General features: G+C 37.8%; 1 pseudogene; it reads right to left on the bottom strand.

Moving 5' to 3' along the window:
- Positions 1–110,358: 110,358 nt before the first annotated feature.
- On the bottom strand, positions 110,359–110,967 carry LOC109251998 (T-complex protein 1 subunit gamma-like; annotated as a pseudogene).
- Positions 110,968–144,179: the final 33,212 nt, after the last annotated feature.

Genomic DNA, 144,179 nt, shown 5'->3' with positions numbered 1-144,179 from the left:
TGTAATGATTCTTATTTGACAGCAAGCCATCAGACGCCCACTGGTCATTTTAAAAGCAAAGTTATTTTTCGTTTGTGTAGCTGCCCGGGCGGGGGGGGGGAGGGCGGGGGGGGTGGGGGGTGTGGTGGGGGGGGAGGGCGGGGGGGTGGGGGGTGTGGTGGGGGGGGAGGGCGGGGGGGTGGGGGGTGTGGTGGGGGGGGAGGGCGGGGGGGTGGGGGGGTGTGGTGGGGGGGGAGGGCGGGGGGGGTGGGGGGGTGTGGTGGGTGGGTGCTGCTCCAGTGACACACAGCCTGACTGATTGCATTTGCAAATGTGTTAGCGTATTGAGGTAACATATGCTATCCTAAGCACGGGTGAGAGCAAAAGCCCAGGCTGGTTTTGAACTAGTAGACTTCGGGAACCTGGAATGTAATTTGAAGCTCAGACTCCCAGGGATGGGGGTTCTGCTGTGGCCATCTGCAAAAGATTTCCTACCGCAGAAATCTTTCACAAGAGAGCTGCAGCCCACGTGCTGGCCTGTCGGAAAGGCCAAGGCAGTGTCAAGAAGGGCTTCAAGGCAGCAGAGTATAAGGGTTCAGTGTGAGGGTTGGGATTGGGACAGAGTTGATTTTCTTTTTTTTTTTTTTTTTTTTTAATTTTTTTTTTTTAACGTTTATTTATTTTTGAGACAGAGAGAGACACAGCATGAACGGGGGAGGGGCAGAGAGAGAGGGAGACACAGAATCGAAGCAGGCTCCAAGCTCTGAGCCATCAGCCCAGAGCCCGACTCGGGGCTCGAACTCGCGGACTGCGAGATCGTGACCTGAGCTGAAGTCGGACGCTTAACCTAAGACTGAGCCACCCAGGCACCCCCAGAGTTGATTTTCAATCTGGGATCTGTCACGTATCAGCGGGGCACATTTTTTAACCTTACTGAGTCTCAGTGTTTTTATACGTAAAATGGGAATGATAGTGCCAAACTCCTATAATGTTGTCTGCAAGATTAAAGAAGATAATACAAGCACAGCACAGCACAGGGTGTTGTTCTCATTAAATGTTTCTGCAGCGGGGCGCCTGGGTGGCTCAGTCGGTTAAGCGGCTGACTTCGGCTCAGGTCATGATCTCGCGGTCCATGAGTTCGAGCCCCGCGTCGGGCTCTGTGCTGACAGCTCAGAGCCTGTAGCCTGTTTCGGATTCTGTGTCTCCCTCTCTCTCTGACCCTCCCCCGTTCATGCTCTGTCTCTCTCTGTCTCCAAAATAAATAAACGTTAAAAAAAAAATTAAAAAAAAAAATAAATGTTTCTGCAGCAATTATTGCTGTGGTTGAAGTTACCTGGGTACTCTTGAAAGTTACACATCAACAATCTCCAGAGGTCTCAGAGGGGAATTTTCCTCCATGTTGAAAATGTGTTGTCTGTGATTATGATTCTATCTGCCTGGCAGAGTTTTACCTACCAGCAGGAAGCATTGTCCCTAGGGTTAAGGTCATACTCAAAGCCATAGACTAGGAACTGAGCTGCAGTCTTTCCCCTTCACGAGGACTAGTGCACATTCTGGTCCTGACACAGGAGCTCTTGGAGAGAGCACAGTCGGTTCCTCAGCAGAAAAATTCTATGCCACAATGGCTGTGTCTCTGGAGTTAAAGCTAAAGACACTTACACAGCTACTTCCTCAAAGGGTGAGTCTGTCCCAGGAAACCTAGATTGGGTGGTGTTCCCTTTTCTCTCTCTCCAATACCCCTCACCCCTCAGATTTAGTGCCAGAGTGAGTCTGCAGCTGTTCTCTCTTCATGCCAATGTCATTTCAGTTCAGGGCCTCTGTTACCCTTACGTGCCATGGAGTATCGGTCAGCATCCTCCCGGCCTATGCTGACACACTTTCCTAACTCTGAATCATAGTATCTTAGCGTCTTCCCTTCCAGGAGGCCCCTGGGCTCTAAAGGCAAATTAGCACACCGCCTGCTGAGAGCCCTGCATATCAGGAGGTGATGGGAGAGCTGTTTTACTAAGCACAGAAAATTGGCTCCAAGTTGACATTCTGACTCGACCTCTGTGCACATAAACTTACAGCATCCTTTTCATGCTCCAATTCATCAATCACCTTTTACATTATTTCACCTAATTTCCAAATAAACATTATGTGAGGGAAATACTATTATCTCTACTTTATAGTTGAGGGAGTTGAAGCACAGTTCAGTCACATGCCCAAGGTCATCCAACTAATAACCAAGAGAGTTGGGACTGAACTCAGTTGTAATAAATCCAGCAATTACGCTTCAGATATACGGAAGCCCGTTTTCTTTCAGTCATACTTAAAGTAATATTTTATGTATAAGAAATACAGTTGCCTGCTTTTCTATTTTTATTACATCATTTGAAGATCATATATAATTTTTTTAAAAAAGCAGACTCCCTGGCTGAAACAATTAAGCATCAACATTAATTGAGTATAAAATGTAGTGATTTGTATTAACGGACAGAAGTTAAAGAAATAATAGCAGAACACTCTGGTCAAGCACCATTTAATGTAAGCCTAGTATTCTTTCCTCTGCTGGGTTAAGAATTACTTGTTCTAAGTCCCCTCCTGGAGCTCCTTACTCCAAAGTGTAAGACTTCCTTTACTTAGATGTCAGATAGTCTTCTAAATGCTTGCTCTGTCTGGCCTCAGACTCCTCCATCTCAGTTATAAACTTGTAAAAGGCAGATTTATAGCTTTAGAGCTAATAAGAAAATGTCATTTTTAGCTTTCCTATTTTTCTGGTTTGTATAACGTATGGGAAAGGACATGGATTTGAAGTCTGTCAGATATGGATTCATTAATTTACTCTTTGTAAACATTGGCAAGATTACTTAAATTCTGAGTCTATTATAAAAAAAATGATTCAGATGAGTCACTCAGCTCATATGTTACTCTTCTAGAAACGGAATCCTTGTCTATTGGACACCTCAGCCAGTGCTTGGTTCACGAGACCATGCTGCCTCTTGGGATCTCTCTCAGGCCCATGTGAGCAAATTGTCACACATCAAGTTAGAAGGTGGCAACTCCAAGTCTGCCACAGTGTTGTCCTTGGAATCATGCCCCTCTTAATATCTTTGAGGAGGAATTCTTTTACTTGGCATATAGAATAAAATGTTGAATATTATACTTTCTTTATTAAAAGAGTCATAAATATCCTCAGATTTTCAAAGGAGTCCTTGTCTCAAAATGTTAAAAACGAATTTCTTATAATCTAAAATACTTCCTACCTCAACTGGTGAATGACTAATGGCGGAGCAAGACAAACAGATCGCATAATTTTTTGAAGTACCTGGTTCTGGTTCTAGTACCTGAGGGATTCTGATATTCTGAGAACCTGCCTTAAATCAACACATATACACAGGAGTCTGGAGGCTGTCCCCAGTTACTCAGCCCAACACTCCTGGCCAGATCTGTGTCATTCTAGTGACATCCTTTTTCAAAGGCACACCTATATGAATGCACTATTAAGGATTTACAAAGAATGGAGAGGAAAGATGTCTGTCATAAAGGGAAAGCCCTACAGAGGTTAGGAATATAGTAAAGGCATTGATAGAGTAGGACAGATCCTCTCCTGTTTCATTTTTCTGATGTAGAGTGATTGCCTTCGGAAGAGCAAGGTGGATGTGGGGGAGGGGTAGAAGTGGTGATCATTCCTATTGCCCAAGGAAGGTAAACCTCTGGCAGGCCCCTTGCCCTGCCCAGGGCTGGGATATTTGTATCTACCTCAAGGTCAGGAGATGTCTACCCAACAGTGTATTATCTTTGGACCTAACAATAATCTCATAACTGCAAATTATTTGTGTTTGTGGAAATTTGCCTTTTTTTCTTGGGCAAAGGGAGGAGTTTATTGCTCTTACAGGGTGAAGGGACATCTTTGTTGGTGCTGGTAACATCACAGAATTTCTGGAACAAGTAAGAGTATAGTCTATATTAGAGAAGACTGTGAAGCAGACTGAAGTATCATAAAGATATTTTGTAAATGGAGTAGGTACATTTTTGACGCTTAAAGGACTGAATAATACATGTTTTTCTATAATAATTTACTTTTATAGAGTTTTAATTTCTACATAGCCTAACATACATTCATTTTTTCAAGACACATTAAGAAAAATAAAGTCTAAAAAAATTCCTGGCGTGTCTGGGTGGCTCAGTTGGTTAAGCTTCGACTCTTGATTTTTGGCTCAGGTCCTGATCTCACAGTTCATGAGATTGAGCCCATGTCAGGCTCTGCACTGACAGTGCGGAGACTGCTTGGGATTCTCTCTCTCCCTGTCTCTTTGCCCCTGCCCCTCCCCTACTTGTGCATGCACACAGGTGTGCTCTCTCTCTTTCTCTCTCTCTCTCAGAATAAATAAACTTAAAAAAATTCCTTTACTTGCACCAAGAAAGGGAACTGATGTCTTATGAGTGCCTATGATATGATATACTCTAGGAGAAAACTCAGTCTCACCCCAGTGAATTCTCACAATAATCATGTTGTTTTATAGTGCCCAGAGTAGAAATGACAAAGCAGGCTTAAAGAAGTAAGTCAAGTTCTCCTATGACACACAGCCTGTTGGAGACAGAGCTGAGAATCAAACCCAGTTTCCTAACCTCTGTCCAGTGAACCATCCATTGCTTTCTGTTTGATTAAGAAAAATTCCAAGTGAGAGGGAAATGTTCCCTGTGGAATTGAATATAGGCTTTGGCGCTATATGAAGAAATGATCAGCATTTTAACATGGAGCAAAATTTCACATAAAGCAACTATTCAGTGTATCAGATTGAGTTTTGACTGCATTCCTATTTTGATACTGTACCCAACTGGAAAGCTGTGAAAGTAACACCACAGTTTAGTGAGATTAGCTATCATTATAAAAACTAACTAATGAGTACTTTGGGGGCAGAGTAATTTAACATACTGTAGGTTATGGCACTTAATTATTATTATTCATTTATTCCTCAATACCTGTTTGTTGATAGACTGTATCAGCTCTATAGTAGGTGCTGGGTAGACCACAGTGAAAAATAGATTTAGTCCAATGTGTGTTATTTAATGGAAAAGCACATATTCATTTGAATATTTCTGGTTTCTGGTAATGTAAATCGTTACTGATGATTTCAGGACTTTGAAGGTGTGGGATTCACTGCAAGTAGGCACCAAAAATAACAGTGTGTTGCTATCAGTCCCTCCCAATTTAAGCTCAAAGCCTGGAGTAAATGTTAAGATAAGAATATCATTATCCATTCACTATTTTGGCCTTATTTCCCGCATTGCCAACCAAAGCTATAGGGATGTGAATGTAGCAGATTTCAAATCAGCAATTCAAACCAACAGAATGAATTCTGAACTCAGTACCCTTTTGAAAAAGTAGTACCCTATATAAAAAGATGACAGGTTAATATTTAATGAAATGAACCAATGTTACTAAAAAAACTTTAACGGGGAAGGGATTATGACTTCTCTTTCCATTAATCATACACTACCACTGAGAATAATTACCAAAGTTGGATAGAATATTTTATAATTGTTATGTTTAAAAGCACTTAAAGTATGCATTAAGTTAACCTGGTAGTCACCTGTGTTTTTCCTTTTGCGGTATCTGACAATTTATAAATCTCAGCACTGAGATGCTGAATAGAGCTTTGGGATATCTCACAGAACAGGGGAGGAAAAAAATGGAGTTTTGGGAAGACCAAGTAGAAGGGGCCATGGGAAAGAGTATAGACTTTCATTTGGGCAAATAAAAGGCTATGTGGGAGTGCAGTTAAACTAGAAACAGACTAGCCCTCACCAAGAATGAAACCAATTTTGAGTCCGTTCAATCTCAGACAAGATTATCCGCAACAAGCCAAAACCCTGCCTGAAACAAAATAAAATCTCAATAGGCAAAGATGATATCATTCAGAACCTTAAGTTATCTCTGTAATTTTTAATGCATGAAGTCCAGCATTTACTGGAAAATTTTCTGGCATGCCAGGAGAAGAGAACGATTGACCAAAACAATGAGAAAACAAAAGACAATAGCAACATATCCACTGAAGATCCTGACTGATTTTTAAATAGCTTTGATTAATATCTTTGAGAAATTACATGACATAGTTTCGAATTTCAGCAGAGAACTGAATCATAGGAAAAAGAATCTAACCAAAGTTCTAAAAGTGAAAATGTAATGAAAACTTGAGTTCAGTGTATATCTTTTGAGACAGAATGGCCCAGATGTCACAAGACTGTGCTCTCTAGCGTATCAAACTCTTCCACAAGATTAAGTAAAGGATTATGATAAAGAAGAGTCAGAGAACCCCGAGGGAGGACCTTGCGAGCCTGCCAGCCCCTCATATCCTCCCCACGCTCTTACTTCACTCAGTTTCACTGCCCTCGACTCATCAGGACTGAAATTCTCTATGAAATCGCTTCTGCCATCACAAATCTGAGTCACACGTCCCTCTTCTACACTCCCTTTGCACTGGAACGTTCCTCTACCTTCTCATTTTTCAAATAGACTTAATTTAGTAGTTACTCATATTTCCCGCTAGACTCTTAAGCTCAATGAGAACAGAGAGCTACCGTGTTGAAGGTTTATATTTAGAATCTACCACAATGTCTGGCATAAATTCTCCCCTTGGCTCAAATCAAGCATTTCTGCCCACAGCCTGATGCTTCATGATTTAGTCTTGTGGTCCATGTTATTGCAAAGAAATACACATCCATTTCTAAAGGAAATCCTGGAACAATGTTTTCACTGTTCCGAAATCATTTTTCTCTTAAATATAAGGATGATGTAATGATTTGAGAATGCATGTTGGGTAGTGACACAGATGTATGAGGAGGAAATCCAGCAAATCATGTTAACATTCTCTAATTAGCAGAGGCCTAAAAAGCAAGGTGATTCATGAGTCACATGAGCCACTGGAATACTTTTTTTGTTTAAGTTTATTTATTTTGAGAGAGTGGGGAGGAGAGACAGAGAGAGAGAGAGAGAGAGGAAGAGAGAGAATCCCAAGCAGACTCCATGCTGTTAGCACAGAGCTGGACCAGGGCTCAAACTCATGAACCTGGAGATCGTGACATGAACGGAAATCAAGAGTAGGAGACTTAACTGACTGAGCCACCCAGGCGTCCTTGGGATACTTTTACTCAAGAGTTCTTTTACTACTCCAAGGCACCTCTATTTGCTCTCCCATGGCAAACATTGTCATGTCAAGAAAATGCACGTAGGCATCTGAGGTCCAGCCTGACACAGACAATTAGTGGTAGGAAGGAGGGCAAAGTTAACTCCAACTTGTTCCTCTAGCTGTGATTGGACGTTGGAAAACACACAGTGAAAGCCCTTTCTTGGACTGCAGCTTCCTCACAACCGGAGCAGAAAGTCTAAAATAACCAAGTTGTTATTGATCCATCCACACACACCCCTAGCTTCCTGCAGGGTGCTTGATCCATCATGTGGTTAGTTTAACTTATAGTAGCAAAGTCTCACACACAAGATCCAAGAAAATCCTGGCAGCATCTAGGAGGAGAGTGAGTGTAGCTGAGGAGAATCCCCCTGCATAGTTTTCCCATAAATACAAAGCCTGGCCAGACTTTTCCTTGTGTAAGAATGAGTGAAAGAAGGATATATAGCATGGGGTTTTGCCTCTCAAAATTGCTGTAATAGAAAATGAAGGAGAAAGCTGCACTTTGCATAAATGTTCTTCTGGAAAAGTTCTACAGTAAGCAAATTAAAAAAACACACACACACATCTAGAGTGAATAGATTCTTCTCTGTGCAATTAATAAAATTATAAAACTGAATGTGTATTATTAACTCAAAGAAGACTGAAAGAGAATTCATAGCAATGATGATGGAATAAAGAAGGGTTTGAGGTCCAGAAGGGAGAGAAATTAATCACTAACAATAATGGAATGCGTACATGACAGAGAAAACAATAAAGAAAAAGCTGCACCAACATTCAAAAGTGATGTAGGATTTATATTTGAGTCTTTCCCAAACTATAGCAAAAGAGACCAGGGAGATGAACGTAATCAACAAAAAGATAATGCTAGGAAGCAGCAGGATATCTAACATTAGGAGCCGAGAAAGAAGAAACAAGAACAAAAGGAAAACAATAAAATGATCTAAGATGTATTAGGAGACAAATTTACCGAGGCGAAGATAAAATTCACAGAATCACAATGACTTATGGTGGGCCAGCAAAATTGAAGAAACAAGGCCAATTCCCACATATACGCTGGGAAAAATTATGGTAATTATTTTATTTAAAAAACTCAGCTAATGAGTATGTGGGAGCTGAATGCTGCCCCCCCCCCCATTAATGGCTTTGTTTCAAAGAAATACCAGGCTATCTTCAGTTAATTCATTATGCTAACTTCATAAGAACCTGTATTTCCTTTGTAAAATGAAACTACTGACTTATAAATAAATATTATTAAAAAATTTATTAAGTTTATTTATTTATTTTGAGAGAGGGAGCACACAAGTAGTGGAGAAACAGAGACAGGGAGAGAGAGAGAGAGAATCCCAAGCCCTATGCGAGGCTCAAACTCGCGAACTGTGAGATCATGACCTGAGCTGAAATGAAGAGTCTGATGCTAACTGAGTCACCCGAGTGCTCCTATAAGTAAATATTATTAAAAGGCCCACAAAACTGGAAAAATCATGGCAGGCTGTATGATGGATTGGTGTTCTACATTAGGAATTTTTACAAAGCATTGGGGGAAAACCAAATGTCTTAATAAAAAAAAACTTTGTAGTAAAAGTTGTAACTCACGACAGGAAAAATACAAATGGCAGTTATTTAGTAATCCCTCAATAAATATTTTAAAATAAATGGATGAATAAATAAAATATTGGCAATACATTTGGCACAAAATAGGCACTCAATATATACTTTATGTGAAAAATGCATAACTGAAATATATACCGGCAGTAGATCTAAAAACTGCAAAAGAAAGCAGCAGTTTTGCCTTTTTAATATGTTGAAACAAAAAATGCTTACATGTTAATATCCAATGCTAATGGAAGTGAGAAAAAAATGACATCCTCATACTTTACTGTTGAGAATATAATCTATTAAAACTACATATAGAAAAAATACATATGGAGATAAATTTGTATGTTTTTATGAAAATCTTATACTTCCTTAAAAACTATTAATTCCATTTATTTTATAGAGATGTGTATGAAAGCACATTCAGTGGAAGATAATTTATAACAGATTGAAATTAGGAAGAATTTAAATGTCAAACAATGGGAGATAGTTTAAACAACTCATGTGTAGTCAGAGTTTTAGAAGGACATTTAAAGATATTGAAAAATCTTCACAGAGTAATATTAAATGAAAAATAAAAGTAGAAAGACAAATACCCCCACGCGATCTGTGTTTACATTTGGATCATGGGATTACTATTGGTTGTGTTAAGGTTCTTTGTGTCTTCCAAATTTTTATAATGAACATATTTTACTTGGGTAATAAAAAGAGATACCTCTATAAATGTTATAAATGCATAGTAAAACCGAGAATGGTAAGGTGAAGAGAATTTGAATGCACATTTGTTTGTATTCTCCTAGGACTGCTTGGGGCTCTGCTGGGACGTAGACACATTGTGTTTTATGCCTAAATGGTGATGGCTTTGCATGGGAAGTGACTTCTTCAAATGACCACAGAGATTGTTAGTCCCAGTTGCCACAAAGAAAAGCAGTGTCCTTTGGAATAGTCAGAGTTGACAGTACTGAACCTGAATTGGGACCAGGCAACACCCTAGGAACTTTGCACGGGTTTTCTTATTTCAACCACCCAACAGATCTAACAGGTAGATATTATCATCAAGCCCATTTTTCCCAGGAACACTCTTGGACTTGAAGAACTGAAGTGCGTTGTTTAAGTTCAGTGGCTAGCACTGGATTTGGATTCAAGTTATCTGAGGCTCCCATGAGGCATGCTTATGAAAATCCTTTTTCTTTTTGAAATTTAGTAAATTCACTTCCTTTGCTTTTTCAAACTCGAGGCTAATCGGACAGCGTGTCTGCAGAGAGCTGACAGAGAACCTGTGTTGTCTTTGGAGGCTGTTGGAGAATAATCTAAAGTGACGTGGTTGCCTCAAATCACTCTGACTTGGAATTCCATTAAGGGAGATTCTGAAGCCAATTTGCTCAGGACCTGTACGTATGAGACGCAGTCCTGTCAAAATGCTGTCAAATCCTGCCAGGCCTCTCGACAGTTCATTCCAAGAGACACCTGCCAAAATAATGGACCAGCAATCTGGCATTCTCACAACCACACAAGGAAGAAAAGTGTTTATCTCTCTTACACAGCTACTGTATTTTTATTTTTAACCTTTTGTGTGATCACTAATTCTACCCTGTAAGTCCAAAGGGCTGGGGATGTGAGTTTCAATCCCTGTAAATTTCTCATAAATGGGTGCTTGTTTGGGGAAAACATTATCTTCCTTGGGTATAAATGTTAAAGTGTGTATAACATCTTTGTTTCTCCTTTCTGACTGTTTGAGTTAGACAATTAGCAGTTTTTTAATTACTATTAGAGCATACTACAGTATTGAGGGTATTTGAGTTTAGAACCTTGAAGCTATATAATTATTTTCCTTTTTTTTTGAAATCAATACGTTCAGCTCTATTAGAATCTCTGAAAACTTCAGAAGAAAAAGAAAAAGGAAAAGAAAAAAATAACATAAAAGCTGAAAACAAACAACCAAAAGGAGTCATTTATTTCCCCTAAGTCATTTAACTAGCATTTACTGAAAATTTATTGTATTCAGTGCTGGGGATACAAAGATAAATAATCCAGGGACCTTGCCAAGCAGGAGCTCAGAGTTCAGATAAAGACACGAAAAGTAAGTAAGCACATCATGTGGTCCCAAACCTTGCTCGGAATGAGGGGAATTATAAACACAGTAAGAAAAAACTTCTGATGCAGAAGAGCGGAAGCAGTCGCCTAATTATTTTGGGACTATTAAGAAGGTTTCTAAGAGGAGGCATAGCTGGAGCTGTGTGGCAATTAGGTGAAAAGTGGATAAAGAAGGAAAGGAAGGAGGAAGAAAAAGAGGAGGAAGAGGGGGAGGATAGGATGTAGCTTTTCTGTAGGGTTCTTAGGCCTGAAGCAGTCAAAGGCTTTACAAGCATATGCATACCCTTTGACCCAGAAACTCTGCCTTTAGGAATTTATACTGGATATTTACAAAGATTTAGCTACATTTCACAGCTTATTTATAGTAGCATAAAATTATTAACAACTGATAACAACCAAAATAATATTTTATATTATTTTTAATAATATTCTGTAATATGACATCACCAGAAAATAAATATTCTGTTATTCAAAATGAAAAGAATAGGGGTGCCTGGGTGGCTCAGTCAGTTAAGCGTCCGACTTCGGCTCAGGTCATGATCTCACGGTCTGTGAGTTTGAGCCCCGTGTCGAGCTCTGTGCTGACAGCTCAGAGCCTGGAGCCTGCTTTGGATTCTGTGTCTCCCTCTCTGTCTGCCCCTTCCCCACTCACATTCTGTCCCTTTCTCTCTCTCTCTCTCTTAAAAATAAATAAACATTAAAAAAATGAAAAGAATAGATAATAATATGTATGGAAGAACACTCCCGCTAAACAGTCCTAAAATGTTAAAGCATGACCTATTATAATACCACTGTTGTAAAAAAATATAAAGGATAAATACATTGCTATTTCTGAATGTTCTCCATTCAAACATGTTTGGTCCCAATTTCATGTTGTGCCTTGCAAATAATATTCCAAGATTTTTGGCAGCCACCAAGCGAGTGGATTGAGATATGGTCCTTACTATCTGCCCCTGGTAACCTCATGGTTTCTTCCAAAGGGAAATTGTTGGCGGATTATTTCAGTTATGCTCATTGGTAGCGCCTCAAGTATTTAAAAGTCAAAAACGGATTCTTAATTGTTGCTAAAACTATCTCCCAAAATCTGACAGCGAACGAAACACTGAAATTAAAAGAGTGTTCATGTAGCAGACACCCAGTCACACATGCAGTATTATAATTAAAGACGGTAGAAACCATCGCCTTCGAAAGCATCCTTGAAATTTGCTGAGTAGATCTTAAGTGTTTTCCCCACAAGCGCACAAGACACCGAAAGGTAACTGTGTGAAGTGATGGATGTGCTAATTAGCCTGACTGAGGTAATCATTTCAGAATCTGTATGTATACCCAGTTGTCACTTTGGAGACTTTAAATACATACAATTTTATTTGTCAGTCCTACCTCAGTAAAGCTAAGGGGAAAGAATGGATTTTCAAAGATGGCCACCCAGGTGCCAAACCGAATCTGTTAAAATTTTCTGTCAGAGTTGCAAGGAAAGCTTTTTAATATTCAGCACTGTTACTTAACTAAGATAAAAAGACAAAACTGGGCCTTTAATGAATTTGGAAATGGAGTTGAAACTCCAGTATTGTTTGATTTTCCTTGAAATTAAGTTAGTAATCATAAAGGGCTCAAAATTTCAAGCACCTGATCAGGAATTTGGAAAAACTGCGTGCTTTTGGGATGCTTTTACCACAGTCTATGGCCAGAGTGATTTACGGGATTTTTAGTCTCTGAGCATGAAAGAGGTTTCAATTCAGACTGTGTGACACAAAAGAAGAAAATATCACAAATATATATTAGCATATTCAGTGTTTTCCTCAGTAAAATTTTTTTCTAACTTATTTTTTTCCCCTTAAAAACCTCTTAATTGAATCATTAAGTGGTTTTTATTTTTTTTTATTTTTTTTTGAATCATTAAGTGGTTTTATGTAAAACAGAATATTGGAATATCTATGTGAGAATCACAGAAACATATTTTCATATTCATTATATATACAGTCATACCTTCTTCACACTTACATAGTAAAAATATTGTAATACCATATATCAGAAATGATTACATCTCATAAATGAAATTTAAATTACTTCTTCATTTTCTCCTTTTTCTTCAGTGTTCTAAATTTCTTTTATACCCTAAAGTTATTTACATTAACAGTTACCAATATAATCTTTTAAAAAATTTATATTCTCCTGTAGCCTAGTCTTCATTTTTATCCCACACTTTTACCTTATAACATCACTTTTGATCCTTTATTTCATAAAGTTCCTATTTTTTGAAATTATGAAACTATGTTTTTCCTCTATCACTTGATTGCTGCATTTATCTGACAGAGTATAGTGTTTTGCATTTTGTGTTCACTCATTCTTACATAACAAGAGATAACTTAGATATGGTATTTATCTAAATATATTCTCCTTGGGTTCCCTCTCTGTTCTAACTGGTTTGTAAATGTCAATCTTATCAGCTCTGGAGTCCAGCAGTTACAGAGGACGTGGAGAGGAGATGGGGCCAAGGGCAACCTCCCAGCGTGGAGCTTGGTCTTGGTGAGTTTTCTGGCCTTTTCTTGATGCCTCTGGGACAAGCGACTGCTTCCCGTTCATCATTCCGCAGTCCCAGTTTTACACTCCGAGTGAAGCAGATCTGGCCTCTCTTCTCAGTCTCTTTGTTTGCCCATTTGATTTGATGGTGTTGCAAAACATATTTAGAAATGTCCTAATTTTAAGCCATCCTCACATCCCTGAGGTTAACTCTCCCTGAGCATGGTAGATTGGTCTTCCCATGTGCCATTTCAATGTTTTCTTGTATTTCAATGACAGATTTTTCTTCTGCATTCCAAAATGAGTTTTGCCTCTGTTTACTTCTGCTGATTGTCATATTTTGACCTGTGGTTTTTTGTTTTTTTTTTCAAGTTTCGGAAAATGAACCGAATAGTCTTTGATCTTTCCCTGTGCTCTAAAGAAAATTATACAGAATTGAAACTACCTGTTCTTTGAGAATACAAAACTGTTCTTAAAACTGTCGAAAGATTTCCCGTACCAGTTATCAAAATATCTATTTTTATATGATTTTAAGATATATAAATGTATCAGAGACAGAGATATGTGGCTGTAATGTAAAACCAAGAAAGAAATTTAGTTCATAATAATGGTAACACACAGTTGTTAATTTTGTTTAAGTCATTTTGGGTGATTTTTGATTTGTTATTTCTCTACAGTTTCCAAATTAAATGTTATGAGCATGTTACAACAAAAGTTAAAATGTATTAATGAAGGTTATAGATTCCTACATTACTTAACATTTAACTAAAATGTGCTTTCTAAGCTTTCAAAATAACTGTTTCCATTAGTTCTCGATTTCATGTAGTATTGAAATATCCATCCATCCATCCATCCATCAGTGGACTTAATTTATTCTGCAGAGCTTGGCCCATAAACAGTTTCTTTCAAAGTCAGCAATCAAGAAAACTCCACTAAAAGCCTTATTAGATAAAAATAATTCTAAACATGTTAAAGTGTGAATGTTACAATAGCTGTGTTAAATCCCACCTGTTTGTTTTATGGATCACGAGGCTAAGAAACACAGACTTGCAATATATCAAGAAGAAAATTGGCATACCTTTTTGATGGAGAGTCTTTAAAATGTAAGATTAAATAGCAATTTTTTTCTCCACAAAATAATTCCTCAGAGAAGAGGTACACTTTAGATGCAAGTTAATTAAGTGTCTCATTTCACAAATTGATTTATAAATTTATTACCATCCTTATCAAAATCTCAATTTATATGTAAGTGTAAAGCTTCAAAAAAGCCTAGACAGGGTAAGAGGACTTTCCCTATCAATTTTCAAGATTTATTATAATGTTAAACTAATTAAGATGGTATTAGTGCAGAGCTAGACGCATCAGAATCCAAGAACAAGAAATAGATCCGCGCATAATATGCATATATGCATATATGGATTCATGCATCCTTCGCAAATACAAGAGTCGTTCAATAAAAGATGCTGGGGCAATAAGATATCTATATGGAAAAAATGGTACTGGACGTCATGCCAGACACAAAATCAATGAGTGCATGTAGACCTAAAAGGAAAATACAAAGCATAGGCTTTGGAAGAATATAGAAGAAGACAATATGGCAGATCATATCTTTATTAACTTGGAGATGTAGAAAGTTATCATATAAAGCTTTTTTTTTTTGAAAAATTTTAATGTTTATTTTTGAGAGACAGAGAGAGCGCGAGCAGGGGAGGGGCAGAGAGCAAGTGGGAGACACAGAATCTGAAGCAGGCTCCAAGCTCTGAAGTGTTAGCACAGAGCCTGACGTGGGGCTCGAACCCATGAACTGTGAGATCATGACCTGAGCCGAAGTCAGCCGCTCAACTGACTGAGCCACCCAGGCTCCCTGAAAGTCATCTTAGACAAGACAAGAAAATGTCTATCTATTAAGGAAAATGATAAATCCAACTACAGTAAAATTTAGTCTCCAATCATCAGAAGATACCATCAAGAAATATGAGCCAAAGATTGGAAAAGAATATTTACAATACATATGACCAGTAAAACACTTGTATACAGAATATTTACAAATCAATATTCTTTAAAAAGAAATACTAATAGAAATTTGGACCAAATATTTGAATGGGTATTTCATAAAGGAGTAAATCTAAATGATTAATAAACATAAAGTATTCAACTTCAATAGTAAATCACATTTAAAACCATGGCCACCAGATTGTTGAACAAATTAAAAATTTTAAACGAGGGTGTACAGCAATAAGAATTTTCCTACACTGCTAGGTAAAATGCAAATTGGAAAAACAACTTTGGGAAACAGTTTAGCCTTTTGTGGTATTTAATGATATACATACTTTATAATTTAGCAATTTTATTCCTGGGAGTGCATCCTGCAGAAATATATGTCCATATGTCAGGAAACAGGCAAAAATGTTTCTAACAGCATTGTTTGCAATAGATTAAAAACTCAAAACAACTCATATCCATAAACAGTAAACTGGATAACTGACTTGAAGACTTTTTATGCAATGGCATTTATGCAATGGAGTAGCCCATAAAAGTTAATACACTAGACCGGGAGCCTGGGTGGCTCAGTCGGTTAAACTTCCGACTTCAGCTCAGGTCAGGATATCAAGGTTCCTGAGTTTCAGAGCTGCATGAGGCTCTCTGCCCCCTGCTCCTGTCTCTGCACGCGCCTGCACACATTAACTTTTGCAAAAAAAAAAAAAGTTAATGCACTAGAGCAACATGCAACAACATAAATAAATTTTACAAACTGGTATGGAATAAAAGGATACAGACACTAAAGAATACATACATTCATATAGTTTAGAAACACAAAACATGAAACTGTATCATTTGGGTATGCTCCTATAGTTTAAACCCTCCAAAAAAAGCAAGGAAATTATTAAGGAGAGTTGTAATACCATTTACCTTGCTGGGAAGGAAAAAGAACCACGATGGGAAGATAAACATGGAGGGCATCAGGAGTGCAGGAGATGTTTGTTCTGTGACTGAATGGTGGTTACTCAGGTGCTCATTTAATAAGTGTTCATCATTTAGGCACCATGTACTATTCTGAATGTGTGTATTTCACACACACACACACACACACACACACACACACACACACACACAAATGGGAAAAATCTCATTGTTTACTAATTCCTGGAATGGTTTAAATCCCAGGGGAAGTATCTATTCCCTGAAGACTTGATAAATTCATCCGTGCAAGTCTCCGGACTTAGGTATTTTTTTTTGAAAGTGATTATTTGATGACGTCATTTTTTCCTCCTTATTTATTGATGTGCTCAGATATCTACTTCTTAAGATGATTACTTTCATTTTCCAAGAAAGTTATATTTAGGGACAGATTTTTGAATTGTATTGCCATAAATTTGTTCAGCAATAATCATATAGTTTAGATTTTATGTATGTGTGTGTAATTGCTGTCTTTTGGCCCCTCCTCAGTGTTACTACTTACATATATAAAATTCCCTCTATTGATAGGAATTGCCAGTTTTTGCCACTACAGACATTGCTGTGACAAACATCCTTGCACATATATCTTTACTTACTTGTGTCTCAGTCTCTCTATGTTTTTTGCTAGATACTCCACACTGTGACTAGAAATGTATGAGGGTATCTGTTTCCCTACATCTGCACTGAATCTTAATATTAACCACACGTTTATGGGGCGCCTGGGTGGCGCAGTCGGTTAAGCGTCCGACTTCAGCCAGGTCACGATCTCGCGGCCCGTGAGTTCGAGCCCCGCGTCAGGCTCTGGGCTGATGGCTCGGAGCCTGGAGCCTGTTTCCGATTCTGTGTCTCCCTCTCTCTCTGCCCCTCCCCCGTTCATGCTCTGTCTCTCTCTGTCCCAAAAATAAATAAAAAACGTTGAAAAAAAAAAATTAAAAAAAAAATATTAACCACACGTTTTAATTTTGCCAACTTGATGGGCAAAAATTGAATTCTCATTTTATAATTTACATTTTCCTAATTACCAGCAAACTTAAATATATTTTTCACTTGCTCATTGTCCATTTTCACCATTTACATTTCCCTCCCATGAATTTGCTTTCAGTATTCTTTGTCTATTTTTTTAAATAATTTTTTCTAACGTGTATTTATTTTTTGAGAGAGAGATAGCGTGAGTGGGGAAGGGGCAGAGAGAGAGGGAGACACAGAATCTGTCTGAAGCAGGCTCCAGGCTCTGAGCTGTCAGCACAGAGCCCAATGCACATTTGGGCTTGAACTCACAAACAGTGCGATCATGACCTGAGCTGAAGTCGGACACTCAACCAACTGAAGCCACCCGGGAGATCCTGTCCATTTTTTCCTTGATGTTTATCTTTTTTACTATGACTTTGCAGTTCGGTGAACAGGAATATTAAGTTTTTGCGTATATACATGTTACAAAAATCTCCTGCCCCTGCACCCTTACCATTTCAGCTTTTTTTTTTTTTTAACTGTCATGTTGCATATCTTTTGCTATGGAAGACTTTTCATTTTTATATAAAATAGCATATTTATGTCTTTTCATTCAAGACTTGGATTTTCTTCCTTTCTTAATAAAGTTTCACTCGTTTCAAAGCATGCAAATTTTATTTTCTACTATCTTTATCTCTGAAATTTATTTCTGTTTATGTGTGGTGGAAGTTATCTTACTCTTTAAAATCACAAAATAGGGGGCGCCTGGGTGGCTCAGTTGGTTAAGCGGCCGACTTCCGCTCAGGTCATGATCTCACAGTCCGTGGGTTCGGGCCCCGCGTCGGGCTCTGTGCTGACAGCTCAGAGCCTGGAGCCTGTTTCAGATTCTGTGTCTCCCTCTCTCTGACCCTCCCCCGTTCATGCTCTGTCTCTCTCTGTCTCAAAAATGAATAAACGTTAAAAAAAAAATTAAAAAAAAATCACAAAATAGTTTTCTTTATTCAACTTCTTCAAGAGTGTTTTTGTAGGGGCACCTGGGTGGCTCAGTCTGTTAAGCCTCTGCCTCTTGGTTTCAGCTCAAGTTATGATCTCATGGTCGAGGGACTGAGCATTGTGTTCATAGCTTGGGATTCTCTCTCTCTCCAAATAAATAAATAAACATTTTTTTAAAGAGTGGTTTTGTATACATGCTACCTATATTATGCTGATGGTGTTGACGTGTAATAAAGCATTTAAAAGGATGATTTGTTAGGAGTGGGAATGGGAGAAAATCAACTCTATTAATTCTGTTTTCTAATTCATCAACCTTATGTTATCTTTAATAATGCTTTATTTCCACTCAAAAGTTTCTTTAATTGAACACCTAGATAGTTTTTCTTCTTTGTCAATAATTAATGCATTTAATGATCTGTTTTTTCCCACTTATTCTTGCCTTTATTGGAGTTTTGCCTTTATTGGTGTTTGATATATAGTATTATCCTTATCTTATTTCTATGAATTTTATGATTGCCCTTTTGATTTCTTTTAACAAAGACTTATTATATAGGAGAGTATTTTTATGCAAATGGTTGAGTATTTTTTAATTATAAATAAATGTTTACTCATTGCATTGACCTCAAGTGTTTTATAGTTGCTTTGGAGCAATCCCTGAAGAGTTGCCTCTAGCCTAAAATGTACTTGATTTTCATCAGTGCTCTCTATGCATTCGAAAATAAGTTACTTTCCAAACCTTGTGATTTATAATATCTAACAGAGTTTATCAGCTAGAGTTGTATTTGTCATCTATATCCTCCATAGTCTATTTATTTATCATGTTTTATCCCTCCAAGTGTTAGAATGGTATTATAAACTAAAACATATGTATACATATGTAATTTATACTGTCCTTGTCATTATAGCATATAGACCTGTTATAGCCAAGAGAACATTTCTTTCTGGTTATAGGAATTCTAAGCCCTGGGCTTCCAAATACTGTTGTAATTTTACTGTTTTACCACCATGGTAGGGAAACAATAAAATGGTTAAACTTTTTAAAAATTTCAATCTTTGGCCCTGTAAAGAAGTTGACTATTACAAATTACAAACTACACAAGGCTGCACTTTCAAGAAAGGCATCCATCCGTGAAATTAAATTATGCATTTAGAAGGTGGTCTGTCTAATACTGACAGATATTAATTAAAGAAATAATTGTCTGGATTCAAAAAAAGACTATCTCTTTTGTTCAACAGGCTGGTTCAAATTTCCTAAACTGGCTTCTACAATGACAGAAAATACCTTTATTTTCTCTCTCAAATGAAGGCTAGCATGCAAACAACCAGAACCATGTCCATTTCAATTAAACTTGGAATTCAATAAAGGTTCAATTACATATTTCAATAAGATACACTTGAATTAGGGAACTGTCCTATTGAAATTAAACTGGAGCTGTGTTTCTCAAATTATGATTTTCATTCCCTAGAGAATCATGATACTATACCAGGGGGTAGGTTAAGCCACAGTATAATTGTGGAATATCTTCTTGATGCATCGTTATATTCAGAAATAGAGTGCAAATAAATGGAGCGTGGGAGGCAATGGTGGGAATTAAGTAGTTCATCTAGCTAATAATAGAAAGTATTTTTATGTTAAATATCTTTCTGTGAATAGAAAACAAAAGTTGAATGGAAGTGTTCTTAGTCTTTCTGTATAGTAAACATTCAAATAATAGAAAGGTGTATGCGAAATGTAAATATCCTTCCTGCCCCTAAATTCTTGTTTTCTAGTTCTTTTCACCAGTGCAACGGGTGTTTAATTCTACTGCTCACTCGTACCAAAGGGTTTGCTGTAATTCCCAGTGCAGGACTGCCTGGCAAAGCTGGAATAGAAATACAGAAGAGAGCTTTTTGCATCATTCTTTTGGACCAGGTATGTATGAAAGTCTCTAGTTCTAATAGTTTTCTTTATTTTTAGTGATTTATTTTGGATTTTCTAGGCAATCATATCATCTGCAAATAAATATATCTCATTTTCTTTCCAAATTTACTTTCTTTTTTTTCATTTTTTTTTTGTTTGTTTAGGCTAATATTATCAGAACTACATTTACTACTAATTTTGGTTGTGTTTTTTTGTTTTTTTCTCCTAAATTTAGTTAAAATGCTTTAAGAATTTCTTCATTAAGGGTGATAATATGTGCCATTTACTATATTAAGGAAATATTCTTTTATTTCCATTCCAAAATGAGAATTAAATTTTATGGAATGATCTTGACATTGCCTTAGAGAAAATAATTTTCTTTTTTTGACCTATTTTAAACTACTTAGTTCTGTTTTGTGTGAAAGCATTTACCCTTCAACCTTCTGATATATCTATCACAGAATGTGATCATTGTGAACAAGTAGATACTTTCCCTCATTTTAATATTCTTTTGTTCATTTCAGTCCTTTGTAAAGGGGGCACTGAGAGTTACAGTCTTGTTCTCCTAATGCCATTTTTCCATAAATTAACATATATGTATTTTAATAATATAAGAAAAGCTCAGTGAACAATGTATATTTCAGTGGTTTTTATAAGTAGGATATAGATGAAACAGGACTTTTTTTCTGATACACTCTTCTAGGATCTCACAAAGCTCATTAAAATGCAAGACTTTTTGGTGAAACGTTCAAGTATCAATGTTAAATATTTGTTTATGAAAACGGAACTCATAGGACAAACAATTTTTTGCATCCATAGAGACAAGTGCTGTGTCTTCTAAGGCTGTGACAAAACTTTTTTTTTCAGTTTTAAACATTTTCTTACTGTTGATATTAGCAACGTAGTAAAATACTACGTTGATTTCTTATGCATTCTTAAAGGAAAAATAGCAATCTTTAAGTCCATTTTATAATTTTTTCTTGATGTTCATTTCAACATCAACAATGCTGTAACCTGTCAGTGGACTTTAAGTACCTGTCTGTAAAGAAACAGAACTCCAGGGTCGCCTGGGTGGCTCAGTCGGTTAAGCTTCTGACTCTTGATTTCGGCTCAGGTCATGATCTTACAGTTCAGGAGATCAAGCCTCACATCGCTGGACTCCATGCTGAGCATGGATCCTGCCTGGGAATTCTGTCTCTTCCTCTCTGCCTTCCCTGTCCATGCTCACACTCGCTCGCACGCTTTCTCTCTCAAAATCAAAATAAATAAAAAAACTTAAAAAAAGAAACAGAACTCCACTGAGCCCATTCCCTTGTAAAGTCAATAAAACTAGCTTTCAAGCTATTTTTCTTTCCTACTCTCACTCAGTTTTTGCATAGTATCCTTCCAAAGACATTCTTATCTCCTTTCAAGACCAACTGTGTCTTTTCTTAAGAGTGGCTTTTGGGGGATCTAATTATTAATTGATTAATATTACTTATTAATTATATGTTTAAATATTCATGTGCAAAAGGAGTTAGGCTTAACTGTGCTTGAATCTCATAGTAATATTTTAAAATGAAATTACCTCATGCAGGGGATGTTCAGGATCCGGAGCGGTTTTGAGTGTGCTGCAATAAACGACCCGTTATGTGGGCCCTCTGGTCTCAAGGCCCAGGCTGTGGGACAAGCCATCTGTGGTTAGACCTACAACAGAAGTGAATGAGAGCAGCAGTCCATTTGGCAAGAATTCATAAATTATCTGCTGGTCCCTTTCCACTGCGAGGTGAGGGGCCTTCAGCTGAGTAAGAAGAAACTCTCAGTTTGCCACACACAAACTGAAAAAGGCAACTCATCCCTGAGGAAAAGATGGCAGGAGCACATTACATGAGTGAATTTTTATGAAAACCAGTGCACGTTAAAGCAAAATTAGGAAATATTCTTGGCTAAAGCTATCAATGCACCCTACAAGGACTAAAACATCAAATTCTGGAAGTAAAGAATTGACCCTTTACAAAAGAAGTTGGGCAGAAACAGCACCCTCTGTGGAACCATATAATTGACATACAACATTCATGTCATATAAATAATGCATTGTCCTCCTCACCACTTAGAGGGTCACACAGATTTCTGGCAAGCCAGTTGAACTCTTGCATAGAATGAACACTCAGTGATTATAGAGCATGCCAGGATTATTCACCTTAATATGTTAAAAAATTTATTCTCTTTACAGTGAAAAAGAAACTGTTACTGTGAAGAAGGTATAATGACTTGGAATGGATAAGCTCCAGAATGTGACATGGCGTTTTAATTCTTGGAATGTATACAGCTTGGTGAAGTAGAAGGGGGGGCACCTGGGTGGCTCAGGTGATTAAGCGTCTGACTTTGGCTTAGGTCATGATCTCATGGTTCATGAGTTTGAGCTCCGCATGGGGCTCTCTGCTGACAGCTCAGAGACGCTCCGGATCCTCTGTCCCCCTGTCTCTCTGCCCCTCTCCTTCTGGCTCTCTGTATCTTTCTCTCTCCCAAAATAAATACATAAGCTTAAAAAAAAAAAAGAAATAGAAGATCATTCACCACAAATATTCATGCATGTCCCTCATCCCCCCACCACTCGTTTTCTGGACTACTCATTAGATCGCCTGGTGTCAAGTCAGAGTTATGCTATGTGCTATTTGTGTGAATTTTACCTGGCTGCCTCTCTCCCAGCCATTTCCCTTATAACTAAAAGAAGGAAATTCAGATTGCACAGGGGTTAACGAATAAAAGGTGTCTGACAGAAATGGTTTCACTCACTGCCACCAACAACCACCCCCCCAAAACAAAAACAAAAACAAAAACAAAACAAAAGAAAAAAAAAACAAGAAAAACAGGATTTCACTCACTCTTTCCATGCCCAGGGCAGAAAATACTGTTCAAATATGACATCTTGTACTGAGCCCAGATCAGGCTTCCCAGAAGTCTACATGCTTCTATAACCTCTGTCAGTAGGTTACAGTGTGAAAGCAAAATTGACTCCTTGACAGATCTCCATTATAGGTAAAATTTACATCACATCCCACAGTTAGGAAAACAAACAGAAACAAAGCAACATCACACCCTGACACAAACCAAGCAAACAGTCACTAAGTTTAGTTTGAGTTTCAAAATAAATGGAATCGTGGGTGTTCTTGTAAGTTACTGACTTTCTAACAAAAGCATCTTTATCTCTGATTTTTATAATGCTGATACCCGACATTATGTCAGAATCTTCTTGGATACAAGTGTGAGAACATTCTTCTTTTTTCTACCATGAACAAATTACTGCAAATTTGATAAATTGGTAATTTTGAAGATTTTTTTTTCTTTAAGTATTTTTTGTGTTTTGAATTGATGAGCCGGTTTTTCTGAAATCTGGCTCTCTTGCAAGCTGTCTTTATGAGCAAATGACTTTTCTTCCCTAGATGTTTTTGCCTTTGCATCTTCCTTTCATAGGAGTTAAAACATAAAATGATATATGGGGCGCCTGGGTGGCTCAGTCAGTTAAGCGTCCAACTTTGGCTCAGGTCATGATCTCACAGTTTGTGGGTTCGTGCCCTGTGTCTGGTTCTGTGCTGACAGCTTGGAGCCTACTTCGGATTCTGTGTCTCCTTCTCTCTCTGCCCCTCCCCCACTCGTTCTCTCTCCTTCTCTCTCTCTCAAAAATAAACATCAAAAAAAAATTTTAAAAACATAAAATGATATCTAGCTATATTTGGATGAGAAGGATCTGGAAGATCCTTTTCTGTTCAAAAAGCACAGGATCAATGCCGTTATTTAGTAGAAAATAGGACAATCCAGATTTCCCTCCCTTGGTTTCCAGTTCATCTATCTCATTACTAATAGGCACAGGGTCCTGGATAGATAGTTTTATTGATAGAATCTTGAATATTTGGGTTTTCATAAATTATACAGTTTTATAAGTAATCAATACTTATAACAGAAACCTGGTCTTCAAAATCTGAATACAAGCAATACAGTCAAAACTGGAGCTAATGGCTAAAATACTTTAGAATAATACCCTGTATTCAGAACCAACATATCCTCCTATATTCCGGAGTGGTACACTCTGATAGGCTCATAAAAGCTAATGCAAATTGTATGGTATTTCCCCCCTCTTTTCATTATTTGAGTCAAATAATAGGCAAACCTATTTCTTGAAACACAATGGAACACTGCCTCTTCCTCAAAGCCCTAGCTCAAATTAAATATTATGTTCATGAAAGCTTATTGAATCATTAATTGCATGCCCATATGAGAAATTCCTTATGATACATAAATATTTCCTTGTTGAATATGGGAGTAAAGTATTTACACTTTTGGGGTGCCTCGGTGGCTTAGTTACTTAAGCGACCGACTTGATTTTGGCTCAAGTCATGATCTCAAGGTCACAAGAGTGAGCCCCTGTCAGGCTCTGCGCTGAGTGTGGAGCCTGCTTGGATTCTCTCTCTTCGTCTCTCTCTGCCCCTTCCTTGCTCATACACGTGCATGTGCACTCTCTCTCTCTCAAAATAAATAAATAAACATTAAAAAATATTTACACTTTTTTTTGCTTTGGATATTTAAAAACGATGGTGGTCTCTGGCATGTAGAGGGAACGACAAGGAATCCCAGGGCTTGAGTTCTATTAGGAGTTGTGATTTAAATTTGTTTTAAGGTTTTTAGCCTGGCAGAGCCATCCTGAAGAGGAAGAGCTGAAGAAACCTATTTTGAATTGGAAAAGAAAAACTCAGTGTATTGTGGTATGGATGTATTTAATTCTTTTACACTTCCTGCGAAGTCAGAGTAAGTGAGGATGCCAAGCAAGCAAGAATGGCTGAAGTTTAATGGAGTTTCTCACATGAAAGCTACTGGAATGAGGAAATTCTAGAAGAGAGAAATCTACAATAGTGCATTGCCTGTGCCTGTTCTTCTTAATATTTGAATGAGAATGGGAGAGACCTTATAGACACCATTTGTTCCCAGTTGCTATAGACCCAAAATAGTTTTTTACAACAAGGGTTGGGGTATGTATGGGTCTCAATTATCACTCAGTGGTGAACCTCTGGAAAGAAAGCCCATGAATCCCTCCAGTGAGGATATGGAAAAAGACTTCTGGTGTGGGTCAAAAAAGGGGACAATATATAATGGAAATGGAAATCATGATAGTAAGCCAGATTTAGAATTCAATCTTAGGGTGGAAGAAAAGAAATTTCTCCATGGAATCTGGCTGAGGCAATGAAAGTACTGAGTACAAACTCTGATATGTCCAAGATTTTTCCAAAATCGTGTTCTTGGTTTCCTCCCCACAGAGCCTCTCATACCATGATGATCCAGGATTCCAGCTTCTTTGGGGAAGATTCACAGGGAGTTTAACCGAATGTAGGGTGGAAGTGAGGTGACTAAAGCAGAGGTGAGTGAAGCCCAGAGGGTTGCTGGGCTCCACACTGGGGGTACACACACAGTGTGTACATTTCAGAGCCTCAGATACCTTACTTACATAATATATATTGGTGGGATTCAGTGTTGCCTTTTGCTCTTGGCCACATTAGTCTCAAATCTGAGGGTTCTAGAAATTGAAGCAAATGCAATTTTAAGGCGTTCTTCAGAGTTTGATACCTTTACTCACTTACCAAAGTCACAAACTCAAATCTTTTTGATGTAAGCTGGCCAGTGACACTTTGTGCCCTTTGAATGTCTGTGAGAGCAGATCAGTTATCTAAGTTGGACATCTACGTGGAAGGCTGCTCCTCCAATTTGTCACCAGGTTTTATGGGTGTGGAGGGCACTTCCAGATTCAGTTTGCTTGTGATTTGGGTTGGGAGGTGAGGAGGGTGATGGTTGGGGTATCAGGTTGAATCGCTAGTGTGCAGGATGAGTGAAGCAAGTTGTAGGCTGACTGGGGCCTTGTGCACAATCAGCTTAATCAAATTTTGGAAGCAGGCAATGCTTAAATTTGGCATCTTCAACCTCTCCCTAACAATCATGCGCTTCCTGAACTGGCCAGTCCTTTATTACTTTTCTGCTCCTTATCCGGTCTATCGTGTTGCTATCACTACTAAACTGAAAATAAAGACAGCGTTAGATAATGGCTTAAGCTGCACATCTTTGCAGAAATGTCAGTAAGGCACCCTTGGCAATCTTTCTCAGAAGATTTCCAGACTGAAAGAGGTGAGTATTGAAAATGAACAACCCAACGACAGTAGGTGCCCTGGAGAATCATATGTACTCAGTTCTCCTGGCCCACCTACCTACTCTGATGGCTGCCTGAACTTGTGACTGATGAGCAAGAATCATGGCTCATGTTATTATCTATCCGTCAATCAAACCTTTCCCTAATTTCCTCAGGCAACCCACTCTTCATGGGAGTATGTAGTCTGGCTGTGTGCTGTTCCTGTTATGTTAATGGAGGATTCTCAGAAAACGGGAACCAACAGAGTGATGTGTTACTTTTGAAAATTATAGCTTTGAGAGCAAGTTTTTAAAATAACTCTTTGCATATGTGATGAGAGAAAATCGAGAAACAGAAAAGTTTTCTGAGAGGTTTATACTTAGCTTGAAGCTCTGAAAGAAAATTGGAAGGGAGAAATGGTCACAAAATCCTAGATCTCCTTGAAGTCATCAGGTTTTCTGCTCAGATGTGAGTATTCACAGGGCTGCTGAGTCCCTGATTTATAGACGATGCTCCTAGCATTTCATTGCCCCCAAAGAAGCCAGAAACATGGGGCTTCTTCCTGGCTGTGTGCATGAAGAAGTGGGTGATGTCCAGAGTGACCATAGCTTTACTCAGTCCACAGTGGGAGACTCTTGAAAGCGAAAGTGAGTGCTATTCATCATTGCACTGGAAGAGCGAGAGTAAACCAAGACTGTGGTCCAGACAATTTGAGAGGTATGATCTCCCTAGCATTGCACCTTTTCCAGGTGGGCAGACTGATTTGTTAGTGCTTTCTAGGTCTACTGGCTTCAGCAGCAGGCAGATTAGATGGCCCCAAAGAGCAGTATACAGGAAATGGCCTATCCTGCTGCACACAGGGTCTTGCAGAATCACTGACTCCTCTGCTAGAGTATGTTCCGATCCTACTTGTGATGAAATAGGCTGGGACAATTTATGAGAGCATCCAAAAGTAGGGGTGGTCTGAGTAGTGAGGAGATGTGGAGCCCAGCCTCAAGTCTTTCAGAATTAATGGCTTTGCTCAGAAGTCTTCTAGTTGCTTCTGGGAAAGCAAATCATCTTACCAAGTACCTAGGATAACGGTTGGGAAATTAGCTATTGGCAAACGATTTTTACAGCGCTTGCCGCTAGCATTGTAGGTGGGCACGTTCTGCCATAACAATTTGGGACAAGTGTCCCAGGAGTTCCAAGCATGGCCTCTGGAGTCAGACTACCCAAGTGTTAATCCCAGCTGGACCACTTGCTGCCTGCGAGGGCAAGGCACTACATTGCCCTGCACTTTAGTTTTCTCAACTGTGAGATGACTATAATAATACTTCTAGCACAGGCTTGTTTCAAGGATTTTAGATTTATAACAGCCCCTGGAAATGAATGTTCACTGTAACCAATAAATTATCCCCATGGTCCTGAACCCCCCAGATCATTACAAGGAGCAGAGATGGAACAGCTGTAGCCCATTAGACAACCCTTATCTTTGACTATTTGTGTTTTTACCATCTCCTCGTGCAATTTATCTTAACCATTTTTCTGCCCCATTACCAGAGGTTTTGTAAGGCACCTGTTCCCAGCTGGGATTTGAGGGTAGGGGACATACGTCCCCAGTAGACTCATTAGGAGATTGCTGAAGCTATGGGTAGATCCCTTGTCTTGACTAGGCTTAATTTTTGTTCTGTTGAGATCAGCAGTGGCACAGAAATTTTAAGACATCGAGGGGTCTACAAACCATTCAAAGAATCATTCTAAGCCTTTTCATTCTCTATTCAAAATAGAATTACACGGGGGGCACCTGGGTGGCTCAGTCAGTCAAGCATCCGACTTTGGCTCATGTCATGACCTTGTGGTTCGTGAGTCTGAGCCCCATGTCAGGCTCTGTGCTGACAGCTCAGAGCCTGGAGCCTGCTTCAGATTCTGTTTCTCCCTCTCTCTCTGCCCTCTACTACTTGTGCTTTGTCTGTCTGTGTCTCTCTCAAAAATAATCATTAATTTTTTTTTTTAAACAGAATCACATGACTCTCAGATATCATCACATTGGTTTTCGCCTACAGCCTGGGAGGTGAGTTCTTCAAAAAGCACTAGCAGGCTTTTTCCCCCATATTTGTGGGCATATACCCCCTGACCGACTTGTCTGTCTTAAGGATAGTTCTAAGTAAACTGCTTCCCGGCTCCTTTTATTATCCCTGAAGAGGGAAATAAGTTGAGTTCAATAAGCAGCTCCAGGTTTTGAGACTGACATTAAAAAATAAGCTGGCAGGATTTTTGAGCTAAGACTCTCAGAGGAACTTAGCAAACATATATTCCACATGCTACAACAATGGAAAATTTGTCTTTCTGAGAACAGGTATCTATAAATCTTGGTGTGATTTTCTTGAGAACAAAAGCTAACTGTCAAACTGATTCCTTAAATAAAGAAAAGTAACTTTAAATATATTGTAAAAGCTAAGAGGACTTTTAAGCCTATTAAATAGAATTTAATTATGATTTCAGTGAAACTTTGCAATACCAGAGTGTCTGTGGATATGCATGAAATGGAGGCAATTTAAAGATTTTTTTTTCCTTCTTTGTCATAATATTGATATACCAGGGATCAGCCGTAGTAGCCCCATTTGATAAATGCTCAAAGCAAAATACATTTTAGCTCCAGCCCTAGGTACCTTCTACCAGTATGCTCTGACCTCAGAATGAGGGTCTCAGTGAGATGCATGTGAACCCAGGGGCTGCCTTGGAGGTGTGGGGTCCTGGAAAGCCTGACTAAGGAAGATGATATGACTGTATTGAATCATCTGGGAAGTCCCTCACCTAACTGCACTGTGTGTCATAACACCACTCTGGCTATCCCCTGAGTTTTTCCTAAAGAGTAGATGGAGCCACTGATGAGACCCCAAATTCCTGGAGGCTTCGTCTTAGCTCTGTCCATGACCACCGTTCTGCCCTCAGGTCCCTCTATTGGACACTCAAGTCTTCATAGCTAAGTATATCCTTTCTTCCTTGCCTTAGTCTTTGATGTTGCCTTTTTGTTAGCGCTCCTGCTCCCTTCTACAACCTCGCTAGTATTGCAGAACCTAGAAGCCTGGAAACTATTCTTACAATTCTTTGCCAGTAGAGCTATGGTTTATGTTCTATTCCACGAGAAGGTCTCACACGGTGTTTGGGAGATGGAAGAAGAAAAGCCATCCCTCCTTCAGCAGTGGTGAGCAGGCACGTGGGCTTCAGTAGACAGCAGCTGTAGGGTTTTGACAGTAGTTTTGGGGTGACCACCTGTGATTCAGCGGTGGCAGTTCCTTGCAACCTTTGGACATTCATCTAGCTGAAATTCTAATCCTTTGTTTCCCTTTGGTATTTTGGCTTTAGTTATTTATTGCTGTCAGATTTAAAAATGTGCCTTCTAGAATACTTTCTAACTATTAAAGTAGAACAACAGGAATGGTAGTAGTAATATTAAAAAGTATCACTCATTAAGCAGTTACAAGTGTCACACACTGTGCTGAGATTTTAAGTGCTCATTTAATCATTAAAAGAATCGAGGTAGTCTTTCATTTTTATTATGTCTGTTTTACAATAAAAACAGACCCACAGAGGTTAAGTCCAAGGTCGTATAGTTGGTTTAGAGCCAAACCAGATGGAAATTTAGGTCTCTCTAGCCCCAATGTTTCTGTTGATTCATTTAATAAATATTTTTTGAGCACTCATTTTGTCCCAGGGACACTTTTAGGTGCATGAGAGGAAAAAAAACTAGTACCCCACAAAAATCAACGTGCCACAAAAAATGAGGAGGTGAGTGATGGAGTCCAACTTGAAAAATTTGTGGGGAATAACAGGCACATATATCCCATCAATATGCTGTTATGGTTATTTAAGAATGAAATAAAAATATTTTTCTTTGAGTCTATGCGTATTAGTTTTTCAAAAAGCAACAGATTTGCCAGGATATACAAACCTACTCAGCTGCTTGAAACTATTTAATAAATAGAACTGTTTGCCCTAGACATGCTATGAAAAAAATTACTTGATACAAAGAATGCCATGAACTGAGAGAGTTTGGGAAGCTCTGGGCTAGAGGATAGAAGTGAGATAAATTTCAACTTTAGATTTACTGATGTAGTCTTAAAATTTTATCAGTTGCTCTAAATTTCAGGTTTTATCTTTTCCTCAAAGCACATCTCGATCCTCTGTAAATATATGCGCCCTGTGCTTTACTTTAAAATTTTCCTAAAAGCAAAGAAATACAGAGAAATGCAGGCAGGGTTTCCTTGTTAATAAAATACTGCAGCTTCCAACTGCTGTTACTAGTCTTACACAGCTTTTTCCATTTTTCAAACCTTTATTAAAATGCCACTTTTGTAGGGAAATTAATTATGAAAAAAGGAATTGAGTATTCGGAGTCATATTTTGGAAGCAGACAAGGAATTGCTTCCTTAGAGAATGCTCTGAATCTGAAATCATCATTCTGTGCTGATGCCCCCCCCTCCGCCCCCTCCCCGTTGTCCCCTGGGGCTGCCCCGTCATGGGGACCTTGTTCTCCACCCTCTTCCCACCGACCTCTAGTTGAACAGAGGCTGCAAATCCATGTGTCACCAGTGATTTTCTAAAATTGGCTCCCTAAAAATTCAGAGCCCGTTTATTTCTCTAAGGAGCTTGTATGGTATGGTATTTGACATTATTTTTTTCTAAAAGGCAAGTTAACTTGTGTTTGCCAGAATTTATTCTCTTGCTGGTCAATTATTTCTGTGTTCAGGTCCATTGTGAGTTTTCTGATCTTATTCTCAGAGAGATTCCTTAGAGTTTATGAACCAATGAAATCTTGTTATAAGCAACTTCCAGACACTCAGTTTGAACTAAATATATATGTGCTTTTTATAAAAACAAAAACAAAAATATTGTTAATGGTATCCTTTCCAAACCCTTGAATCCCCCATTAGTCATAAAGTATTCTAACAAGCACATGAGATGATAAAGGGTATAGGCATTTTTTTTAAAGTTTATTTATTTTGAGAGAGAGCGAGAGAAAGCAGGACTAGGAGAAGGGCAGAGAGAGAGGGAGAGAGAAGATCCCAAGCAGGGTCTGCACTGTCAGCATGGAACCCAATGTGGGGCTCGAATTCATGAACTGTGAGATCATGACCTGAGCCAAAATCAAGAGTCGGACGCTTAACAGACTGAGGTGCCCAGGTGCCCCGGTGCCCCAATATCATTTCTTTAATAAAGACTCTCATTTATCCGCAGACCTGTTTAGCAGCCTCTGTTTCACACTCTAATCTACTCATCCTTTTGAGACACTCAACTCTGAACAGGGAATCACAAGCATCATTCTTCTCCAGCTGACTTCCAGTACCCTAAGTATAAATAACATTTTCTTGATATCCCTGTATCTAAAGCATTTAGCACCCTAAACAAATAATGCTTGGTAAACATTTGTTGAAGGAAGAGAGGAGGGAAAGGTGGAAGGAAAGAGAGAAAGAAGGGCGGAAAGAACAAAAGAGAGAGAAAGTATGGGGAAGAATGTGTCCAAAAGTTATTTACTGAAATCTATAATGACTACAGCAATTAGAAACAAGTAGGAACCTGCTTTTACTTATTTTTAATTTTCTTATCTTTAATTGAAGTATAGTTGACAGACAATATTATATGAGTTTTAGGCATACAACATAGTGATTTGATATTTATATAGAAATGTCACCATGATAAGTGGGGTCACCATCTGTCACCACCAGTTACTATAATATCATTTATTCTATTTCCTGTACTGTACTGTTCATCTTCCTGACTTACTTATTTTAAAGCTTATTTATTTATTTTGAGAGAGAGAGAGAGAGAAAGAGAGAGAGAGAGAGATGGGGAGGGGCAGAGAGACAGGGAGAAAGAGAATCCCAAGCTGGTTCCGCACTGTCAGTGTGGATCCCAACTTGGGGTTCAGTATCATGAACCATGAGATCATGACCTAAGCCGGAATCAAGAGTCAGATGCTTAACTGACTGAGCCACTCAGGTGTCCCCTGACTTATTTGTTTTATAACTAGCAGTTTGTACATCTTCATCCCCTTCACCTATTTCGCCCATCCCCTCACCACTCCCCCCGGCAATCACCGGTTTGTGCTCTTATTTATTTAGGACTCTGCTTTTAAAGTGTTTTCTAATAATGATAACAGTAGGCCTTGAATGGCAAAGAAATAACTGGTAATGGTGTCTGTCTTCTTGCCAAGCTCTGCAGATTAAAAAAAATACTAAGGGAAATGGCATAATCAGCAATTAAGTAAATCCACCAGCCTTTACATAAAGCCTATCACTATACAGTAAAATAAGTATAGTGTAGTATAGAAGTCTACTTCTATAGAAGTATAGAAGGAATAGAATGAGTGCAAGGGCTGGTCTCCAAGAAATAGCAGACAGATGTCTCAGATAACCACAGAAATCACTCCCTGTAGCACTGATAAGGAAGAACAAAGCACAGACGTCATGATTCAAAGATTCTTCAATGACACTGAATCATTCTTTTCCACAGTCACTGTCAACTGATCAGGATTAGCCTCACGGCTTTCTTCCTTAGAATGTAAGCCCCAGGAAATCCAGGGAGCTTGTTTCTAACCTTGCATGACTTTTACTCCCCTCACTTAAATACTCTCCACAGTTCTTTTCCACAATAGTTGCTTTAATCAGAGGAACTATACTGTCTGCTCCTGTTTCTCTTATGTGTGAGTATTTTGCATTTAACAACTTGACCATCCACAGGGTCTCCTGAATGAATATCTACCTGAGTGTGTATTTCCAATAGGCCAGTGGCATCCCTTTGATTTATTGACCCAAGTCTAGCGATCACCCTATCATCACTTAAGTGCAAATCATTGATTGGAGGAGTCCTGGGGAAGAGTGGGATTGGTCCTTGTAAAATCATTGCTGCCTCTCAGAAAAGCAAATAAACCTTATGCCAGGCTCTGTCACATCACCTCACATGAATTGGCAGGGTCATTAAATTTGCTTTCACCACAGTGTAAATAATTCAGACCAGAGAGATTAATTGGCTGATTTTTTAAAGAAAGAGAAACCATGGATTTACAGTCATTGCTTGTTAATTTAAGGTGTCATAGCAACCCAGGATACCCAAAACACTGGACTTTTCCTTTTGCTTTGCCCAAACTATAGCAATTAGTAAAAAAGAGGGATAGAAATTCTGCAGGCGCAGCCAGCAGTGAGTTAGAAGACCACTAGAGAGAGTCTTGAAGAGGGTTTCATGAGTGTATTCCATATTAGGGGTGGGGACCTTAAAATCCGAGGCCTCTAAGGAGGCCACTGAACAATAGACAGTGCCTACTGAGGCCAGTTTCCAAGAGATTTAGCAGACTTTAAACTCCTGAGGACAAGATTTGGTTTTCATTTACCTTTGTTTTTCCCTACCCTCTCCCCACCCAGAATAGCTTCCCCCTAAATGTTTGCTGGTCACATGCCTCACTGTCAGGGCCTTACGAGGATAGTTTATACCTGATAACCCTTACTCTTGACCACTCACTAACTTACACCATAGTCCCTTGTGAAATTGCCTTCAATTAAAATTGTCCTGAAAACCGACAATCTCTTTACAACTAAATTTATTAGCTACTATTTTATTTAATAACTAAATTTAGTGGTTTGAATTGAGTCTTCATCCTTTTCGGCCCCATATTAGTGTTTAGCATTTGACCATCATGATTTTTTAAATCTTTCTCCTCCATTGACTTCCAATGCATTGCCTTATCTGAGGTCCTCTCTCCTACCTTCTCTTGGTTCCTCTTTCCTCCTGTGCCCTTGCAACTGTAACTTCTACAAACTTCTCTCTTTTATCTTCTCTTTACACTCTCTCAGAGATAGGGGCCTTAAATCTTCATCCATGTGTCTATTTCTTAGGAATTATTCATAGAAGGCAAGTTACTGGGTCAAAGAGTATGTCTATTTTAAAATCTTTCAATTCATGTCACAAATTGCTTTCTAGGAAGGTTATAACAGTTTACATTCCCACTTGCAGTACATTAGAATGCCTACCTTGCTGTATGCACATCACTGTAGAATGATAGCTTTAAAATATTTGGTAATTTCTTAGGTGAAATTAATAATACAATTCTTTTTTATAGTGTAGCTAAGCATCTTAAAATGCTACATGTTTGGGGCGCCTGGGTGGCTCAGTTGGTTAAGTGTCCAACTCTTGATTTCGGCTCAGGTCATGATCTCACAAACCGTGAGATTGAGCCCCACATCAGGCTGTGTGGTGAAAGTGTGGAGCCTGCTTGGAATACTCTCTCTCTCTCTCTCTCTCTCTCTTTCTGCCTGACCCCTGCTGGTGGCCTCTCTGTCTCTCTCAGAATAAATAAATAAAATAAAAAATAAAAAAAAAAGCTACATGCTCTAGGCCCTTTTTATGCTGGGGATCTCTGAGTACATGTGAAAAGAAAGAAAGTGTCAGGGGACCAAGAGGTCAGGGGGCCAAAAAAGGACAATTATGAGATTTGGTTTAGTTCACCAAATAGTTTTATGCCACTGGGAGCAATGACCCCCTTTTATGATCCATACAGACCTATGGATCCTGAAATTAGGTGCAGAGAGTGGGGGTGCCAGTGTTTCTCCCACCTTCTGTAGTGGCTTCTGGCATATTCTGGTCCAGAGAGAGTTTAGGAAGGCATTACTCATTATGTCCTCACTAATAACACGGTGGGGAGAAATTCTGCCCAGGTTTTGGCAGGTCTTCCCTGTATTTAATACACAGGGCTACTGTCATTACTGGTGATTGTATATAACTTCATAAAAGCTGGGACTAGGCATACCAAACCTACAAAGAATCCTTAAAGCCTTTCAATTGACTTCAGAAATATCACTAGCACATATATTTTTATGAAAGATACGATCTTCTTGCAGAAGAATTTGCAAAGATAAATAAGACCCATACTCTGCTTTCAAGTAGCCCATGTAACCAAGCAAAGAGATAAAACAGATGTTAAAGTGAACGTTAAAGCACATGCATGCCAGTAAACCGAGTGCCATTAGGTTAAGTACAAATGAAAAGCATGAATGAAAAATGGAGGAACTGTCAGGAAGAAACATTTATAATCTGATGGAAATGGGCAAAGTTTCACAAATAACATGGCATTTGCTATAAACGTAAAAGGCCAGACAAGATTTTCACAAGTAGAATGAAGGTTTGATTTCGGGGGAGGAAGCAGCATTTCAAATGGAAGAAATTGTGCACGGGCAGAGGTTATGGATGGAGGACAGCAGTTTCTCCAAGACTGGCAGGTTCATGTTCAAATTGTGGGTAAGTGTCAAGATGATGAGACTGTATTGCATTCAGTAGCCATTGGGAGCCATTGAGAGGCTCTGAATATGGAAAAGATTTGGTACTGAGTTTTATGGAGAAGTGGTATTGTGACAGCAGCGTGAAGTCTAGATTAGAATAAAGAATGGGACTATGATGCCCAATTAGAAGGCTATTATTCCATTAGTCCAAGAAGCAAGTAAAGTACACTTGAATCAGGGAGGCAGGAATGAGAAGAAAAATGAGGAAGGAGATACAGAAAGGCCTGGTGGAAACAAAGGCTAATGACTTAGCACCTAATTAAATTTGAGACAAGGGGACAGATTTCAAATCCAGGTGCCCAGGAGACTATTAAAATTATGGCATTATTAATAGATAATGAATGCAGAAGAAGGAAATAATGTAGGGAGAGAAATGAGTTTGAATTTGAACATACTGCTTTTAATCTATTAGTTTTTATTCATTTACTTGCTAAGTAGGCAATTGGAAATGAAGGTTTGGGAATTAGGAGAGAAAAAAATAATTAGGAATATTTAGGGCCAATTAGCATGATTAATCTTGAGAGGAGCGCACGACCCAAGGTGGGTGGATCAGATTCCTTTCTTAGGAACAAAAGAAAGTGGGGAATGGCCTGTCTGCTCTGCTGACAGCCAGGCGCTCTGCAGCGTGAGCTAGCTAGTCAAGAGGGAGGAATGGGGATGAATGAGGGAGAGTCTTGGTGGCACTCGAGGCCCTAAGAAATGACTGCATTCCTTTCCGTGGTTACTTGAGCCTTATGATAAATGTATCCCTTTGCCTAAACTAGTTTGAAGAGAATCGCTATAATTTGCAACCAAAGGAATCCTGACTATTAACATTATTAAAAAGGCAGACCTAGTCTTCAGATATTTCATTTCAATTTTAAATGTGCTATAGGATTTATTCTCTCATTCATTTGACATTTATTAAGTGTCTGCTCTGCTCTGGGCATTGTGATAGTCTCTGAAGATAAATTGGATATTGAATTGGAGAGAGGACTGAATGCAGCAGGAAGGTTTTGTAGCAAGTCTGGTCCTGTAGTAAAGACAAACCCCAATTTATGAATGGGCAGAAGTCCAAATACCCTCTCGTAAATTGGCTGTTTGACAGTTGGAAGAGATAACTCCACAGAAACCTCATTGTGAATGGTGGTGATGTGCCTGAGAGAGCTTGGGAGAAAGCCCACTGCATATTTAATGCAACACAATTAGACATACAGAACCATAGTGTGGCCACGTGTAGCATGTTTTCCTAAAAGGCTCATCTCAGGACAGCTTCTCAGGGCGGCACCTCAGAACGTCAGGTGCAGGTCAGGCTTGGGTGGATTCTCCTGGGTTGGAAGATGTCCTTGTTCCCACCTCGTGGAATGACTGTGGCAGCTGTAGCGTGTGGAATGGGATTTTCAAAATTCTTAATGTGTGAGGAAGGACAGGCATCTTAGTGGCGGCAAAGACCTTCCTGGGCATCGCAGCTCTGGTGGAGATCTCTCAGCCTCGCGGTCGTGTTCCCAAGTTACAGTTCTGTACAGGATATTTGCAAGTTGGGCATGTCAGAGGGAGGTGTATGCATCAAACAGGCGAATTTAAATTTCTACTGTCTGTGCAATGGGGACAAACTCATGATAATGTAATTGCAAGGTTTTATATTCTGAAATGTAAATGACAAAGAGATAAAGATTACACATGCTCACTCAGATATTTATTTTAGGCATGCATTTATCTATACATTTAACAAGTCTTTATCAAGTACCTCCCATACCTTTCATGTGCTCAGCAGAATGGTATGCACTGGGATATGGAAATAAGTAAATGCAGGAACTCGTAGTCTAATAATAGGACAAAATAATTAGTCAAAAAAACAATGAATGTAGCATTATTGGAGCACAGAAGCCCTTAACAGAGTTGCGATTCCTCCAAGATGCCCTTTTTTTCTCCATAGCGCCTATTACCCCCAGGCATAAAGTATATACTTATGTCTTGTTTATTTATCTTTCGTCACTTGAATATAAGTCCTGTGGGGGCACAGGGAAAAAATGAATTCAGGCCTTCCCAGACACTTACAGGAAAAAGTAGGAAGAATGAGTGCTGTTTACTAGTCTGTCAAGGAGAAGAACATGGGAAAGGCAGGGATGAAAAAAGAATATCTCAAGAAGTTTGACTCACAGAATCCTTGTGGACTGTGATAAAATAATAATAATAAAAGCAAATAATAACAGCAAATATTACTATAGGGCCATTGATGGGCAAGGCACCGCTGTGAGCATTTTGGATGCATCGATGCACGCAACCTTCAGAAGCCTGTGGATTGGTGCTATTTTGGTTCCCGGTTACAGGGGAGGACACTGAGGCACAGAGAGACTCTAAACAACTTGAGAAAGACCACCTGACTGGTAGGGACAGGAGCTAGGATGTGAACTCAGGTCTGGTGGGAGAAGGCGGAATAAGTCAGAGAGTGGCCAGATGAAAAAGGCTTTGAATATCATGCTAAGAAACCTTGCTTTTGCTCGGAAACAGTGGAGGACCTCTGAGCAGATTTCTGCAGGGGATCTACCTGATCAGATCTGGGTGTGAGAAAGAGCACCCTGGGTTAGAGTACAGGATAGACTTGAGGGAGAAGAGGGCTGCAAGAGTGAAAGTAGAGAAGAGACAATGGCAGCAGTTCACGGAAGTAATGAGGACTGAATTAGAATGCTGGCAAAGGGGGAAGAAAGCAAAGAGAAGAGTCAAAATGATGGAGGAGATATACGCCCCGAGGAGGATGATCCATTTTGCCAATTCACCTTCCTGGTAGCAAAGTTTAACGCTGTCCATTTCTCTGCCACCTTGCCCACATATAATTTTAAATTATTCTATAATTTTAAATTATTTCAAGTTTAATAGACAAATAATTAATGTTGCTCCTATTTTCATTTCTTTGCTTGTTGAAGATGCCATTTTTTCCACGTGTGAAGACCATTTGTATCTCTATATGTAAATTGTTCTTTGCCTACTTTTTCTAGCATAGTGTATTTTCTTCTTAATCCCTAAATTTTTTGGTATTCTTTTATTCGAATCTCCACACTACTCAGGTAGAGGTATTCTGCCCCCTTCTCTGGTCTCTGAGACCTGTGAGGACAATGAATCTGATCAGCACTGAATCTGATTAGAACTCCTCCTAATCCCCGACCCTTCTTAACCCCGGTATGAGGTTGGGTGTGCCCATAAGATAACTTCTGCAGTTACCACATTTGATTAAATACTTGTGAAATCTGATTCTGGTTTGAACAGCACCTGAGTAGTTTGATTTGGAGACGAGTTAAATCCTATTTAGCTACCATATTTCTAACATAAAATTAAGTAAATAAAGAGACTCTTTGAAACATTTTGCTTGAAACGTTCTTGTTTTGATTTATAAGGAATTTTAACATCAGTGTGGATTATTAAAAACAACAACAACAACAACAACAACAAATAACTTTTTTAAAAAGCAGATGGAAGGCAAAACCTGGGAACTTTTTGGCTCAAATACTTTCAGCCCTAGAACAGTCAACATTCTTCACTGTGAGAGTCCTCCAAGGATTAGCCTATTTCTGTTCCCCCCATTCCACACATAAATATTAACAACCCTTAAATACGACCCATTTACTACTATCATTAATGAAAAAATTTAAATGCCAAGATAGTGTGAGACAAACTTGGATCTAAATAATTGTTACATTGTGCTATTTGTTCTCTACAGCTTGGTTCTCTAGCCGTTCTTGACAGAGGGGAAAGCGAGCGTGCTTGCCTTGTATGATAATTACAAAATGCCAGAAGGAGACTCTTGCATTTTTCAAGAGGTTTTAATGACTCCCAGGAAACTGGGGTGTAGTAGTATGGATCTTGTTGAGAGGATATAAACTTAGAGTTACAGAAAAATGATTGTCTGGTTAGAATGTGGAGAAGGGATAGATACTAAAAATTCCATCTGAGTTGTTTGGACAGTCAATGGGAAATTGAACTTTATAGAATGTATTTTTTCATGTTTTCAGCCTGACAGAATGGTAACTAAAAGGGTGGAGGAGAAATGGTAGTGCAGAATTATATTATTGAATATAATCGAAACATATTGAAATAATATTTATAAAGACCACTGACTTCATCTTTCTTCCTCTGAGGAAAAAAAAAAAGCCCTAAAGGTATATGACATCAACTGGAATAAACTTAGCACTGAAGATAATAAGAATATAACAGAAAAATATAATCTGCAATTATTTAAATTATTCCAAGAATGTTAAAAAATTTGTCACCTGTGTCATTGATGCATAACAATGATGTGTGTAATATGAAACCTATGTATTTCTTAAAACATAAATTCTCTGATATAAAAGTAATAAAAATACTATGTAAACTTTGGGAAAGATATAAATATACAAAGACTGAGGGGTGCCTGGGTGGCTCAGTCAGTTAAATGGCTGACTTTTGATTGTGGCTCAGGTCATGATCTCATAGTTCCTAGGATCAAGCCCTGAGGAACCTGCTTGGGATTCTCTCTCTCCCTCTCTCTCTCTCCCCCTCCCCACTCTCTGTCAAATAAATATACATTTAAAAAAGACCAAAATAAGCTTAAATTCAGAAAATTGTTATGCATTTCCCAATGGTTTTCTTTTTAACTACTGTTGACTATAAAAACAATAAGAATATGGAGCTAGAATGTAGTATGCTGGGCTAAATAAGTCAGTCAGAGAAAGACAAATACCATATGATTTCATCCTTGTGTGGAATTTAAGAAACAAAACAGATGATCATATAGGAGGGATGGGGGAAGAAAGGAAAACAAACTATAAGAGACTCTTAACTATAGAGAACAAACTGAGGGTTGATAGAGGGGAGGTGGATGAAAGATGGGCTAGATGGGTGATGGGTATTAAGAAGGGCACTTGTGGGGCACCTGGGTGGCTCAGTTGGTTAAGCATCTGACTCTTAATTTCAACTCAGGTCATAATCTCACGGTTCGTGGGTTCAAGACCCACATAGGGCTCTGTGCTGGCAGCATGGAGCCTGATCAGAATTCTCTCTCTCCCTCTCTCTCTGCACCTCCCCCACTCACGCTCTCTCTCAAAATAAATAAACATTGAAAAAAAGGAGGGCACTTGTTGTGATGAGCACTGGGTGTTGTATGTAAGTGATGAATCACTGAATCTACTCCTGAAACCAATATGCACTGTCTATTAACTAATTAAAATAAAATAAAATAAAATAAAATAAAATAAAATAAATAAAACTATTCACCAATGCCAAGTAATATAAAGCAGGAAAAAAAAAAGAATTCCTCATAAAGCATGTGTAAGATATCAACATGTAATATAGTCTAAATATCATCATTACTTTCATCCACTTCATGAAATGCTACATTTTTTTCAAGGTTTGGAAATTTCCCTTTGCGTTCTTTCTGAATAACATTCAAACTAACAAAGTTGACTCAGTAATTAGGGATGCTTGTACAAAGCAGGGGAAGATGTTAAGAGAGTAGCCTGACTTTGTACATCATTAGTTCATATCAAAATTCTTCATTTTATGACAACTTTTGAATTATTTGGGATGATATTGCAGAGTTTTAAGGAACTGAATTTTCACAAAACATGATGCTCATTGAAAAAAATCAATGTTATGTGAATATAAGTGTTCATGACTTACATTTTTGTTGAATATATAGTATTATTTTTCTATTTAATGTTTTCTAAATCAAATTCTGTTTTTTCCGATATCAACAGGGTAACTATTGCAAGAAAGAAAACAAAGTTTCTCTTTTTTCTCTTTTGAATTTATGGAGTATATTTTTGCTTATCATTCTATATTTGACATTTTTGTTTCATAGCTGTAGGTAGGTTTCTTACATTCGTCAACATTTATAAGTTAATCTGACACATAGGAGTGCATTTCACTTAAAAAGGAGGGAACAACCTAGATATTTCATTTATTACTATCACTCCTATATTTCATCTTATTTCTGTTATTTCATATAATATTTTCTGATTCCGTATATTCTTGTTTTACCATGTTTTGTCACATTTGCTTTAAACTTTTGTTTCTGAAAACTATATTCTGTCAATGTTCCATGAAGAAAGGAAGTTGGCATTTGATACAAAATAGTTAGAATTTCTAGAGATGCAGACTCTAACCTGGGACTCCAGGAATGAATTTCTCAACTTTGAAGAATTGACCTATCAAAAGAGCTGCTATCTTTGAAATAAACTTAGAAATACTGAGTTTAAGAATATGGTGCATAAGTTGATATCCAGCATGTAGGAAGCTGGATTCTGCAATTAACTGCTACCCCTGCTGCTGCCATGGCTACATTGCCTGGGAAGCTGGAGACATTCTAGACCATGTTGTAGTGGCAAAGCCTTATGCCTCCACAGCCCTGTTTGCCAGGAGCTAAAATAGAAAAAGAGGCCAGGGATAATCTTGGTTTCACTTCCGCTTTCCAAAGGTTCTGTACTTTTACTTGACTGGTGAGAGCTAATTTTCACCCCAAACCCTAGCTATTGAAAAAGCCTGGTCCCAAATGCATCGCTTTGGTCCCCAGACTGTGTATAGGAAGGTCCCCTAGGAGGAGAGCGGGACAGAAATGGAGGTGGCCAATCCACAGTATCTGTTCCGAGATGGTTATGTTTTATTTCTAATCCTCTTTGAATTATTTGAAACTTCTCTGAGTTTTTTAAAAGTTTTGTTTTACAAAATCACTCTTTAACTTGATAATTCTGAGAGGCAAGCGGTAATTCTCAGGTTTTGTTTATACATAAGTTGTTTTTGAACCTAACCTTTACATTTTGTACGTACATAAGAAACTATGTAATATTATATATATAAAAAGTATATAAAATTATTAATATTTCAAAACAGTTTTCTTGATATTTGCTTATAAGTTAATGGCCTATTGTCAGAGCCATCCTCCTTTGTTCCACTGATCTTTTGAATTTTATCCCTGGGTGTTTCTTTTTTTTTTTTAATGTTTATTTATTTTTGAGACAGAGAGAGACAGAGCATGAACGGGGGAGGGTCAGACAGAGAGGGAGACACAGAATCTGGAGCAGGCTCCAGGCTCTGAGCTGTCAGCACAGAGCCCGACGCGGGGCTCGAACTCACGGACCGTGAGATCATGACCTGAGCGAAGTCGGACGCTTAACCGACTGAGCCACCCAGGCGCCCCAATCCCTAGGTGTTTCAATGGAAAGTGTTGAAAAAATGTATCTGAGACATTCTGTGAGTATCCAAAATTGTAATTTATTGACTTAAGGAAGTGTAATGTGCTATAACAACACATTCTTTCATCAGCGTTATCATTTTACATCTTAATGCTATTTCTTAGTTTAAAATATTTTTTAATTTCTTGTAATTTAAGTATAGTTGACATACAATATTACATTAGGTATACAACATAGTGATCAGACAGTTCTATACTGTCTATACAACGCTCACCATGATAAGTGTAGTTACCATCTGTCACCATACAATGTTATTAAAATATCATTGACTGTATTCCCTATGCTGTACTTTTCATCCTTTAGGAGGTTTTTATTTATTTATTTTTTTGCAGGCTTTTATTATAAGTTTTTAAAATGTGGTCAATTTCCCCAAAGTAGCTTAAAGCAGAGTGATGTAGCTAGCCTTCATGGATTTTTCCCAAAATTATCATGATCTGGAATCATCCCTTACAATCTCTTTTATGTCAGTGAATATGCTTCATAAACATTCTAATTGTCTGATATTTAAATCAACCCACTAAATGTTAATTGTGTACTTAATATATTTCAGGATTATAATAATAATAGATCATGAACCTTTGAGAATGAATGCCTCATCTCATTCCCATGTGGGTGTGGTCTAGCATAAATATAAATCAATAAACACTCTGACAAAAGTATAAATGAGATATCATAAAGAGTGTCATTAATTCTGCCTGGGGGTTAAAAATCAGGGCAGATTTCACAGAGGAGGTAACAGTTTACCAAATCTCTCGATTTTCTATTTTAAAAAATTACAAAGCAAAACAGAGGACAGCCAGTAGAACTGTTGCTTTAATTTAAATAAAAAATCAGAACAAATGTGAAACATTTTACACTTGTGATTTTTGTTTATGTTAAGACCTGTAGAAAAATAAAGGTGATGATGATAATGATTTTAATAGATGTTACTTGTTGCAGCTGGCTGGGTACCTATTCCCTGCCCATGCTAACACCTTAATTTTCCTTCTGGTATCTACCGCTTTTCTGATTAGTAGCAACTGTGTGGCTTCAGAGCTTGGCCCCAGCTTAGATGTGAGCTCTAATTAGTCTATTTCAATTAACAAAATTCCCTTTCTTAGCCAGTGATTGGTTTAAGGACCCAAATCTGTGACAAACTGAGTAGGAGTTCCTTGACCAGAGATAGGTTCAGGAAAGGGCACCCGACTAAATTTGGGCCAATGAAATGTAAGGGGAATTTTGAAAAGGGGATTCTGGGAAACTTTTCCTTACTCTGAAGGGAAAACCTTAAGCGAGTTCTTTCTTGTTGGCCATTGGCAGATACATTGGGGATACTGTAGCCGTCTGATTACGAGCCTGAAGATGAAGGTAATACACAGAGATGTTTACTACTTCCTCTTCCTCTTCAAGAATCACAGAGCAGTGGAGTTGAAGCCACTGAATTAAGTAAATCCTAAAACCCGCACGACCTATGGACTTACAGGTATGAGGGTCTATAAATGTTCCTGTTGTTTAAGCCAGTTTCATTTGACTTTTCCAATGCTTGCTATGGAAGGCCTTCCAATTAATTGAATAACTAACAGCTGAGAATAAAAAGAGCTAGCCTAAGACTTCAGATAAAATGCGATGGTATTTTTAAATAACATAAGTAAAAATAATAAAAGTGGGCAAGGGTGAAACTAGAGAACACATAATATTAGAAAGCTAACATAAATGAAAATAAAGAAGTAGAAAATGAGAAAAGTTACAAATCAATTTGGCAAATAATTGCTAAAATTGGGGAGAAATGACCAACTAAGCTATTGAAAAACTATAAAATTTTTTTGTGTACTGGTCAGGCTCTTTCAGTAAAAGAAAGGAATGACAGCATGTTACTTTACAATTGATAAAAATTAAATACAAGGGATGTTTCTGGCCAAAGGTACACAATAGAAATATCTGTGTAGTTTTTATTTTTTTATTAAAAAAATTTTTTTAGTGTTTATTTATTTTTGAGAGAGAAGGAGACAGAGTGTGAGCAGGTGATGGGCAGAGAGAGAGGGAGACAAAGAATCTGAAGCAGCCTCCAGGCTCTGAGCTGTCAGCACACAGCTTTACGCAGGGGCTCAAACCCATGGACCATGAGATCCTGATGTGAGTCGAAGTCCCACACCTAATGGACCAAGCCACCCAGTTGCCCCTATCTGTGTAGTTTTTAGAAAACATCTCATTCCTGGTGTTGGCCTTGGCACTTCTGATAAGACTAGTGTGATTGAGGACCTGGCAAGCACAGTTTTACGGACTGTTGAGAGCAAAACAAGTTTGGATTTTGGTGGGAGTGACCCTACATATATCTCTTCCTGTTGTATCTTAAATATTTTTTTTTAATTTTTGTTGTGTGATGCTTTATTTTTTTGAGGGAGAGAGAGAGAGCGTGCATGGGATCGTGCGTGAGGGAGGGGCAGAGAGAGAGAGGGAGAGAGAGAATCCTCCATGCTGCCAGTGCAGAGCCCTGATTGCCGGGGGGGGGGGGGGGGGGGGGGGGGCGGGGGCTTGATCCTGCCATCTGTGAGATCATGACCTTAGACGGAATCAAGAGTTGGACTCTTAACTGACTGAGCCCCCCAGGCGCCCCTGTTATATTTCTCTGTAGATGTTTTTACACGTGTGCTGCCTGTATCTCTGTGCATATCTATCTTTGCATGTCAGTCTTCCTACATGCCTGTGTGTATGCCTCCGAGTCTCCCCTTCTGTTTCTCTCTGAAACTATTTCTTCTATGTCTCTGTATCTGTGTATGTATTCATTCTTTGGGTCTCCACATTTCTGTGTAGCTTTTGCTCTCTGTTTATTTGCACGTCTGTGTGAATTTCTCTTGATGTGTATTTCTGTCTTTTGTATCTCTCTTCCTGACACTGTTAATTGAGAGCAGAAAAAAAACTCTGTATGTAAAAACATACAACGTGTAAAAGCCACATCCAAATTCCAGGGACTTGAAGTGATGATCCTTAAGGAAGCTTGGTGTGCCAGTAGGAATCCTTTTTCTCCACCCACCACCTCTGCAATGCTGCAGGACAGTAAAATCATTAGCCAAGGGAAGAAACTGCGTCTTGGAGTGGCTTACGATGGGTGTTGTCACAGTATCAGAGACACCTATTCAGCCCTTGTCTCAAACTCACAGTGCAGGGCAGAACACTCCCAACACTGAGAGCAAATTTGTTATTCGTTTTGATGATCCTAATCATAAAACAATCCTACTTGCATGTAAGTATCATTACATAGTCCTGTTATTTCATGCCTCTCGTAACCACACAACCCTGTAGGGCATGGCCATGGAGCACACCCACACTGCACGTCCATCAAGGGACACCTGCAGCTCTCTTCGACTGCAAAGCACTTTTGCAGGTACTCTGCCTTTTGGCGGGCAGCACTCTCTTCTGCCCTATTTCACCCTTGCTTCCGAAGATACTGTGTGCCTTTTCTTTCATGAATTTCTGACTTTTAAGCCTGTCACGTCTGGATCTTGTGTGGTTCTTCTTCCTCAGTTTCTCACAGGAGTGCTCTCTGCTCGGTCCTTCCTTAATCTGCTTCTCCAGATTAGATCTTTATGACTCCCCTACCACTGTTTTTTATTTTCAGTCTATGTAATAAACACTGACACCCTGTCTCCATTTCTTTATGAATAGTCTGCATATAGCATTCTCTGATAAAATACAGGTCCAACATTTCCAAAGATAGTATTAAGATATATTAGCCCACAATATGATTAACGAGTCACATGATAAGGGATGACCATGATCTCTGGAATGATCTCTGAAAGAAAAGGATTGTGTGCTAGAGCCCAAGTTCCAATCTTTGCTCTGGTTTTGTGGCCTCAGAGGAGGTCACTTCTTAAGGCTGCTATTATCCATGTGGAAAATGAGGAATTAGACCTTATGATTGTTAAGATATGGTTGTACTCTAAAACTTTCCAGTCATCATAGACACAGATTTTTACTGAAACAGAAACATGTATTACCATTCAATTTATGACACTTAAGGCATTTAAAATCACAATCCCCATGCTCATGTCCCCAATCAATTCAACATTAGTTTACTTTCTCAAAATAAATTTGCATTTATATTTTGCACATGATTTCTAATTTGGTTTCGTTTGTGTTTTCTAATTTAGCCTTTTGTAAAACTTTTACCGAAAATAATCCAATTGACTAGAACTCATTTCACTGCTAAGAGGCAGAATATGTCCTTAATTTCATCTCTCATTATAAATTCCAACAACTTAGTTTATATTCATTCATTTACAGTACATTAGTTGCCTTTTTTCACACATGAGGAGTTTGAATCTAACAGACTTAGACTAGAGCAAATTTACTGATATAAAATGCAGTCTTTGGCTTTTAGATCACAAAAGAACAATGCTATTTAAGACAATAGGGCATCAAGTACATCAATGCCCTTTGGCTCTCAAACTAGTTACCCTGAAAATGAACTTGTAATCTTCTTGGAAGTGTAGAATGCTACATCATGCTCTTCATTCATGCTCTACATTCATGCTCTTAGAAGGTCTTTTCTAAGAAGTCAGTTCAGTCCAAGATCATAACCAAATTGGTAAACAAGTTGTAAAAGTCAGAAAGAATAAGGAAGATAAGACACTTGGCTAACTAAAGCATGAATATGGAGAGGAGTAGAATGGTGAATAAACTGTGGTAAGGTCATTTCAGTGGGCATATCCAAGAACATATCTTTGGATTTTGAGATAATTTTTTTAAAAGATTTTATTTTATTTTAGGGAGAATGAATGAATGTGAGCGGGGAGGGGGGAATAGGGGGAGAGAGAGAGAGAGAGAATCTTAAGCAAGTTCTACCCTCGGCACAGGGCCGCACACGGGGATCATGACCTGAGCCCAAATCAAGAGTTAGATGCTTAAGTGAGGTGCCCCCAATTTTGAGATAATTTTTAAAAGATTTTTGGCTTCAGGGATTTCTGCCCTACATGAAAAGGGTGCTGATACTATTAGTACCTAAATCTTGAGCCATGTTGCATGAGAAAGCTTCTGCTACAGCTCAAAGCATTCAACTAACTGAAGCTCATTAGCTGAAGCAAAGGAAAATAATAAAAGAGAAAACCTGTAAATGGAATCAAATCCCATAATTTGCATATTTCTGATTTCCGATGTCTTTGCTTTTATCTACTTTTAACTGTCAGGTAACAGTAACCTTGAATTAAAACATCACTGGAATTGTGTTTTTCTTTTATTCCTGGTATTTGTAACAGAATTTTTGCTTTATTTACTGGAAGTCGTTGCTGCTCTTTGGATGTAAATAGACTATTGTCATGTCTGCCTGTGTCTTTCATTATCATTTGAAGATGCTTTTTTATTTCACTTTAGAATATTTCCCCATACATTTTACTGAGTTAAATATGAGAGGGAAGAAAATAATGGTGGCAATATATCTGACAGATAGTTTTGTCCACTGTTTTATTCTAATCTTCGTGTTTTAAGCATGTCTGCTGTGTATATACAAATATAAATAGTTTTATTTTTGGAAATCATAACATTCAATCTGCGTGCTGCCTTTCAGCTTTGTAACTTTTTATCCAAACAAATAAGATGTATTTTATTTATTAATTTTTTTTAATGTTTATTTTTGACACACACACACACACACACACACACACACACACACACACACACCATGAGTGGGGAGGGGCAGAGAGGGAGACAAAGAATCTAAAGCAGGCTCCAGGCTCTGAACTGTCAGTACAGAGCCCCATGTGAGGCTCAAATTCATGACCATGACTTGAGCGAAGTCAGAAGCTTACTAGACTGAGCTGCCCAGGTGCCCCATAAATAAGACATATTTTAAATTTCTGATATGATACCAAGAATTGTACGAAGCATAATTATATAAAAGGTGCTGGCACCGGGTTTTATTCAGTTCTTTCTCTTTTACTGATTGAAGCATGATTTTAAAAATTTAGAAACTTTGGGACACCTGGGTGGCTCAGTCGGTAAAGTGTCCGACTTCGGCTCAGGTCATGATCTCACATTTCGTGGGTTTGAGCCCCACATTGGGCTCTGTGCTGACAGATCAGAGCCCGGAGCCTGCTTCGGATTCTGTGTCTCTCTCTCTGCCCCTCCCCTGCTCACACTCTGTCCCTCTCTCTTTCTCTCTCAAAAATGATAAATAAACATTTAAAAAATGTAAAAATTTAGAAACTTGAGGTGCCTGGATGGCTCAGTTGGTTGAGTGTCTAACTGGATTTCAGCTCAGGTCATGATCTCAGGGTTGTTAGTGTTGGGCTCTGCTCTGGGCATGGAACTTGCTTGGGGTTCTCTCTCTCTCTCTCTCTCTCTCTCTCTCTCTCTCTCTCTCTCTCTCTCCTTCCCCCTCTCCCTCTCCCCGCCTGCCCTATCCCTTTCGCACTTGTGTGCATGCACTCTCTCTCTCAAAAAAAAAGAAAAAAGAATTTAGAAACTAAATCATTAATGCTGTGGGTGTATGCTATTGATTATCTTAAAACTTCTCTAACTATTGTTATTTCTTTATATAACTTGAATAGCTCATGATAACTGTGGATTCGATTATATGGGAAAGAGAAGTGCTATGTTTTGTGGTTTTATCTTTTCAGTCTTCCACCAACTTATTGTTCTAATTGGAACCATGAAAGCATTGCTGTGGGTTTTTATACTGTGTGTTTTTTTGTAGTGAGTTTGTTACAACACTTAAATAATTATAACCAGCTGCAGTTAATGCTCTCAGTGTTTTTTTTTTTTTCACCCACATCTTTGATAAATGGATCTGTCAGTACCCATTTTTATCAACAACATCCCTGTTCAAAAACTCTTTCTGAAAATCAGTCTTCGGTACCTGGAGGTATTTTCTGAAGAAAATTTTGGTGAAAGGGCATATTACATAATTATCCAAAGACATCTGATAATTCTTTCTTTTGCTTCCATTTATAGAAATCAATATGGCTGCACAGGCAATTCTTGAAGTATGCCCTTCTCTCCCAGAATTGCTCATTTAATTCTGTTTTTTATTTCCAAATATTATGATTTTTCTCCCTAGGAGTTTGTACATCTGTTTATTGTATATTTATAATTTTATGATATTCAGTCATGAGGGCTCCCACAAATATCTTGCTTCACCTTTTTTCCTAGACACTTAATAGGATTGTACTTCTCTGCCCTATTTTAATTTAGACACGGTCATGTAATTTGTTTTGGCCAGCATAAAGTGAGTGGAAATAACATATGGTATGTCTGTGTGAAAGCGATAAAGGCATGTGCAAATCACCTAATGGTTGATGGAACCTTTGTCAGCCCATATCCCTGAAGAACTAAAAAGGCAGACTCATTCCCTCCCCCAAATAATCTTCCCTGGACTTGTAGCATGAGCAAGAACTTAATGTTTCTATGTTCAGAATTGGGAGTTGTTGGTTTCCTTCAGCATAACTGGTCTATCTTGAGTGACAAGAACTATATGTTTGTGATCATTCTTCTTTGTTAATTGTTGATACAACCCAGTGAGTCCTACCTATCTGGGGATATTTTTTTTTCCTTCTGCCATCAAGAGGAAATACCCTCAACTATATGTGTGATTATCGATCTTGTGCTAGTTAGAGTTCTCCATTAATACCTGGTATTAAAAGGTGAAATCTTTGATAGACATTCTTCAGATCCATCCTCTTTTCTATGGAAAAGTAAATAATGTTCTGAATTGCCTGCATTTTGGTGATGTGCAATGAGACATGTTTGGATAGATGTAGTGGGTATTCCCCTGAACTCTTCTTAAGGTTTTAGATAACTTTCACATTTATTTTGTTCTCTGCAATATAGATTCCACCCTTTAATGATTTCAACAGAGTTTTTAGCCCATGTCATGTAATATTCATTATGCCGCAATATTTTAAAAATCTGCTGTCTTGTATCACATAAGGAACACAGTCACTTCAAGCAATAATTACTTACATTTAAAGTACTTAGTTAAGAAAACCCTTGAAAAAAATCCCTCAAGAATATGAGGGTCCAGGAAATTAAGCTAAACGTAAAGAAAGAAGGTAGCAGATTGGTGTTTCAAACTCATAAAGATGATCAGAAAAACACTGGAGAATGAATGAAGGTTGATCATCAGTTTTTCAGGGAAAGAACATGTCAACTGTTATTTATATCTTATTTATCTTCTGAAAAATCTCCCCATACACCATTTGATAGATGAGAAAACAGAGTTCAGAGATATTGAAACATATGATGGAGATCTCACATAGCAAGTAACCTGCAGAGTTTATAAATTAAACTCATCATTTCTATACCACTTTGTCTTCTGGGAAGAAGGAGGTTTCATCCTTGAGACCAAGGAAACTGGCCTCCAGGAAACTTAGTAATGCTTTTGTCTAGTTTATGTCCATATAATTCCTCTGTGTTTATTTCCTTATACTGTCAGGAAGGGGATAGAGCACACACATGGGACTGCGTAGAGCACACGTGGGGCACACACATCAGGGGACAGCATTTCCAGGCCTAAGTTTAAGCCCTGAGGTTTCTTTGCTGCTTCCATAGTTTCATTGGGTAATACATTCATGGTCTCTGCTCTCACTCAGCCTTTCCTACAGAGGCTCACCCAGAACCAGTCAATGACAATTTGGGATGCCTGGCTCCTTTTGTTGGCAAGTGACTTCTGACCAGGTGCCAATCAAGTTCTTCAGTTCTTTTTACTTCATAAAATATTTTAGTGCCAAGGTTAATTCACGTGAATTGTTTTGATTATTTGGGGGGAAGTTAAATGAGGGGAAGGCAATATCTAAGTTGATAAAGGGCGTAAAAATATTACAGGGAGGTAGATAGAGCAAAGGAAGCTCTGAAGGTAAATGTGTAGAGATTAGCAAAAGTTCCCTGAAGAAATTTAGTCTTCCAAAGGTTGTGAAATTACTGGATTGAAGCCAAAATCCAAAAGTAAAAGGGCAGCCAAAGGGCAGTTTACGTTAGGCAATCTGTTAATAAGCCACAGTCTGTGCTATTTTGTCATAACAGCCTGAACAGACTAAGGCAGTTCTCGAATGTTTCATTAATGTGCTTTTCTGTGGACCTCATTCATGATCTGATCATGGCACTTGTGGACCCTTTCGGTTATAAAGCACAGTCCTTCAGCTCTGAGAAATACCATTGTAAATGTCTTAAAATATTTTATTCTCGATATTGTCCCAGCATTTTATAATCCTAATACAGTATCAAGTTCTGTTTATTTTCTTCTCCTGTTTGCTTCTGACCTGTATGTGTGTGTATGTATGTATGTATGTTTACATAATCAACTTTTTTCCTTTAGGGCTCTTAAGTTATGCTTTATTTTCATATATTTTGATGTAGACTTTAATAATTCAAAATATTTATTTTGTGCACATTTAATATGGAGAATATGACTAATTATCCATAACCCCACACCTATGAAAAAAATCTTAACTTCCTTTAATATAACATTGCTATGTGAATATGACAAAAATTCAAATCACATAGGAAGTTATAAAACAAAGATAAACTGCTCTATATTCCATCTCCCCTGCCCCCCTACAAAAACTCTGTTAAAGGTATCAACATGTCTATGGTAGTCTTCCGTAAGAGAGAGTGTGTGTGTGTGTATGTGTGTGTACATATATAATTGATAGATAATGTGACAAAATAACTAAATAACCTTTAATGTTAATAATATGTTAGATTATCTGTGTTATAAAAGGTATCACATCAGAGAGATCACACTCGTACGCTGTTCTGTTCTTTACTTGTTTCGACTTAATATACCTGAGAGATTTTTCACCTTAACATAGAAAAATGTGCCTCATTAATTTTAAGCTTTCTAATATTCCATGTTATAGGTAAACCATCATTTATTTGACCAGCTATTGGTTGAGAGCTATTTTCGGTTGATTTACCACATGTGAGGCTGCTACAAGCAAGATTGCACAGTGCTTAGCAGAATCTCATGCATATATCCTAGCAGGGGAAATCTCGGGTCAGAAGGTCTCAAAAGAGCGATTCTTCACAGAACTTAGTTGTGGGATCCCCTCAGAGAATGTGCACAAATATGTCCCCTGTAGAATTTATTACAGCCTCAGTTTCCTCACATGTACTATTTACAGATCCCAACAATGACCATTCCTTTTTTATTGTTTTGTTGAAAAACTGAACAGAAACAGTAACTGCCTCTCACAGAGTTGTTGTGAGGTTTGGAAAGATGTGTAAATGCCCATGTATGACCTATACTTTGTGAATAGTTACTTTTATTCTTCTAACTGTAATTATTAGCGAGGAGGAAAAAACTCATGATAGACCAATGAAAGAAAAACAACTTACCTGTGGGCATCTTTGATTCCAACACAAATATGGTAAAGGTTGAGGGGAGCTATAGTACTAAATCATGTTAGCATATTTGTAACCTTGCCTGAACTACTTTCAAAATGAATTGGCTTAATTTACATTAAAAGACACTTGCATAACTTAAAAATGAAGGAAAATAAAAAAAATTAATATTTAACAGATCATGAAATAGTTACTGCTGTTGGTCCTTATATTTAACCATGAAGACCCATATTTCCATATAATATGTAGGAGCCTGGAAACTGTCCTTTGTTTGAGAAAGCCTTGCTGTTTTCAACTCCTCATCCTCAAACTGGTCTTCCACCCACCTCTCCACCTCCATGGAAGGCAAGCTCCTTTGTGCATCCACAATATTGCTTGTTTTCCTGTCTAAGCTGCTTCTCTGCATCCAGCATTTCTTGTGAGACCACACTGAAAACAAATAAATGAGCTCTCTTCAAACATCAAAAGGAGACCAAAAGGGAGGAAGAATGAAATTGGGGCCAAAAGGTTAAGAGAGGGAAGATGTAGTTGCTCTTTTTCTGGGCTAGTACATGGTGCTTTCTGTTTGAGTGAGCAATTAGAGACCTCTGGGGAGCCAGGTTTCTGTATTTCTGCCCCAAACCTTGGTAATTTGGTCCTTGGTGTAGTTGTCCTTGAATTTTTTATATATATATATTTTTCCCCTGACGCTCTGGGTCAAAATGTCTCCAGTAAAAGCGTCCCATTCTCTGTAATAAATTCCCAATTTCAAACTGCTGCTGTGACAGTGCTAAAGTGTTCCTTACACACATGCCCCAATCCTACAATCTCAGAGCCAATAGAAAGTGAACATGAGAAATCATAGGTAAACAGAATACAGACTCTGTGGTTCATCTATATACACAGGGGTGCACAAATATTAATAAATATGTCTTCACATTTCTGTTTGCATGGTTATGATCTACTTTCCCAGCATTTCTTTTTAAAAATTTTTTAAAATGTTTATTTTTTTTTTTTTTGAGAGACAGAGACAGAGCATGAGTAGGGGAGGGGCAGAGAGAGAAGGAGACACAGACTCCAAAGCAGGCTCCAGACTCCAAGCTGTCAGCACAGAGCCTAACATGGGGCTTGAAGCCACAAACCAAGAAATCATGACCTGAGCCAAAGTCAGATGATTAACCAATTGAGCCACCCAGGCACTCCTACTTTTCCAACATTTCTAACTTCTTCAGTCTGTACTCTTCTGTCTCCATTGTAAACAGAAGTGTGTACATCCAGCTGAAAGATAGACATGTACACAAATACATATGTGTATATACACACATGTATGTATATCTGTGCATGTGTCTTTCACTAGACCTATATAATGATTTTAGTTTTAGAGTAACTACAAAAATGCAGCTACAAGATTCAGGTAATGATGCCCTTATTCTAAGGGCATGAGAAGATGCTCAAGAAATACTAGTTACATTTAAATACATTACTGGTGGGGCACCTGGGTGGCTCAGTCAGTTAAGTGTCTGACTCTTGGTCTCAGCTCAGGTCTTGACCTGAGGGTCATGAGGTCAAGCCCTGCGTTGGGCTCTGTGCTACTTGTGAAGCCCATAAAAAAATAAAAACAATACTGGCTTTTTGGTTTTGTCACATAATTGTCTAGGGTAAATGGAGTAATCACATGAATAAAAGAATGTGTTTTTCAGTAAGATAAAATAAATTAACATTGAAGAAACAAAAACAATAGGCCTTACTTTCTCTTTGGCAGTCATTTTGAAAAATATACTAAAGATAACTGAAGAACACAGATGGCATTTAACAAATTCTGTGCCTTGTAGAATGAAAGACATTGAGGTGGTAATTTAAGGAAACAAAGAGCCCAACATGGGGCTTCATCCCATGACCCTGGGGTCATAGCTCGAGCTGAAATCAAGAGTCAGACACTCAACTGATTGAGCCACCTGGATGTCCCTAAAAGATGGCATTTCAAAGCTTGTACAATTTGCTCATTAATTGGTTCCTGGCTATAAAATCAAACCTTTTTTCCATGGGTATTTGTAGAATATTTTGGACTAAATCCTAACTGTTTCTTCATAGAGAATAGTTTAGACTTCAATTTGCCAAAAATAAACTACAGTAGGTTTTTAAAGGATTTACTGATAAATCTATGGGCTAATCACTTAGGAGAAATGAATAATTTCTATGTAAAATTTAGATAGACTCTGTACTGAACACATCATTGTGTGGCTCCATATATAGAATTAATAGAAATGAGTGCATTGGCAAAGATGCGTGACAGTCCATTATTGATTGGGATAATGATCCACATAAAGTTATTTTCAGCATTATTAATATAAGCTTAAAATGAAAACACTATAGCTAGCAGTTAGGAAGCTTGGGAAGTTTATGTAGAGTAGAGGATGGATGGCCAGGGAAGACTGGTGGGAAAAATGAGCATGCTGCCTTTGTGCTGTGATGAGAGGCATGAGCCAGCACATGTGATTCAACACGTACAATGTTGTTGGGAAAAGCATGATAGCATTCTTGACAGTATGCTGGAAATAGGAGAAGCAATAAGGGTATTGCTTACTATAATAGGCAGAGCAATGGCCCCCAAAGATGTCCACCTCCTAACTCCAGGACTCTGTGAATGTATTTACCTTACACGATAAATGTGACTTTTTAAATGTGGTAATGTGACGGATTTTGAGATGGGAAGATTATGCTGGATTGTTCAGGTGAGCCCAGCATAATCACAAGGGTTCTTATGGAAGGAGGCAGGAGGGTCAGAGTTAGCAAAAGCTGTGATGATGGAAGCAGACGTTGGAGTGATATGAGGAAAGGACCATGAGCCAAGAAATGTGGGAAGCCTCTCAATGCTGGAAAAGGCAAGAAAACATTCTCCCCTAGAGCTTTTAGAAATAATGAAGCCCTGCTGACCCATTTAAGTATCTGGCTCCAGAACTGTCACAGCAAATTTGTGTTGTTTTAAGCTACTAAGTTTGTGGTATTTGTTACAGCAGCATTTGGAAACTAATACTTTGCTGTTATGTTTATGGATATAAATAGGTTGTGGGCTCTCTGTTTGATTGTATGGATGAACATTTCACTACCTCACTTTATGATCATGAAAGTAAACTAGTTGGAGACAAAATTAAATCTCTGCATCAATAATTGCATGGGTCAGTATGCTTCTGATGATGGGGAAATTCAAATAAATAAATACCATGTAAAGATAGCGGTTAATTCTATTAGTCAGCTAATGACACTGTTAAGGATATCTGCTGGAGCTGTGTATTAAGCTCAGTGTTTCAATTAGAGGAAGAGGAGAGGAACTCATGGGTAAAGGACGCAAGGTTCATTTAAGGTATGGATGGTACTGGTCCCCTCCTGAGATGTTCTTGACCAGCCACAGAAACATTCATTATATCTTCCTGTGTGTAATTTTCTCATGACATATTTTCATTTAGAAGGCCTTATGCACTAAAACAGGGATTTTATTTATTTTTTATTTTTTTAAGGTGACCATTTTTTTATATTAAATATAATTTATTGTCAAATTGGTTTCCATACAACACCCAGTGCTCATCCCAACAAGGGCCCTCCAAAGTGCTAAAACAGGGACTTTAATGTGGTCATTTACTTTCTATAAGTTCTAAGACACAGTGATTGGCTTCTTTGTGACATATAAACACAGCTAAGTTCTAGAATGATTAAGTAGCAGACTTAAAAAAAGGCCTAATGATTTCATCAGTAGACGCAGCACATGACACCTCCATGTCCTTTACTGGGGATTTGATCTTTCCAGAAGAAAGCCATGCCCATATCCTTTCCCCTCAATACTAGATCTCAAGAAATAGCGCTCACTGAGCACAGGAATTGAACACAGGAATTGAGCACAAGCTGGATGTGGATATGAAGGTGATGGATTCTCTTGGATCAGAGATTGGCCAAATGAAGTTCCCATGGGAAAATAAGCTAACAACTGTTGAAGCCCCGTTTTATGAGCAGGATTCTGTCTTCTACAGTATTTCTCTCAACATTACTAATAGTGCATGGTAACAAGGCCTATTGCTTATTAACCTATCTTTTTTCCCAAGAGAATACCAAAGCATTAATTAAAAGCAGGGAACAATTCCTAATTCCTAGTTTAGACTCCTATTGCTCTGGCATATTCAGGAATAATGAAATAGAATAGTCTGGGATATGAGGGAAACTCAGCATATACGTTAATACTTTTTGTGGGTAACATCAGTTAATTTATTTGAAAATTCTAACTGGTGTAGGGCAAGCTAAAGCTGGCCATGTGTACTCACTAGGAAAATTTAAAATAATCTCTCTTTTAAAAACTGAACATCTGTTAAAGATAAATAGTGACACAGGTCATAAAATTCTAGTTGAAACCTCAATTTTCATATTTTGAAACACAGCATTTGGGGCACAACGTTATCTGAAGGGAGATTTAAAAACACCTCAGTATGGGGCGCCTGGGTAGCTCAGTCGGTTAAGCGGCTGACTTGGGCTCAGGTCACGATCTCGCAGTCTGTGAGTTGAGCCCCGCTTCGGGCTCTGTGCTGACAGCTCAGAGCCTGGAGCCTGTTTCAGATTCTGTGTCTCCCTCTCTCTGACTCTCCCTCGTTCATGCTCTGTCTCCCTCTGTCTCAAAAATAAATAAAAGTAAAAAAAAAAATAAAAAATAAACAAAACAAAAAAAACCCACCTCAGTATCATTTTAATTATACAAAGTCAATCTCCTGTAAAGTTTAATACTAAATTTTTGTCTAAGGACAAATGAGTTTCATTAATTTGTAGGTCTTAAATACATGAGCATAAATGTCATTTTGCAATTGTAATCTGTGAATATAAGGAGAAGGAAAAACTTACTTCTCAGTTTAGTTTTCCATATTAGAAAAACTTACGAAAAATACTCCTAGTTTTTAAAAACTTACCTTAAATATGTCGTATACAGAGCTAAGTAAGTTATGTAAGGATTCTATCCTGTTTTTTTTCATTTTGGGGGAATACATGTCGCAGAGATTGAAATGACCATGATGGCTGCTAGCCCATCATAGGTATTAACTACTGCCAAGAATAGTGGTGGCCAGTCTCAAGCAATGTTGCAAGACTTACAAGTAGTTTTCTCCCTGGTATTCTAATGTCTAAGTGGGGAGATCCCATCTCTTAGGTATGTAGTTATAATTCGCGTAATGTAGACTCATATTTTACTCCTTATCAGAACTTCGAGTAGACATTTGATGAATTATTATCATTAGTGATGAATAATGCCTAAATGTTTGTTAAATGGCTCTACACATGTAAGAGGTGGTCCAATCAGCACCCAAAGTACTTGGATATTTGCAATTAATATATCACAGGGTGACAATATCAGAGCTTCCTGCAGAATTGTCCCTAGTTAATAAAGATACTTGCGATCTCGCTAAAGTCCCATCCTCCAGACAGTGGTGCACATGATTTGGTTAACGTCACACAAACCTGTTGTGGAGCCACTTCTCTGTGGTTCTGTTTCAGTGGATGGTAGTACTTTTGGAAGTTGGAATAGGCTGCTGTTTTTCTCTTGTTTCACGTTCCATTTAAAAATCTGAGGGAATTTACAGATGTGTCCCTTCTCAGTGATCACTGAGTTCACCTGCTGTAATAGAAAAATATGTAAAGGTAAAGATTAAATGTGATTTATAATTGATATATAATAAATCAGTTGAAATTAATTATATAAGAAGTGGTAAAGAGCTTGGCTAAAATTCAGTAAGCATCCCTAAGAAACATATTTTAAAATAGACAAAACTGGGGAAAGGTTTTTATTCTAAACTATTAGTTACAATCAAAATCTATCACAGAATATTCAATACACTGCTTTAAAATTAAAAAAAAATGATGGGCGCCTGGGTGGCTCAGTCGGTTAAGCTCCGACTTCGGCTCAGGTCATGATTTCACAGTTCATAGGTTTGAGCTCTGCATTGGGCTCTGTGCTGACAGCTCAGATCCTGGAGCCTGCTTTGGATTCTATGTCTCCCTCTCTCCCTGCTTGTGCATGCCCTCTCTCTCTTTCTCTCAAGAATAAAGAAATAAACATTAAAAAAATTAAAAAATGAAATAGCATTGGGTAACAACATTACGTTATAATTGCTATTTTTTGTGATTGTAGACATTTTTGTTGATGCAATAATGAAAGTAATATTGTCAAATAGAAAAAGTAATTATTCATAGATAACTAAAAAATCCTGAGTAGACAACTCAAAGCTATTAGATGTAATTAAAAAGTTTACTTTAGGGTCTGAGTAAGGAAAAATAATTAAAATATAAGTGGCCCTGAATTCCAGCAATAACTATCTAAATCATGTAATTGATATATAAATATAATTTGCAATATAACAGAAAGAGAAATATTCTGGGAACTAGGCAATAAGCAATCTGAGTGAACTAAATAAAAAAAAAACTACAAAATGGGGACATGCCTAAGGACATATTTTATGCATGAGTTGATATGGGTGTCCATGGAGGAAGGTAGAGGAGAGGTTTGTATTAATGTAATGGCAATAAAGAACAGAGCCATGACCAGACCAATGGCAGTGGTGCATCATGAACAGAAGGGTATGTTTAATTAATCTCCTTTTCCCTGAGGTTTAAAAAAAAAAAAAAAAAGAAGAGGTAACTAGAGAGTTGGATCACATTCCTGTTTCCACTAAATGTTGTGAAAATGGCCATCCTGTCCAAGTTAATCTACAGTTCGAATATTTTACCAATCAGTATCCAAACAGAAGGGTTTTTTGGCATTTGAAAGGTTCCCTAGAGGTACAACTGAGTGAGCATATGAGAAATTAATTGTTTGTCAATGACAAAAAAGTTTCAATAACTAGATTATATGAAGATCTCATATAAAGGGACCTGAGGGAAAAAAATCTGCGTGAGGAAAAAGGAGAAACAAGGGAAAAAGTATAATTGTTGTGAACAAATAATCCATATGAAAATACAGGGGAAGGTAAACAGAAGAGCTTCAGGTCTTATCCATGTTACCTTTCAGACTCCTTACCATTGCTAGCTTCATTTGCTAGAAAAATGAAACAGAGAAATTGGGTAAGTCACCTGGGGACACAATTCAAATCAACAAACATATATCAACTCCCTGATAGTGATACATACTGAACTAAATGCCAGACCTTTCAAAAATAGGTAAGCTAATAGTCTTCCTTTGGGCTTAAATATAGTTTAGGAGACATGCCGTGAAAATAGGAAAAATATATTTCAAGGCCAGGTCTTTCTGACATCAACATTCACGTTAATTCCATTGCCATGCTGTGTTCTATATTAGAATACAAGGAATGCCGAGAGAGAGAGAGAGAGAGAGAGAAGGAGAGAGAGAGAGAGAGAGAGAATAGTACATTTTATTAGTTATCAAAGATATGCAAAAAAATAAAAAAAACCCAGGAATGCAAATAACCTTTTAACCCTTAATTAGCAAATGTGAAAGTACTATTCATAACACTCAGAGTTCCTGAGATTGGGAAAAAACCTGGCAGAGTTGTTCATCACTATCAGTTGTGGCTGTGTTCCAAAGAATTGTTCCTATTTATGCAATTTGGCAATGGATTTCAAGAGTCAAAACACATTTATATAATTTAACTAAATAATGCTATTATTCATAATCTAGTCTTTGAAATCACTTTGAAGGAAATGGGTATGTTAATGAAAAGATTTTTTTATTTAAAATTTTGTTCTATAGTTTGCATTTGTCTTTCATTCTTTTGCATGTTGCTTCCAGTTTTACCAACACCATTTATTGGAGAGACTGTCTTGTAAGACATTATTATAGTATTGGACTATGTTCCCTGTGTGGTACTTTTCATCTCCATGACATTTATTTTATAAATGGAAGTTTTATCTCTTAACACCATTCACCTATTTTGCCTCCCCCTCCCCCCACAAACTCCCACCCCTCAGGCAACTATAAGTTTGTTTTCTGGATTTGTGATTCTGTTTCCATTTTTAATTTCTTTGTTCATTTATTTTTTAGAGTCCACATATAAGTGAAATAATATGGTATTTATCTTTGTCTGACTTATTTCATTTAGTATAATACCCTCTAGGTCCATTCGTGTTATCGCAAATGGCAAGATCTTATCCTCTTTATGGCTGAGTAATATTCTATCATTTATGGATGCACACTTAGAGTGCTTCCATATCTTGGCTATTGTAACTAATACTGCGATAAATGTGGGGTGTGTATGTCTTTTTAAATTAGTGTTTTAATTTTCTCTGGGTAAATACCCAATAGTGGAATTATTGGATCACATAGTATTTCTCTTGTTAATTTTTTGAGGAATCTTCATACTGTTTTCCACAGTGGTGGCACCAGTTGATATTCCCACCAACAGTGTATAAAGGCTCCCTTTTCTCCACATTCTGACATCCTCACATCCTCACAAATACATGTTATTTGTCTTTGTTTTTGTCTTTTTGATACTACTCATTCTGCCAGGTATGAGATATGTTATTGTGATTTTGATTTGCATTTTTCCTGATGTTAGTGGTGAATAGCATCTTTCCATGTTGGTTATCTATACGTTGTCTTTGGAAAAATGTTGATTCAAGTCTTCTACCCATTTTTAGGCCAAATTATTTGTTTTCTCGTTTACTTGTGTGTGTGTGTGTGTGTGTGTGTGTGTGTGTGTGTGTGTGTTTTGGTGTGTGAGTTCTTTATGTTTTGGTATTGACCCCTTATTGGAGATATCATTAACAAATATCTTCTTCCATTCTATAGGATACCTTTTCATTTTGTTGATGGTATCCTCTTGCTGTGCAAAATCTTTTTATTTTGGTGTTGTCCCCATAGTTTAATTTTGCTTTTATTTACCTGGCCTCAGGAGACATATCTAGAAAAATGTTGTTAAGGCCAATATCTAAGATTACTATTTGTTTTTTTCTAGAAATTTTATGGTTTCAGGTCTCACATGTAGGTCTTTAATCCATTTTAAGTTTATTTTTGTGAATGATGGAAGAAAGTGGTCTGGTTTCATTCTTTTCCACGTTGTTTCCAGTTTTACCAACACCATTGATTAGAGAGACTGTCTTTTACCCACTGTATATTCTTGCCACCTTTGTCAGAGATTAATTGACCATGTAAGTGTGGGTTTATTTCTGGCTCTCTGTTCCACTGATACAGGTGTTTCTTTTATTGTGCCAGTACCATACTGTTTTGACTAGTATAGCTTTGTAGTATATCTTGATAAGTGGGATTCTGATAACTCTGGCTTTGTTTTTCTTAAGATTGGCTATTGAGTGTCTTTTGTGGCTCTTCATAAAAAGACTTATTTTTAACAATAATTAAATATAAAGGGGAAAGGGGGAGATAAATACTTAACAATGGGGGAGTATTTTAATGATAGTATAGGTGTTCAATAGGATATCAAACCACTTTTGGAAATTGCAATGAGAGCAAGAGAGAGGGAAAGGAGGGAACCATGGAAATAAAGCTGCTTAATTGTGTGATGGTGAAAGTTCATTGGTATGTCATTGTTTTTCCATTATTTTGTATAATTAAATGATTGTCTTAAATTTAAAAAATACCTAATGCAACCAAAATAAAAATAGATAGTTACAAGTGACAGATTAAGAACAAATGTTATAATGTAAACTTTCTCTCACATTGGGTGTCCTCATGGATAGATGAAAAATGAGGTAGATGCACACTTTCAGACCACAATGCTTTGAAATTTGAAATCAACCACAGGAAGAAGTCTGGAAAACCTCCAAAAGCATGGAGGTTAAAGAACACCCTCCTAAAGAACGAATGGGTCAACCAGGCAGTTAGAGAAGAAATTTAAAAATATATGGGAACAAATGAAAATGAAAATACAACATCCAAATGCTTTGGGATGCAGCAAAGGCAGTCCTGAGAGGAAAATGCATTGCAATCCAGGCCTATCTCAAGAAACAAGAAAAATCCCAAATACAAAATCTAACAGTACACCTAAAGGAAATAGAAGCAGAACAGCAAAGACACCCCAAACCCAGCAGAAGAAGAGAAATAGTAAATATCAGAGCAGAAATAAACAATACAGAATCTAAAAAAACTGTAGAGCAGATCAATGAAACCAAGAGTTGGTTTTTTTTGAAAAAATGAACAAAATTGATAAACCTCTAGTCAGGCTTCTCAAAAAGAAAAGGGAGATGACCCAAACAGATAAAATCATGAATGAAAATGGAATTATTACAACCAATCCCTCAGAAATGCAAGCAATTATCAGGGAATACTATGAAAAATTATATGCCAACAAACTGGACCACCTGGAAGAAATGGACAAATTCCTAAACACCCACACACTTCCAAAACTCAAACAGGAAGAAACAGAAAACTTGACTAGACCTAGAACCAGTGAAGAAATTGAATCAGTTATCAAAAATCTCTCAACAAATGAGTCCAGGACCAGATGGCTTCCCTGGGGAATTCTACCAGACATTTATAGCAGAAATAATACCTATCCTTCTCAAGCTGTTCCAAAAAATAGGAAGGGAAGGAAAACTTCCAGACTCATTCTATGAAGCCAGCATTACTTTGATTCCCAAACCAGAGACCCAGCAAAAAAAGAGAACTACAGGCCAATATCTCTGATGAATATGGATGCAAAAATGCTCAACAAGATACTAGCAAATTGAATTCAACAGCATATAAAAAGAATTATTCACCATGATCAAGTGGGATTCATTCCTGGGCTGCAGGGCGGGTTCAACATTTGCAAATCAATCAATGTGATACATCACATTAATAAAAGAAGAACCATATGATCCTGTCAATCGATGCATAAAAAGAGTTTGACAAAATTCAGCATTATTTCTTAATAAAAACCCTCAAGAAAGTCAGGATAGAACATATTTAAACATCATAAAAGCCATTTATGAAAAGCCCATAGCTAATATCCTCAATGGGGAAAAACTGAGAGCTTTCCCCCTGAGATCAGGAACACGACAGGGATGTCCACTGCCACCACTGTTGTTTAACATAGTGTTGGAACTTCTAGCATCAGCAATCAGACAACAAAAGGAAATCAAAGGCATCAAAATTGGCAAAGATGAAGTCAAGCTTTCACTTTTTACAGATGACATGATATTATACATGGAAAACCTAATAGACTCCACCAAAAGTCTGGAACTGATACATGAATTCAGCAAAGTCACAGGATACAAAATTAATGTACAGAAATCAGTTGCATTCTTACAAACTAATAATGAAGCAACAGAAAGACAAAGAAAGTGATCCCATTCACAATTGCACCAAGAAGCATAAAATACCTAGGAATAAACCTAACCAAAGATGTAAAAGATCTGTATGCTGAAAACTATAGAAAGCTTATGAAGGAAATTGAAGAAGATATAAAGAAATGTAAAAACATTCTGTGCTCATGGATTGGAAGAATATTGTTAAAATGTCAATACTACCCAAAGCAATCTACACATTCAATGAAATCCCAATCAAAATGGCACCAGCATTCTTCTTGAAGCTAGAACAAGCAATCCTAAAATTTGTATGGAACTGCAAAAGACCCCGAATAGCCAAAGTAATATTGAAGTAGAAGACCAAAGCAGGAGGCATCACAATCCCAGACTTTAGCCTCTACTACAAAGCTGTCATCATCAAGACAGCATGGTATTGGCACAAAAACAGACACATAGACCAATGGAATAGAATAAAGACTCCAGAATTGGACCCACAAAAGTATGGCCAACTAATCTTTGACAAAGCAGGAAAGAATATGCGATGGAAAAAAGACAGTCTCTTTAACAAATGGTGCTGGGAGAACTGGACAGCAACATGCAGAAGAATGAAACTAGACCACTTTCTTACACCATTCACAAAAATAAACTCAAAATGGATAAAGTACCTGAATGTGAGACAGGAAACCATCAAAACCCTAGAGGAGAAAGCACGAAAAAAACCTCTCTGACCTCAGCCAGAGCAATTTCTTACTTGACACATCCCCAAAGGCAAGGGAATTAAAAGCAAAAATGAACTATTGGGACCTCATGAAGATAAAAACTTCTGCACTGAAAAAGAAACAACCAACAAAACTAAAAGGCAACCTACAGAATGGGAAAAGATATTTGCAAATGACATATTGGACAAAGGGCTAGTATCCAAAATCTGTAAAGAACTCACCAAACTCCACACCTGAAAAACAAATAATCCAGTGAAGAAATGGGCAGAAGACATGAATAGACACTTGTCTAAAGATGACATCCGGATGGCCAACAGGCACATGAAAAGAAGCTCAACGTCACTCCTCATCAGGGAAATACAAATCAAAACCACATGAGATATCACCTGACTCCAGTCAGAGTGGCTAAAATGAACAAATCAGGAGACTATAGATGCTGGAGAGAATGTGGAGAAACGGGAACCCTCTTGCACTGTTGGTGGGAATGCAAACTGGTGCAGCCACTCTGGAAAACAGTGTGGAGGTTCCTCAAAAAATTAAAAATAAATCTACTCTATGACCCAGCAATAGCACTGCTAGGAATTTATCCAAGGGATACAGGAGTGCTGATGCATAGGGGCACTTGTACCCCAATGTTTATAGCAGCACTCTCAACAATAGCCAAATTATGGAAAGAGCCTAAGTGTCCATCAACTGATGAATGGATAAAGAAATTGTGGTTTACATATACAATGGAATACTATGTGACAATGAGAAAGAATGAAATATGGCCTTTTGTAGCAATGTGGATGGAACTGGAGAGCGTTATGCTAAGTGAAGTAAGTCATACAGAGAAAGACAGATACCGTATGTTTTCCCTCCTATGTGGATCCTGAGAAACTTAACAGAAACCCATGGGGGAGGGGAAGGGAAAAAAAAGTTAGGGAGGGAAGCAAACCATAAGAGACTCTTAAAAACTGAGAATAAACTGAGGGTTGAAGGGGCTGGGAGGGAGGGGAAAGTGGGTGATGGGCATTGCGGAGGACACCTGTTGGGATGAGCACTGTGTGTTGTATGGAAACCAATTTGACAATAAATTTCATGTTAAAATGAGGTAGTATTTGTAAGTATCTTCAAAGACTCTAACAGCATCTGGCAATTAACCAAAAGGAGCTTTATTTTATTAAAGTTTTTATTTATTTATTTTGAGAGAGAGCACGAGCAAGTGCATGCACAAGTGGGGGAGGAGCAGAGAGAGAACAGAGCTCTGATTTGGGTCTCGATCCTGCTAATTGTGAAATCATGGCCTGAGCTGAAATCGAGTTGAATGCTTAACCAACTGAGCCACCCAGGTGCCCCAGGAATTTGTTTTGGTTTTAATTCCAAGGTAGCTTTACTAATTTCATCCATTTTTAATAGCCTAAAATTCATGCCTTCAAGATTTCCTATGCTTAAGCTTTTATCTGGGAAATTAAGATTTTTATCCCTTAACAAGAGTTATCAGATAAGCGAAGACCAAGTTTTTGCAATCTATGAGCATCTCTACTACAGTTCGAATGCCCATTAAGACAGGTGAAAATTTCCCATTTCTCTTTCATCTTGGCCCACCCCTCTGCTTTTGCTCACACACCTCATGCAAACCTTCTGTGGGGTTAGTGAGTTCATTTTTCTCCCCCTTGTCATTTTGGGAATCTTTGTCTTTGACAGACTGCCTCCAATTTCCTGGCATTTCCTTTTAACAAGAAATGTGTAATTGATGGTAATTCTTAGTCTCTTTCAGCCACCTGCCTGCCTCTGGAAAGTAAAAACTTCACACAAAATTCTCATTTGCAAACCTGAAGCTGATGGTTAATTTATTTGCTCTTTTAATAATGTTTAAGAACCATGTACACGTGCCAGTCTCCATGTTGAATCAATCTTTCTAATATCCTCTGTTACAAATCCATCATTCAAATGAGTTTCAGCACTTACACAGGCCCCATATTCTTGTCCTCATACTGTTTGTCCCTTCCCTTCTGTTGTGGGCATTCTTTACAGATCTCTCATTAATTTTTTCCAAGTGCCTTCTGGAAATTCCAATTCACTGATAATAGCATTTTGATCACCTCAAACTTTTCCCTGACTATTGAATTTACCTCTGGACCTTAATTATTGTTGCTGTTACCATGTTCGATTCTAAACAACCAACCACTCAGAGACCTTCATTTACACATGCACACACACACACACACACTCTCTCTCTCTCTCTCTCTCTCTCTCTCCCACACACTCCCACATTCATACTTTTTTACTTGGAAGCATCATGTACAGTCAGCATTTCTCTGGTTCCTGTGCAAGACTTGACATTTTTTAGCTTGACATTTTAGCTTTCAGAAGTGCTCCTTACCTTTAAGCACATGAATTTAGTCCACCTCACAAGGTCTTTGGCACCTAAGCTCCTGGGTTTGTTCACAGTTGATGATTTATGATACCCAGATAGAAGCATTGCTCTGGGATTCCATCGGATTAAATGAGATCTATTTTCACTTCAGTGATCCACTGAGCTAACTACGTGTAAGATCTTTTTACCACACAGGACTGTTCTCCCTGAAATGCCTATGTAACATTCTCAGACCACATTTTCCATCCTGCTTCCCTCTTGCAGTTGCTCCCTTCACTCCCACTTAACATATTGCTGGGTAAGATATGGAGAAGTCAATACTGAGGGGGTTGGGTGAAGTCATCACCTCTCTGGCTCTACTGCCCTTCACTGTTCACTCAGCCTATATCTCATGGTGAATTATTTTAGTGACATTCTCACCAGCACCATCGATTGCTTTGTCCACATTTTATTTATTTGTTTAATTTTGTTCTTGATGCATCAATAGGGAAAAGAGGAATGAATCCAGGGCACTTGACTTAAAGGATTTTAAATTGGGAAGAAATTAAATATACAAGTGAGCCTTTTAGAAAAGGATGACACTGTGGCCCTGTTATGTATTAGAAAATTTGATCACTAATTAACAGGTAATGCGATAATTTTGTTTGTATTTTGAAAGAAAATGCCTTTATATCCTTCATATAAATGAGACAATACCAAACAACACTGAGAAGAGCCACACCGAATTATGCATTATCCCCTCACTGGGAATTTTTAACAATGTTAACATTGGGCAACACCATTTTTACCATCTTTTGATGCATAGAAAATATCAATAATGATCTAAAAATGCAATCTCACAGTAAAATGTATTAAATGTTCTAGCTGAATAGAACACAAGGAAAAGTGTGAGGGGAAGCTAAAGGAACTGCTAAGCTTCAGTGAGTATTTTTCACATGAGATGAGGTAAGAGATACTAGAATCCTTTATGTCTCCACTTATTCTGCGTTAATACGTTGAAACCTTGGAATTTCAACTACAGTTCATTTACAGAGAACATTAATTTACTCATTACTGTGCAACATGAGAACATTAGCTCCTGAGAATTTTCCTATTTCCTGACTTTTGTTTGTTAGTTTTTTTTTGTGTGCTTGTTTGTTGAGGCAAATGACAGTGTGTATACTTTGTTCTGTAAACACAATTCTCGTCATTGTTCAGTGTTGATTTTTTGGCAATGTTCACCACCTGCCATTTTATTAGCCTGTGTCTGTTCTTGATATTTGTACTAGTATCAGATCCTCCTCTTGCTTTGTGGCCTTAGGCTTATTGCTATACATCTTTCTTTAATCTATAATAATAGTACCTGTGGTCATGGGGTTGTTTGTACCAGGTAAACAGCAAGAGATAAAAAAGTCGCTTGAATTCTATTTTATTCAGGCTTTGTGTTTTTATTGTTCATTGCATTTCTCCTCTGTCTTACATGTTTGCATAGTTTCTGTGCCATTTGTTTTGCACTTGGTTCATGCTTAATGTCCAGACTTCCTAACTGTTATGATATGGTATGGGTTAATTTTCCTCGACTGTATTTTTCTGGGGACCAACCTATAGTGTGAGCGATAGATACTGATTTTTATTAACCTTTAACCTAGGAAATAGGGAGTTTGTGAGGGACGTAGCTCTAATGGGGTTGTGTGCAATCCTTGCTTGTGAGCTTGGACTCTGATACCTCTTTTGAGATCCTTTTAAATGTCTTGCGTTGGGATTATTTGACCCAATAATACAGGAGTACACTCTATACCCATAGGCTATGGCTTGTTCTCCCAATTTGTCCCCGAACCCTGGGAAAGAAGATACCCTGGGAGCCCTTCTTCAGTCTTGAGATCTTAATAGACTTACACCAAAGCTGCTCTCTCAGCCTGTATTTTTCCAATTCAAGGGTATTTTTTAAAGTTCTTAGGGTCTTTTAGATTGACTGTGGTTCTTCTGAACTGCCTCTTAAGATGAAATTGGGGTAGGAAGCTTTTTCTATGGCACAAGAATCTTTTTCTTTCTTTACGAGTCATTTTTGGAAATTGTTGCTATAAGAGCAAAACTCCTCTGCATTAAGAGGCTAGAGTCAGCTAGAAGATGTATAGTTCTCTAAGAATAGTATATCTAGATCTTTCTATAGTCCATCAGTGTCCTTATGTCCTGACGGATCCTATCTTAGATTGAGCTCCCCCCAAATTAGACTCTGGGATGAAGACTCCTGAGTGAGTCATTAAAGGAATGGTCTTGAGAAACTGTAAGGGAGAGAGGGGAAACAGAACAGATAAGGGGCAGATCTCAGGTGAAATACCATAGAAGGCAGCCTCAGTCTGATCCCATAGAGGAATTTGAGGCAAGGGAACTGGCCTTGCACACTCCCAAATGTACCTCCCTCCTCAGTTGAGGACACTGATACTAGAACCATTCTGACCTAAGAAGCTGAATATCAGACCTTATAAAAAAGCTGCAGGTGCTGGCCTTTGGAAATACAGTGAAGGTGTGTGGGGGATAGGGGGCAGGTAATGAATACAAAGAAGAAAAGAGAAATGTGGATGGACCTGGCACAATCTCCAATATTAGTCACTACAGATTTCTTCATGGCACAGTTGGACTCTCCCCTTGTGATTGCTCAATTTCCCCGCATTTCCAATCTTCCTTTTTCACTTGCACTTTTCTATGAGATTTAAATAGCAATAAATGTATCTATAGATAATATTTTGCATATTCAATGCAGACACAATAATGATGACTAACCCCTGATCTATGAAGTTAACTTGCTGATTATTAAAAAAGAAACAAACAAAAACACTTGTTGATTATTTGCATAAAACACTCTTTTAAAAAATGTCACCATAATGAAGCTTATTGGTGACAGTGATAGGTCAGGTGTCTTATAGTCATCTTCCTATGCCGAGTGGAGCTGTAGATGCCCATGAGAAGCCACATTCTTTATTCAAGGAAAATAGAAATTTCTTATTTGATGGACATTAAATTTAAAACTGGAGTTAGTATGTGACAGTACTCCTCGGGGTTATGGAAATTGATCGTTTTCGCACTGGTTATTCCCTTAAGAAAACAGCTGGTGCTTCAAGTTTTGAATGTTGTTCGGAATTATGTTGTCAAGCAGCAGAATCTTTGCAAAGTTCACTTCATGGATTTCATCTGACCAAGGACCACAGTCTGCCTCTGCATACAATAAAGTACAGACTTAACCAGTCGTATTTGGCTTTACAGAAAAGGAAAATGTTGGGAAAGGCAGTCACATGTGCACAAGTTTTTAGTAAGCCCCCCATTGTCTGAGTAAGAATGGGCTATGGGCCTGGAACCCTTCCTTACTAAGTGATAGATGCCCACAGCTTGCGCGGGACTTGTCACTTTGTGTGAAAATGGCTCTTTGTGTTTCAGACTCAGTGTGTGCTGTTCTGCTCAAGCATGTGTGTCATATGGATCCTGGTCAACCCCACTGCTAATTTGTCCCCTGTAGGAAAGGAACAGGTCCTCTGTTCTTTGGCATAAATGGGTGCATGTAGGCCACTGGCCGGCAACAGCTACAAGGAGGGACCTACTGGTTATGGGGAACCATTGCCTTCTGTGGGGGCCATCTTGCTCTGTCTCTTTGCTCTGTAAGTAAAGTGTTGTTCTGTGAGTGCTTGACTGTGTCCTGTTTTTCTTGGTGCCTCTGATACCAAGATGTAGTGGGCAGAAGTGTTCAGACCGGTCCTCCTGGTCATAGGCTTTATCTGTTCAATAGATAAAGGTTAAGTTTTTGTTTTTTTAAAACAAGTACTATATTCCAAGACCCATGCTGCCTGCTTTATGTACTTAATTATGTAATCTTTTGCTGAAATAAAAATATTATTTGAAAAATTCACAGATCTTACTGTTTACTTTGAAGAGTTTTTGACAGTTGTATGAACCTTTGTAGCAAACTGCACAGAGCAAGACGTAATTTTTATCCCTCCAAATATTCCAATGTATAACTCTTTCCAGCCCTTTATATCCCTTCCCCAACCAAACACTATCATAATAGATTAAGTTTTCTGTATTTAGATTTAATATAACTGGGATCCTACAATTTGAACTTTTTGTGTGACTGCTCTTCTGTTACCTAATATTTTGGGGGATTTTTTCATGTTGCATGAGTCCATAATAATTCTTATTGCTAATTAGTATTTCATTGTATGAGTGTATGGATATGCTGTTTTATTTAATACTTTTTTATGGATATTTGTGGTATTGTCAGTTCTTGGCTATTATGAATAAGAATGTACACTGAGATACATGTTTTTTGTGCACATAATTTCTATTTCCCTTGGATTATAAATCCTCCAATATTTTTCCTCACTTAAAAGTATATTCTGGCTATTCTTGGGGGCACCTGGGTGGCTCAGTCGGTTGGACGTTGGACTTTGGCTCAGGTCATGATCTCATGGTCCATGAGTTTGAGCCCTGCATCGGGCTCTGTGCTGACAGCTCAGAGACTGGAACCTGCTTTGGATTCTGTGTCTCCCTCTCTCTCTCTGCCCCTCCCCTGCTCGCTCTTGCTCTCTCTTGCTCTCTCTCTCTCTCTCTCTCAAAAATGAATAAAATATTTTTTTAAGTATATTTTGGCTATTCTAGGTTTTTTCATTTTCATATATACTTTAGATTATTTTTGTCTATTTCTTTTAAATAGGCTGCTCAAATTCTGATAGCTAATTGCATTTAATCTACATGTTAACTTGAAGAGATAGACATCTTAATGGTTCTTAGTCTTTAAATCAAGGAAGATAGTATATCTCATCTATTTTTTGTTTATTTCAGTAACGTTTCATAATTTTTAGTAGAAAGGACTTGCAAATGTTTTGTTAGATTTGTTTTCTGATGCTATTGTAAATAATGTTTGAAATTTTCTTTTCTAAGTTTTTATTGCTTGGGTGTACAAATACAATTGACTTTTGACTTGAATTTTTGGCTTTGCTAAATTCTTTTTTATTATAATAGTTAAAGATTCCTTTGGACTTCCTGTGTACAAATTATGTTGGAACAAGGCAAAGATATTCACTTGAAACTCTTCTTTTTTTTCACCTGTGGCTAGTAGCCAGTGCAATATTGCAAGAAAAAGAGATAAATATCCCCAAATAAATAAATAAAAGAGGACATGAAGCTGTCACTATTTCCAAATGACATGATTGTGTTCATAAAATTTTTGCTACATCTTTTCAGAAAAGAGTTTACTTTTCAGTTTCTTTCTTAACCTAGATCTTAAATTTTCACAAAGCTGGGTATTCTCCCATAAAAAATGAGAGGTTTTAATTATTACATAAGGTGGACAATTAGTTTAGAAAGGCAAAGGCGAATCATAGAATTCTGTGATTCAGGGATTGTAGTATAAATGGAATAGATGGACAATCTTAGAAAATTACCTGAAAAAAAACAACAGAATAGTGTTTATAGGAAGAGTAATAGTACTACAGATGTAGGTTAAAGTAATTACCCCAAAGAATAGCATTTACTTGATTGAGAAAATATTGTAAGCGAAGGTGAAAGCGGCACTCAGAAGGAATGGGCCATAAATAGTAAGGAATGTTGTTACATGTTTGTAAGTCACAAGAGAGAAAACAGCTTTTCTGCTGTTTTTAGCTTGTAAATAACAACAAATAATCATATGTAAGCCATCTAGGCCCATTAATGCCATTATAATAGTTCAGTAGATTCAGAGCTTGGGTTTGAAACTGTAAAAAGGCTTGTGTACTGTGATGATCACTGTAATTTGGGCCTTGGACATCTTTGTGTAATTATTATCTTCTTTTCGATGTGGAAATTAACTCACAAAGAAGATTACTAAGTGCCCAAACTCAGTAATTAGAAAGTAGAACTGGGACTCAAGTTCTGATTTCTATTCTCTCCTCTCTGAAATGCCAACAAACTTGACAAAAGAGTTTGTTAAAAGTACTGGTACGAGGTTATGGGTTGGGCTTATAAAATTCATTATGCTCAGTATCATGTAAAGCTCTATGCCTTTAAAGAGAAAAACAAGGAGTATTAGGAACAGATTTAAATGTTCATTCGTGGTGCCAGTGGCTCACATTGTTTAGGAATAGTAGCTTTATGTGTGTCAAACTGGCAGTATGGCACCTGACCGACTTTCTAAATGTCAAATGTTATTTTGAGGGTTTAAGCGTTTGAAGCTTCAGACTTGCCTATTTTATGGGTTTTAGAAGAAACTTGTAGAGGGATTTCATGATTGAACACACTGACACTGTTACTTAAGGCATATTAATAAAAGTACCAAAGGAGAAATTGCCTTAGACTCTCTTGGCAAGAAGAACAAATAGAGTAAATGCTTAAAGATGACATTTAGGTTGGAAAAAGGAATTAAATTTGTATACAAACGCATGTGCGCGCACACACACACACACACACACACACACACACACAAACACACCCTCACATATCCCCATAACAAAGCCATCCTGATTTCTCTTCTGGAATACTTTGGCATCTATACAGATATTCATATTATGGATACATAATTTCTATTATGTGTGTTATTAAATTGATGTTATTAAGTAATACAGGTGCTCATTGATTATAGAAACACTGAAAAAAAGGGGATTTTAATTACATGTATTTGCAATAAAAAACAAGATGCCATTTTAGAATAAATAAGAGGAAGTTCTGTTTAAAAATTTTTTTGTGTGTATTCATTTTTGAAAGACAGAGAGAGACAGAGCACAAACAGGGGTGGGGTGGAGAGAGGCGGGGGACACACAGAATCTGAAGCAGGCTCCAGGCTCTGAGCTGTCAGCACAGAGCCCGACGTGGGGCTTGAACTCATGAACCATGAGATCATGACCTGAGCTGAAGTCGGATGTTCAACTGACTGAGCTACTCAGGCGCCCAAGAGGAAGTTCTATTTTAATTGGTAGGGCTAAATCTAAGTTCCAAGAAATTGTATAAACTGAAGTAAAAATATAATTTATTTTAAGATGTGTTTAGACCAATAAAATGATGACAATCCCAGATCATATTATTAAGGAAAATAAGTTTACCTGAGTGTATTATATATCTTTGGTGGTAGACAATCCCATGTATTCACAAAATAGTTCTTTTAAAAAAAATTTTTTTTAACGTTTATTTATTCTTGAGACAGAGAGAGACACAGCATGAACAGGGAAGGGGCAGAGAGAGAGGGAAACACAGAATCGGAAGCAGGCTCCAGGCTCTGAGCCATCAGCCCAGAGCCGACGTGGGGCTCGAACTCGCAGACCGCGAGATCGTGACCTGAGCCGAAGTCGGACGCTTAACCGACTGAGCCACCCAGGCGCCCCCACAAAATAGTTCTTAATGTTACTATTAGAGAAAAACTGGGCAGAGTGAACTATTGGTCTCACGTAAGGAGACATTTGTTTACACTCAGTTTTCTCATCTATCAAGTGGGAATACTGTTATTTAGTAAACAAAATTTTTGGGGGGGAGGTAAAGGATTAAACTATGTGAAAATATTTTTTGAACTCTTGAGCTTTCACTTCATTTATAAATTTTCCTAAATTTTAGTTATACATTTAATTCATTTGGTTAGCAAGTACTTCTCTGTGCTGGGAAGTAGGAATGCAGTGATGACCAAGGTGAAGTCCCAGTATCTGTGGGACTTCTATTCTTTTGGAGGAAACAGACACTAACACCAAAATCGGCAACCAATTATTTACGATTGTGGTGTTGCTGAGAATGACCAAGTTCTGCTCTGGATTAGGCAGGTAGTGAAGGTTATCTTGAGGAAGGGACACTTGAGATGAACTCTGAAGGTTGAGCTAGCATTAGTTAGACATAGGGAAGCAGCCCCAAGCAGAGGAAAGGGCATGTTCAAATGCTCTGAGAAGGGGGAAAAATTAAGCCTGTATTATGGGAAAAAATAGGAACGTGAGGCTGGTTGTCAGAATATAAAAAGAGAGTGGCTTAAAATCAAGCTGGTGAAGTAGGCTGGGGTGTCTGATTCAAGTCCTTGCCAGATCGATATACCAAGACAGTGTGGCTCTTCTGAGGGTTTTTAAGCAGAAATGTGGAATGTTCAGGTGTGTATTCTTAAAGGATCCCCCTGGCTACTCTTTCCAAAGTGAACTGGGGAATGGTAGGAGTAGTGGATTCCGTTAAATCAATTTAGAGGCTGCTGGAGTTGACCACATAAGTGATGGTAGCCAGAGCCATGTGGTGCCAGCAGAGATACAGAAAGACATCATGAAAGGGGTTGCTGCACTTGTCATCGCTATTGATATAAATGCAACTCTGTGTTAAGCATGACTGGATTTCAGAGTGATACCTTGAGCCTATATGTCCTCGTGTCTAAAGTGCTTTGATTATTGAGGTCAAAATGAACTGACAGAAGGTCCTTTTTGCTATAAGTTACTCCTAAACATATAAGCCTGGGTAAAGATGAAGTGTGGGTATAAATAAAAGTCACATTATTTAACAGGGACGGCCCCAACACATGACATTAAAGAGTAGGAAGCTTTCATTTTGTCAGCTACTAGCTGATGAATAGTTGGCCTGGAATTTCTGAAATTTAGGTTTGGTCCTCTGGTTTGGGGAGCATGTTCTAAGTTCAGAGGCTTTCTCTTTCCAAATTTTATGCAGAGGGAAGTGGTTTTGTGAGATAAGCATAAAAAGTCTTCCTTTTGAGAGTTGTTTTTTCAGTTTAGATAAAAATAACTTATTTGCAGACATTTATTACTATGCCTTTCTCTAAGACATTTACTCATACAGTTGAATCTTTAGGAAGGAACCTACTTGAGAGGTCAAAACATAGAGGAAAATAGATATAGCTTGGATAAATATAAGCCTTGCCTGAGGAAGTAGCAAGCTTAAGATGCAAGTAAAAAAAATTCTAGATCCTTGGGATGAATTTAATGACCAACCATATTAAACAATATATCATGCTTTTTAGCTTTTACAGAAGCCAAAGAAATAGTATGTTTATGTTCCACATATAATACTATAAAATGCACATTTATACTTAAGATCATTGAATACAATCAGAGGTGCAGAACAGATCAACTAGTCTTGGCTCATACTCCTTTAGAGATGCTCCAAGAAAGCACAACTCAGGCCGAAACCAAATGGAAGACAAGAAAAATAACATTTCAATAGTCTTCCAGGAAGGGGAATTCTCAGTCTGACCCCCCAGCCTTGAGAGTCCCTCCTAGTGCTGACCTCTCTGGCCACATGGTCCCTTGAGGGGATGAAAGGCTCATGAACCTGACTGTCTCTAGGCAAAGAGATTTTCCCGGAGGAATGCACTGCATTATTCAGGCTACAGCGCACTTGTGCTTCAAGGCTTATGAAAACCTTAAGAGAAGTGAGTGATGAAAGTGGCAGTGTAAGGACTTCTAAAAATTCACCCTTGCACAAAAGTAATGGAAAAAAACAGCCAAATCTATCAGGATCAAGATTTTCAAGACACTGGAAATTAAATACTTGTAGCAAACTGACAGAATTTGTTCAAGAAAAATGGCTGAATCTCCGTAAGAACAGCAAGCAAATCTTGATGTTAGGAATGAAGATTTAAAGAAACTTTCTTTTCTCACTTATTGTACTGATTTGTGCTTAACCATTTAAGACTCAATTTTTACACATTGCTGATAAAGTTATATTAGAATTGGCAAAGGCAAGGAAAAAACACAGAAACCGTGAAAGCTACATGAACATACCAAAGCAAATTGGATTAAAGACACAAGGCAAGCCAAAGACAAAAGAATGGTCAGCTCTGGAAAGCATTAGAGAACATCCCTCAAACAAAACCAGATAAAAAAAACAAAAGAGGAAGCTTCTTGGGGCTGCCTCATATTACCAAGTTACTAAGAACATGAATTAATAACACAAGAACTTCAAGACTTGTGTGTATATGGGGGAGGTGGGTAGGTGCATGGACAGAATCAGGTGAAAATCGACATGAGAGAGCTATGGAAATGATTCAAACAATACATACAGGGCTAATTAAAAACTTACACAGATCAAGTGACAGAATAGAAACAGCTGGGTGCTAACTTAATCACAAAGGGAAGTTTGGAAATAACTGCAGTGAATTCAGAGGGAAAACAAAGAGTAAGGCACAATAGATATTAGATACAAAGATAAGATAATAATTATGGAGACAAAGACAAACCATTACAAGAATTTTCAATGTCCCTGAAGTTAAATATAACAGACCATAAAAACAGGACAAAAAAAGTATCAAAAGACGTTTTAGAAAAATCCTGTTATAATGAAGAGCTGAGTATACATTTATAAAAAGTACCCTCCATTCCAGGGGAAAAAACTCATTACTCAAAATTTGTCATTGAGATACAATTTTTCTTACAGTTACAAGAGTCTGATTTTCTATATTTACAGCAAGCTCATTTCCAAAATCAGTTGGAAAAGAAATATAAATGATTAGAAAAGTGGGCAAAGAATGGCGAACAATACTGAGAGAAGTAAAAATGACCAAAAAAGATATAAAAAGATACAAAACCATGAACCTTTTTGTAATTAATGAGGTTTTATATCAACCAATGAAATATTATCAGGTTTTCAAAAATTTAAAGAGTTTGAAAATACATACTTCTGTAGAATATAGGAAAGAATACATTCATAAACTGTTAATGGAAGAATACATTTAACTCTTTGGAAGATTTGAAAATAGCTATCACACGTGATCATGCTATTGAGGGAGACATACTGATTAGAGAAATCCAACATGCAAGGGGAAGGGGGTGGAAAGCATGAAGGTTAGGATGAATGAATTAAACTAATGCGTTAGGAAACTATGCACATGAGACGGGCTCTGGGAGAGGAAAACACAGACAAAAATGAAGTGAGAGAAAACACAACTGGAATATTGGCCTAATTTTAAGCACAAGGGTGAAGGTGGCTAAGTGTCTACCCAGGAGACTGTATCTTCAGGTAGATGAAAGGGCTCAGCCCAAGCTTTGTTGTGTCAACTACAAACACTTGCTTTGCTGAGTGGACTGGCTTCATAATTACAGCATTAGAGGAAAACAAATAATCAGTAAAGAAAAGAAAAATAAGGAAATAAGTTCTCCAGTAATTAAGGGCAGAGGATCTTCATTAGCTCCACCCTGGGGTCAGCTTTGGGGACCGGGGTATGGGAGAGAATTGGAAAGGATTTCTAAAGGACACCAAGAATGAGGTCAAGAATGAAGAGTCTGACTTGAGCACAGGAAGATTAACTGAGCCTACATGCATCAGGAGGCAAGGATGTTTTCTGGTAGACTGACCTATTGCTTTTCCCCAGATTGCTATAATTGTTATATATAAGTTGAAATGATATATAGGTATTGATACTTATTTATCAGTATCTGTCCATATCTATATCTATCTACAGATGTTGTTATTCTCTAATTAGTTGTATCACCTAAAGAAGGTTTACCCTTTTAGAAAATTAAAAGATGAAGAGCTTTTTCAGTCATAAAAGTCCTGTCTTTATGTTCCTTAAACAAAAAAAGCAATTAGATGACATTTAGGAGTCTTAGAGAAGACATTTTCTTTTTGAAAATGTATATTTTACAAGTTCAAGATACATTTACTAAGGGAATTGAAATTTTAAAGACAATTAGATCCATGAACCATTTTTAAATTTTCATCATTAATTAAAAAAATTTTTTAATGTTTTATTTTATTTTTGAGAGAGAGAGACAGCATGAGTGGGGGAGGAGCAGAGAGAGAGGGAGACACAGAATCCAAAGCAGGCTCCAGGCTCTGAGCTGTCAGCACAGAGCCCGATGTGGGGCTCAAACCCACAAACTGTGAGATCATGACCTGAGCCAAAGTCGGATGCCTAACTGACTGAGCCCCTCAGGTGCCCCTCATCATTAATTTTTAAAGTCAAATTAAAAGTTATCAGAGAGAACTTCACTGTTAAATTTTCCTTCTTCTTAGAGAAAACACAAAGAAAACCAAAATCAACATGTTACATGTTGAAAACATCTGTTTCTGAATATCCATTTGAATAGACATAACACTAGTGAAATGTGTATTTAAAAATGGGTAAGACGGTAAAGGACATTATGTACTAGTAATATAAAATTGACAGAAGCAATAAAACTGTTATTGAACTTTTTAATACATGGCATTAATCGTGGTCTTGACTGTTACAAAATAGAACAAAGGCACTAATACAAAGTTACAACATTAATAGGAACATACTTACAAATAGTTGATGGATTTGGGGTGCCTGGGTGGCTCAGTGGGTTAAACATCCGACTCCTGGTTTCAGCTCAGGTCATGATCTCACGGTTTGTGAGATGGAGCTCTGCGTCAGACTCTGCGCTGAAGTGAGAGCCTGCTTGGGGTTCTCTCTGCCTTCCTCTCTCTGTCCTTTGCTCTTTCTCTAAAAAAAGAAATAATAATAAAGACACATTTAAAAACCATTGATGGATTTGATTTAGAAGGTATATATGAGATCTGTATAATCCAGAAAACATACCAGATTTCTTAGAGGTATGCATTTAGTTTGCTCACACTTTTAAGGCAATTTTTATAACCGTCACACAGGTATAGTGAATCAACTGTACAGAGGTTATTGTTGAGGTGAAAGTGTGGACAATAGTGAGTTAGGGATTCATGGAGAACAGGATAAGAGTAAAGCCCCCTCCATGGTAACTGTGAAGGCAAATCTGGCAGGACTGGAAATAGCCCCAGGTCTTGATGGTCATCGCGGCATAGCAAGTGGATATTAATATTTCTTGACTTTTAGTACATATCAGACACACATTAGCTGTTCTCATTTTCACAACAACCTATGGAAAATCCCTATTACTCTCTGACAGGTGATGATGTTAGAGTCGGAAAAGTGATAAACATGTCTTATATTCTCAATAATAGTAAAGTCAAGATTCATGTGTAGGGCTTAATGACATTACAGCCCATGCTCTCTTCCTCATATCACCCCTGTTTTCCAAGCTGAGTGGGACAATAGTCCAGAGTGAGAGAGCTCACAGATAAGGAAAACGAGGGTGTAGCCAGAAACTAGTGTTCAGAACATTGGACTCTTACTGTCTGTGTGCCTCTTTTCCTTCAAAGCAGACAATAGGTCAGAAATGACAGATTACTGTGTGAGTCAGGAATCCAGAAAAAGAAACCCAAAAATTTCCTTAAAACTATCTCAAGGACAGGCTTCCTTTGAGGGGGAGAACCAATTCCCCAAACACGGTTGGCTGGAGTACTGGAGGTAGAGGTGGGGAAGAAAGTTGTGGGGGGTATGTCTCCATGTAGATAGATTCCTGTGGACACGATCATCATCATACATTCAGATGTTTTGTAAACCTCTGGCGCTTTCTTTCCACATGAGCTTTTTAGCCCTACTACTACCACCATGGTCCAGAACATTTCAACTTTTCACCCGACAATTTATTTCAGCCTCTCTTAACTAATTATTACACGTTGAATATGTGGCAGACATCAATGATGCAGTGAAAATCTATATGGATGTAGCTGGCTCCTGCCTTCATGGAGTTTATAATCTAGTCAGGGTTGAGTAGTATAGACAGGTGGACAGATGATTATAACACCGTGGGAAAGTGCATTTAGAAGAGGGTATCTTCCTTTTAAAATAACGAGATCAGCGGAAATGTGGGGCATGCTGTCTTGGGATAGATAAAAAGAAGAGAAGTTAAACAGGTTAATTGTTAAGAGTGTACCGAAGCAATGTTGTGTTAAAAATACATGATACATATGAGTACTATGAAGTATTCCTAGGAGATTAAATAAAATGACACATTGGTAGTCATTCAGAGATTTATCAGTTTTTACATACTTAATATTATATATTATGTAGACAAAAGAAGATAGGATACATTGTCCTTGGTCTCAGGAAGCTTCCGCCTTATTTCATGAAGGTATTTTTAGCTTTTTGACATTGAAAACCATGCCTATAGACATATCCATTCCTTGTGGACAATATGTTGTGAAGGGGGTGTGCTAACATAAGACCCTGAATTTTTGGATAAGTGTAACAAGAATCTTTTATGATCCATGAAAATACATGCCACATATATAGGTTACATAAGCTTTCTTAAGCTTATATAACAGAACACAACATGATCCCAGTTTTGTGAAAGTTACTTGTTAAATGTATATTTATGCAAGGAAGAAATCCAGAAGGCCATGTAGAGCACATAGTAGGTCCTTAGTAATATTAGTTGAAATTATAAATGAATGACCAAATAGATAAGAATATGCCATTATTGATTTTTGAGTACTGGAATCAGGATTTAAAAAAAAATTTTCCTCTTCATAGTCCAAACTTTTCATAATAAATAGTATTTTATAATTTTAAAAATTAAATGTGTTTTAAAATATATTTAAGAAGAACAGTTACAGGAGATCAAGTTAAGAGGTATTTCCAGAACAAGTTAAGGTGGGGATAATCTGCTTTCTTCACAACTGAAAAGGCAGGAAAAATAAGAGTGCAATTTATGGGTTCATTACATGCATAACAGTTTTAAATCCTATATAAGACTAGCTGTAACGGGTAGGTGGTTACTTTACACTCACTACTACTTCTACCCATCAATAAAGGATAAGGAAGATGAAAATTTTGCTTTACCCTATCCTAGGAGCCTCTCTACTAATTTAATGGCTGTTCACTCTTCATATACCAAATAAACCCAACTGGCACACCATCAGGGCATTCAATGACATTTCTTTATGGGACTGTGAACTCTTAGGCGTTAGATATTGTGCCTTATTCATATTTCTAGATCCAGCAAAGCATTAGGAAAATACTGGGTATTTTTAAAAGGCCTGTTGGATTTTCCTCTCACCCCTTTCCCAGCACTGGCCCCAAATTACTATAAATCTTTCTTTCAAGTCTAGAATCCTAGGCTATCAAAAATAAGTCTATAGGAGAGAGGGCTTTGGTGGCAGTGCCAGATGGTGGCCATGAAGCAAAAGAAGGGACCTTTTGAACATCAGATTTATGCTGTTAGTATCATGTCATTAGAGATTATACATTACAGAAGTATACAGGATAAGGAGAAATTGGTACCCATTGGTACTGCCTCTGCCCCTGCATGCACACATGCATTCACTTGTGCCCAAGCCTAGAGTTTTCAAGGAGGAATATAAATTCTGTTAGAATTAACTGGAAAAAAATGGTCTGATACAAATACAACTAGAAAACTCTAGCTGGCAAGTCAAAACACTTTTGGAAGTCTAACACCAGATAACAAGTTTTCTTACATGCATAAGCTGACTTACAGTTTTGTTCGGACTCCTTTCTTTCATGCACCATTACCTTCCTGAATCAGAAATCACATATAATTTTGTATCCTCTCTGTTTGAATTGTCTTCCTGTACCTTGAAGTCAATGAAGCTACTGGACAGTGGCTGTTAACATTGTTTAACCTCCCCTGGGGGTTATCTCCACATCTCATTAACAATAAATTTATTTCTCATATTAAATCATCACTGGATCAAGTGCAGAATATACCCAGTTCTTTAGTTAACCAAGTTCAGGAGCTGTGTACTGGATGGAGTATTCAGTGATACTGTTAATTGATCATTTTTTGTCTTCTCTTTATTCCCAAACCTATAATAATTTATTTTTCTTTGTAATTATTTCAGAGTTGGGATAATTCTTAGAGACTCTCCTATCCCACACCTTTGAAAACATACTTCAGAATCTACTTTTTCCTCATGGAGGAATCTTAAATTTAAGATCATAGGGGATTCTTGTATAACCTCTTTCTCTAGAAACTCAAATCAAGAGTTACATTTGAAGTAAGATTTACATATTCTTTAACGAGAAGGTTAGTTAAAGCAAAAAAAGATGATGATGAGATACTTGTACTTTTAATTAAAACATTGAAAGATTCTTAACTTTTTTAGTCTGTGCTTTTTCATATTCTGTAATGTACAAAATATGGATTTATTGGTTAGCTGTGAGTTTATTTCCCAAATGTACAAAACCCTTTTTTTTTAAACCATTATTCTCTTGCAAAGGGCTATAAATTAAGACTGAGGCTTTACAAATATTAAAAATTTTTTTTTAATGTTTGGTTAGTTTTGAGAGAGAGAGACAGAGACAGAGATAGTGGGGAGAGGCAGCGAGAGAGGTGGAGACAGAATCTGAAGTAGGCTTTGGACCTGGAACTCACAAACTGCGAGATCATGACCTGAGCCAAAGTCAGATGCTTAATGGAATGAGCCACCCAGGTGCCCCAAGACTGAGGCTTTATAAAGCAGTAATTAGTAAAATCATGGGAATGACTTTTAGGCCACAGGAGACTTAGGCCTCCTGGCTAGAGTGTTGCACTTGTGGTAAGGAGGAGATTTCTAGTTTGAATTTTACTAGCAGATAAATTTATCACCATGGGATAACTATTTAACCTTTGTATTCTCTGTATCTCACATGTTAAATAAGAATGATAGATGAAATGATCTTTATGGGCCATACTGTGAGACTAGGATTCTAAATCAGATGCTCGTATAAATGTTACTGACTTTGGTTATTTATAATGTATTTGATTTTTATGGAAATTATCATTTATGTAGTATGGGGTATGGGAATTATGTGTTAGCTATAAAAATGAGTAAGCAAATAGGTTATGTTTGTGGGATATTTAAAATTTTATTCAATGTTTACTTTTTTGAGAGAGAGAGAGAGACGATCTGAAGCAGGCTCCAGGCTCTGAGCTATCAGCACAGAGCCTGATGTGGGGCTCAAACCCAAAAGCTGTGAAATCATGACCTGAGCCGAAGTTGGACGCTTAACCAACTGAGCCAACCAGGCGCCCCTGTGGAATATTTAGAAGAGGGAAGGCAAATACCTGGCAGAGAACCCACTTTTCTCTTTGAGCCATGTAGTAATGATAAGTATCATTAATTGCTCATACTCTATGACTCTATTGAGGATCCTGAGGTTGGGCTTGAGGCCAAATACTTAAGTATTCACTGCATATAGATGATAAAACTAAAATTCAGAGTGGTAAATGATCACTGAAATTCACAACATCTTGTGAATGACAGCCCCTGGAGCTAAAGCTGGAAACAAGGTCATTGGATTTCTCATCTGTAACAAGTAAAATCCATTCATTAACAGCTTAATTTTATTAATATTTCAGCCCTTTTGAGCTGGTAATGGATGAGACATAACCAGACAACCTAATTTAAAACAGTATGCAAGTTTAGGAGAAAGTGCACGTGCACGTGCGCACACACACACGGTGTACATGCATTAGTTAGCTATTACCACAATAATGCTGTATAACAAACCAAAAAGTTTCAATAACATTTAACAATTTATTCACTCCTATGGGAGATAACAAAGGGGTCTTATTTATTTAATTTTGTTTTTCAAAAAAATTTTTAAGTTTATTTATTTATTTTGAGAGAGGGCATGTGAGCAGGGGAGGGGCAGAGAGAGAGGGAGCTAATCCCAAGCAGGCTCTACACTGTCAGTGCAGAGCCCTACACAGGGCTTCACATGAGTCATGAGATCATGACCTGAGCTGAAATCAAGAGTCGCGTTGTTAACTGACTAAGCCACTAGGTGCGCCCAACAGGATCTTATTTAGATAGAACTGGTGTGTCCCAGCTGGGCCCTGTTACATGTCTCTGGTTCAGCTTATCTGGGCTACCACAAATAAAGAGGCTTTGTTTCATGCTCCAGTTCCTTGAGTCTGTTGTGTGTGTTTCGCATTCACCTTGGATCACTATATTATCCATGAATATTCTTCCAATAACAATGACAGAATCCTAAGAATCCTTGTCAAAATGGATAAAACCCTTTAAAGCCTGGGCTCTGAACTGGCACACTTTATATCTATCAGTCAGTTGGCCAAAGCAAGACGGATGGCTTCACCCAAAGTCAAGGGGAAGAACTCCAAAGTCACATAACCAAAGGTGTGGATGCAGGAAAAGAGTGAAGAGTTGTGGTCAATGATGTAAACTACCTTACCATATAGTATTAGCTACCTTCCTAAAAGGGGTTTGGAATTCTTTAGAGATAATCATGAATTTAAAATGATAATGATAGAGATTTTATAATGGAGATAAGAGAAGAAGGTAAGTAGAAAATAAAAATGAAGGTGATAGTCATATACCATATGTTCTCTACAGTTATTGAAAGAGACGCGTGTTCAGCCTTTGTGCTTCATAGTGTTGAGAATAATGAAAGAAATGTGTTTATTCAGAAACTTTAAAAAATTGATTATATTGGAGGAAAAAGTCTATACAATATAATATGTTAAGTAAAAATCTTTTAAGAAGTGTATATCCATTATTGAGAAAAGGTTATAAGAAAGGTAAAAAACAATAATGCATTTCTGTGTGTGTTTGATAGAAAAATAACTTGAGGAATTATTGGATTCTATTTCTTCTTAGTTGTAAGTTCATTCCTAATTGTCCCTTAAGATATATTTAATAAAGACTAACTCAGTCAAATAAAACGTGAAAAAACAAGGATCGTTAATTTATCTTGGGATACAGAATAGCAAATACCAGAAATGTTTGACTGTTTGTTGTCCAGTACACCAAGTTAGGCTTAAATTCATTGTATCTGAGCAAATTTTTCTTATAATTAATATTTCCTTTTCCATACATAATTAGATAATACTTTCAAAGTGTGATTTCTGTTCCACTGCAGCCTGTTTGAGGACATCAGTAATATATGTGTATTATTATATATAATATATATACACATATACATATAACCTACATATATAATATATGTGTACATATATAAACATATATTACTGATATATATATATGTTATATAAAGATTTTTTTAATGTTTATTTTTGATAGAGCACAAGTAGGGGAGGGGGAGAGAGAGAGGGAAACACAGAATCTGAAGCAGGCTCCAGGCTCTGAGCTGTCAGCACAGAGCCTGATGCAGGGCTTGAACCCATGGACCGTGAGATCATGACCTGAGCTGAAGTTGGACACTCAGCCAACTGAGTCACCCAGGCACCCCACGACATCAGTAATTTTTAAGCTGACAGTTCGCCTTCTATGAGTGCTAGCATCAGCTAACATAAATGAAGCTTGGTTACTTAAATATAGATTCTGCCTAGGTAATAGTGATATGACATTCCAATTCATTAGTTGAATTACTGTGATTTAGACTGACTTTCTGTTTTTCTCATTTCAGAGTAGGTTAACATTAGTAATAAAAACAAACTGGTTTTGAAATCAAATTTAGCTTTACATGGAAGGAATGTTAGCTTTATGCATTTGTCTCCTGAGATGTATAAGTCTATATAAAGTTAAATTCCCTAAAATGTATTTTTAAATGAGATAAAGACATGATATGTGAACATTATCCTTACTACATTGTTTGTTGATATGTTATTGTTAGAGATTTAGGGAGCTAGTAATAGGCCAAAAATAATCTGATTGTATCTGTTCCATTTACATGAGGAATGTATCCTTGAACACATTTCTTTTACTTCTTGGTGTGACTCTGGAATTTAAAATAGTAAAATTGAAAATACCCATATGTATGAATGGGACCAATCAAAATATGATAATGCTATACCATGGAATATCTCACAACAATTAAAAATAATGAGGGAATGTGTACGTTCTTATGTGGTAAGATTCTCAAAGTATTGTACAATATCATATATGTGTAAGTATGTATATATGACTAAATCCTAATCTATATAAATGGAAGTATGTGTATAAATCTGTTTACACACACACACTAGTATAGGGAAATATTTTGAAAACAATCTGGGAGCATATATATCTCAGAACAGCATCTAACTCTGGAAGGAAGTAAAATTTAAGAGTGGTGGTCAAGGAAGATGCTAGCTTTGTCTGCATTATCTGTATTTTACTAGTATAGATAATAAATATTTTCACAGGAACATTGAATTGAAATTCATTTTTGCAAGTGAATGAGCAGTCCCAGGAAGAACTGGATAAGAAGTGAATAGACTTTATTAAGAGTGTGCATAAGTGTTGGAATCAAGTGTTGCAAACGTGTTGTTGAATCTCTCCATACTTCCATTTAGTCATTGTTAAAAAGGGGTGTTAATAGTACTCATGTTCTAAGGATGTGTGTCAGGCATCTTCTGTGTCCTGTCTCACCTCTCAGTTTACCTTTTGGCCTCTGGCCATTGACTCAACAAGATGTAGCTTGATAGGAATCTTGATCCAGCTTCTTTAGGTATATTGTGAGTTAAGTAACCACGTGAGAGGTTTGTGGAAGCCAGGTTAACTAGTGTGGCACATACGCACACCAGAAAGTTCAGGGTGACAGATTAGAGGCCCTCAGGGATCTCCAGACAGGTTAGGTCATGGCAGCTACACTTGGATTGGCTTTTCCTGTTTGACTCTTCTAGTTTCCCTTGCATTTGTCTCTTAAACTGGCGTATAGTTGACATACAGTGTTATATTAGTTTCAAGAGCACAACATAGAGATTTGACAATTCTAGACATTAAGCTATGCTCACCTTGGTAAGAGCAGTTACCATCTATCATCATACAACATTATTACAGTGTTACTGACTATATTCCTACCCCCCACCCCCCGTAACTATATGAAAATAGTTACTGTTTGCATCCCCGTGATTTATTTTATAACTGGAAGTTTGTACCTCTTAATCCCCTTCACCTATTGTATGTATCCCTTCCTTACAATTCTCGTTCCCTAAAACTGATTCCAAAAACACTTAGATGCACTCAAACTATTTGTCTCAGGCATTGTTTTGGGGGGTAACATGGCCTGAAACAGGATATGAGGACGATTCACTCTGGGAAGAGCATAGAACTGTCTGGCAATAGTTAGTGTACTGAGTGGTAAACGTTATCACTGTTACCTTGTCATAGTTATGCAACACAGGGTTGAAGTGACTCTTAAAGGATTACAGAGGTATAATTGATGCACAGTAAATGCACATATTGAGTGTATCATTTGATGAGTTCTGACTTGCAGGTGCACTCATGAAACCGCCACCACAAAAAAGACAGCAAACATTTCCATCTCTCCCCCAGGTTTCCTCGTGCCCATTTGCAATCCATCCCTTCCTCCACCACTGACCATTCACAACCCCGACTCTGCTTTCTGTCACTGCAAATTCATTCAGTTAATTTCCTACAAATTCATACAGATGGAATCATATGCTCTTTTCTGTCTGGCTTCTTCCAGCATAATGATTCTGAGAAATAATCACGTTGAATGTATCAACAGTTCATTCCTTCTTATTGGTGAATAGTATTTCATTTTATGGTGTACCATAGTCTATCTGTTGATGGATATTTAGTTTGTTTTCAGTTTGGAGCTTTTACAAATACAGTGGGTATGGATATTCATGTATAAGGCTCTGAGTGAATATATGCTTTTATTTCTTAGGAATAAGAAGTGGTATGAGGTCACATGAAAGGTATGTTTAACTTTTTGAGAAAGTGCCGTAATGCTTTCTAAAGTTGTTCTACCATTTTGTATTTCTTCTGGCAGAATGAGAGTTGCAGTTTCTCCACAACCTAACTTTTGGTCCCTTTTTCCCTCCCCCAGCCATTCTAGTGGTCAGTAGTGGTGTCTCATTGTGAATTTAATTTGCCTTCTCATGATGACTAAGAATGTTGAACGTCTTTTCATGTGTGTATTTTCCATTCACATGTCTTTTGTGAAGTATAAGAATCTTTTGCCTTTAGGGGCGCCTGGGTGGCTCAGTTAAGCATCTGACTTTGGCTCACTTTATGATCTCATGGTTCGTGAGTTCGAGCCACGTGTCGGGCTCTGTGCTGACAGCTCAGAGCCTGGAGGCTGCTTTGGACTCTGTGTCTCCCTCTCTCTCTGCCCCTTCCCCGCTCACACTCTTTCTCCCTCTGTCTCAAAAATAAGTAAATATTAAAAAAATAAAAGAATCTTTTGCCTTTTTTATTGGTTGTCTTCTCTTATGGATTTCAAATGTATATACATTTAATATTTATTATACGTTAAGATATTAACATATATAAATTAATACCATAAATATTTGATAAAATATCAACTGAATATATAAAATATATATCAATTAAATATATATAAAATCTATAACTTAATTATATTTCATATATATAATTATATATAATACATAATATATAACTATAATATATATTGTATATAAATCTGTAACTTAAATAATTATATATTTCATATATATAATTATATACATAATACATAATATATATTATAACTATAGTATATATTACATATAAAATCTATAACTTAAATAATTATATATATTTCAAGATAAAATATGGATAAAATATGAACATATGCCCTTTGTGGGTATCTACTTTTGTAAATACTTTCTGTGACTTGCCTTTGTCTTTTTAAAAAAATTTTTTTTAATGTTTATTTTTGAGACAGAGCGAGAGACAGAGTGCAAGCAGGGGAGGGACAGACACAGGCAGACACAGAGTTTGAAGCAGGCTCCAGGCTCTGAGCTGTCAGCCCAGAGCCCGACACGGGGCTCGAACTCACAAATCGTGAGATCATGACCTGAGCCGAAGTCAGATGCTTAACTGACTGATCCACCCAGGCACCCCTGCCTTTGTATTTTCTTAATAGTGTCTTTTGAAGAATAAGACTTTATAATGTCCAACTTATTTTTAATTTATACTTAATGAATATCATGTCTTATCAAATCTTTGCCTACACTATTGTGATTAAAATGTTCTCATATTTTGTTAAACATGTTTCGTAATTTGAGCTACAGGTAAATCTAACTGTCTTGGTCTCCCATCTCCAAATTCTATCTTCTGACCTCAAGAGACCACTAGTCTCAGTCTGTGTTTCCTCCTCCATGCACTGAGGCCTGGAGACACTTGAGAAGTAAGCTGGGACAATTTTAGGGCTCATCTCATTTCTTTCTCTTAGGAACTACTGTCCTGGTGTGCTTGGGTGCCTCAGTCTGTTAAGCATCTGACTTCAGCTCAGGTCATGATCTTATAGTTCGTGGGTTCGAGCCTCACATTGGGCTCTGTGCCGAGCCTACTTGGGATTCTCTCTGCCCCTCCCCTGCTCATGCACACTGTCTGTCAAAAATAAATATTTAAAAAAAAAAAAGGAACCACTGTCCTGTGCTACCTTTTGCCTAATGTCTGAAAAGTGTCATTTATATATTTTGTCTGGTCCTTTAGTTGTTTAAAGAGGGAGGGTAAATCCAGTTCCTGGTCCTACATCGTGACTTCAAGCTGAAGTCTTGAAATGCTTTTTGAAGGTCTAAAGAATCTTGCATTTCAATAGGTTATTTGTATTTTGTTCTTTTTTTCTTTCAATTTTAAGCTTCACAGTTCATTAAAGATAGAGCTAGGATCTATTTAATCCTGTTTTGGAAGCCTTCCCATTTATATTGGAAGATGCTACTAATATATAATAATCATAATGGTGATAGTGGTCATCATTATCGAGCACTCATGTCAAGGCCAGTTCAAGGTGCTTTATGTGTGTTCTCGTTTACTGCAACATCCCATGAGGTAAGCTATCTTCCAATTTCTATTTGGCCTACGAGAGAGTTGAGCCTAGTGACCTAAGGTAGGGTATAGCGTCAGATTTCCAAACCAGGTGATCTGAATCTCTTAACCTCATTATTTTGTAGTTTCCAAATTTTATTCAGATTTGTGCTCTGTACCAGAAGTTTTGCAATGAATAAAGTAGGCAAGCTCTCTAGCCTCTTTGAACTTACACATTATTTTGTCCCTTGCTTATTAGTATTTATCAAAGACTTATTGGTGATATTGGTGAATGTTCCAGATCCTGGCGAATATAACAGACCTAGTTCTTGCTTTTGTGGACTTTGCATTCTGGAGGAATGTGAAGAAGGAGATAATCTGGACATATGGACAACAGATGAGAACTGTCAAGCAAAGAGGCAGACGGTTTGGGTAGATAGTGGATGTACGAACTGTGTTTTTATGGTGACAACTGAAGTTGACAGGACAAGGAATATAGCCTTACTTACAGATTGCACGTGAAACCTGCTTTTTCCAATGGTAATGGGGAAGCCTCGTATTACCATGACAATGGTAATACCTAAAGTTCATTGAATACTTACTAAATGATAAATATGGTTCTAGAAACTATAAGAGTATTTCTCATTTAATTCACATGGAAATCCACTGATGTCATTATTATCACCATATTATGGTTGAGGAAATTGAGACTTAATGTGATTTGACTCCATAGACAGGGAAAATGCAGAAACTATACTCAAATCCAGTTTTTCTGACTCCATAATCCATAATCTTAATCACTAGACGCAAGATGAGTGTTAGGAAGTCAGTGCAGAAATATAAAAGATGTTAGAAAGGAAAGACTCCGGGCAGAGTTGACTGAACAGAAACTCTTGGAATTGAGAAGACTATAAAATCCGAAAATGACTTTGCCATTTCATTTTGTTTTGGTGGAAGTGGGAGTTGTACTGGGACTAGGTTTAGAATGGGGGAAATGTCTTAAAGTATCTAAAGACCAATTAAAGAAGGAGGTCTCGGGGCACCTGGATGGCTCAGTAGGTTAAGCGTCCAACTTTAGCTCAGGTCATCATCTCCCGGTTTGTGAGTTCGAGTCCTGTATCTGGCTCTCTGCTGTCAGCACAGAGCCTACTTCAGATTCTGTGTCTCCCCCTCTCTCTGCCCCTCTCCTGCTTGCATACACTCTATCTCTTTCTCTCTCGAAAATAAATAAACATTAAAAAAAAAGAATGTCTCTTGTGCAGAATATTATGATTTAGAGTCCTTAGGAATTAACAATTATGTACATGAATTAAAATAGACTTTGACAGAGAATTGTGGCTGTCTGCCTAATTAGATAGTTATCTTTGGGTTAGATGTTTCTCCTAATTTTTATTTCTGCTATGACATGCTATTATAACAGACACTTTATATTTTAATGATTTTATTTTTGCTTCAATATAACATGCGTACACGTAGATACATATACATACACATATCTGTGTATATGGCAAAGCCTGTCAAAGCAGAAAGGGCAAATGTAATTGGTGAAATGTTGGGCCAGCAATTGAGAAAAAATATAGATTTAATGAAAATGTCTAAGAGCTTTGAGTGGAAGCTAGTGCCAGTAAGGTACTCAACAAGTCTATTTAAACAATGGTAAATGACCATAAAGTATAAAATGTTAACTATGAATTCCATTGCCTTAGCCAGCTAAAGTCCCAGGATTCATTAGTGTCAGAAACACAAATGGTTGAGAACTTCTTCACAGTCCTTTTGGGTTTTAATAATGTTGTAGCCAAGATAGATAATTAGGAAAGGAAGAAAATTGTGAAAGAAGACATTTAACTACCCTTTACTTAGGTTTCTGTTTGAATAAATGAAGGATTGGACTTGGGAGTACTGTTGGTAAATTGGAACACACAGAAATGAGCTCAGTGTTGATAATTCAAGCTATTTTCTGACTGTATGTGAATAAGAAAGCAAGAATAACTGTGACAGAGGGAAATTATGAATGAATGAATGAATGCATGAATGAATGAATGAATGAATGAATGAATATATCTCAAACAGAATGAAAAATACCCTTCCATTTAGTGATAGGTATGCAGACATGCCCTGGACCGGGTTTAAGATAAGAGACCTGGGGCACCTGGGTGGCTTAGTTGGTTAAGCATCCGATTTCAGCTCAGGTCATGTCTCACAGTTTGTAAGTTCAAGTCCCGCATCGGGCTCTGTGCTGACAGCTCAGAGCCTGGAGCCTACTATGGATTTTGTGTCACTCTGTCTCTCTCCCTCAAAAATGAATAAACATTAAATTTTTTTTTTTAAAAAGATAAGAGACCTAAATCTACCAACCTCACTGTGGATTCTAGGTTTTAGTATTTCATATTTTGGGCATCTACTTATGCTTAGTTTTAAGTATATAGTGATACTGCACAATATGATCCTCAAAAACAAATTGAATATTTCATTTGTTATGCAACTTAAGCAATAGAGATTATCCCTTTTAAGGATGGATGACAACTTTGCTGCACTGAATGTTTGTAAGGAAAAACTTGAGAGATACATATAATACCCACTTAACCAATCATGGCTATCAATGTGAACATTTCTCACTCCCACTCTCCTTTCTCCCACTTTCAAAGAAATCTCTGTCTTAAATTTAATGTTCAATGTGCTTAAGAATATTTTAACACTTTTAAGTTATCTTGTGAAGTTATCAGTGAAGAAACAAATAATGTCATTGTTTCCTGTGATATAACTTTTATGTAAATGGTATCATATTGCACATCTCCTTTTACAACTTGATTTTTTTTTATTCAGTATTTTCCTTTTTATACTTATCCATGTTGAACATTTAGCTAAAACTGATTTATTTGCTTTATGGTATCACATTATATGAATACACTGCAATTTATATATCCATCCTTCTGTGGATGGAAACTAAGTTTTAATTTTCAGTCTTTCACCATGCAAGAAATGTTACAGTGCACAGTCTGATACAGGTTTTTTTGTTCAAATTAGTATGTTTCTCTAGGTAAATAATCATCTGTATGTCTCTACATAAACTTTTGATGTAGAGAAGTTATCTAGATAGTCAAATTTATCAACAGTCTACTTGATAGTTGTGTTCTTTGTGGTGCGTTTAAGAAGTCTCCGATGGGGGCGCCTGGGTGGCTCAGTCGGTTAAGCGGCCGACTTCGGCCCAGGTCATGATCTCGCGGTCCGTGAGTTCGAGCCCCGCGTCGGGCTCTGTGCTCACAGCTCAGAGCCTGGAGCCTGTTTCGGATTCTGTGTCTCCCTCTCTCTGACCCTCCCCCGTTCATGCTTTGTCTCTCTCTGTCTCAAAAATAAATAAACACTAAAAAAAATTAAAAAAAAAAAAAAAAGAAGTCTCCGATGGAATAAACATATTCTAAAATTTTTGAAGGGTTTTTACCTCTAAATTTGTATCTCTAAAGCAGCAAGGATACCATTTTCTTTTTTCTCCTTGATAGATATACAGTTGTCTTGGCAGAACGAGTTGGTGTGCAGTCCATTCTTTTCTTTGTTGAGTAACACCGCCTTTGTCATACATGTGTCCGTCGTGTGACATTGGCCCATTTAGGTAAACCTGTGTACGCAGCACCCTATGTCAGTCATTATATGAAGCCCTGAGATTTAGGCTTCACCTTATTCTTTTGTAAGAGGGTGTTGGTTGTTTTTGGATTTCCATATAAACTGTAGAATCAATGGACAATTCCAAAAGAAAAAACAATGTTTGGATTTGGATTCTTATAAATTAATTAGTGGATAATAACTTTATTTATAAGATTTTATTTTTTTCTACCCAAGAACCTGGAAACTCTTCATTTCTTGAGATATTTATTTAATATATTTCAGTAAAATTTTATCCATATAGGTTTTACATAATTGCTTTGAAACATAGTAAAAATTTGTGAGTAACTTGTTGTGTGAATGTCTGCAAAATGAGCAAACATTTCTAATAAATTTTGTCTTGATAAACAAGTGAGGTCTTGTAATAGGAGTATTATGTGACACTGAATGTCACATGATCACAACAAACCAATGGTTCTCACTCTTGATGCGAGATTGTGGGTGATCGTCAATGCAATGTCACATTTCCATGAAATCCTCAAAAGGAGGCAAAAGCAAAGGTCATTGTATAGGTTCCTTGTTAAAGTTGCATGAGAAGAAAGAGATTCCCTTGAGTCAGTAGGTAGCAGTGATTCCGTTAGTGATAGTGAAAGTTGTTCTACACAATAACCCTCCTCTCTCGTCTCCCTCACACCAGCCATGAAGCTTTTCAAAGGTAAGCGTAGGTTAAATTGTTTCTTTTTCTTTTTCTTTTTCTTTTGTATTTTCTTTATTATTTCGTATTGTATTACAGTATTGTAATAATTTTTATATGAATACTTTTGGGTTGTGGAACGAATCATCTGAGTTTCCGTGATTTCTTATGGGGAAATTCGCTCTGATATACCAGTACTTTGGATCACAAGCATGTTTCCAGAATGGAATATGCTCACACACCAAGGTTTTACTGTATATCTAAATGTCTTTTTTTTCTCTTATCAATACTATTTATTTCAATCTATTTTAATTATAAGTTCTAATCAATTGTTGCTGGAGTACAGAACAATCATTTTTGCATATTGCTCTTTTATAACATTGTGGAACATTGTGTAAATATGTAACAGTAATGCTCTTGGATTTTATAGCAATCATAAACTTAGTAACTAGGCTGTCAATTTTTTTTTCTAATGCTGTTTTGTATCTCTTGTCTTGATACAAAACAGTGTTGAATTGGAGTACCTAGAGAGACATCCTTGTCATGATCCTAAATTTAATTCTATAGTACTATAAAACCATAAAGGTAAATGGAAATGTAAACGTTAAAGGTAAATGTTTGAATTATGTATTTACTTAATATATATTTTACAAACCACTTTAAAAATTGTGTTAGTGTTTTGTAGAAGTTAAACTACAGTTCCTTTGTAGTGAGCATGATTATGCATAGATAAAATCAAAGGGCACAATTCTTTTAAAATGAAGTTTGTCTATTAAAAATAATTATGTATTAATACAGATATCAGTTTCTTAGGTATCACAATATTTTAGGAAGTTTCTGAAAGAATGATTCAAGGTCAGAATGACTTATGTTTTAAAGCAATTCTGAGTATGCCTATTGACATTTACATAAGCATGAAAAAAAGATGTGTAGCGATATATGCCAAAATATTAATAATAGTTGCTCCAAAGGAGGAGTGTAAGGAGGGGTGCATTTATGCAGATTATTAACTTTATACTTTGAATTATTTGACTTGGTAAAATAAGCAAGAAATTCTCACTGCAATTTAAAACATCAATGAAGTAAAACAAAAATTAGAAACTAAACCATTTAATGAAGGGATGTTAAAGTGCACCTTTATGCCTTCTACGAGTCATTGGAATAACCCGAGTGTACATTTCTTCACAACTCTGAGATCATATAATTCCAAATAGAATGACCCTAATTTCTCCTTCATTTGCTGTACGCATACCTATTTTTAATTTCTGTAACTCGAGTGAGTTTGTTGAGCTCCAGAGTCTGGGTTTCTACTGATGTTGTACTTTCTCAGGTGTACATGGCATAAGAGAAAGGTCACATCAAAAGAAATAGTCATAGGGAGATTATTTAACTCTTCAGATGGGAACACAAGAGCAGAAAGTCCATAGGCAAGTCATAAAAACACAGGAGTTAAATACCAAACTCTGTATGCAAAAATTGTGCATTATCCTTCAAGACCACAAAAATAAATAAAAATTGACTTCTTAGTGATGTATTTTGGGAATAACATTTAAGTTATTATAACTAAGCTGCCAATGATTTTTTAATAATAATAAAAGAGCCTGAACCTAACACGTATATTTTGAAATTTTACTGTGCTTTAAAAATGTTTTACATAAACCTAGAAGTAAATTATGATTATTTATTCATTAATCGGTAGAACACTTTTGAGCACCTTCTAAATGCCAAACATTAATTGCTTTAGGTATAAGAAAAGCAAAGATGAATGTGTTTTCTACGCTGAGGGACTATTCATAAATGCATTACCTTATTTTTTCTGGTGATTTTCCTCATTGGAATTTTTCAGTATTATTTTTCTCCTCTTTTAAAACATCTCAAATGGGCTTCTTTTCTGCCAATAATAAACTTATACCATCCTCCACGTAGCTGTCCTCAGACCAAACACTATTGTTTTGTGACCTTGTCTATCCTTTTGGTTTTCTGATTGACTTTAGTGTTTATTTTAAATGTTATTTTCTTGACATTTCATGGAAGATTCAGAGATCTGGGGCTTCAAATTGCTGGGTATTTTTTCTCAGGGATTACCAAGTTAGTGCTTTTGTGTAAATTCCCTCATCTCTGTGATTATTTGTTTCACACTCAAAATAGAATACTAAGGATACTCCCCTCTAAGAATCTGGATGAGAATCAATTGAAGTAAAATATGAACATGCTTTGTTCACTTTAAAATTTTTTTTTAATGTTTATTTATTTTTGAGACAGAGAGAGACAGAGCATGAACGGGGGAGGGGCAGAGAGAGAGGGAGACACAGAATCAGAAGCAGGCTCCAGGCTCTGAGCTGTCAGCCCAGAGCCCGACACGGGGCTCGAACCCACGGACCGCGAGATCATTACCTGAGCTGAAGTCGGACGCTTAACCGACTGAGCCACCCAGGCACCCTGCTTTGTTCACTTTAAAGAGTAATAAAATCTTAAGCCATAGAAGCACTTTTAAAGCCCTCACAAACTTTCAGTTATAAAATGAATACGTTTTGCGGATGTAATGTACGGAATGGTGATTAGAGTAAATAGTACTGTGTTATATACATGAAAGTTGCTAAGAGAGTAGGTCTTATATATTGTTGCCACAAAAAAAGAAATGGTAATTATATGAGGATGGAGGTATTCACTAACACCAGGCTGGTAATCATTTCACATTTCACATTTCACATTTGATACATATAAGTGTATCAAATTAACATGCTGTACATCTTAAACTTTTACAATGTTATATGTCAATTATATTTCAGTAAAGCTGGAAAAATGCATGGAGGATAGTAGTATTACAACATTCCTTATAGCACTTTCAAAGACAGTTTCCTATAAAATTATTATTTTCTAAAGATAGAACCACATATAACCTCTGTAATGAAAACCCATGTTTCAAAAACAGTTTCAAACAAAAATAATCAAATATGTATTGAGCATCTTCTATGTACCAAGCCCTGTGCTGGGAAGTCCCTGGAGATTCTGTCTCTGCCTTCACAGAGCTTATAGGTTTTCTATCAAAGTAATTGCTCCCAAACATCAGGTTCTGAATAAATCATGGAAGCATTGCAGAAAATTTACAGAGTAAACACGGATGAATATATCCTGCAGTTCATAATCAGGACCAAATTTAGGCATTGAAGCAGCTCCTCTTGGGGGGACAGGAATCCAAGATTGCACAGAAATAAAACTGTATCATAAGCAAAGTGTCGTAAGAGTGATCGGCATTCTGGGGGAGTTGTGGCTGAGGCCTGAGCCTCATTGATTCCCAAAAGAATTCCCAAAAGATTCCCAAAAGAATCACTCTCTGTGAGGCAAGAATGAGAGAATCTGGAATGCCACATATAAATGGACATCCAAAGTTCGTTGGCCATCTCTTTCCATTAGACTTGCATGCTCATGTGGCAAGACCCCTCAACACACTACTTTGAGAACAGCTACAGATTTCCATTGCTTGCATTTCATATTACAAAATACACTCTGGGGGACGCCTGGGCGGCTCAGTCGGTTAAGCATCCAACTCTTGGTTTCGGCTCATGTCATGATCTCACAGTTCATGAGTTCCAGGCCCATGTCAGGCTCTGCACTGACAGTGCAAAGTCTGCTTGGGATTCTCTCCCTCCCCCTGCTTATGCTGTGTCTGTCTCTCTAAAAATAAATTAATTAATTAAAAAAATACACTCTGCATCTTCTAAATAATAACACAAATAAATCTGTCACTTTAAGAAGAGGCCAAAGCACAAAAGCCGCACATTTAATTCCAGAGGGAGAATGAGATGTGATAAAACCCAACTCCCGTTCCTGGTTTAGAAACAAAACACAGGTCCTAATAAAATGCTCCTTTGCTATGACTGTAAGAATATGTATATTGCTTCATAAGGAAGTATAAAACTGAGTATTTATAAAGCAATATTCAGCATCCTTAATCATTAAGTGCTAGAAGCATTCTCCTAAAAGGATGAAAAGGAGGCACTGTCATTGATTATTTAACGTCGCTCCAGATGTACTAGCCATTTCAATTAGAGAAGAGAAAGAAATATGAGGAAAACAAAAGAGAAAGGAGGCAACAAGATGATTATCTTTATTTGCAGATAATCAGGATGTGTTCCTAGAAATCTCTAGCCTAGCAGATGACATTGAACACTATTAGAGAACATAAAATAGGTAAATAAAGGTACTGGTCATAAGATTGATATATAAAAATCGGTTTCCAAGACACAAAGCAAAGAGCCATTTTTAAAATGTACACACACACTGACCATGTGCATGAATTACTGCTTTCTTTGGGCAAGGAGTTCCTGGAATGGGGGGGGGGGGTTTGTCTATCCTGTCCTCAGTTCATGGCCCATTATTGTGTGGAGTCTGTGGCCCCTCTCTTGTTTATTTAGTGATATGTTTATTCCCTATTACCTCTGTATCCACCTCTCACTCCCCAGCATCCTAATAAATAACTATTCTAACGTGTTTAATGTGTTCTTGCAAAATGCTGTGATGACGTTGATTCCTATATATGATTCCTTGGTGTCCATATATACATTTCACCTAGATACTCTCCCAGTGACTGCAATGGATTTTTTAATGTTCATTTTATTTATTTTTTAATATAATTTATTGTCAAATTGGCTTCCATACAACACCCAGTGCTCATCCCAACAAGTGCCCTCCTCAATGCCCATTACCCACTTTCCCCTCTCCCTCACCTCCCATCAACCCTCAGTTTGTTCTCTGCATTTGAGAGTCTCTTATGGTGTACCTCCCTCCCTCTCTGTTTGTAGCTATTTTTTTCCCCTTCCCTTCCCCATGGTTTTCTGTTAAATTTCTCAAGATTGACATATAAGTGAAAACACATGATATCTTTCTCTGCCTGACTTATTTCACTTAGCGTAATACCCTCCAGTTCCATCCACATCGCTGCAAATGGCCAGATTTCATTCTTTCTCATTGCCAAGTAGTATTCCATTGAGTATATAAACCACATCTTCTTTATGCACTCATCAGTTGATGGACATTTAGGCTCTTTCCATAATTTGGCTATTGTTGAAAGCGCTGCTATAAACACTGGGGTACAAGTGCCCCTATGCACCAGCACTCCTGTATCCCTTGGGTAAATTCCCAGTAGTGCTATTGCTGGGTCATAGGGTAGCTGTGTTTTTAATTTTTTGAGGAACCTCCATACTGTTTTGCAATGGATTGATTTTTAACCAAAAAGTTATTTTGAACAGATTTGCTCTTAAAAATTGTATGTTTCCAGAGCACCGGGATGGGTCAGTTGGTTAAGCGTCTGACTTCAGCTCTGGTCATTATCTCCTGGTTAATGGGTTCGAGCCCCGCATCTGGCTCTGTGCTGATGTCTCAGACCCTGGAGCCTGCTTCGGATTCTCTGTCTACCTCTCTCTCTGCCCCTCTCCTGCTTGTTCTCTCTCTCTCTAAAAAATAAATATTAAAAAACAAATGTATGTTTCTCACGTTCCAGTACAGGCTTGTGTTCTGATTACCTCCTATTCCTGCAGTTGGTGAGGGAAGGTCACATCCCCTAAATAGTATAAGGTGGGTAAACACATGACAATGGCACTCAACACCAGTCACCCTACTCACATTCCAGGAGCTCACAACACTGGAAGCTACGCAGGGACACGTGGGGGATGCAATCCAGAGTCGGGCTATAGGAAACAGGCTTTGTAGTAAGGAGGAGGTGAGGTGCTCTCTGGTTTATACAGGAGTGTGTGATCGGCTTATTTGCACACTTCCATGGGCTGTCAGGGAAGCGAAGCCCATTAGGCTGATGACCAGGTAGAGGGCAACTGTCCAGCTGAGAGACGGAACTAGTCTGTGGGGAGGCTTAGGCATCAGGTGTGGAGTATATCTGGCCACAGCAGGGGACTGCGTGTCAGGCCTTCAGAGCCCTGTGAAGCTAGAGATGTGGGCAGCACATTTTAGACTTCACAATACAGCTTAGAATTCTTGCCCTATTTCTTGTGTCAAGGCCTCTGAGGCACCATAAAGGTGATTCTTTCTGTTTTTTATTTCCTCCCCGGGCAGCATTAGAACAACACCCTATTAGTATCCAAAGTAAGACAACCCTCCACAGGAAGGAAGTGAACCTTCCTGCTTCACTGTGTTCTTTCCCATGCAACATGGGTCCACTCTGACATTTCTAGTTTTCAAATACTTAAAACATTCATAGATGCTGATTTTCTTGCTAGATCTCACACAAACCTTATTATATTCAAAAGAAGACAAGTGGTTCATGAAGGGTCTGATTTCTTACAGCTTCCCACTAGAACGGGCTGAGAAAGGTTAAGTGGTTTTATGGACTTCTATCCCGGAGAAACAATTCCTATGCCAGAGAAGAAGTCTTTGGATTAGCAGACAATGTGGGACTGAAGGTACAGGTGGGAGGATGGGACATTTACAGTTTCCAGGCCTACTTCTTCTTCTTCTTCTTTTTTTAAATCTTTATTTATTTTTGAGAGAGAGAGACAGGGTGTGAGCAGGGGAGGGGCTGAGAGAGAGACACACACAGAATCCGAAGCAGGATACAGACCCTGAGCTGTCAGCACAGAGCCTGACATAGGGCTCGAACTCATGAACCATGAGATTGTGATCCGAGCCGAAGTCGGACGCTCAACCGACTGAGCCACCAGGCGCCCCAAGCCAGGCCTACTTCGAAAAAATGAGAATTCACTGAAATGCAGAGAGAGGGTTACCTCATTCTGAGGATTTGCTAGAGTAGAAACAGAGGTGCTTTCCTGAGCAGTATCCAGAAAGTCTCCCTAGGCTGCTCTTATCAGAGTAAAACAGGCCATGACATCTGACAAGAAGGGATTATCTGGGAGAGCAAGGCAGGTCGTGTGTCTGGGCAGCAACCCCTGCCTGCAGCATGGGGGGCGTGGAGAGCAGGGTGGGAGGCAGAGGTCACTCGGGGGTCCCCTGGGGAAAGCCAGGAGAAGAGGGGCATCGCTGGGGTCGTGCCTGTGAGCAAGACTTGATCGCTGTGCCTCCTGGGCACCACAATGGATCTCCTCTATGTTGGCCTACAACCAAGTGCTTTGTAACACAACCTTCGTGAGGTTCCCGCAGTCTTGGGGCAGGAAACTTGTGATTTCACATTAGTGTCTTCCTCCTCTTCTGGAAGTGAGGGGTGCTCCCATCTCTTAGGGGCCCAGGAAAACGAGCTGCCCGATTCCTGAGCATCTCTCCTTGGGTGCTCCAGGATAGACATGCACTAAACACAAGGTTCTAAGCAGATCAACAAATGTAAGTAGAGTAGATATCTGTCTCACAGCTTTTTATCCACACTCTTTATACCTGTCTACTTACTATTGCATTCTTAAATATGTCTTATTTATCTAATGTGTAAATATGTTTTATGAATCATGAGGTATGGCGCATGTTGTATTTAGTAGTTTATTAAATCAGGGTGAAATCGTGGAGGAGCAGAGGAGGGGAAAAAAGGAAATGACCTAAAATTCACTGAAGAACTGTGTGTGCCTCAGCCTGTAATAGGTTTTCTTTTCTTTCTTTCTTTCTTTCTTTCTTTCTTTCTTTCTTTCTTTCTTTCTTTCTTTCTTTCTTTCTTTCTAAGAAATCCCAAGTTCAAATGTCTTTGTCACATACTAGTTGAGGAGCCAATGTCAAGTTTCTTAACGTTTCTGAAACTCAGTTTCTTCACTGGTGAATGGCTGTCATGGGGCTGAAAAGTTAGGAACAGATAGGGAGAAAGTGAAGTTGACCTGTTGAAGCATTTCAGCTCAGTGCCTCATACAATGGGTGATCTGTGCTCATGGGAACCAAGGAAGGAAAGAACAGTTGTTTAGTATAATGGAATATTGTATATTCAACCTAAGTATCTCTACTGAAAAAAATATCTAAGTGGTGCATATAGGAAAGAGTAGGACAGAACCTAGTATAGAGAACAAAATTGAGTTTTATCATGTTGTATTTTCATAGAAGAAAATATGAATTTATGGGTGTGCCTGTGTGGCTCAATTGGCTAAGTGACAGACTCTTGGTTTTGGCTCTGGTCATGATCTCACGGTTCATGGGTTCAAGCCCTGTGTCAGTCTCCACACTGTCAGTGCGATTAGGATCGTACTTGGGATTCTCCCTCCCTCTCTCTCTGCCCCTCCTCTGCTCTCTCTCTCAAAAATAAATAAATAAACATAAAAAAATATGAATTTAGTTAGAAACATGTGAAACTCAGTTAAGGGAAAAGTCTAACATTGCTATTGACCAGGTAGTATCTGCCATAAAAGGTAGCACTAGAGTTTTGGGAAAACATTAAAAGACTTAGATTTTTCTAGAATTAGTCTGGGTCACAGGGAGAAAATTTCCCTGAGAGTCACACAACATTGCTCCATCCCAGGCCCTGTCATTAATGTGCTCTGGCTTGTCCACTCATTCTGTTAAGAGTCCCTTTTGATTTGAATTTTTAAAATGTGATTGAGATCTGTTTCATTGCCCAGAAATGAAAAACTATATTTGACCAATTAATTAATACTTCCAGTACCCTTCATCCTTTTGTTGATTAGAACTCCATTTATTATTACTTTCTTTTTGCCTAAGGGACTTTTCTGTCCTGAATCGATAGAACAGATGGATCTGTTTCCTCAACTACAAAAAGCAGAAAATAGCAACTTTTTTTTTAGCAGCAACATCCACCAATCATGCCTCAGCCTTCTCAAATTACTTATCTAATATTTACTCACCATAGACTAGTATTTCCCAGGTATTTATATTTCATAGGAAAAAAACCTTGATTGCAGTTATCTTTTCTGAATAAGAACCAAGGGGTTATACACCACCATTGTGTCTATCGCCATAATTTTATAAATAAGTATCTGAGAGTAAGAAGACTTGTTCTGTTACCAGAATAATTGTAACTTTTTGAAAATGCATGTTTCTTCTTCCTACTTCCCAAGAATTGGTGGAAGTTTGGTCTAGGTTCAGCCCTCACCTGGGAATCATATGTTTTTTTTTTTTATTTAAAATTTTGTTTAATGTTTATTTTTGAGAGAGAGACACAGAGAGAGAGAGAGAGAGAGAAAGAGAGGGAGGGTGAGGGGCACAGACAGAGGGAGACATAGAATCTGAAGCAGGCCCTAGGCTCTGAGTTTTCAGCACAGAGCCCAACGTGGGGCTCGAACTCACAAACCATGAGATCATGACCTGAGCCGAAGTTGGACACTTAACCGACTAAGCTACCTAGGCACCCCTGGGAATCATATTTGAGAGGCACGATCACAGAATATATGCAAAAGAATCTGAATCTAGGATGATGAACTGGCTTATCTGAGAAACAAAATAATGTCAAGGGGCAGGACTCGGTATCTTGGTCCCAAAGAGTCTGTTCTCCACTGCAGCCTCGGGATGGATTCAATTTCAAATTATATATTTTGTATTTTTCATTCACAGGGCTCATCCTCCCTTTCCCAGAAACTTGCACTTATTAAAGTAGATGTCATCATGCTGAGCCCATCCTGTCACATCATAAGTACCTCACATGCCTCCTAGGATGAACCCTACGGTTTCAGAGCGATGTGTCATTGCTCTTGGTTTCCAGGCTTGTGGATCCTGTTATCTAGGCTGAGGGTCTTTGTTGCATGCCTAAAGGAAGGGCGTGAGTTCTCTAGTCTATAAAACATATGAAAACTGGTCTGAAAATTTATAATTAATCTGGGTAATGAAGTATTAACCTTAGGTTTTAACCAAAATTTTAGGCACTCATTAGGTACGAAAGGAAACTTATGGCATAAATAAAAATCTCTTCACACCTCTGGGGTGCCTGGGTGGCTCAATGGGTTAAGTGTCCGACTTCGGCTCAGGTTATAATCTCATGGTTTGTGGGTTTGAGCCCCACGTCAGGCTCTGTGCTGATGGCATGGATCCTGCCTAGGATTCTCACTCTCTCTCCCTTTCTCTGCTCCTCCCCGATTTGCATGTGCACGCATGTGCACACGTGCTCTCTCTCTCCCCCTCTCAAAATAAATAAACTTAAAAAAAAATTACACCACTGACTTCCCCAAGTTCCTTCAGCTCTTACAGTAACGGGACAGACCTTGCTTTTTTATAAAAATGAATAAACACACAAGTGGGTGCATATCTGAACAAGAATTTTTCAGATCTAATTTTATTAGATATACCCGGGTAAGTTTTGCTAACTATCTGGGTTTCCTGAATCTTCCTCATGAGAAAGCTGAGGCCATATCAAGCCATCAGTTTTTAAATATTACTATTGCTTTGGTTTCTCCTAGGTCCATTAACCTTTTTACCTTCCTGGAATGAGAATGGTTACTTATTTTCAAGAATTTTTTTTTTTTTTTTTTTTTTTTTTTTTTTTTTTTTTTTTTTGGGAGCCAAGTGAATTGTAGTGATTTAAGACCAGTTATTATTTCTACCCACTTAGTTCAGGATAAAGTATGTACTTTTATGGTGAGGCAGAGAATGGTCAAATTAAACCAATCAGTTTTTTTTTACTTGAATATTCATTTGTGTTTGCCATATAAATTGGAGGGAGGAAAATAATTTTCACTGCTGGAGCATAAAACAAATTAGATATAATGGTACATAAAAGGCAAACCATAATCACTCTTTTGAAAATTAATGCCTTTTATAGGATATGAAGCCATTAAAAAAAAAAAAAACTATCACAACATTTTTAACCTGTTCCAGTTTTCATGTTCCAGCAACATATCCACTCTTTATTGACCACATTCTGGGAAGCTGGTACCAATAATGAAATAAATTGCATTGTACAAAACTTAGAGTCCTCTAACATGGCAGGAAATCAGCTCTTTCTCTTTCACTTGAAAAAAAATTTTCAATTACTTTTCTATTTCCCGACTCTAGAAATTTCTTTTAACAAAATGGTTTCATTACAAAATTCACTTTTCTCAATGGAATATGTAACCTCTCCTCTGTGAAAGCTAGCTTGTGTTCACAGATTTATGGCCATGAAGTATGTGCTTGTAGTCATGTTTTCTCAGTACAGCTCACATACATGAGGCCTGAAGTATCCATATAATGTGATTATTAGACTTGCATGTAAACAGAGTCTCACATGGTTGTATTACCGATTTCAATGTCGATTTCCTAGACATCAATTTCAGGTGAGGTACTGCTCTAAATCTAAGCCACATTAACACTGTGCTGGCTGTATGTGACAGATGACTGTTTGGTACAGACTCATTCTAACTTACATATTACCTTCAGGTTTTAGGTGTAGCTGAAATTTATTTTTTTATGTGTGGTGGGGAAGGGATGAATCTATTTGCATTTATTCTCCAAATGTATAGGAATTATTCCAGAAGTACAATTGTGTCTCCATTAATATAATATACATATTATATAATATATAACATAAAATATATATTATATAATATGTATATTATATTTTATATAATATATAAAAAATAAAAAATATTAATACATTTATTAATATTAATATCAATATATTGATAAATATATAAATATTTATAGAATTTATATAAATATAAATATATTGTTTAATATATTTTATAAAAGTTATATTTTATATAATATGAAATATATAGTAAAATGGGTTAATACATATTATATAAATACATAAATATAAAGTATATAATATATATGTGGGTTATGGAGAGCATGCATAAACTAAAACAAAAGCAAAGGTAATAAAGACACTGAAAAATTGACTATGCCAAATTGTATTCTTTAAAAAGACTTTTTTAAAATGTTTTATTTATTCTTAGCATGAGGAGGTGAGGGGCAGAGCGAGAGAGGGACATAGAATCTGAAGCAGGCTCCAGGCTCTGAGCTGTCAGCACAGAGCCCAACGTGGGGCTCAAACTCACAAGCTATGAGATCATGACCTGAGCCGAAGTTGGATACTTAACCAACTGAATCACCCAGGCACCCCATCCAAATTGTATTCTTTATGCCAAAAAGTCACTATAAAAATGAAGACTACTTGGATAAAATATTTTGGATAAAAATAATTGTTTGTTAAAGATAAATGTTAGTATTCAGAGTACATAAAGAGCCTCTAAAGATAAGTAAAAGATTTAAAAACTCAGTAAAAAAATAAACACATAAGAAGTTATTCTCTGAAGAGGAAATACAAATGGCCTGTATACTTATGAAGAGATGCTTAACCTTGTCCACATTCTGAAAACTGAATTAAAACAACTCTCAGATGCCCACTTTCATAGATCAGATTATCAGAAGTTCAAAGATCCTATAATATCAAGTGATTGAGCAGTAGGTACTTTTGTGAACTTTCCATGTGGATGTAAAATTTTGAGTATCATTTGGGCAAACTCTATTAAAGTGTAAACTGTGTATGCTCAAGCATTCTACTTCCCCATCTCTCCTGAGATTCACTTATACTGATGCGTATAGAAAGATGTTCATTGCAGTATTCTTTATAAAACGAAGTATCAGAAACCCCCTATATAACGAATAATAGGTGTTAAACTGTAGTATATGCACACTGTATAAAATTCTATGCAATAATCAAAGAGACACATAGGGTGGAAAAAAGAATGATGTGTATAGTGTAAATTCCTTATGCAAATAGAAAACACAAAACTATGAATTCTATGTATATAAACAAGTGTACAACCACACATACACACACATTAGATGAAGCTTTGTAAACAAATCAATAGAAAGGATCTGGGAGAATCACAAACATTCGACAGAAGTCACCCCTAGAGAGAACAGCAGCAAGCACTTCGACTTTATTTGTATTACTTGACTTTTTAACTATGTGAAAGATTCAATTATTTGGCTAACCAAAAATAGGTACTTATTTAAAAAATAAACCTAATCTACATTTCTAGCCAATACTACTATGCTAGTGAATTACTTTCTAGCTGGGAGAGTTGAAAAGTAGAACCAAAGTGGGGTTTGGAACAAACAAAATGACAGTTCAAAAAATTAACCCCATGGGTTTATGAAGATCTCTACACTAAGATTACCTTTCTCTTTTGCACTGACATACAGCATGACAGAGACTTAGATTCAGGAACCTGAGATTAAAATATCCATTTATGGTGGTCAGGGTCAGATCTTTGTGTTAATGAAACTATGTCTGTGAAGAGTGTAAGAATTCCCAGTGAGTTTAAATCTAAAACCTCCCTATATATTCTGGGAGTTGCCAGTCTTTGGAATGCTACTCTTCTTTGGCTAAAAACACAATTTATCATATTTAAAATGAAATGGAACAGGGGTGCCTGGGTGGTTCAGTTGGTTAAAAATCTGACTTTAGCTGAGGTCATGATCTCAGCGTTCGTGAGTTTGAACTCTGTGTTGGGCTCTGTGCTGACAGCTCAGAGCCTGGAGCCTGCTTTGGATTCTGTGCATACCTCCCTCTCCCTCTCCCTCCCCTACCCACCCCCTCAAAAAAAAAAATAAAACACTAAAAAAATGAAATGTAACAAATTTAAATACATACATAGTGAGAGAAGAAGATTTCATATACTTTTATCAAATAATATTTGACTGTCATCTACATTTCTTCCACCTCTCTGCTTGAAGTTGAGTATGTAGTGATTGATTTGGCTGTGAATAGCTACAAACCCACCAAATGTCTCAAATTACGAAGATATTTAATATAGTAAAAAAAGACTAAAGGTAGGTATGTCCAGATTTATTTCAGAGGTGCAACAATGTCAAGGATGCAGGATCTCAACGCTTCTGTTTTATAGTGCTCAGAGTGTTGGCTTTTCATCCTTGGACTGTATTGCCTCACTGTGACAACATGGTTGTCACAGCTCCAGGCATCACAGTTTCATCCCTACATCTTAAGCAAAAAAGACAGATCCAGGGAAAATGCCTTTCTTTTCTGAAAGTTATGCATATTTATCTGTAAAGATAATCTCTCTCCAGATTTCCCCTGCAGGACTTCTTATGTCATTTTGTATCTGAAAACATATTTTCAGATATACATCCTAGCAAAAGAGGCTGGGAAAATACACAGAAAAGAGGACTGCACTTAGACTAGTTTAATTTATTTACTAGGACCAGCAAAAGGACATATTTTCCCCAAATCTGAAGGATCTACACGAGCTTACATGAAGGAATCAGTTCCTTAGGGGAGGAGATTGTGGTGGGGGGAGTCTGTTTAGTAGGGTAATGACTGTTGCATAGATTCTGAAAAATGGGAATCTTTGGTTGTTCATATAATCATAGTTCCCAAAGTGGCATTGCTCTCTCAGTTCTGAAAAATGGGAATCTTTGGTTGTTCATATAATCATAGTTCCCAAAGTGGCATTGCTCTCTCAGTTCTGAAAAATGGGAATCTTTGGTTGTTCATATAATCATAGTTCCCAAAGTGGCATTGCTCTCTCAGTGCCGAGATTTAAAGGCCGATTGGTGTTTCAGCTCCTTCCGTATCCTCAACAAGACAAAAGAAGTAAAGGTCTTCCAAACTTCTATTTTACTTCAAAGGGAAGAATTATAAAGCCAGATAAGATTCCACTTGTGCCGCCTTTTTACTTTATTTGGGATAGAATTCAGTTGTCTTGTTGCCAGGTTAAATACCAGTCTTTGGATTAAGGTATTCCTGCTTATAGCAGTGAGTGCCAGGAACTGGGGAGGGTGTGTTTTCTTTACTGTCTCCTTGTGTAATTCTAACAAGAACCTAGCGAGACGGCAGTTCTCTGGGAGGTTTGCAGGACATTGCTGGTGTGAGGGCTCGGTGATTAGAAGATTGTAGTGAGCAGAAAATCAGAAGAGTTTTCAAGGGGCTTCTTCCATGGTTCATAAGAAAAAGAAAAACCTTGATGGGCTTTTTTTTTCCTGTCTCACAGCAGACCTCAGGTATTTAAGGATCAGAATCCTCTTGTTTTCCAACTCCACTGTTATTTGGACAGTGCTAAATAAATGCTACAACGTTCTTCTTAACCCACCCCAGACTTAGTTCACTGAGTTCTACATTCTGTCTGCATGTTGTTAACAGTCTAATTATATTAGCTTTTTTTTTTTCCCCGAATGACTTAGATGTAATCATTGGAAGCAAACTAAATGGAAAACTTACAAGAAAGAATTGCATGTCAGCTCCCTTTGCAGACTGACTTGGGACAGAAAGGGGCTAGGGCTGCCCTTCAACCTGATCCCTTCCAAACAAAGACGTTCAAAATGTCCCTGGCAGTCTGGCTCAAGGAAGAGAGACCCTCTGCTGGCTCTGTGTGTTGAGATCAACTTTCCTGCCACTCACTCTTCTTGGGCAGCACTGGGAGCCCCGCCTTGCTGGCTCTGGTCATCACCCTTCTTTTTGTGGCCTCAGATGATGTCATCAACCTGCAGTAGCCGAACTGCTGTCTTCATTGTTGTTGTGTGTGTTTGCTGGTTGACAGCCGATGATTCCCAGATGCCCAATTCTTTCATGACAACCAAGGTACCTTTCTCACCATTTATTTTCCAGGTGTCATGGTTGTCATAGATGTGCTTGGCTGCAGGGAGAGGTAAGCAGAGAATGGTGCTAGCCCTCCAGTTCTGGATAAGTATACAAGGGATGCCCTCTAAGGTTTGGGCATCTGTCCTGTATGGGCATTGTTCCACCTCAGTCATGGCTTTGGACTTTTCTGTCAAAGTATGGGCCATAGCCATTTCAGAGGTTCCACCCACTGGAACTAGCTAGGGGTCCAGGAAGACACTGTGGCACAATAACATGGCATCCTGGAGGGTGCATTCCACTTCTGAGAGGATCTCTTTGCTGGCCCCATGGAGAATAATGGTTTAGACCTTGGGGTCTTTGCATTCAGTGATGAGTTTAAGGTACTCATTGACAATTTTCTCGACTTTCAACATGGCTGCTCCCATCCCGACATCTTCTCTCAGCTCTGGCACTGTCTGGGCCCACAGGTTTTAGCAATGCAATTGTTGTCTTCTGGACTCTGTTGACTGCTGTGTCATTGGCCTGGATGAGGCAGTACTGAGCTAAATCTGAGATGCTCTTTTCTGTGAGGACCACACTGAAATTCTCTAAGTCTTCAAAATGAGGACGTACAAAATTTCTTCGCTACCAGAATAAGAAAACCTAAAACGAAGCCAGAAGCCAAGCTAAAAAAGCATTTAAGATGTTTTTCAGTCTTGGTGAGGGAGTATAGAATACACTGCCCTCTACCTTAGCTTCTTCTTCTAGAGAACTATATCTTGTTTGTGCGATGTTTAAACACATTTGCATCCTTGCTTTCATTTTCCCTTCATTATTAAGTGAAAATGTCTTCCAAGCAAGTTACCTTAGAAAGACAAAAAGATTCTTAAAGGCCTAACCCCCTTACACATGTATTAGAAGAAAAAAAATGTAAGGCAAAGAAATGCACTGAGACAAGTGAATACGTTAGTATGTTCTTGTAGACCTTGCCATAAAAATGGACGCAACGCAGAAAAGCCTGGAATTTACTAAGAAACCTAGATTTAGTGAAAAGATCAGTGAAAATAATAAATAATGGATATCTTCAGAGTCATATTACTTATTACTAAGGGATTTGGTATTTGTCAGGATGAAGAGGAGAAGCCACAAAGAATCCTGCTGGAGATTTAAAAGTTACTTCATCTTATGCAGATAAGATGATGCGGAGATACCTGAGCGTGATCATGGTAAAAGCAGCCACACAACATTAAAAGTGCAATCGCAGGGGCTGCCTCCTATCCCTGGGAGGTGCCTCATCACCAGCAACGGGTCCCCGTGCTGAGAGTTTTCACCCCGTGGCTCCTTCTACGGTACTAGAAGTAATGGGACCTGGTGTGCTGCCCAGAGCATCCGGGAGCGCTGGCGACATCCACTAGTCTGAATAATAATGAAGCCTGGACTTGGAAGCAGCCTCAGTCCATATGGTGGAAGAGCCGGAACTTCCTTGGTAGACCACAGAAGAACCACAGAAGGAGGAATCTGAAGGTTCTGGGGAAAGGGAATGTAGACTCTGTCATCTGCTTGCTCATCCCTAATTATGCCCTGACCAGGAAGGCCCCAAAGGAGACTCCCTTGCCAGGCGTGAGGGTAAGTGTCAGTGAGAGAATACATCAACATCCTTACCTCCCATCCCATAGGTTGGCCTTTCACTCCGTAGATTCTTGGCTTTACTGTGCAGAAGCTTTTTAGTTTGGGACCCTCCCACTTGTCTATTTTTGCTTTTGTTGCCTATTCTTTTCATGTCATATTCAAGAAATGACTGCCTAGACCAATGTCCTAAAACTTTCCCCCTATGTTTTCACGTAAGTATTACACTTTCAGGTCTTATGTTTAAGTCTTTAATCCATTTGGCGTTGGTTTTTTGTGTAGCGCGTAAAACAAGGATCCAATTGCATTCTTTTGCCTATCTAGTTTTATATCTAGTTTTCCTAACACCACTTGCTGGAAAGACTGTCCTTTGCCCATTGTGTATTCTTGGCACTTTGTGAAAGATGAGTTGCCTATGTATGCACGGGTTTATTTCTGGGCTCTCTGTTCTATTCTATTGGTCTGTGTATCTGTCTTTAGGCCAGTACCTGTTGCGACCGGCGCAACAAACACCGAGATCAGGGTCCTGAGGGTAGGGGAATGTAAGAAAAAAAAAGAGAAGAGAAGCCAGTTTGGGAACAGGAGGGTCCCCTGGGCTGATGGCCCAAGTGACGGCTTTATTGTTGCTGTACACAATCTTTTATATCAAGACTCTTATGGATCAGGTCACACTAAGAATAAACAGGTTTCACATGATCGCTGCCAGCCAAAACATTTAGTTCTGTGTACCTTATGAACTTTCTAAACGGGTCACAACAAGACCTTGTTGATAGATTGCTAGCAAAACACAGTTCCCATGTTTGTTTCTATTTGACCCGGGGTAGAAAAAGGGGGGTAACATTACTGCCAACACCCACAGACCACAGGCTTCAGGAATTAGATTTCTCAGCCTTGAGAAGGCTTTTGTATGCCTTTGCAAGTGGGGGAATGGGAGGGGGAAGCACCGGGTTGACTGACTCAACAGGGAGCCATTGCTCGACCCGGTCTCAGCCTGGCACCGGGGTCCGGCCTCCCACAAGTACCATACTGTTTTACTTCCTGTAAATAAACTCTCATTTCTACCTGTGTTTCTCCCTGAGTATAATTTGGCTTCTCTCTTTTTTAAGATTTTCTCTTTGTTATAGGTATTAAGAAATTTATTTATCATGTGCATTTGTGTAGTTTTCTTTTGCTTTGGCCTTTTTTTTTTTAACCTTCTTGTATCTGTAGGTTTATAGTTTTCATTAAGCTTGTAAAAATTGGACACTTCAAGTTTTTGTTTTTTAATTGTCCCCTTGTCTTCTTGGAACTACAACTGTACACATATTAGGATGCTTGAAGCTTTTCTATAACATAACTCTGTGCATTGTCCCCACTCTTTTTCTCATTTTACATTTTATATTCTTTTATTGTTAATTTCACTAACCCTTTATCTATAGTTTCTAATATGCCATTAAACCCACCCAGTGTATATTTTTATATCAGACATTATTTTTCATCTCCTAAAGTTTGGGTTGTGTCTATTAAATCTTCTTTCTTTTTTCCTTCCTTCCTTCCTTCCTTTCTTTCTTTCTTTCTTTCTTTCTTTCTTTCTCTCTCTCTCTCTCTCTCTCTCTCTCTCTCTCTCTCTAGAGAGAGTGTGAGTGGGAGAGAGGGACAGAGGGAGGAAGGGAGATAGAGAAAGAGAGAGAGAGAGAGACAGAGGATATTAGCAGGCTCCACGCTTGTGCAGAGTCTGATGTGGGGCTGGATCCTACCACCCTGGGATCATGATCTGAGCCAAAAGAGTTGGATGCTCACTGACTGAGCCACCCAGGCACTTCATATCTTCCATGTTTCTAACAGTGTCCATTTTCTCTCCACTTTTTGTATATATGTAGTAAAGTGACCACAACTTAAAAAGTGTCCTTGTCTAATAATTCTCTCATCTGCATCATTTTTGTAACCATTTCTAATAATTTACCCCCACCCCACCCTTAATGGTTGTCTTTTCCTGCTTCTTTGCATTATGATTTTTTAATCAAAATACAAATGTTACACATCTTAACTTTTTTGCATTACACACATACACACACACAGCCCGCTTTCTGTGTGGTATTCTCCTCTCTAGCTCTCTAGAATCCTATATTCTAGTCGTGTTGGCCTCCCTGAGCTCCCAACTCTATCTCCCTCCCTCAATGAAACTGCTGGGCTCCTCTGGGGTTCCTTCTCTTGCACCACGTGGTCTAGAAACTCGCTCCATTCAGGAAGCTATGGCAGCCACAGGGCTCATTTCACTTCCCCTTTCTCAGATATCACTGTCATCTGCTGCTTAATGTCCAACATCCTTACTATTTATTTCATATATTTTGTCTACTTAGTATTTTTTTAATGTTTATTTTTGAGAGACAGAGAGAGACAGCATGAGTGGGAGAGGGCAGAGAGAGAGAGAGAGAGAGAGAGGGAGACCCTGAATTGGGAGCAGGCTCCAGGCTCTGAGCTCTCAGCAGAGCCTGACACGGGGCTTGAACCCATGAACAGTGAGATCATGACCTGAGCCAAAAGTCGGACACTCACCCGACTGAGCCACCCAGGTGCCCCAGTCTACTTAGTATTTTTATGTGATAGGGTAACTCCAACCCCTGCTACTCTACTTGGTCAAAAGTAAGCTGAATTTTGTTTTTATTCTTTTTCTGTTTATTTTTGAGAGAGAATGAGCGAGCGAGCGTGTGCACACAAGCAGTGTAGGGGCAGAGATCAGGGGGAACAGAGAATCCAAATCCAGCTCTGCTGATAGCAAAGAGCCCAACGCAAGGCTCAAACCCAAGAATTGCAAGATCATGACCTGAGCCGAAGTCAGATGCTCCACCAACTGAGCCACTCAGGCACCCCATTTTTTTTGTTTTTAGTCTTGAGGGATGTGTGTTTATGGGGTGTCTGTGTTCATAACAATATATTGAGGATTGTTTCATAGCCATGCATAAAGATATTTTGCTTTCTCTCTTAGATGAGCATAATATAACAAGTCTCTTGTTTCTAACATTGGGCTGCATTGAATTTATTGTTTTTGTACCTTATGTGGAATAGTTTTGTGCACATGTCATTTGTCATTTGATTTTTCAGTGTAGTATTTTGGTAACAGCCTTATTGAAAAATAACTGATATCCCCTAAACTGAACATATTTAAAGTGTACAGTGTGACGGATTGTGACATATATATATGAACATTAAACCATTCCTGGGATCAAAATAATGAACATATCCACCACCCCTAAAGGTTTCCTCATGCTTCTGTGTAATCCTTCCCTCTCTTCCCTCCCTGTCTTTCATTGCCCACCCTCTCCCCACCAGCTAACCACGGATCTGCTTTCTGTCACTAGGATTGTTTTTCATTTCCCATAAAACTGTGTAAATGGAATCACAGAATTTGCTCTCTTCTTTAGTTTGTTTAGGCCAGTTTCTTTACTCAGCATAATTATTTTGAGATTCGTTCATATTAGTGCATTTATCAACAATAGTTCAATGTTTTTTTCATTTCATTGATATTTTCTATTTTCCATTTCACTCATTCTGTCTTAATTTTTAGTGTTTCTTTTTCTTCTAATTACTTTGGGTTTAATTTTCTCCTGTTTTCCTAGTTTCTTAAGGTAGAAACTGATACCATTAACTTAAGACATTTTTTTTTCTAATTAAAGGGTCCAGTGCTATAAGTTTACTCTTTTTAAAAATATTTTTTTAAGTTTACTTATTTTGAGAGAGACACAGCATGAGTGGTAGAGGGGCAGAGAGAGAGGGAGAGAGAGAGAGAATCCCAAGCAGGCTCTGCACTGTCAGCACAGAGCCTGAAACTCACAAAACGATAAGATGGTCCCATGAGCTGAAATCAAGAGTCAGATGCCTAACCACCTGAGCCACCCAGGTGCCCCTATAAATTTACTCATAAATACTATGTAGCATGATATTTATGATTTTTATGATGATATTTATGTATACATGATATCATGTATACTATGATATTTTAAGATTCAGTTCAAGATTATTTTTAAAATCTTTTTTTTTTTTTTTTTTTTTTTTTTGTGATTTACCCTCGACCCAGGTGTATTTGTAAATGTGTTACTTAGTTTCAAAATATTGGGAGATTTTCCTGAGATGCTTTCATTATTGATTTCTAACTTAATTTTTTTTTGTGGTTAGAGAACATAATATGTATGGCTTGTATATTTTCAACATTTGTTGAGATTTGTTTTGTAGTCCAGGGTATAGTCAATATTTTGTTACATGTTTCTTGTGCACCTAGAAGTAAAGTGTATTCTTCTGTTTGGTATGAATGTTATATAAATACCAATTGGATCAAGTTGACTAATGGTATAACTTAACGTTTCTATATTTTTACTGTACTTGTACCTATTTTTCGTGTCGATTATTAAGAGAACAGTATTGAAATCTCTAACTATAACTGTCAATGTAGTACTTTCCCTTGGAGTTCTGTTTTGTATTTGACAGCTCTGTTATTGAGTGCAAAAACATTCAGGGTTGTTAGGCCCTCTTGCTAAAGTGATCCATTTGCATTATGGAATTAACTTTTAAAACATCTTGATAACATTCATTGCTCTGAAATACTTTTTTTGAGACTAATATGTTTATTCCAGCTTTCTTTGGGTTAATGTGGGCACGGTATATATAATTTTTTCATGATTCAACTCTTTAACTTATTTGTTGCTTGTATTTTAAGTTCTTTTCATGGAGGCAGCATATATTTGCACCTTACTTTGCAATCAATCTGATAATCTCTGCTTTTTAACAGTGGCATGTGTTATTGACATGATCTTCTTTACATATATTCTATAGCTTTTCTTATTTCCCCCATCTCTTCTTATATTCGTTTTCCATGTTTTATGCCTTCTTGCGTATTAGTTGAGTATTTTTATGATTTCTATCTCCTTTATCAACTTACTAGTCATAACTCTGTTCTTTAAACAACTACTTGAAGATTTTTGTTTATATACTCTGTGTCTGTCTACTTTCAGATGATATTATAACATTTTACATATAGTAGAAGAACCTTGCCCCAGTGAACTTGCATATCTCCCCACCCAATCCTTGTGCTATTTTTGCATACTTTACTTCGATATAGGTTAAAAAGTTACACCGCATTGTTACTGTCTTTGTTTAAAGTCCATTACATTTCAGGTTGATTTTAAAGATGAGAAAAATGTTACGTATTTATACATGTAGTTGCCCTTTGAGGCTCTTCATTTCTTTGTATAGATCTATATTTACATCCCTAATCACTTTCCTTCTGCCTGAAGCACTTCTTTTGACATTTCTATTATGAGAGTGTGCTGCTGATGAATTCTTTTGCTTTTTACATTTTTGAAGAAGTATTTCACCTTTGTTTTTCTGACAGATATTTTTGCTGCTTAAAGAATTCTAGGTTATCAATTCTTGTTTTCCTTTCAGAAAATTAAGGTATATTTGAGGAGACTTCCCCATGGCCAAAAAAGAACCATCATTCCAAAAGATTAGAGGAAACAATTTCTGGTATTCATACAGCACCAAAAACAGTGTATGTTTTCATCAGTCAGTCTGGAAAACCTTATATTCACAGGACATTTGATAATGTACACAGAAGGATTTGTGTGACCAAAGGGGAATAATTAGCTTTAGTTTGACCACTGCTCTGGTTATATGTAACCAAAAAAAAATTTTTTTAGAAGACCCAAAAGGATCAAATTATTTCCAAGTTATTGAACCACATCCCAGAAAAAGCTCAAGGATGTTTATGAGAATGCAGAAACTATCTAGCACCCGACAGGAAAAAATTCGCCATATCAAGTATCCAATCCAAAATTACCAGATATACAAATAAGCAAGAGAGTACTATCCATATGATAATAAAAATCAATGAATTGAAACTGACCCAGAACTGACACAGATGTTAGAATTAACAGACAGGGACACTAAAACAGTTACGTATCACTTTAGTATGTTCAGAAATTAAAAAGAGGAATAGGTGATATACAAAAGAATTAAAGTGAACTTCTAGAGATGAAAAATGTAATTCTGTGTGAGAAACAATATTACAAGGAGGGATTCAAGGCAGATCAGACATTGAAAATGAAAAAAAAAAAAAAAAAAGAACCTAAAGACCTAGCAGTAGAAACAATCTAAAATGAAATTCAGAGGAAAGAAAAACAAACAAACAAACATTCCATGGGACAACTTCAAGCAGCCAAAAAAATACAAGTATAGAAGCTTCAGAGGAGGGGTGTGTGTAGGGAAATAGAACAAATATTTGGAGAAATGATCATCAAACATTTTCAAAATCTGATGGAACTACAAACCCACAGAACCAAGAATATCAATGAAACTCAAGCATATGGAACATAAAACTACACCATGTTAAATCAAAATCAAATTGTTCAAAACCAGGGATAGGAGGAAAAAAAAATCTGAAACAGCCAGGGAAAAAGTGACATATTACTGACAGAGCAATGAAGACTTTTTTTTTTTTAATTTTTGTTGAGAGTTTCTTTATTTTTGAGAGAGACAGACAGAATGTGAGTGAGGTAGGGGCAGAGAGAGAGAGAGAGAGGCACAGAATCTGAAACAGGCTCCAGGCTCTGAGCTGTCAGCACAGAGCCCAATGCAGGAGTCGGACCCAAACCGTGGGATCATGAGTTGAGTCAAATTTGGACACGAAACTGATTGAGCCGCATAGGTGCCCGCAATAATCTCTTAAAATCCGTGTAAGGGAACTACCAGAGGGAGATCGCTACAGCTTTCTAGAGTTCTCTCCTTGTGTAGCTCTGTTCTTTCTGAGGTGCTATCCTGAAAGTCGCAGCCACCTGGATCTCCAGTTTCTTGGCTCAATGTGCTGGGCTCAGACTATCTGCTGGTCAACAGCTCTGTTGCTTTCCGAAAGTGGTAAAGCTGCGGCTGCCAAGGGGTTCACCTTGTTTCTTTCCTACTTGTCACACCTGTGGTGTCTGGTGTCTTGAAAATCCTGATTTCAGATATTGTGTCCATTTTTGGTTGTTTCACACGGGAGGGTAACTCTAGTTGTATCATCTGGTTGGAAGTTAAAGTCCTCGCTGTAGTTGTATCCTGCAACTACCATATGGCGAATACGGATAGGTCTCTTATATAAACTTAAAGACATAGCCATAGAAACTATTAAAAACAGAACGTAGAGGAAAAGGACGAGTAAAAAAATCTAGGAATTACATAGTCTTTTGTGTATGAACTTTCATGTTTTTGATTTGTTTCTAAAGAGATTTTAGTGTTTCTCTTCTTGATTTGCTGGGTTTTTGTTTATTAGGGAATGTGAAATTTTGTTGTTGGTATGAGTTTTAGTGTCCTGTGCTTTTCAACTCAGAGATCTTTAATTCACTCAGACAATAGCCCTTGTATATGGGCAGGAATTTTAGGTGTGCCTAAGTTTACATTTACCTTTGATACCTGACTCTTTCTACCTTCGTGGGGATGCTATCTGGACCCCTCCTTGTCCTCACTGTCACTCCCTTTTGGTCATTCAGGTTCATATTGATTCATTTTAATAAGTTTTATTCCCTATAGGTAAAAAAGATGTTATTTATTAGAAGAAGAAGCCAAGGCTCAAAAAATAGACTCTAGACAACCTATAAAATTGTCTCCTCTAAGTAGCCTTCAACTCTTGCACGTCAATAATTTTTCTCAAAGAAAAGGAAATGTCACCAGAAATCCTGCTGTACAACAGAAATGGATAATGGTGCTGTTTTGAAACTTGTTTATCTCACTTTATTGTATATCTTTGGCATTCATATTTTGAATGTTGATTCTATCACCACTGAAAAATGATTACTTAGTATAAATGTTAAGAAGAACCACAACGTGAAGATAACTCTTTGATGATCATTTGTTTCCAGATTTTTTTCTAATATTCGTCTATAGTCCCTTATTTTGCAATTCTGAAACCCCAAAAGCACTTGAAGTTGAAAATGTTGGAATTCAAACCTAAACTTACCAGAATTCCTTTGATGTCAAAACATGACTAGAACTTAGTTGAAATTATTTACGGTCTGTATTTATCCCGCTTACTGTGGATATTCAGAGGTTTTGCTGCAGAAATATTAATGTTGTTTGATCATAAAATGCTTCTTTGAATTACATAATATATGTACCATGTGTATGTTCCAAAATCAGAAAATAATTTTGAATTATAAATTATTAGGGTTCCCAAGGGTGGGTCTATAGAAATTTTGCAGTAACTATCCTTAAACATATATTTGCTAATGCTAACATATTGTGTATTGTTTATTTTTTTATTCCAAGTTGAAATTAAAAAAAAATTTTTTTTAACGTTTATTTATTATTGAGAGACAGAGCATGAGCAGGGGAGGGCCCGAGAGACAGGGAGACACAGAATCTGAAGCAGGCTCCAGGCTCTGAGCTCTCAGCACAGAGCCTGACGTGGGGCTTGAACTCACAAACCGAGAGATCATGACCTGAGCCGAAGTAGGACACTTAACTGACTGAGACACCCAGGTGCCCTAAATTGAAAATTTTTATAATCTTACATTTACTTATATTTAGGCCAATGTTTACCAGCAGCATTTAAAAAAAACTGAGAGTTTGTTAGAGTGACAGACTGGTCACCTAGGTAACTAGGTGGCTCAGTCGGTTAAGTGTCTGACTCTTGATCTCAGCTCTTGATCTCAGGGCTGTGAGTTAAAGCCCCACATTGGGCTCCATTCTGGGAGTGAAGCCTACTTAACAACAACAACAACAACAACAACAACAACAACAAAAGTCACTCAGAAACTTATGTTTTGACATAATAATATTTTTTATTGCCCACCAAATAATTTTATTGCCCACCAGATAATTTTTATGCCCACCAAAATTTCAGAAGCACTTTTTTGGGCTATCCTATAATATAGTTGAAGCAAACTTTGAAATTACAATGACTTAATAGAATACAGGTATATTTTTGGTGACATCTTGGGTTAGATGGCTCTCCTTGGGAGCTGTTCTCCAAGGTTCAGATATCCTTTCATCTCATGATGTGGTCAATACATGTCCTCCATGGTCATTGTAGATAGAAAATGGATGATTGAGCAGGGGTTTTAAGGTAAAGCTTGAACACAGTATATATATCGTACATGCCTGCATGTCATTGGCTACAACTTAGGCACATGGCACCAATCTAACTGCAAGGGAGCCTGGGAAATGTGAGAGCTATGTGGGTTTCATGAACACTAATGGTCTTTGCTACCCACTTACTGGCCTTTGCTTGGCTCACTCTACTGAACAGTTTCTGTAAATGTCTCACTTCCTCATGCTCATTTGATGCTGATGTCCATGTTTGCTCCTTGCTATAACTGAAGATACCTCAGATTTAATTCTGACTGAACTATTTTATGTCTTAAATTTGATATATTGTATTAATAAGTTTCCCTTTAACTGTGTTTAAAAATGTGCACTCTCAAGAATTTTCATTTTGGCATAGGAAAAATCATTCACCACCCTAATTTAAATTTAAATAAATTTATTAGGGATTTTTTTACATATTCTGATGACTTTGTGGATTTTTAGATATGTTCTTAACCTAGTTCAACTGGGGCATTTCTTTATCTTTTTTGGGGAAGGGCTTTTGCCATTTCTGAGGATACTTATTTTTTCTCTGAGATTATGTTTTGACTGCTTCCAGAGATTTTGAAGTTAGTTGTGGCTAGAAAAATGCTATCATTTGCATTTACCATGTTTCATCTTTTTGATGTTATTTAGTTTCCTATCCGGCTTAGAAAGGCCTTCCTTCCTTGAACATCATGTAAATGTCCTCTGTATTCCTCTACAAACTTCGTTGGAGAAAAAGAAAAATTTGATGGGAATTTAAGAACTTCTGATGGATATTTAGGATCCAATAAACCTGAGAAAAGAAGAATGTTCTTTAAAAAGAGCTAAAATGGCTGGTTTTATAAAAGGCCAAAAGACAAAGTGACAGCACCATTGACACAGGAGTCCTTCAATAAGCCAACCTACAATTTGTGAGCAGTTGGCAAAAGGGACATTTATGAGAAATAAGGCTCATTTATGTCACTCTGAGCACAGAGTAGTTATTTGATTCAGTCTCTTTGCCAGAAAAATTGTTCTTTTTTCTGGACTGTGCCTCCCCAAATGGTGTCCTGGTCAATAGCTCCTCGGTGGTCAGAAAAACTTATACCTAAGAATTTTCTCTCTCTGGTATACCTTATGTTTTATTCCCTGCATTGAATTTGACAATTAGACTAAAAACTTTATATCAGGTTACTTTTCAAAAAAAAATTTTTTAAATGTTTATTTTTGAAGGAGAGAGAGACAGAGTGTGAGTAGGGGAGGGGCAGAAGAGAGGGAGATACAGAATCCGAAGCAGGCTCCAGGCTCTGAGCTGTCTGCACAGAGCCTGATGTGGGGCTCGAACCCATGAGGTGTGAGATTGTGACCTGAACTGAAGTCAGATGCCTAACTGACTGAGTCACCCAGGTGCCCCTCAGGTTACTTTTTAAAAAATTTTAATGTTTATTTACTTTTGAGAGAGAGAAAGAGAGCATAAGTGGGGAAGGAGCAAAGAGAGAGGGATATACGGATTCTGAAATGGGTTCTAGGCTCTGAGCTCTTAGCACAGAGCCTGATGCAGGACTTGAGCTCATGAACCTTGGGCTCATGATCTGAGCCGAAGTCTGACACTTAACCCACAGAGCCACCCGGGCCCCTCATATATCATGTTAATGCTACTTTGCTCTTACTGTTGTAGTTACTTAGAGACCTTATTTTAGAAATGTGTAATCAGGTTTAATAGCTTCTATGTTCCTCCACCAGAGGCGCTTACTTGGCTGCCTCTGTAACGTCAGGAAAATGCCACAACAATGTTCTTTGTTCTGCTCTATCTCTATCCCATTCATCACCTGTTCTGTCTCAGTCTTCTTTCCAAAGAAAAATGACATGGCTAATTGTTTTATCCTTTTCCTCTGCCTGTACCCAAACTTCTTGCTCAACCTTGATTGTACACCTAAGTTCCACTCAACCCTGAATAAGTAGGACTCACTGTAATACTTGGTTTTTACATTTATTTATTTTTGAGAGACAGAGTGAGACAAAGTGAGAGTGGGGGGAGAGGGCAGAGAGAGAGGGAGCCACAGGATTGGAAACAGGCTCCAGGCTCCAAGCTGTCAGCACAGAGCCCGACGTGGGGGTGAACCCATAGACCGTGAGATCATGACCTGAGCCGAAGTCGGATGCTCAACTGACTGAGCCACCCAGGAGCCCCTGTAATACTTGTTTTTTTAAAAAATTATGATAGTGTCAGATAATCCACTTATTTCAAGTAGTTTCATTCTTAGGATTTTTTTTTCAAACTCGGAAAATCAGTAGCTTCATAAGCTCTTTGCCCCAGAAAATTGAAATGAATTTTATTTAATTACAACTTTGTGCCAGCCGTTGAAAAAAATTTTAATTAAATATGTAATTATAAGGTTATATGAGTTCTACATCCATATGTTAATTATTCAGTGAGTATAGAAAAATTATACTTGCTCTTCTTTTAAATCTATAGAAGAAACTTGATTTATGTAGCCTCTTGCAGAAAATTTTTAGTGATAATGTATTTTTTATTCATATTTATTTTTTTACAGATGAAATGCCATTTACGTCGCTCTGCTCTTTGTTACTTAACAACAGGTCTTGAAAATCTTTCTATTTCAAGGCACGTGGGTCTACTTCATCTCTTTAAGGGCTGCCTGGGGTTTCAGTGTCTGCTTCTAGCAATTACTTACCTGGCCCAGAGCAGAGACAGATTTTCAGTTTGCCTGACCTCAAAGCTAATGCTTTTTTTCTCCTACAACATAATGCCTGGAAAATCAGTGTCCACTCACTGAATTTGACAAATGAAGTTTCTGAGCCCCAAAGAAGTCAGGTAAGTTGCCCGAAATCATCACAGATTTAGTGGAAGTGTTGGGACTGGTGTCAGGTGCTTTTATTTCCCCTCTGCCTTCTAGTGCAGACTTCTTTCGTGATATTCTTTTCTCCCAGAATTAGATGTACATGAGGTACCTGTTAAACAGAAGGTCATCTGGTACTTTAAATGAGGTTAGAAAAAAAAAAAAAAGCGTTCATAAGGGGTGGGTTGAAAGGCAGTGACAAGACTGCTGAGGGTAAACCCACTTCCTGTCAGGAAATGGGAAAAGAGAGAGGACTGTCTGTGTATTTTAGGGAAAACTGGGGGAGGAAAGCACTCAATTTGAAATTCACACATATGTTTCCTTTAAAACGAATTCTTTACAGTTTGTCAGGTTGGTTTTAACAGTGTTGCTATCTTAAAGTTCTATCAATGAGTGAGAAAGAAGGAAAGGAAGAGGGACTGGAAGGTGAAGAGGAGAGTCAAATTCTATAGTCTGGGAACCAGGGTGGCTATTTAAGCCCCAAACTCCAGATTCCTAGGAAATGTGTGCCCTCAGGGTAACATAGGCTTCACATTTCATATTTCTTTGGTTTTAGCTCCCTTCTGGTTTGTATCTGTCCTGTGCATATTTCCTGTACTTTCTTGTGAGCATTTAAAAATGGTTATGGTAATTTATCCAGTATCTTGGTGTTTGCATTGGAGGCCTTTTCGGAATATTGAGGTAGGCACAATACTGCAAGTAGAAGTCCCTCTGATACCATACACACACACACACACACACGCACGCACATATGTGTGTGTGTGTATGTATATGTATATATATATATATATATATATATATATATATATATATATATATATAATTATTATTATTTTGGTAATTTTTATTCAAGTATCTGCACAGAAAAGTGCATAGATCCTAAGTGCAACTTTATGGATTTCAAGGTGAACACAAAATGTAACATCAGATTGAGACACAGAACACTATCGATATCTGGGAAGCATCACCGCTGCTCCTTTTAATCATCATGCCTGTCCGCACAAGAATAACTGCTATGCTCACTTCTGATACCGTATGATAGTTCTCTCTGAGCTTCATAGAAATGGGATTTCGTAGAATGTACTTTACATGTCAAACTTCTCAAACACCGTGCTATGTTTCTGATATTTGTCCACATTATGTGTACATGTAGCTGTTTATTCTTATTGCTGTGTAAGATTCTTTCATATGTATGAGAATTCATCCTTTTTTAAAAAAATGATTTTTGAGAGAGGGAGCACATGTGTGCAAACATGCATGTGAGTGGGGGCGGGGCAGAGAGAGAGGGAGAGGATCTCAAGCAGGCTTCATGCTGTCAGCACAGAGCCTGACTCGGGGCTTGATCCCATGAACCATGAGATCATGACCTGAGACAAAATCAAGAGTCAGACACTTAACCAACTGTGTCACCCAGGTGCTCCAAGGATTTACTCTTTTTGATGGATGCTTGGTTAGTAGTCCTATTCTGATCATTCTTGGACATATTTTTTGGTAAACATATAGACATTTTACTGTATATTTATGAGTATAATTTCTGTGTCATTGTGCATATTTTTACCCTCTGTTAGTTTGGGTTGTCTGTATTTTATTGATTTGTGGAGTTCTTTATATTTTCTGGATGCATTCTTCACCAGATACAAATATTGAAGATATCTTCTTTTTTGGTGGCTTGTCTTTTTACTCTCAATGCTGTCTTTGATGAAGAAGATTTCTTTATTTTAATAGTCTGGTTTTTCAAAAAATTTCCCTTACGATTAGTTTTTTTGTATCTCTTTAAGCTATTTGCCCACTCCAAGGTCGCAAAGACATTTTATATTTTCTTCTAAAAACTTTATATTTAACCTTTGCATATAGATCTACAGTCTCTCTGGAATCGATTTTCATATGGTCTGATTTACTTCAACATTGCCAAATGCCTTATTTTCATCCTTGTTCTGCCAAAACTGCTGTGCTTTTGTGAAGATCATCTAATAACCCTTGGTCTGTTCATATCACTCTGTTCATTAAAAATATTTTATAGATTTCCATGGAAACGACAAATTTCAAACTCCTTAGCGAAGCCTTGAAACACTTCACATTTGTACCCCATGTTAAGTCTTTAATATCATGACCTGTAACCCTATGTTCTTCCACAGTGAATTAGCTCTGTCTGTTTCTAGTTATGTATTAGTGTATTAGTCCTGCTTTCCCCTCTGAATGGCTCTTATTCTTCTGTTACATAAGGCCCTATTCATGTTTCTGGGCCCAGAAATAATATTTTATATTTTATATAATCTCCACATCCAACCCTTGCTCCCCAAGGCAAATTTATCACGCCTTCGGCTATTCTTGTATTTATTCCTTTTCTAATATTTCCTAGAGTCTCTTCTTATATCATTCTCAAGTAGATTCTATTATTTTATAGATGAGAAAACTCAGGAACAGAGTTAAATCATCTAGTAATTAATACACCAAAATTTAAATGGATGTAGAGATTAGATGGACATGCTATCATCCTTCCCTAATAATTCATGATATCGGCTTTTCCAACACTCAGCATTATTTCAGGGGACATTATTTTTCTAAAATGTCATGAGGGGGTGCCTGGGTGGCTCAGTTGGTTAAGTGTCCAGCTTTCAATTTTAGACCAGGTCATGATCTCACAGTTATGGGATCGAGCTCATTGTCGGGCTCTGTGCTGACAGCACGGACCCTGCTTGGAATTCTCTCTCTCTCCCTCTCTCTCTCTGCTCCTCCACTGCTCACGTTCTCTCTCTTTCTCAACATGAATAAGTAAACTTAAAAAAAATGTCGTGATAAGGAATAATCCTGATGTTTTTTTGTTTGTTTGATTTTGCTTTTTTAAAACAAACAAGCAAACAAACAAAAACCTTGCTAGACTTGCTTTACTCAAAGTGAAGATTTGTCCAGACCCCCACATCATACTAAATGGAACTAGAAAGGAGGAGATGATACAGGGATTTGGTGTAATCTTCTTTCCGGAAGCACGGAGCCTCCCTGTAGTTCTTAGTGGATCCTGATAAGCCAAGTATGAGTGCTGCCTTGGCACGTGAGGGAGAATATGTATAGTGACTGAGTCACTTCCATTTCTTGCTTATAATGGTAGCAGGGTGGATAAGTTTATGAAATCTAGTCCATATCGTGACATGTAGAATTTCATGAAAGAATAACTTCTCACTACAAACCAATCTGTAAACTTTTCTTCTCGTGCCTTGCTAGGTAGCTCCTGCGATTCCTAACATGTACTGTGCATATTTTGAGAAACCAAGTGAGGCATACCTCATCGGGCAACGTGATTGTTATACATACTAATACCGCTGCTATTTACAGAACCATGTAAGTTCTCACTCATGGGAATTAAAGTTGCTTCTGTAGTGTCATTAAAAAAAGCTGAGTTTAATACTGCCATCACCTATGGTGTTCTGTGCTTCTGTATAGCCAGTGAACATCTGTCTGTGGCTGATATTCATATTCTTAGTGCATCATCTCTTTAAGCAAGTGGGGTTTAATGGGTATGCATTCTGCTACTCTGAGCAGTGGCAAATATGATTTGAAATAACTTTTGGGGAAAGGAAATAGATGACTATAAGCTGGGAGAAAAGAGATAGGGCCCATCTCTTTCATAATTTCAGGAGGTATTCTGATGCCTTCCATTTTCTTTCATTTACCCTTGTCCTACTTTAAGTCAAATTTTGTCTTGCATAGAATCCTCTTCTCTGTGTTTCAACATCTTTGCATTTATATTTTATACAATTGTGTTTCTTTATGAATTCCCTATAAGTTTCCTGCAGTTTTATATTGGGTTCTTTTCTTTCTTGAATTGTAGTTATTCAAAGGGAAGTGTCTGCTGGATGTTTGTGGGGTGACTTAGTTTATGGCAGGAATTGCCATCTACATACTGGTCATATTTATGTAGTGAAATATATAATGTTTGATGGCTTTGATGATCACCTTTCCTTAGATCCTTTCTTACCCCCAAATTTATGTTTTGTCTTGTAATTTCTTGCCCTGTCTTGGCTGTTTTTTGAAATATGAGAGCTAGAACCATGATAAAAGAACATGATATTAATAGAGCTAGACAGTTATGAATTATGAATTTGAAAAATTGAGACTGGCTTTGATTTATACAGAAGCCCCTTAACTTAGGCCAACTGTAATTATGAGTACTTTGTCAGGATAGTAAAACAACAAAACTTCTATTTTAAAGTTGGGTTTCAGGGGTACCTGGGTGGCTCAGATGAATGAGCATCCGACTTTGGCTCAGGTCATGATCTTGTGGTTCGTGGGTTTGAGCCCTGCGTTGGGCCCTGTGGTGACAGCTCGGAGCCTGGATCCTGCTTCAGATTCTATGTCTCTCTCTCTCTCTCTCTCTCTCTCTCTCTCTCTCTCTCGCATCTCCTGCTTGTACTCTGTCTCTCTCTCTCTTTCTCTCACTCAAAAATAGCATTAAAAAATTTTAAAGTTGGGTTTCATATGAAGACAGAAGGAACTTTTATGTGGTGCCATAGTAAAAAAGCTGAAGGTAGTTTCTTTCTTGTGTGGAGCCTAAACAATTTCTTACTAGATGCTAATAACTACTTGGATCTTCTAAACTTCTGTCTCTAGTAAGGTGACATTTTGATTTAGAATCTAGCAACTATCAACTCAAACCTACCTAAATGCTATTTTGCTATATCTTTAACCTTTGGAATAAAATTAGAAAGCGCCTATACCACACCCCCCTTCCCTTTTTTTTTTTTCCTCAGTTTGCCTAGGATCGTATATAAGAATTTTGATTTAGGCCATTTGATTCATGAAGAGGTCACAAGAAAAACACACACATAAATAATAAAACAAATGTAAATGAGAATGATCATGACGGGCTCTTAGAAACTTCAGAACCGAGACTGATGTCTCCCAGGGGTCCAGTCTCATGCAGGCATCACTCACCTCAAAATAACACACATGCACATTTCACTCAATAGAAATTTTTGAATCCACATGAAGTGTGATGATGGGGTTTTACTGTAACAGGTTATGAGTGGATCATCAGTACCAAGGCACAGAGATATTAATTCAGTGTTCTAAGCCAGAAGGTGGCTAACTACAGCCTGTTGGCTAAATCCAGCCATGTCTATCTATTCCCATGTTGTCCAGAACTGCTTGCTAAGGCAGAGCTCAGTAGTTGCAAAAGAGACTAGATGTCCCCACAGTCCTAAAATCCTAAAGCCCTAAAATCCTATACCACAAATCCTAAAATACTATCTGGCCCTTTACAAAAAAAAATACTGACCCTGGATCTGGGCTCCCCCATTTAGATAGGGGGGGAAAAACCAACAACTGCTGTCATATTTTTCATCTGATACTATTTAATATAGGGGTCAACGGCCCAACTGATATAATTCTAGCTTAACACATATCAAAGAAATGAACTAAAGGTAAATCTCAGTCACTGGATCAGATTAGCTCAAAACCAATATATGTTGTCATCAGTCCACAATCTTTGACACTAGTGACACGAAGAATAACATGTATTTTCACACTTTCCCAAGTAAAAGCTGATAGTTTCTGTTTCTAGTGAAAAAGGAATAAACATACTTCCCTTTACCTCTCCCATTGATAATAGCTAAAATCCTCAGACAAAATTCATAGAGTAGCTACTGGAGGTCTCTAAATACTAAATAGGAGCAGGTGGACTGATTGTTGCCAGAGGGGAGAGGGGGGTCAGCAAGGACAAAATAGGAGAAGGGGAGTGGGAGATATAGGCTTTCAGTTATGGCATGAATGAGTCACAGAAATAAAAGGCACAGCATAGGGAATATACTCAGTGATACTGTAATAGTATTGTATGGTGGCAGATGGTATACATGTGTCAGTATAGCATAAAACAGTATATAGTACAAACTTGTTGAATCGCTATGTTGTACGCCTGAAACTAATACAATATTGTATGGCAACTGTACTCAGTATAAAAATGAAAATAAAAAATAAAAAGGAGCAGATGGATGGGGTAGGACTATCAAAGCTTGAAGAATGACCATGCTTTGGAGATCTAGTCTATTTTTAATTTTATTTGCTTATTTGTTTGTTTTGCCTTCCATCTCCCTTTGCTTAGACACGTGTATCTACTGGAATTGTGAAGAGATAGAGACAGGAAAGCCTCTTTTGTCAGAGGACCAGGAAGAAGGTATATTGTAGGGCAGAACTCTTAAGACTTTCCTTGTCTGCATCCTAGGAGAGTGTCAGCAAGGAAACTACAACTCTGTTGCAGGCAAAGTGGTGGTATGAGCCACAAAAGGTGGAAGGTGGCGGTGGCTCTTGTCTCCTGCTAATTTGCCCCAAGGTAGGTGTAGTCCAAGATACACCAGGAGTCACCAACTCTGCTTTTCAGTGGGTCATTAGGAGAGCAGTACAGGAAACATGATATGCCTATATATTCTAGAGTCACGGTAAATTGGCACAACTTGTTTCAAGAAATTTTGCAAAATATGTTGAGAGCTATGCAAATGATCATATTTTTTTTAAATGTTTATTTTGAGAGAGGGAGAGAGAGGGAGGGGCAGAGAGAGAGAGAGAGAGAGAGAGAGAGAGAGAGAATTCCAAGGAGGCTCTGTGCTATCAGCACAGAGCTGGATGTGGTGCTCAAACTCACAAACCGTGAGATCACGACCTGAGCCAAAACCAAGAGTTGGATACTCAACTGACTGAGCCACCAGACGCCCCATTCATATGTTTTGATATAATTAACTTGTAGGCATATGCCCTATGGAAAAAAAATCTACACAATTTTAAAAGCAAAAAAAAAGATATTCATTTAAGCTTTATTATATAAATGAAATATTTTCATAACATCATCAGAATGATTTGTGTTAAAAACAAAAGATGTCAATGTGAACTGTGTTCACCCATTCATGGGATCATTATGAAAACCAGGGAAGAACTTAAAATCCATATGAAAGAGTATTGTGTAAAAAAATGACTTTAAAGTTTAATTTGAAGTATGAGTAAACTACTTGAGCAACAAAAATGGTTAATTTTTAAGACTTTCCAGAAGTATTTTTCAGGATTTATAATAATGTGATACTGTGATGTTTTATTTTTATTTTTTATTTTATTTATTTTCTTTGAGAGAGAGAGAGAGAGAGAGGGAGAGAGAGAGAACACATCCATGAACAGCAGAGAGAGAGGTAGAGAGAGAGAATCCCAAGCAGGCTCTGTGCTGTCAGCACAGAGCCCGATAAGGTGCTCAGTCCCAGGAACTTTGAGATCATGACCTGAGTCAAAATCAAGAGTCAGGTGCTTAACTGACTGAGCCCTCCAGGTCCCCAATATTGTGATATTTTAAAGAGACTCATAATGACTTAGTCTTCATTTGGCTATGGCATTGGTTTAAAAAAATCAATTTTTCTAAGGAATCCTATATTCCATATTTGATAAGGTCTTTTAGCATCAGAGATGTTTATAAACTGAAACAAAATAAGCAGATGAGACACTGTGGCCAATAATTTGATGTTAAGTATCAAAATTCTTAATATCTTTCAGTAAATGAGAATTTGGAAAATATCTTCTAAGAAAACTGACAAAGCCTATGTTTCAGTTTTCTATTCCTGAAAGATTCACTAACACTTTTTTCCCTGTGCTTTTTAATTTGGCTGAACAGCTTCCTTGTTATAAAGCATGTTGATAAGGTTGTTGGTGTAAAATAATGAAATGGTCCACACACCTAGAATCTCCAGACCATGATTTTTTTAATTTCACACAGTTTTGCACTCACATATTCTGGTTGGGGGTGGAAGTGGAAGTGAGTGACAAGAATTGCCATGTGTCCGTTCCAGTCATGTTCTCTACTCCTGATGGGTGGAGTGAACTGAGACATTTAAGATACTGCTAACAGTCCGCAGTTCAATTCAGTTGATCAAACGCTGATTGTCTCCTACATGCCAGGTGTTGACCAAATCTTTTGGATTCAGAGTAGTGATATGCCTCATGGTTGCCCTTCAAAACAGACAGACACAATACAAATAATACAAAAACACAAGGACCATGCTAAAGGAACATATTCAGTGAGATGGAAATACAGGGGACATCGTAGCCAACTCTTCTTAGGCTTGGGGGCAGGTCAGAGACTGTCACATTTTAGCATTGAATTGGTCCTTGAAGCGCTGGGTAAAGAAGGTCAAGACAAAGACTGGGGTCATGAAAAACCTTATATTACAGAAAAATATTTGGCAAGACCCATTTCTGATTAAACCACTCAGAGAATGAGGCATAGAAGGGATCTTCCCCACATTGGTGAAGAACATCTTTAAAAAAACTATAGCTAACATCGTATTTAATGGCAGAAGATTGAATGCTTTTATCGTAAGAGCAGGAGCAAATCAAGGCTGTGTGCTCTTGCTACTTCTATTTCATGTTGGATTGGTGGTTCTGGTTCCAGTCAGTGAAACAAGGCAAGAAAAAAAAACAAAGACCTCCAGATTGGAAAGAAAGAAATAAATTTGTCTTTGTTTGCAGAAGACATGAAGATCTATGTAGGAAACCTCATGAGCTCTAAAACAGAGGCTAACAAGTGTGTTTAGCAATGCTGCATGGGTGATCAGTATGTAAAATTATATTTCTTTGTTAGCATCAAACAAGTAGAGGCAACAATTATGAAATATGTAGGAATAAATCTGCCAAAAGATATGAGAAACTTGATACATTGAAAATTATAAAGCAGTACCGAGAGGAATTATGAAACTAAATAAAGATGGACTGTGTTCATTTGTGATGACTCAAAATTTTTAAGATGACATTTTGCCCCAAATTGATTTATAGATGCAATAAAGTTCCAGTCAAAATCCCAGCAGATAGTTTTGGAAATCGGTAAGGTTATTCTAAAATGTATAAGAAATTTGTATGAAAATCAAAACAACTAAATAGCCAAATCAGCTCTGAAAAAGAATAGCGGAGAACCAATGCTATGTGCTTGGAAGACATTATAGAACTACAGTAATCAAGAAAATATGGTACTGACGCAAAAATAGACATATCGGTGTAACAGAATAGAGGGCAAAAATAACCCACACATATGTAGATGGGAGTTTTGCAATATGTGCAGAGTCATGGGGCGCCTGAGTGGCTCAGTCAGTTAAGCTTCCAACTTCGGCTCAGATCATAATCTCACGCTTCATGAGTTTGAGTCCCACACTGGGCTGTCTGCTGTCAGCACAGAGCCTGCTTCAGATCCTCTGTCTCCTCCTCTCTTGGTCCCTCCCCTGCTTGTGCTCTCTCTTTCTCTCAAAAATAAATAAACATTAAAAATAAATAAATAAAAAGAGACTGCTTCTTTAGAAAATGTGCAGAGGTACTTCAGTGGAGAAAGAAAAGTGTTTTCATCAAATGGTGCTGGAACAATTGGAATACCATCTGCAAACCCCCTTCCCCCCAAACCAAACCAAACCAAACCAACACAACCCTTGACTGTGTCTTAGGCCATACATAAGAATTAACTAAAAATCCATCATAGGGGACACGCTGCAACTAATGAGTCATCAGTGTGGTTTTAAAGAACTGGTCCCTTCCTCAAGGTATGATGGTTCCAGAATTCCTGATAGGGTAGGCTGAGTCCCCTGATGCAACAAAACTACAGTTCGTCTTATCTCCCTTTGCCCAGTCCTGCATCCTTTACCCCTCAAATTATTGTCTCTGGGAGTACCTCCAATAATCCTCCTGCATTAAATTCTTAACAGAATTTTAGAGGCTGTTTCCCAAAGATCCCAGCCTAAATCAGTGATTGGAAAAGACTGTGCTGGGCAATATAAGTAAGAAGTCAGATGTCTATGCTAAGCCACCTTTAATGAAACAGCTACAGTTGCTGTTTGATATATGTGCTGTATTTGCAACTCAAATACATGAGAGGAATTGCTGAAGAGATATTTTTACAAAATCATGAATAACCCTTGATGGAGTTCTAAACATCATCCTTTCTTTACTTGAAGTTCTGTTCCACAAAAATTAGATGTATATATAAAAATAGTCTAAAACAAATTGTTTTGAGGATGAAATAAGCTACTTCTTGGCTCAGGCTATTTTAAATCTGGTTTTCTCCCACCTACCTCAATGTCCGCTGAGTCATTGGAAGGCTGTGTAGGGTGTATGACAAATCTTCCTTATACAAATCTGTACATCTAGCACCTCTATCCCCTGCCCCCTTAATGCTCTTAATACCTTTGGTCATTGTGGCTACCCTAAAATGATTCCAAAAGTCTTCAAAAGGTACCCTAGGAGCCCCCTTAAGGAATACTAACCATAGAGAGCAATCTATGATGTAGCAAGAAGCTTTGGGCTTATTCTGTATGTATTTAAAAATTTTTTTAAATGGTTTATTCATTAAAAAATTTTTAATGTTTATTTATTTTTGAGAGAGAGTGAGAGAAAGAGGCAGAGCACGAACAGGGGAGGAGCAGAGAGAGTGGGAGACACAGAATCTGAAGCAGGCTCCAGGCTCTGAGCTACCAGCACAGAGCGCGACATGGGGCTCGACCCCACAAACTGCGAGATCATGACCTGACCTGAAGTCGGAAGCTCAACCGACTGAGCCACCCAGGTGCCCCTATTCTGTACATATTAGGGAGGCACCGCAGCCCTTCCAGTAGAGCAGTGACATGTGTACATGGGAAGATAACTTTGGTACCAGTGTGACTGAGGAATAAGGAAAAGAAGACTGGTCAAGATTAGAAACAGATAAATCTGCTATTAGTCTATAGCAATAGTTTAGTTCACAAATGATAGTACACTGACATAAGATAGGAACGCTGGAAGTAAATTGATAAAAAGATTTAGAAATGTTTAGGAGTTGTAGGCTGAGTCAATATGGTGGGTAAAGGATGCAATGTCCTGAAGGACCAGGTTCTAGATGCTCATGATCCATAAAGGCAAAATAAAAGAGGAGTGGAGATTTTTGTAGATATTTGATTTTGCTCTATTTAGTGAATGGTCAATAAATGCAGCCTTAGCTATTTTTAGACTGAGGTAAATATAGAAATAGAAGATACGTGGATATAGATTTCAGTATTCATACTTGATGTATTGGTGTGTGTGTGCAGTTTGCCGTATATTCATGACCATTTGGTTTTTTCCCCACTATTTTTGAGACTGGAGTATAGCTGGCATACAACGTTACATTAGTTTCAGGTATACAGTATGGGGGTTCCACAAGTCTATGCATTATGCTGTGCTCACCACAAGTGTAGCTGTCATCTGTCACCGCACAATGTTATTACAGTACCATTGATAACATTCGCTACGCTGTAACTTTTATCCCCATGGTTTATCTGTTGTATAACTGGAAGCCTGTGTCTCCCACTCCCCTACACCCATTTTGCCTGTTCCCCCAATCCTTACCCCTCTGGCAACCATCGCTTCTCTGTATTTATAGGTCTGCTTCTGCTTTGTGTTTGCGTGACCATTTGAATATAATAATTTACCTTTTAGTTAAATTTTCAATCTTTGTTCACTAACTTGGAAGCTGTGATAGAACCAGCATTTTGGTCTAATTTTCTGTTGTTTTTTTTCCAGTCTCTAAATTATGTCTCGTACATGTTAAGACACCAGTAGAGAATTGCTGAGTGTGGGAATATATGCAGCCTGTGGTTGCAGAAGAGAGATAACTTTACACATCATTAGTATATTTTTTTGAAGAATTTAATGAAGTAGATCCAATGGCCTGTGGAAAGTATATATAGGCTGACCTGAAAAAAGAAGAAGCATGGCTTCTGGTCCTGGATGTGCTGCTAACTATGGGACCCTGGACAAGTCCTTGGACTTCTCAGGTCTTAGATCTGAGTTCTGTGTGGAGCTGAGGGATTGGAGAAAGACCTTTAGTTTTCCCTAAACTAGTAGGAATGGTATTTTTTATTGGCAAGACAAAACAAAATTTAAAAGTTAGAACAAAGAAAGAGAAAACAAGAATGTAATATTGAAAGGTGGAAAAAAAATAAAAGAAAAGGGTAAGTAAGTACCACACCCAGAGATTCTAATTTAAGTGGCAGCCGTGTAATTCTAATGTACTGAAACCAAGAGATTAGTTTTGGATTAGTGTGATTCAAGATTCTGGCCTGTTGGGGCGCCTGGGTGGCTCAGTCGGTTAAGCGTCCGACTTCGGCTCAGGTCATGATCTCACGGTCCGTGAGTTCGAGCCCCGCGTCGGGCTCTGTGCTGACCGCTCAGAGCCTGGAGCCTGTTTCAGATTCTGTGTCTCCCTCTCTCTGACCCTCCCCCGTTCATGCTCTGTCTCTCTCTGTCTCAAAAATAAATGAACGTTAAAAAAAATTAAAAAAAAAAAAAAAAAGATTCTGGCCTGTTGAGGGGAAAAAAAAATAACCAAGATTTCTCACATTGCTCTGACTTTTGAACTAGACATATCTGGGAGGTTGGATATGGTCCATCAAAACAGGAAGGAGGACGATAACAGACTCCAGAAAAAAGGTATCAATCCAGGAGGAAGATAAAAGAAATTTTAAGGATCTAAGCAGAAGAAGTTTCTAGATAAAGGCTAGATTGAAAGAGAAGCCAGTCTAAATATTTAGAGCATGGAAGTTTCAGAAGGGATACCTTTAAATATTTTTAAAAAATATTTATTTATTTTTGAGAGAGAGAGAGAGCACTAGCAGGGGAGGGACAGAGAAAGAGGGAGACACAAAATCTGAAGCAGGCTACATGCACTGAGCTGTCAGCACTGAGCCTGATGTGGGGCTTGAACTCATGAACTGCGAGATCATGACCTTAGCTGAAGTTGGTCGCTTAGCCAACTGAGCCACCCAGGTGCCCCCAGAAGAGATACCTTTAAACAAATAAGACTAATAGTGTAAATGCCGTGATTGACCCTGTGTAACATTTGACTTAAAGGCTTTAAGACTTTAGGAAGGTGTATAAAGAATTAGCAACGTTAATGATGACAAAGTTATCATTAGCAAAATTAGCAAACATTAATGATGACAAAGTTAAACCTTAAATCAAACAAGAGTGCTCAGTGTTGAAAATATTTATATAGTTATATATATATTATACATAGTATATAATGTATTTAATCATTTTGCATATGACTTTCAGGAGGATGTTGTGGAAAAGCAGAAAATGATAGGAAAAGAGAACTGAATTATCATCTTCATAATTTAGAGTCAATAGATAATATACATAATCGGTGCTACAAAAGGTAGCAGGGTGTATGTTATTTAGAAACATGGAGATGTGTGAATGTCATAAAATCTTAAAAAGTAGAATGTAGTTGCCTCTGTGGAGAGGTCTGTGGCAGACTTTCTCAACCTTGTACTGTGTGAATTTTGTTGTGGGACTCTGTCCTGTATGTTGTAGTCTGCTTAGCAGTATCCCTGGCCTCTAGCCACCAAATACCATTATCAACCCTCTCCTCAAATAGTGACAACCAGAAATGTCTCTGGACATTACCTAATGTCTCCTGGGTGGCAAAATTGCCCTTTGTGTGAATCATTGGATGGAAGGGAGGGGCAGAATTAATATTTTGATGTAAACATTTATAATTTGATTTTAAAAATTACATACTTGGGGCGCCTGGGTGTCTCAGTTGGTTGAGCATCTGACTTCGGCTCAGGTCATGATCATGCGGTTCGTGAGTTCGAGCCCTGCCTCGGGCTCTGTGCTGACAGCTCAGAGCCTGGAGCCTGCTTCAGATTCTGTGTCCCCCTCTTTCTCTGCCCCACCCCTGCTTGTGCTCTCTCTCTGTCTTTCAAAAATGAAAAAACATAAAAAAGAAATTTTTAGAAAATTACATACTTTTTTTTTTTTTTTTGAGAGAGAGAGTACGCACAAGTGGGGGATGGACAGAGAGAGAGGCAGAGGGAGAGTCTTAAGCAGGCACCATGCTTGTGCTGAGCCCCACGTTGGGCTCAATCTCACAACTGTGAGATCATGACCTGAGCCGAAATCTGGAGTCACTCGCTTAACCAACTGAGCCACCCAGGCACCCCTATACTTGTATTGTTTTGATACAATAAATACAACATAAAATGAGAGTTGAATAAGATGATTTTAAATATCCTTGAAAGTCTAAAATGCAGTAGACCAAATCCCCAAGCACTACTCTTCAGCTACATTTCACTTAGATGTAAACTATGTTTTCTTGACAGCAAAATCTATACTGAATGGTTTATATAAGCACAGTTGAATGGTGTGTTTTACACAGATCTGTGTAAAACCTTTTCCCTGATTGCACATTGCTTACCAAACTATCTGGGCATTTGAGACAATCAACGATATAGTTATGAAGAGATTTTGGAGAGGTTTTGGAATCCGAGGAAAATGGTCTTAAATCCCACCTTTCCCCCCACATTAGTTCTCTGTCCATGAGCGATGCCTGGCATATTATATCCATTATAAAAATAACAGTGTTATTTTTAGCTTTCCTTCTTCTGAAAATCTTTCTCAGTTTTATGACTATGAAAACAGATGATAATCTGTGTTTGCCAATAAATGCTATTTGTGTCTCAAGGAGGAAGCAGTAACTTACCCATGAAAGAGAGCAAGATGATTCTTAGAGGAAAGTGCAAAATAGGGCTTGTGTGTCTTAGGTTCTTAAGTCCTTGTCAGCAGGAGTTCTTCCCCTCATAATGGAAAAGATAAACTAATAACCTTCTCATCCCATACTCATTGTGATCCCTGATAGAATTACCCTAATTTTTATGTTGCCATCACAACTGTTGGCCTGCGTCTGACCACTTAAGGTATCTGTTTGGTACAAAATGCAACGCAGAAATGATCTGGCTTAACACTGCTAATAAGGCTCTGGGAATGAATTTCTGTTTATTGAGTTTACAGGGTTGTTTGCTTTCAACAAGTGCAAAACATTTCGTAAATAGAGATTTTTGTTTGATTTTTTGGTAAATAAGAATTCAGATGCTTTTAAAAGTTAGGTGTAAATGTGGCTTTAAGTGGTAATTCTATTAAATGAAACAGTCTGGGTATACTTTCTTCTGATCTACCTTACCAGGATAATTGTTTGTTTTTCAGAAGAATAATCTTCTTTATCCCAAATCTGTTTTGTTGCAGTTCACTTTATTATTATTTATTAGTATAGATAGGACCAAGGGCATTTTCACATGGCATGAAGTAGATTTTTATTTTTTAAACCCAAGAACAGACTGAAGTTTGCTAGTGAAACTGCTTTGGTAAATACCATCAATTCTGATGACAGATTATTTTCAATAATCCCAGGCAATTTTGTTACACTGCTGTTATGTTTAGGTGATAGCAAATTAAAATGATAAAATGTCTTTATCTCTTTCCTGCAGCTGTTTTAGCTATCCCATAAAATGAGTTTATACTGTCAGCTGTACCTGTCCAGAAATATATAAATACCAGTGGCATTGTTCCTTAAGTATTCCACTAGTCACCATGCTGCGTAGACAGTCTAACGGCCCATTTCTAAAGGAAATGTTTGTGTCTGTTTTTCAATTATTTGAGAAAAAGGCACATTCATTGTTTTGCCTGGTGTCAGGGTCATCTCACCATATATATTATGGTAAATTACTATAATAGGAGCACTTGGCATGTTGCGTTACAGTGAAAAGAAAAACAGATTGGATGGAAACAAGAAGAATTCATTCTTCTTCCTCGCTAGTGTATGTGCCCTGACTACCGCCAGGGGAGCTCATTAACCTTTCTCCCACTGTAAATGTTTCTAGAAAGCAGAACCGAATTGAACAAGCTGTGCAGTCAGGCAGCCTTTCTCCCCTTCCCTCCCAAAGATAAATATCTCTTTCCTAGGCCATTTAAAAGGGATGATTTAAATATAAATTTGGATTTAGTTTTATTCTCCTCAATATACTTATGCGTGCCATTTATTTTCATTTATGTATTTACATGTTAATTTTTTTTTTTTCCTGTGTAGGAACCTAATATATTCCGTGTAGTCACCCTCGGAAGATCTGTACTGAACTTGTGGTTTCACTCTTTCCACAGGTTTTTTTCTGAATTATTTTTAGAAATAGCGCCAGTAGGACTGAGTCCATCAGGAATCAAGTTCATAGATTCGCAGAGGGTTTGCCCTCTCTTTGGTCCCTTGGTACCTGAAACACAGCTCTTTTTCCACAAAGGCACTCCATGATTTTCATATTCACTTCTCTGTAGGTACGTTTCTTGGCACACGTTTGTCTGAAGTGTAGCTTTGCTACGTTTATATTTATATTATTGTTCAACAGTCTGGTACAGTGTTCCACCCCATCTCTTAGCGTTCTTCTCTAAATATCAGAAGCACATGGAGACCACCATTATTCTGGAAATGGAGCAAGCTGTCTGCCTCTGTGACTTGGACCTAGCTGCTTTGGATCTGACTTTGCTTCTGTCAGACACATCTTTATAACATTACATTCTGCTGGGTGCTCCAACTGGTTCTCTTTAGAAACAGTATACCTCAGCATGTCAAGATGGCCCTGTTTCTTGAGGAACTCCATGCCAGTGGATTCCAGGTAGCAGATGTTCATCATTATACCAAATGAATAAGCAATTGGGAACAGTCTGGTTTCAGGTCAGCTTTAAGTCACTTCTTTTCATGTGACTGTTCCTTTGTAATTTGGGCCCATGGTGCCGAAGGGTGTAGTGCTTCCTTCTGAACCTCATGCATCTTGATCTGGGACACAGAAGAGCATGGCAGTTAAGACCAGGGGACCTGCACTTCGTATGAACCGAGCTTGCATTCTTTATCTACTACTCTCTCTGGGGAAGTCATTTCATCTCGCTGAAAGAAGTTACATTTCTTGGTGTATGTTAAGTATTTTTAGAATGTGGAAAAAAAAAGAAAAACAGTGAGTAACAAATATCACCTTGGTGCAACATTTGATTTGAAGACTTGATAATGCTTTCTGAGGATCCCTGAAAACATTCTAGCTTTCTGAAAAGCCCTCCATGCCAGTATTGAACAGGACAGGACCTCCCAATAACATTTCACCCTGGGGAAGATCCTGGTTCAGACCCACTATGGAACTAATGTCCTTCAAAGGAAGTAAGGGAACAGCCCATTATTATCCAATTCTCACCATTTAGGGTTATGGTGACTGTCTTTTCTTTGCAAACACTGAAAATTGTTCCTACATGCTTTGAGACTCACTCACCAATATGAGTGGCTAATACAATTCTTTTAATCTTGGAAAAATGTATTAGCATTCAAGGTTTCAGAAATCACTATTAACCAAAAGCAAGTGCCGTGTTCTTAAAAACATCAGACACTAAGACAGTGTTTTGGGTTTTGTTGTTTTGTTTTTATTGAAAGAAAACAGGAAACTCTCATTATAATGATTTGATCTCCAGTTTGATTCTATGGCTTAGAACCTAAGTGTAGCGTTAAAGCTGCAACATACCAGGAATATTGACAGTCATTTCAAAGATGATGTATCTAGGGATACTTTTAAAGAACAGAACTATTGCCTTTTGTGTTAACATAAAGCACTTTTATCTAGATGGATATAACTGTTCTCAGTGGGTTTGTGGAGACAAGATGATATTTTCTAGGTTTGATATTAGGCAGTTATTTGTAAACATACTCAGTGTTCTTATTGTGTAAAATGGTGTTATCTGTCCAATTTGGAGTGCATATCATAGATCCTGACTGAGCCTACTTTTGCAAAGGAAGTCAGTATGAAATTGCATTCTGTTAACTTGTCTGCAAAAGGAGATGAAGCAAATAAAGTAATTCTGCCAAAAATGGAGCTACATGTCCTGGATAACTGGGTTCTGGACCTAGAGCCATTGTTCCCAATTATGGATGTGTTGGCTTTGTATTCAAGCAAAGATATCTCAACTTGTGTCCTTATTAGCCGTGTATGATATTGTGTTTGGCTGGTGATTATCTTAATCCTTGTAACCTGTTTACTGACCTGTATGTTGGGGAAAAATAATAGAATACTGTTTATAAGGATGTTGTGAAAATTAATATACATAAAGCATTTAGCAAAATGAATGACCCATAGTCTATACTTTACAAATACAAGCTCCTTCTACAAATATCATTAATATCTCTATGCCATTATTATTATCATTATATAAAATTTACCTTCACTTGCCTCTCATTTTACCTTTCATTTTTTTCCTATTTGTGTTAATAAGCCACAACCTTAGATGTGAAATCCTCAATAAGAGGGAAATCAGGTTGCTTTATGTCTAATTTAAATTTGCTCATCATGTGGCCAAAAGAAACACTAATCAAGTTGATTGTCACAAGTATATATGAAGACACTAATAGATCATTAGAACATTAATTGTTCAGGCCTGGGGACTGCCTGAACACTGACCCCAAATGTTTCCAAACTAACCGTATACTGGTAGGCACTGCCAGGACAATAATCCACAGGTGAGTGATCCCAAGGGTTCCACGCAAGGCAAGTCTTCAGATTACAGTAAGAGGTTGCAGTAACAGCTCTCCTCCCAGCCTCTCCCTCTGGATCTCTTCCAGGAAGTGACTGGACAGGAGTAGAATTTTTCTGAAAGGTCTGTAAGAATGTAAAATGCAAATTGTCTTTAATACTCTCAATGCGCACTTATTCATCTATGTATTCCTTCATAAACCCATGCACTGGGTTTCTGTTAAGTGATGGGCATTTTGTTGGACTTTGGGGAAATTGTGATAAGTAGGACAGTTTGGCTTTGCCTGATGGAGCTTACAGACTGGTGGAGAAGAGAGACATTGAACTTGTAATAAAACTATAATCAGGGTACCTGGATGGTCCAGTCAGTTAAGCATCTGACTCTTGATTTAGAGTCAGGTCATGATCTCACAGTTCATGGGATTGAGCCCCATGTTGGGCTCTGCACTGACAGCGTGGGACCTGCTTAGGATTCTCTCTCTCCCCTTCCCTGCTCATGTGCTCTCTCTCTCTCTCTCAAAATAAATAAATAAACGTTTTTTAAGAAAGTATGATGATTGAAATTAAAGGACAAGTAGAGGGTATAATAGAAGCATGGAGAAGCAGACATCGAAACCCAAAGAAGAGGTAAAATGAAAGATTGTATAAGCTCGGTAAATGGACTCAAAGAAGAGATGAGTTGGCATCAGGATAGTGTTTCAAGAAGACAGGATAATTAAGTACAAATTCATAAACAAAAACAAATGAACAAAATGCATCATGTTGCTAAAAAAGCAGTATGTACAGTACAAAAGCTTGTACAGGGAGGATGTAATTTCTATGGTAGCTGATAGAATGCTACAAAGTTTTTAATGGTAGTAATACAAACAGAACATATGTTTTAAAAAACTGTTCTGTTAAGTAGTAAGGCAGTATATGGATCAGAGGTGGGGAGAAGTTAGAGAAGGGGCAACTAGTTTGGGGGCTCTGAATGGCATGTCAGGAAAAGATGCCGTTGGCTGAAGGTGGGGCCCAGAAGCACAGAGATCGTGGATTCAGGGATTTGGTTATTCATCCATTTTTGTATTACCTGGCTAACTGCTTTATTAATAGTCTTCGTTGTGTTAGATACAAAAATGAGGAAGGCATGGTTCTTGCTGTAAAGAAACTGGGAAAAAGAGAGAGAGAAATTGTGTTGTGACATTCTCTGGATTAAAGTTGATGAGATTATGCATTAGGTCAATTTGCTGAAAACAAATTCACCCAAAGCCGATGCAATGAAGGATCAATTCCTCTAAGTATTATTAATCATCATCATCATCAGAATTGTTGGAGCACCGTGCTAAGTTTTCTATAAGTATTATCTTACCTATTACCTTACCTTTTCACCACTCAATAAACTGGGCTTTGGGCTCTACTTTTAACGTTATTTTACAAATGGAAAAATTGAGACATCAAGAGGCTAAGGAGCTTGGCGAAGTTTACTCAGGCAGGTTATAGTGAAACTTGAATTGGGTTTGCCTTATTTCTGATTCCATACTTTCAAGGAGTTAACAATGTCAAACTAAAAGCGTGATATAGAAAACTTATGGGAAAAACAAGCCACAAAGCAGCAGTGGAATAGCAAGGAAAGGAGGCAGTCTATTTTTGGTTTCATGTGTTACCCTGCCTCTTTTTAAAATAAAGATAGTAAATATTTAGAAATGAGAACTAGATTTAATAATATTACTTCAAGTGCTGGGGACTTTCAAAAACAAGTTTTTAACTCATCAGGATGACTGTTGAGGC

Source organism: Panthera pardus, unplaced genomic scaffold (genome assembly GCF_024362965.1).
Source record: "Panthera pardus isolate Hobbes unplaced genomic scaffold, ASM2436296v1 HiC_scaffold_20, whole genome shotgun sequence".
NCBI lineage: Eukaryota > Metazoa > Chordata > Mammalia > Carnivora > Felidae > Panthera > Panthera pardus.
This window is presented reverse-complemented; position numbering and strand designations above follow the sequence as displayed.